Here is a 140,947-nt window from a genome sequence, read left to right as displayed (position 1 = left end):
CCGCTCCCACTGCCCACGCCGAGCGGCCGGGGAGCAGCGCTGCACCCCGCAGGGGCTGCACGTCTCCCTCCTCACGTCCTGCTCTGCCCTCCCACGGGGCTGCCTCTGCCTGGCGCTGGCAGGCTCCTCATTCAGCACTTTGCTCTGCTCCAGGCGAAAAGTGCGGACAGCGCTTTGGTTGCTCTTGCTCTTGTGAGCAAGAGACCGCGGCGCGGGGCGAGCCAGCAGCAGGGGCAAGTTGCAAGACTGCCGCAAGGAAGAGTTACAATCTGGTGAAGAAGAAGCTAAACAAGACGGTGCGTTTGGCGCGGCTGCGGGAGGAAGAGATGCTCCGTGACTCCGCTTCGGCCCCGGAGCGGCCCGTGCTGGCGCGGGGCGCGCGGGGCTCGGCCGCGGGGCGCGCGGGGCAAAAACGGACACCCGGGCAACAGACACACGGACACGCGGACCAACGCTCCCAGCGCTTCAGCGGCAGCGGCGGCAGCAGCAGCAGCGGCAGCAGCGGCAGCAGCAGAAGAGCAACACGAAAGCAGCGGTTCTCCAGACCCTCTGCGTTCCTTCTCCTGTTCCTCCTCTCCTTCTCCCAGTGTCCCGCATCCCCTGTCCCGCTCTCCCTTCACTGCTCCACCCCCTCCGCCCCTTCCGCGGCCTCCCTCTCCCCATGCCAGGCCGGGCCATGCGCCCGGCCCTCCCGCGGCGCCGGGCGGGGCTGCGCCCTCCCCGCCCCCGGGCGTCCCGCCGCGGTCTCGCCTCCGCCCGGCTCTTGGCGTACTGGCTGTGGCGCTGCTGGGCGGGCATCAGTGCCTGCCTCTTGGGCAGCACTGTCAGCCTCTGGCTCCGGCTGGCCCGACTCCGGCCCCGGCCCCGGCCCCGGCCCCGGCTCCTCCCGGGACCCGCCGAGGACACAGACGGCGCGGCCGCTCCCGCCGCGTCCGCCGCGTCTTCCCCGGTCCGAGCTCTTCCGCTCGGCAGCGCGGCCCCCGCCCCCGAGCCGCCGGTGTCCCCTTCGAAAGAGGCAGCATCTGGGGATACCCGGCCCGGGGCGGTTGAGGAGCGCCCGGCGGCCGTTTCTGGAGCCGGGCCGAGCGCTGACAGCCGCGTCTCGCCGGCAGGGAATGCGCAGCAGGGCCTGAGGGAGCGCTACGTGGTGGGTTCGCTGCTGGGGCGCGGCGGCTTCGGCAGCGTCTTCGCGGCGACGCGGCTCTCGGACGGCGCCCCGGTGAGTGGCGGGGCCGGCGGCGGGCGCAGGAGGAGGGGGGCGGAGGAGGGCGCAGGAGAAGGAGGATGGGGCTCGGCAGGGCGGGCGGCGAGCTCAGCCTGCTGCTCCCCTTGGCTTGCAGGTGGCCATCAAACGGGTGCCACGGAACCGCATCCGTCATTGGGGCGAGCTGGTGAGTGAGCGGCGGTGGGGGGATGGCGGTGGTGGGCAGCGGGAGAAGCCGGGGCGTGACGGGCGGGGATAAGCCGAGGCCCGGGAGGGTGGAAGGCGCCAGGACGCCTCGGGGGAGAGGGGGCGTGGGGGCAGCGGAGGGCGCAGAGCATCCCGGGCTGGGCGAGGGCTTCCCGAGCCCTGGCACGGCATCAGCCCCACTGACGGCATCGTGCTCCTCCCGCAGCCCAACGGCACCAGCGCACCACTCGAGGTCGTGCTGCTGGACAAGGTGTCCACTGGCTTCCCTGGTGTGGTGCAGCTCCTCGAGTGGCTCGCGCTCCCCAACAACGTGGTGCTGGTGATGGAGCGGCCGGAGCACTCTCAGGACCTGCGTCATTTCATTCGAGCGCGGGGCTTCCTGTCAGAGGAGGTGGCACGGAAGCTGTTCCGCCAGGTCCTGGAGGCCGTGCGGCACTGCACCAGCTGCGGGGTCCTTCACAGGGATGTGAAACCAGAGAACATCCTGGTTGACCTGGCCACCGGCCAGGCCAAATTGATTGACTTTGGCTGCGGCACCTACCTGCAAGACACAGCCTACACCCGCTTTGCAGGTGAGTCCTCGCCGGGGTAGGCTCCCGGTGCCGGCATCTCGCGGCCCAACCTGGCTGTGGCAGCGGGGATTCTCCCTTTTGATGCCAGTCATGGGACCGAGTTTTCAGCCCAGTTGCTTTTGAGTGCGGGTGGCCGGGGGGCCATCTTCCAGCCCTGCTGGCAGCCTTCGCCAGCCACTCTGCCCAGGACTGGCGCTGGGGCTGGGGCAGCCAGCGTGACAAAAACACAGCCGTGGGTGGGGGTAGCAGAGGGCGGGGGCCAGAAGCTGTGCACCCGCCGGTTTGGTGTGCAGGCAAGAAACGGCTCGGACTGCTCAGCTCGCCTTGTTTGCCTTGGCTTCAGAATGTTTTTTTGGGGCAATGCAGGCAGGGAGGGTGAAGGCATGGTTTTCCCCCCCCCCCGGCACTGAGCGGGTTTTCCCTTTGCGTGGAATGCTCGGGCCTTGCCAGGGCTTCCGCTGCCCTCTTGTGACACCGGTGGCTTCTTTTACAACCCACAGTTTGTCCACAAGTCACAGGCGCTGGCGAGAGGGCAGCGGGTCATGCCGCGTGCCACTGGTGCGGCCCCCGCGTGCCCAGGGATGCTGGGGCGAGGCTCCGGGAGCAGGCAGCATCCCGCAAATGAACTGCCTCTCTATTCCGTAGGAACACCAGCGTACAGCCCCCCAGAATGGACCCATTTTGGCTGGTACTACGGCGAGGCAGCTACCGTCTGGTCCCTGGGCATCGTGCTGCACCAGATGGTCTGCGGGCGGCACCCGTTCCCGAAGGGCCGGAACATCAGCTGGGGCCAGCTGTCGCTCCCAGAACGGCTCTCTCAAGGTGGATGCTCATCTCTGCGGCACGGGGGGGAATAGCAGTACTGGGAGACAGCAGCGGGCTCATGAGCATCCCGCTCTGGCAGCTGCCGAGGAGGTGGCACATGCCCCGCTCTCCTGCTCTCCTCCAAAACAAAGAATGGATGGGAAAGTTCGGGCACAGCTCGGAGCCCCCATGGCATGGCCTGGGCATGGCAATAGTGGGGCAAAGCGGACAGGAGCCTTCTGCAACTGACCGGCGCTTTCTGGTTTCTCCCCGCAGAGTGCAAGGAATTGATCAGAGGGTGTCTGTCCCTGCACTCCTTGGACAGGCCCTCATTAGAAGACCTGTCGTGTGATCCTTGGCTGCAGGATATTCAGCGTCCATAGAAGAAGGGAGAGAGCCACAGGCACACTTTGATCCAGGGAGCCGGTAAGTTACAGCTCCACAGGTGCCTTGGCCAGAAGAAGCCAAGAAATGCAGGCTTTTTTGCCCTGCCTGTATGGCTGCGCAGGGGTCGTCAGATGGGGACACGCAGCCCTTGTGCTGGCGCTGAGCTGCTCTTCCCAGCACTGGTGGCCGCCGTGCAAGCTGCTTTTGCTTGTCCTGCTTCACTGACAGCCGGGGCCCTGGGCGGGGCACTGACAGCCTGCTCTCAGCCGCAGGGAAGAAGGAGCCCCTGGAGAAGCTGTACTCCTGCTGCTGCTGGAGACGTGGAGGACGATGTCAAGGACGGCAAGCTCTTCCTCGACCTGGCCACCGGCAAGCTGAAGATGATGGGCTTTGATTCTGGCACCTTCTTCAAAGCCAGGCTCCACAGCGAATTTACAGATGAGTCCACACGCAGGGGGATGCTCCCAGATTTGGGCATTGCACGGCCTGGCCAGGAAGCAAAGGTTCCCCCCTTTGCTGGGGCGGATGCAACTAATTCTTCAGCCGGCTGCCAAGCTGCTTTTCGGCAGGGCGGGCGGGATGGGCTGGGGTGCTTAGGAAATGGGAGCCGGCCCCTGGCCCTGCCAACAGCCCCCACCACCCACTGTTCCCCGGGCTGGGGCTGGGGCTGGGGCAGCCAGCCCGACACAAACAAGCCCCCATGGCAGGAGCAGAGGTGGCACTCCAGGAGCTGTGCACGGGCTGCTTTGTTTTGCAGGAAAGGAGGGGCTTGGGCTGCTCCACTCCGCTTGTTTGCTTTGGGCTCGCTGTGCCTGTTGGGGGGCAGTGCGGGGGGGAAGGGAGAAAGCGTGGGCTTCCCTCGCCTGTGGGTGGGTTTTTCCCCAGCATGTAGGGAAGGTTGGGCCTTCCTCAGGCCCCCGACAGAGAGAAGACTTTTTCCCTTTTTTCTTGTTTCTCCTTTTTGTCTGTAATCCCTTTTCATTAATTTGTTGTTTGTTTTTCTTAAAGGAAGCGTTGTAGGTGGTGTCCAGCCTGGATCGGGAAGTGCTTGGGACCAGCTGCGGCGTGGATGGGACGGGGCCTTGGAGAAGACCGAGGACATCGCTTGGGAGCAGCTTTTCTTCCGGCGGCGGGTGGCGTGCGGTGGGTCCCCGTCTTCTTGGCACGGGTGGGATAAGGGCTTTTGGGAGATGGCAGCGAGCACAGGAGCATCCTGCTCTGGGCAGCTGCTGAGGAGGTGGATCTGCCACGGCTGGCTGCGGGCGGTGGCACGTGTCCTGCCATCCTGCTCTCCTGCCAAAGGCAGCAGTGACGGGCGGCTTCGGGCACCGCTCTGAGCACAGCCAGCACGGCCTGGGCACCGCGGGCGGCTGGGACAAGGGGGACAGCAGCCTTCAAGTGACGGGCGGTTTCTGCTTTCTCTCCTTGCAGCCGGGCTCTGTGGATGCTGAGGCTGCTCTGGGCTCCGCCAGGGCTCTGCTGCGGCTCAGCACCGGGCCGGAAGAAGCCAAAGAAGAACCCGGTGTCAGCCGCAGCAGAGACGTGCTCGAGCATTTCAGCAACGCAGCTCAAGCCTGCAGAGTGCACGCCTCCAGGGGAAAACATGACACCCCCCCCGCCCTAAAATAAACTTGTTCAATAACTTGTGAAATGAAATCAATCTGCGATGACCCCAAATGACATTTCTCAGCTTGCTCAAGCTTTAGCTCAGCCCTTCTCTGAACAGTTCTCTGCCCCACCTGCCTTTTACTTCACAAGTGCTCCCTCTTTTCCCCCAGTGAGCTGCCAGCTCAGGGCAGTCTCTGTCGCACTGTAGCCTTCCTTGATGCCTTTGACCACGGGGAGGAGCGAGCCCCAGGTTTAGGGACTCATCCTGTCACTGGCAGAAGAACAGCAATGTCTCAGAGGTCCGGTGAGACCTGAGTGTCATTCAAGAGCTGCCCTCCAGGCCTCAGCTCTCCTCACTGTTCACTTCCCACTGCCACTTTTCCTCGTCCTTCCAGCAGGATGAGCTCTGTGAATGCCCTTGACCCTCCCCACTCCTGCCAGCCCAGGCACCCAGCTCAGTTTGGCTTAAGCTGAAGCTTCTTTGTCTCCTCTGGCACGCCAGTGCAGTTCCCTCTGCGGGAGCAGCAGCCCCAGAGCACAGCAGGCAACAGCGCAGGCCGCACCTGCACCGGCTCCCCTCCACGCGTGGCTGGGCTCTTGGTGGCAACTAAATGCTCCCTGTTTGCAGCTGTCACTGGAGGATGGCCCCAGGGCAGAGCCCAGCCGGGCTCCCAATGCATCCCCCGGAGCTTGGGGCAGACAGTGGTCCCAGAGCTGAGGTTAATGGTGCGCAGCCGGCGCTGTGGCTCGCAGTCAGTGTTTGCAAGTGTTGCGTTCTCACCTCCTGCAACTTGTGGGGAAAATGAGCTGTGCGGCCGGGCCAGCACTGCCCCTCTGGGCAGTGCCAAGGCTGAAGGTCTTTGCTGTTGCAGAGGAGCCGGCATTGAGCCTTAGCAGGGCCTGCCGGGTGTGGAGCCGGATCTCGCCTGCTGTCCGGGGCTCGCTGCCCGCCAACCGCCCCCACCCGCCGCGCTCCCTTCTACAGGGACGGAAGGCTCTGTCTGCACAAGGGTTCCCATAATGTCTTTGTACCCGTGGCTGCGGAACGAACACGGAGAGTGAAAGTGTCAGTCCCGTTGCTTGCACATTCCTTCCTTTAGATACAAGGCACAGATCTCTTAAAAGGATAGGCAGGGATAGAGATTTCCCACATAGCCCTCTTTGGCGTTACTCACCTTGTAAGCTGGCGTCAGGAGCATTTTTTGCCCGGCTCTGTGTGAGTAGGTGTCCAAGAGCTGAAGAGAGCAGCATTTAGAAGCAGTTTCAAGATTTCTAGGCAGGAAGTGGAGCTGACAAGCATCTGTGGAACTCACCGTATTCATCGGGAGGGGCTGCTGGTTCTTTAGGAATATGGCACAATGGAGACACGAGGCCTGGAAAAATCCCAGCTCTCTGTGCATTTGTGCAAAAGGGGGAAGCAGCAGAAAGACTTTGTGTCTGCTTGTCCAAGGTCCAAGGAGCTGGGGTGGCAAAGGGTGGCCTGGGCTGGTGGCAGGTGAAGTCCTGTTTCATGTCATCATAGAGTGGCACAGGACAAAGCTAAAAGCACCCGCAGCCACACTGATGAAGTCTTTCTGATGCTGCACATCCTATAGGAAAAGCTGCTGTCACACAATCCATTGGTATTTATAACTTTTATTTGCAATACTTTAGGTCCAAGTTTCAAACTGCAATATTTTTACACTCAAGACACGGTCATGCACAATCCATATTTCAATTTCCTATTGCTTCAACCACAATTTAATATTGACAATCAACCCCAAAATCTTTAAAAAAGGATGCTGAGGTCAGTGAGATGGATCCATGCCATCAGCACATTTGCAAAGTAAATAACTTTGTTCTCTTTTTAAAAAGATCAGTTACCTCTTAATCCAAAGTTACAGAAGATTTTTCACTACACATTTGGTTTTTTCTCTTTCATATTTTTTTTTCTTTTTTCTTTCTTTTTTTTTTTTAAGAGATAACTCGTCTTAAAAAAGGATTGTACAGCAAAATGAGATACATTTCTGCTCAACAATGAAAATGTAGGCTCCTCCTGTTTACTTTTGTCTGGATACCCTGAAGAAAAAATCTAGCAGACACTAGCAGATGCGTAAAGTGGTTGCTTTGGGCTAAAGTGGAGTTTAGCACTGGTGACATCCTGACCCAGTCAAGAGTTGCAGAATTCTTCTGCAGATCTCGAACCATGTGCTTGCGGGCACAGCACCTGCAGTGCTGATGCACCAGTGCACGAGAATAACTCTGTTATTCCCCCACCGAATTTGGGCTCTGCCCAAGAAGGAGGTGCTGCAGTCCTTTGCTCCTCGTTGCCGTGTGGAGCAGCTCCCTTCCTGCTGGCTGAGCTGCTCAGGCAGAGCCCGGCAGCTCCTGACACTGAAGGGCTGAGGCCTTTCCCCTGCTGCTGTGCTACAGACGGATTTAGCAGCATTGCTGTACGTGGGGATACACAGCGGGACCAAAAGCAGTTGCCTTTGTAGACCCTAAGCTCAAAGGTGAAAAATCTCAAGAGACGAGGATGGAAGAGACTCGCAGGCTGCCTGTTTGCTGTGCTGCCCCACTTGTGAGCGGCCCAGCTTTGCGTGAGGCAGAGTGAGAACAAGGGGCAGCTCCCTCCCTCCCTCCCAGCCCCGCAGCCAAGGGGCCCCTCCAGTCCTGGGGCTTGGGGCACCATCAGAACCTTGCAAGCAAAGGTTATCTTTGAACTTGCTCATTCATGAAATGCGCATGGTCATTAGCGCTCTGATAGATGTATCCACCCATTAGTGAAACATGGCTTGACCTTTCTGTATTTGGAAGCTGGACAAGGCCATGAAATCTGACATCTGGCCTTGTTTGGGGCTGTATGGTCAAAGTCAACTCCCTTGCTTCCTCCTTGAGCCCTGGCCAGGCTTTGGGAGAAACAAACGGGAGAATGAAACCAGATGTTCCCACACTGGAAGTGCTGTCGGTTTGTTAGTTCAACACTATCAAAGGTGGGCCCTCTCACAGGGAGGTTGGAAGCCTCACCTGTGGGTGGAGGCACCTGCAGGAACTCCCAGTGTCCGGGAATGGCTCTCCAGTCCTTGGCTGTGACAGCTTCCCGCAGCTGATGTGTGGATGTGGGTGACGGTAAAGTCTGAGGGTAACTGCTGCTGTCTCTTTCTTAATCACTACGGGCAATCTTTGGTAGTGATGATTGGGTGCATTGCTGAGCTTCTCCTTTTGTGATTCTTTGCTGCTTTGAACTACAGTAAATGACGCCGATTCCTTGAGTTGGTGTCTGTGTCTTTGGTGCTGACCCTGCCCACTGGTAAAACAAATTTGGTATAGTCTGGCCGGATCACAACAAAATGCTGCTTTTTAAATGTAAGTGTAAGGAATCGGTCCCATCCAAAATTCCCGCATGGGAAGACCTTCCCTAGGGTTTGCTGGCTGTGGCGTGGGCTGAGGTCGGAGCACCGTGCGAGCAATGAGGACGTCAATTGAAAGAAGCTGAAGCACTGGATGTATTAAAATGCATCCAAAAATTGCATATGGAAAAAGGAAAAGAACTTGTGGGTTTGGGAAGAGGAGGGTGAATTTTGTTAACAGCATCTCGGAAACAGCACCAACAGAAGGAACGATTGTTGTTGAAACGCTCCCACATGGAGCGACAGAAGAAGTTTTTAATCTTGAGCTTGGATTTGTTTGAGCAAAGGAAATAATAATAATAATAATAACAACGAGAATAATAACAAAAATTAATGATCTACATGTATATAATATAATAAAAATCGATGTTTATGTTTTCACATCTATATAATGACATTGTGAAATAATGCTCCAAATACCCATTTGTTAGCTTTGGCTGCTCAGGGATATAAGACTAAATACGCTACAGAAAAGGATTGGCCAGGACCCCAACATCGCTGGGAAACTGTGTGAGATTGTATACAACAGATGAAGGAGGAAGGGATGAAACTGGCTGTTTTTATAGGGTTTGCTGACGCTAGGACGTGGAATGCTTTGTCTGTTACTGCGAAAAATAAAGTGAGTAAGACTGCTGGGTTTTTCATCTACCAGACTATCCACAAGCTGCAGAATTGATTGAACAGATGAAGGGGTTGTTAAAAGAGCAGTTGAAAAATATAGGAGATGGGAACGTGTGGCAATGAAAAACCCACCTCACAGATGTGCTCCATATCCTTAACAATGGGCCCACTGGGGAAATGGAAACCCCCTGGATGCGCATGGCTGCACCCAATTTGCAAATACAACCACGGACAGTGACACTTGGACTTCCTGGGAGATTGTTCCGGGGGAGATGGCCCCTGACAGGGCCATCGCAGAGGCTGCAGGGCTGGACCTTTAGGCATTAGAATTAATTAGGATAAATCAGAAGCAAATGAGAGTTATCAGTACCGGCACAGGAATTCAGGTTCCTCCGGGACACTTTGGTTTGATAACTGCTCACTCAAGCTTGGCCTTGACAAGTGTTCATATGGTGGGAGGAGTGGTTGGTGCAGATTATCAAGGAGAAAGTAAAGTAGTTCTGTTAAACAATAGTGAACAACACTGGATCATTCAACCCCACGGCAGGGTAGCACAGTTATTGATATTGCCAGTTTTTAAAACAACCGTGAAAAAAGGACATCCACTTCACATCACTACTGTTCATGGAGATAAAGGGTTTGGATCCACCAGTCCTAATCATGGAGCCAGAGTGTGGGTCCAGAGGCCAAATGGCCTGCCCGAGCCAGCTGAAGTAAGAGCTGTAGGCAAAGACAACACTGTTTGAATCCTGAAAGCTGGGTGAGAAAGATGGGCACGTGTCCCTGCAGCCAAGTGTTCTGTGAGAGAACAAAGAGATGTTACAGGATATTGTTTTGCAGAGCCTGCCAGACCAAATCTCCCTGTTTGCCCCAATGGTCCCTTTGGAAAGTGCTCTGATCCACAGCGCTCGATGTGAAGACTGATGTGCCACTGAGTGACTTCTGCAGACAGAAAGGGACCGCTTAACAGTGAAACTATTGTTGATCTTGTTGATTTAATGTTGTCCTTGTAATCGGAGCACTGGTTGGCTAAATTGATTTCTAACCGCAGGAGCAGAGATAGGGAACTCATTTAACCTCAGTAATTGCTGGGTGCGTGGAAGTCCAGAAGGATTCGATGACTGGCCTTGGCTGGCCCATCTGGCCCAACCCAAATGGTGGGTTAGAAACTTGAGCACAGTTCACGATAAAAACAGAGTTCTAGAGCGAGGGTGGCGATCCCCGACCGCTGCATTTTCATAGAAAAGGCATTTCCTACCTAAATCGGATAAAGAGGAATATATGGAGGAAAAAGTGTCTGTGGATGGATGTTGTCTCCTGGAATAGGTTGTATGCACCCACACTGTAAACTGTTCAATTGCACCCAGTATAAAGGGAAATGGAATCAAACTCACGTACAGCTCTTTAATCATGGCTGGGTTAAGCGTTCCTATGAAGATTGTGAAAAGATACCCTTAAAGCACTTCCCGTATGATATTTTGGCTTGTCAACAAAGACTTTCTAATACTTAAATCCAAGATTGTAGTATCAAAAGAATTGTTATGAAGGTTGCAGTTCGTCTCTAGGTCAAAGGACTGATTGAAGTAGTGAGGCCTGAACAACAGGCCCTGACTGAGGCCTGAACAACAGGCTCGGAGCCAAAGTTGACATCTAGATGAACCTTCCAACCAAATGTTCTATTTGTATCTGCTCATTAACGAAGCATTATTAGCAATATGCTCTATGTTCATTGGTGAAACACGGATTTACCTTTCTGTATTTAGAAACTGGACAAGGCCCCATCTGGCCTTGTTTGGGGCTTTAGGATCAAACTCCCTCGGTTCCTCCTTGAGCCCTGGCCAGGCTTTGGGAGAAACCAAACAGGAGAATGAAACCAGATGTTCCCACACTAGCAGTGATGTCAGCTTGTTTGTTCAACGCTGTCAAAGCTGGGCCCTCTCACAGCGAGGTTGAAGCCTCGTTGCCCGCAAAGGTGGATGCACCTGCAGGAATTCCCAGGGTGCGGGAATGGCTCTCCAGTCCTTGGCTGTGACAGCTTCCCCCAGCTGATGTGAGGATGTGGATGATGGCAAGGCCTGAGGGTAACTGGTGCTGTCTCTTTCTTGATTACTGTACGCAATCTTTGGTAGTGATGATTGGGTGCTTTGCTGGGCTTCTCCTTTTGTGATTCTTTGCAGTTTTGCATTCTAATAAATTACACTATTCCTGAACTTGGTGTCTGTGTCTTTGGGGCTGACCCTGCCCACTGGCAAAACAGACACTGAGGGCCCTCGGAGAACCAAAGGTGCCTTGCGACACCGTGGGGCCTCGTGTAACCAAGGGCGCCACAGTGACACCGTGGGGCCCAAAGGAACCAAGGGGCCAGCGTGACACTGCAAGGCCTCGTGGAACCATGGAGAGCATTGTGACACTGAGGGGAGTCTTATAATCAAGGGTCCATTGTTTTCCTCTCCCTGCCCTGGCCCCAGCCCTGCAAAGAAGCCCAGTCCTGTCTGGCCCTGCAGCAGGAACTGGAGGCACTGCAGGTCCGAGACAGTGACTCTGTGTCTGGAATGCTCAGGAGATCCTCAGCTTGGGAAGCTCCTGCAGCCCCAGGGCCCCGCTGCCCAGCACAGCAGCAGAGAGTTGGCTCTGGGGCTCCTCAGGCTGCTCCTGCTGCCATCCCAGGGACAGGGCAGCCTCTTGCCAGGGCTCCTCTGCACACACACGAGCTCCTGCTCTTCTCCTGGCCCATCCCAGCTCCCCACAGAGCCTTTCCCAGGGGAACACGTCTGTGCTGGCCTGAGCAGCCCTTGCTGTAGCCTCTGCCCTGCTGCCCACAGCCCCTGAGCTGGGGGTGCTGCTCTGCAGAGCATGGGGGCTGTGCTGCCCGGGGCCATGGGCTGCCTCTGCTGGGCTGTGCTGCTCAAGCTGGGAGACAGAGCTCTGCAGCTGATGGTGCTCCCTGCACTGACCCCTTCCCACACAGGCTCCGCTGTGGCCATGGAGGGTGCTCAGAGGTGCCTGCCTTGTTCCAGGGCTGGCACATGGGCTGGGGCTGCCCTGGATCCTCCTCTGCAAGTTCCCATAGGGTCAGACGAGTCACTGCCCAGACTCCTTTCCCTGTAGCTGCTGTGTCCCCTGGGGCTGCAGAGCTCTCATGGGTCACAGGAAACATTCAGTCCTTTATCTCTGGGTGAGCTCACCCTCAACAGGCCTGTGCCCACTGAGCTCCACTCACTGCTGATCCCTGGCACACACTGTCCCTGCAGATCCCCTGTGTTCTCCTGGCAGCTCCCAAGTCCCTCCAGAAGAACATTCCCCTGCCATCAGCCCTGGCACAAGCTGCAGAGCCCCAGGAAGGTTCATCACAGACCATTCAGCATCTGGTGGGCACTGGCCACCAACAAGCAAAACCTGAACCACACCTGAGTCTCTTGAAGGCCACACTGGGACCCTGATCTCATCCCACCGAGCCCTGGGAGAACAAGGAACACAGGCAGCCTCTTTAGAGTCTGCTCCTTGGGCCTGTTCCTGACAGTGACTGTGGAGGGAGAGCAAAGCCTTCCTGCAGTTCCTCCTTCAGGAGATGCCCTTTGCTGATGGAACCGCTGTGGCGGAGCCCAGCTGTGTCCCAGCAGTGCCCATGGCCTGTCCCTGCCTGTGACACGCAGCAGGACTCGCACCACCCGGACAGAGCTGTTGGCCTTACACCATCACAGCGGCTCCAAAGGAGAGAGTGGAAGTAATAAGAGAGGAGCTCTGAAAAGACCAAGCTCTGCTGCTCCCTGGCTGTGCTGCTCTGCTGGGACTCTTCCCCCCCACGCCTGCAAAACTGGCCCTGCCCTCCAGCTTCAGGGATGGACTCAACCAAAGGATCTCAAACTGAGACCTTGCTGATGGGTCCTTTCTTTCATGTGAATACACACAGAGCAGACTCCTTATTGACACAGTCCCTGTCAACAGTCACATTCAGCCTGTAAACAGGGAATAAGATGCATAACAAAATCTTTTGGGCACAACATTAACATAGGAGAAGAAAAAAAGCCCCCAAACCACCACCACCAAAACAACCTGAGAAGGCAGGCTGGGCCTCTAATGATTACACTTTAGCCTATGGAGCTGAAAACAGGCAGGTTTGTGCTTCTGGAAAGCATCCAGTCATCATTTTCCTCAGGGCATCCTTGAGCTCCTGGTTCCTCAGGCTGTAGATGAGGGACTTCAGGGCTGGAGGCACCACCGAGTACAGAACTGGCAGTGCCAGGTCCAGGGATGGGGAGGACATGGAGGGGGGCTTCAAGCAGGCAACAAAGCCAGTGCTGAGGAACAGGGAGACCATGGCCAGGTGAGGGAGGCACGTGCAAAAGGCTTTGTGCCATCCCTGCTCAGAGGGGATCCTCAGCACAGCCCTGAAGATCTGCACACAGGAGAAAACAAGGAACACAAATGAACCAAAAGTTAAACAGATGCAAAACACAACAAGCCCGAGTTCCCTGAGGTGGCAGTGTGAGCAGGAGAGCTTGAGGATCTGTGGGATTTCACCCAAGAAGTGGCCCAGGGCACTGCCCTGGCACAGGGGCAAGGAAAAGGTAGTGGCCGTGTGCAGCAGAGCATTGAGAAAGCCACTGGCCCAGGCAGCTGCTGCCATGTGAGCACAAGCTCTGCTGCCCAGGAGGGTCCCGTCTTGCAGGGGTTTGCAGGGGGACACGTAGCGGTCGTAGCACTCGACGGCGGCGAGGAGGGAAAACTCCGCTGAAATGAAAAAGAGAGAGAGAAAGAGAGAAGAAAGAGAAAGAGAAAGAGAAAGAGAAAGAGAAAGAGAAAGAGAAAGAGAAAGAGAAAGAGAAAGAGAAAGAGAAAGAGAAAGAGAAAGAGAAAGAGAAAGAGAAAGAGAAAGAGAAAGAGAAAGAGAAAGAGAAAGAGAAAGAGAAAGAAAGAGAAAGAGGCTGTGCAGCACCTCCTGCGTAGGAGGTGGTTCTGGTGTCCCAAAATGGAATTGTGCATGGCTTTGGGGACAGTGGTGCAGATGGAGCCCAGGTCGGTGAGGGCAAGGGTCAGCAGGAAGAAGAACATGGGCGTGTGCAGGTGGTGGCCGCAGGCTACGGCGCTGATGATGAGGCCGCTGCCCAGGAGGGCAGCCAGGGAGATGCCCAGGAAGAGACAGAAGTGCAGGAGCTGCAGCTGCTGCGTGTCTGCGAATGCCAGCAGCAGAAAGGGGCTGATGGAGCTGCTGTTGGACATTTGGCTGTGTGTGGACATGGGGACCTGTTCACGGAGAAAAGGCAGTGACAGCTTAAGGGAAACGGCTCTCAGCCAAATCCAAGACATGTCCCACAAATCCTTCTCCTGTCACACACTGACACCTTATGGGGATTCAGAGTGTCGCCACGGAGAACGGCTTTGGCTGGCGTGGGGCCTTGCGAGAGACGAGAGACCGGGCGGGCCGGGGCCGCGTCTGGCAGGAGGCGAGACAAAGAGCAAGAGGCGAGACAAAGAGTAGGATAGTTAACGGGAGATTGGGCGAGGAGATGCTAATCTGTAGCCCTTGGAGATGTAAAACATATAACCTTAGAAGCTGAAGTTTGTAGCTGCTGAACTGTTGGTTTGGAACAGTATATAAAGAGTTGACTCGTGCGATCAAATTTGGCTTTGCATGCGGCCGGCGAAGTCCGTGTTCCATCACCGACAACACCCTTCTGTTTTTCTAGCAGATCTTCCTTCAGCTCCAGCCGCAGCCCTGCTTGCTGCTGGCTGCGTGCGACATGAGTTTCAGGGCAATTGCTCCGGGGCTTTTTACAATTCAGCCTTGCTGTGCAGAAGTGGGAGGGGGACAGGGACCTGTCCTGGTGTTACACTTTGAAACCCCAGCTAACACAAGGGCACTCCCAGGGCCCAAGAACAGGAACGGCAAAAGCTGTTAAAGTGTTCTAGAGGTTTTTATAGCTCCTCTTCATCTCCCCGGCTGACTGGTTTTGGATGTCAGAAACACTCAGCATTGCTGCTGCCCTCGGGGAGAATAGAGCGAGTTCTGTGAGGCAAGGTGGTGAGTGGAGAGTGAGGGGAGGTGGTCTGTCACTCTGTCCTGTTCCAAGATCCTCTGGGCTTTCACCCTTGTCAGACAGAGGATAATCACCCTCCCATATTTCCCTTAGAAACCATCCCAACACTGCTGAGAGCAGATGGATCCACCACAGCCCATCAAATGTCCATCCCCTTCTCGAGGTCTCAGCCCCACATTGGTAGCCAAATACACACATGGCTCATTTCACCAACCCAACAGCACTTTCGCCATCATAAAACTTTTGTGTCTCACTGTGGGGCTTTCAGGTAACACAAAGATGCTACACGACCTGTTTGCGTCCTGGAGGGAAGCTCAGAGCTTAGGGGGAATCCTCAAGAAGAAAGCCAATTGTCCTAATGATGGCATTGGATGTAGGGAGATTGAGCTCCTTCCCTGGCTGCATTGCCCACAGCCGGGCACTGGGGACAGCGTCACCCTGAGCCAGCTGAGCCAGCTGTGCCCCCTCCCAGAGCCCCCCAGTGCCAGGCAGATGCTCCCGGCCCTGTGCTCTGCAGAGGGAACTGGGCCCGGGACTGCAGAGCTGCCCCACAGCTCTGCTGCAGCTCTGCCTGCACAGGAGGGGCTTCACGCCTTGGACCCCCGGCCCTGAGGGCAGAGGCTTGGCGGAGGGAGAGAGGAGGGGAGGGGGCTTGTTCGGAGGGGGCTTGTTCAGAGGGAGGGGCTGCACTCGAGGGCATCCTGTGGAGGTCTCTAAGCTCTCCGTGCCACAACATTTCTGCCTTTTGTTTTCTCTCATTGCCCGATCTTCTCTCTGCTTGCTGAAGATCTTCCTCCTGGAGGTGTTTCCCTGTGCCTGATCTCTTCCTGCCAGCACTCACAGACCCCATATCTCTGGGCACTCTCCTTGGCCCTACAGAAACCTGCCTGTTTGCAGGGCACTGGCTGGGGACAGGTTCTGCTTGCAGGTGGGAGAAAGGACAGGTCAGACTAAGCCTGGCGGGTCCAGCAAAGGTGATGCCGGTGCTGTGCGTGGGCAGAGGAGTGGCTTGAAAGCACTTTAGGAAACTCCTGCAGAGCACTCAAGTTACACTTCCGATGCCTCAGGGACTCTTAAAAATGAAGAATTCCTTTATCACTTCCCCCCCTCCCATTCCCCAAGAGTAGGAAAGGGAAAACAGTCTCAGGAAATTTCATCCTTATAGAAAGGATTGTCTCGGAAATATTACTGGACTGAGCTGAAGCCCTGAGCATGTCCTCATGTTCTACACCAGGGATACTCAGAGAATGTACTTCCTGAATCCACAGTCAGTGGTATGTTCCAGCTTGAGGAGATCATTTCAGGAACTGCAGCTGCATTGTCCTGCAGCCAGAGGCTTCCTGTGTCAAGGGCTGGGAATGATTCTCCCCCGGTCACTTCTCAGCATCTTCCCAGCCCTAACTGATGGAACCCCTCTGTGCCTCTGTGCTGTGCCCGGGCTGGCTGCAGGCAGTGCCCCAGCCGCCGCAAAGGCAGATCCTGTCCCTCCCTCATTGCTCGGGACTCTTCCCGGGGCACTGGGATGTGGGCATGTGCAATGCCAAGGGCAGGACCATGGGGTGGCCCCTGCCACGCTGCTGAGCAGGAAAAAAGAGGCAATGAGGCCCCAGGGCTGCAAGGGTCACTTATCTCCCAACTGGCCTCAGGGGCAGGGACAGCAGCCCTGGCCAAAGTGCTGCAGAAGTTGCCTCTGTCAGGGCCTTTCAGCTTCTGCACATCCCTCTGCCCTCTCCGGCCCAGGCTGTCCTACAGTGTCCGTGCCCTGTGTCTCTGTCCCTGCAGGCTGTCGTCATCCCCCCGGCTGCCCCACCTCACCGGCCCCTTCCTTTGCTGATGGCTCTGCGTCCTGCCTGGCTCTGCCTTGGCACACAAAGCCTTGGGCTGCTCCAGACTTCTTCTGGGGGACACGTGGCACCACAGCACTGCCCTGGGAGAGAAATTCCTTTCTCCTTCTGTCCAGTCTGGACCTCCCCAGCTGCCCTTTGCATTAATTCTTTCTTTTGCCGGCTCTTCTCTACTATGTCAAAAGGATCCACCATCTCTGAAACCACCCTTCAAGCCCTCCCAGGACTCTCCTCCACTGTCCTCAGACTCCACTCCACTGAGCACAGAGCCCCTTTGTCCCTATGTAGTGATCATGTGCTTGAGGCCACGGGCACCTGGACAAGAAGGTCGGTTCTTTTCTACAGGAAGGAAACCACAGAAGCCCAGTCTTTTGAAGGCAGATGAGAGGCAGCCACCAGAGGCCAAGGCAAGCCAGACCTGTCTGTCCTTGCAGCTTCTGTCTGAAAGCAACCCTTGGACATATGGGGAGTTTTGGAGGTGGAGTTCCATTTCAGCTGTGGGTGCCTGGACCGGAATGACAGCTCTTCTCCCCAGGAAGGAAAGGGCAGAGCCCCAGTGTTTCAAAGGCTGATTAGCAGTGGCTCAAGGAGGCCAAGGCCAGCCAGACCTGTTTGTCTGGGCAGCTTTTGTCTTGGAGCGATCCTTGGATAGAGGGAATTTGGGAGGCCAAATCCCAGTTTTGTCCATGGACGTCTGGCCAAGAAGGACAGTTCTTTCCCATTGGCAGAAAAGTGAGGAGCCCCAGTGTTTCAAAGGCAGATGAGAGCTGGCCCTCAGGAATCCAAGGGAAGCTGGACATTCCTGGCAGCTTTTGTCTGGGAGCTATTCCTTGGCTAGATGGAATTTCAGAGGTGAATTCCCAGTTTTGGCCATGGATGGCTGGACTTGAAAGATGGTTTTTTCCATGGGAAGAAAAGCACAGCCCCCCCGTGTTTTGAAGGCAGATGAGAGGTGGCCCCTAAGAGGCCCATTGGTTTCATGAGGTCACAGAGTGTCACAGTGGTCTCCATGATTCCATAAGGTCCTGCCGTGTCACAATGGCTCCTTGGTTCTATTGGGCTCCCCAGGATCACAATGGCCCCTTGGTTCCACAAGGCCTGGCTGTGTCACACTGGCCCTTTGCTTCCATGAGACCTTGCAGTGTCACAATGGTTTCCTTGGTTCTATGAGGCCCTGTGGTGTCACAATGGCCCCTTGATTCCATTGGGCCTCTTACTGTTACATAGTTCTTAGTTCCGTGACGCCCTGTAGTGTCACAGTGGTCTCCTTGGCTCCATGGTGCCACGCAGTGTCACAAGGGCCCCTTGGTTCTATGAGGCCTGGCTGTGTCACAATGGCCCCTGGCTCCCATGAGGCCCTGTGATGTCACAATGGTCTCACTGGTTCCACGAGGCCCTGCAGTTCCACAATGGCCCTTCGGTGTCACAAGGCCTTTGAAGTGTCATAATAGTCTCAGCGGGTTCCCCCGCTGGTTCACAATGGCCTCCTTGGTTCCATGATGCCCCGTAGCGTAACAATGGTATGCTTGCTTCCACACAGTCAGAATGGCCCCGTGGCCTCATGGAGCCCCACAGTGTCACTGCGATCCCCTTGATTCCAGGAGGCCCTGCCGTGCTACAATGACCCCTTGGTTATACAAGGCCCTGCAGTGTCACAATGGCCCCTTGGTTCTGAAGTGTGCAAGAGCCTAATAATAGGAGAAAGGCTCCAAAAAATGCTTTGTCATTATCACTGCTCAACACCGGAAAGGCTTCAAAAGCGCTTCGTCATTATGGCTGCTTATCCTAATCACTTTTGAACGCCTGGAAACTACGTGCCGTACGGGCCGTGCATAGCCCGCCTTGAGGCCCATAAAAAGGAAGGCAAAACTGGCGCAAAATGTGGAGGCGAAAGCGAAAGGTAGAATCCCTGCCCTTTGCCTTTCCCCACACCACCACCATCGCCAGCCACGAGACACCCTGAGGCCTCCGGGAGCCGACGCCGCCCGCCTGGGGAGAACCCCCCCAGTCCTTCACCCCTGGACTGAAATCCCGAGTGAGTTGTGCAACCCCTACCCCTGCTCCTTCGTCCCAGGCGGACCGAGGTTCAGCTGCAAGCATGGAGCCTGCATCTCGGAGGATGGGCTGCCGCTTTCCAGCCAAACTGCTCCAGAGATGGGAAGAGGCAGATAAGACCCTTCAAACAGCAGCAAAAAAAAAGGCAAAAACTTCTCCACTTCCCCCACCCTGTCTCAGCAGCAACAAAGGTAGCACAGTGTGGTGGTGACTTATCCTATGCTTTTAGAGTAACCTTGGCTTTTTCTAACTTTTCTCTACTTTTCTCCTTTCTCTTTGCCTCTCTTACCATTAGATAAACAGATATCCATTTTTTTGGCACCAACATTTAATCTCGTTTGGTTTTAATCTCATCTTTGGGAATATTTGGAACCTTCAAAGTTCTTTCCTTTTTATACTCAGAGATTTCATTTTCTTTGCCCTTCTGGGTGTAAATCAGATAGTAACAAAGTGTCATAATGGTCTCCACGGTTCCATGAGGCCCCACAATGTCACAATGGACTTTTGGTTCCATGAACTTTCGTACTGTCAGCAACAGTCTCCTTGGGTCCGCAGTGTCACAATGGACCCTTGGCTCCATGAGGTTCAGTAGCGTAACATGGACGCCTTGATTCCATGAGGTTGTGTAGTGTCACAATGATCTCCTTGGTTCTGCGGCCCTGCTGTGTAACAATGGGCCTGTGGTTCCATGAAGTTCTGTACTGCCAACCATGATCTCCTTGCTTGCACAGTCTCCTAACTGACCCTTGGTTCCATGAGGTGCCTGGCCTCCAACAGCCTCTAAGAGACCCTTATGGCCCCTCAAGGCCCCTCACAGCCCCTCATGACCCCTCAATGCCCCTCACAGCTCCCCAGGGCCCCTCGTGGCAGCTCACAGTCCCTCACAGTCCCTCACAGTTCATGGCCCCTCATGACCCTTCACAGCCCCTAACAATCTCTCATGGCCCCTCACAGCACCTCATGGCCCCTCACGGCCCCTCACGGCCCCTCACGACTCCTCATGACCCTTCACAGCCCCTAACAAACCCTCATGGCGCCTCACAGCCCTTCACAGCCCCTCAGGGCCTCTCACAGCCCAAGGCGTGGGACTCCTCCCGAAGGAGAAGAGATCGGGCTCTGCTTGTTCTCCTTTTATTTTGGTCACTTCACAGTGATGAGTAAAGGAAGGCTGAAATGGAGCCTTTCCCCAGCATTTCCCTCTGGGATAATTGCGGGGCTGAAGCTCTGTGCTGGTGCTGGCGCTGGCCCAAGTGTGAACATCGCTGCAGCCCCCCACAGCCTTTGCTGTCCCCCGTGTCCATTCCCTGTCCCTGAGACCCGCCCAGCTCTGGCAGCAGCAGGAGCCACCGCGCAGTGGGCCCTGTACCGGCACAGCCGGGGCTCCCGGCCAAGAGCAGCAGCAGCGCCAGCCCCTTCCCACCTGCTTGTGCCTCGGCTTCCCAAGAGGTTTTTCCCGGTGAATTTCTGGAGTAGAGACACAATCAGCCACAAACAGACCTGATTCCTCAGAGCCCAGCTGTGCTGCCCTGATGCAACCTTCCGAGAAAGAAAGGATCGGGTTCCAGCACTGTTCCCAGCACAGTTTCACTCGTCCTCAGGGGACAGCAGGAGGCTTTTCTTGCGTTTGCCTTGGGAATGACAGATCATGGCTGCTCTTCCCCCTCTTCTGGTTGCCACTTGAATTTTATCTGAAAAACTGCAATTGCCTCTTTTGATCGGTGCTAGCCACAGTACTTTTCTGATGGGGAATTCAGATGTTTTGTTGCAGGCATCCTGATTAGCAGATCTTGAAATGTTCACAGGTCTATAAGCAAAAAGTCAAGGAGAATGAAAGCCATACAGGCCACATTCACAGCGCTCAAACACAGCCCTGTTGCTGGTGCTCTTGAAATAGAATCAGCTGACAGAGGCCAGCACAGAAATTGCCTCTGGAGTGTGGAATGAAATGAAAAAATCCACTGGGAGAAAGAGGAAGCAGAACTTCTGCACTCGCTTCATTGCTTCTTCCCAGCAGCAGGAGACGTGGATGTCCAGAGGTACGTCCCACTGCTGCTGACCACAGTGAGAGCACAGCCTGCTGCCCAGTCCCAGCGGGAACCCGAGCCCAGCCCGGGGAGCTCCCGCAGCGTCGGCAGCTCAGCGGACGCGCTGCCAGGGCCGCAGCCCCGGGAACGCGCCCGCCCATTGTGGGGCAGCGGCGCAGGCCCAATGTCCTGCGGCCCAAACTTGCTGCTGCTGCTGCTGCTGCTGCCACGCAAGGCCCATCCTTCTCCCCCTCCTCCTCTCCCAGCACGGCGCAAATTGCACCTCGCGGGATGCTTCCCCGGAGGCTGCTCAGGCGCCCCGCTCCTCTTTCCACCTGAGCGTCGCTGCGGAGGAATCTTTGGCGCGCTTCCGTAAGCCCGGGCCTCTCGCTTCGTGCTGAATCGGGGATGCAAATGGCCTTGTTAAGAAAGTCAAAAGCCAAGGGAACGGATTAGGAATTATTCGAAAAAACTACCCTTCTTCCAGGCAAGGTACACCAAGTCATTTCCCGCATTTCTCCTTTGCACATTCTTTCAGTCGTCTGCTCGGAGAGCTCCAGCTTCTTCTGGTGCTTCCTGTGAACCGATTGTACTCTTGATTTGCGCACCAACGCACCAGACGTGCAAGCATCTACGCTGAACTCAGAAACCAACTGCCTCTGTCAGACCATTTTCACAGTCCAGGTCACTTGCAAGATGTCCACTGAGAGCTTGGAAGGATTAGCCCCCAGCTCTCCACTTCTGGCTGCAGGCTCCGGACATTCTTCCTCTCCATTCAGCCAGCCTAACAATCGCTGCTACCCCCTCCTCCTGTTTCCTTAGCCTAGAACAGTAACGACGAAAACCTTACCCACGGCACAACTCGCTAGTCCACCAGGAGGAGAAAGGACAAGTTGTCAAGCTCTCAAAACCTTGGTCCTGCTTTGCTGCAAGAGTCGTGCTGCACGCACAGTGTGGCAAGCCAAGAGAAGCTGCATGTGATGGCACATCTTGGGACAGGAGCTCCAGCTAGGTCTCCAGGAAAGGGTCTTGAAAAGAGCAAACATCACTGTGGACAAGATTCTTGCAAAAGCAAAACAGCTTCCCAGAAGGGACACGCAAAGGGAAAGAAACAACCCAAGATGTTCCCGTATACTATGAATTGCTTCCCTTCTATGCTCCCCTTTTCTGTCTTGCACTAGTTCTACCTCACAGTCATTGCAAACTGATCTTACCTCAAACACCTAGGACTTAGCAAGTTTGAGACACTCTACAATACCAAGAGCTACACACAGTTTGCCTTCTCCCTGTTTGGCTTTGGAAGCAATGCTGGAGACACCAGAAGCCTGCCAAGGGAAGATTTTAGAGCCCAGTGCCTTGCTCGGCTCTGGCTTCTAGAGACAGGGCATGTGCTCCCCTAGGACTGCACCCTCAGCAGTGACAATAGACAGCAGCAGCAACAAAGGTGATTCCCATGACACTGTCGCAGGGCTCAAGACTCCGTGTCTTGGCTTCACATGGCAAAGCTCACTGTCTGTTTGGACAGACTCAGCATCCAAACTAGTCTGCTTTTCTACCTGTGTCAATGAACAGCAGGAGAAGGAAACCAGCCAGCAGTTTCTTTGCAGAGAGGGCCTTTGCTCCAGGCTGAAAGTGCTGGATTGGCAGGGAGGAGGCAAACAGCTGAGAGCTTAGCTGCTCTATTGGACCGGCATCAGAACTCAGCAAAAAGAGTGTTTCCATTCTTTTATTTGAAGCCTCCTATCGGCAGTCTCCGATTTTCACCTGCAACCGGACAAGAAAACAGCAACAGCCCTGGCGACGAGGGCACCGCGCCGGGCACGGCCCCGCCGCTCCCACTGCCCACGCCGAGCGGCCGGGGAGCAGCGCTGCACCCCGCAGGGGCTGCACGTCTCCCTCCTCACGTCCTGCTCTGCCCTCCCACGGGGCTGCCTCTGCCTGGCGCTGGCAGGCTCCTCATTCAGCACTTTGCTCTGCTCCAGGCGAAAAGTGCGGACAGCGCTTTGGTTGCTCTTGCTCTTGTGAGCAAGAGACCGCGGCGCGGGGCGAGCCAGCAGCAGGGGCAAGTTGCAAGACTGCCGCAAGGAAGAGTTACAATCTGGTGAAGAAGAAGCTAAACAAGACGGTGCGTTTGGCGCGGCTGCGGGAGGAAGAGATGCTCCGTGACTCCGCTTCGGCCCCGGAGCGGCCCGTGCTGGCGCGGGGCGCGCGGGGCTCGGCCGCGGGGCGCGCGGGGCAAAAACGGACACCCGGGCAACAGACACACGGACACGCGGACCAACGCTCCCAGCGCTTCAGCGGCAGCGGCGGCAGCAGCAGCAGCGGCAGCAGCGGCAGCAGCAGAAGAGCAACACGAAAGCAGCGGTTCTCCAGACCCTCTGCGTTCCTTCTCCTGTTCCTCCTCTCCTTCTCCCAGTGTCCCGCATCCCCTGTCCCGCTCTCCCTTCACTGCTCCACCCCCTCCGCCCCTTCCGCGGCCTCCCTCTCCCCATGCCAGGCCGGGCCATGCGCCCGGCCCTCCCGCGGCGCCGGGCGGGGCTGCGCCCTCCCCGCCCCCGGGCGTCCCGCCGCGGTCTCGCCTCCGCCCGGCTCTTGGCGTACTGGCTGTGGCGCTGCTGGGCGGGCATCAGTGCCTGCCTCTTGGGCAGCACTGTCAGCCTCTGGCTCCGGCTGGCCCGACTCCGGCCCCGGCCCCGGCCCCGGCCCCGGCCCCGGCCCCGGCTCCTCCCGGGACCCGCCGAGGACACAGACGGCGCGGCCGCTCCCGCCGCGTCCGCCGCGTCTTCCCCGGTCCGAGCTCTTCCGCTCGGCAGCGCGGCCCCCGCCCCCGAGCCGCCGGTGTCCCCTTCGAAAGAGGCAGCATCTGGGGATACCCGGCCCGGGGCGGTTGAGGAGCGCCCGGCGGCCGTTTCTGGAGCCGGGCCGAGCGCTGACAGCCGCGTCTCGCCGGCAGGGAATGCGCAGCAGGGCCTGAGGGAGCGCTACGTGGTGGGTTCGCTGCTGGGGCGCGGCGGCTTCGGCAGCGTCTTCGCGGCGACGCGGCTCTCGGACGGCGCCCCGGTGAGTGGCGGGGCCGGCGGCGGGCGCAGGAGGAGGGGGGCGGAGGAGGGCGCAGGAGAAGGAGGATGGGGCTCGGCAGGGCGGGCGGCGAGCTCAGCCCGCTGCTCCCCTTGGCTTGCAGGTGGCCATCAAACGGGTGCCACGGAACCGCATCCGTCATTGGGGCGAGCTGGTGAGTGAGCGGCGGTGGGGGCATGGGGGTGGTGGGCAGCGGGAGAAGCCGGGGCGTGACGGGCGGGGATAAGCCGAGGCCCGGGAGGGTGGAAGGCGCCAGGACGCCTCGGGGGAGAGGGGGCGTGGGGGCAGCGGAGGGCGCAGAGCATCCCGGGCTGGGCGAGGGCTTCCCGAGCCCTGGCACGGCATCAGCCCCACTGACGGCATCGTGCTCCTCCCGCAGCCCAACGGCACCAGCGCACCACTCGAGGTCGTGCTGCTGGACAAGGTGTCCACTGGCTTCCCTGGTGTGGTGCAGCTCCTCGAGTGGCTCGCGCTCCCCAACAACGTGGTGCTGGTGATGGAGCGGCCGGAGCACTCTCAGGACCTGCGTCATTTCATTCGAGCGCGGGGCTTCCTGTCAGAGGAGGTGGCACGGAAGCTGTTCCGCCAGGTCCTGGAGGCCGTGCGGCACTGCACCAGCTGCGGGGTCCTTCACAGGGACGTGAAACCAGAGAACATCCTGGTTGACCTGGCCACCGGCCAGGCCAAATTGATTGACTTTGGCTGCGGCACCTACCTGCAAGACACAGCCTACACCCGCTTTGCAGGTGAGTCCTCGCCGGGGTAGGCTCCCGGTGCCGGCATCTCGCGGCCCAACCTGGCTGTGGCAGCGGGGATTCTCCCTTTTGATGCCAGTCATGGGACCGAGTTTTCAGCCCAGTTGCTTTTGAGTGCGGGTGGCCGGGGGGCCATCTTCCAGCCCTGCTGGCAGCCTTCGCCAGCCACTCTGCCCAGGACTGGCGCTGGGGCTGGGGCAGCCAGCGTGACAAAAACACAGCCGTGGGTGGGGGTAGCAGAGGGCGGGGGCCAGAAGCTGTGCACCCGCCGGTTTGGTGTGCAGGCAAGAAACGGCTCGGACTGCTCAGCTCGCCTTGTTTGCCTTGGCTTCAGAATGTTTTTTTGGGGCAATGCAGGCAGGGAGGGTGAAGGCATGGTTTTTCCCCCCCCCCGGCACTGAGCGGGTTTTCCCTTTGCGTGGAATGCTCGGGCCTTGCCAGGGCTTCCGCTGCCCTCTTGTGACACCGGTGGCTTCTTTTACAACCCACAGTTTGTCCACAAGTCACAGGCGCTGGCGAGAGGGCAGCGGGTCATGCCGCGTGCCACTGGTGCGGCCCCCGCGTGCCCAGGGATGCTGGGGCGAGGCTCCGGGAGCAGGCAGCATCCCGCGAATGAACTGCCTCTCTATTCCGTAGGAACACCAGCGTACAGCCCCCCAGAATGGACCCATTTTGGCTGGTACTACGGCGAGGCAGCTACCGTCTGGTCCCTGGGCATCGTGCTGCACCAGATGGTCTGCGGGCGGCACCCGTTCCCGAAGGGCCGGAACATCAGCTGGGGCCAGCTGTCGCTCCCAGAACGGCTCTCTCAAGGTGGATGCTCATCTCTGCGGCACGGGGGGGAATAGCAGTACTGGGAGACAGCAGCGGGCTCATGAGCATCCCGCTCTGGCAGCTGCCGAGGAGGTGGCACATGCCCCGCTCTCCTGCTCTCCTCCAAAACAAAGAATGGATGGGAAAGTTCGGGCACAGCTCGGAGCCCCCATGGCATGGCCTGGGCATGGCAATAGTGGGGCAAAGCGGACAGGAGCCTTCTGCAACTGACCGGCGCTTTCTGGTTTCTCCCCGCAGAGTGCAAGGAATTGATCAGAGGGTGTCTGTCCCTGCACTCCTTGGACAGGCCCTCATTAGAAGACCTGTCGTGTGATCCTTGGCTGCAGGATATTCAGCGTCCATAGAAGAAGGGAGAGAGCCACAGGCACACTTTGATCCAGGGAGCCGGTAAGTTACAGCTCCACAGGTGCCTTGGCCAGAAGAAGCCAAGAAATGCAGGCTTTTTTGCCCTGCCTGTATGGCTGCGCAGGGGTCGTCAGATGGGGACACGCAGCCCTTGTGCTGGCGCTGAGCTGCTCTTCCCAGCACTGGTGGCCGCCGTGCAAGCTGCTTTTGCTTGTCCTGCTTCACTGACAGCCAGGGCCCTGGGCGGGGCACTGACAGCCTGCTCTCAGCCGCAGGGAAGAAGGAGCCCCTGGAGAAGCTGTACTCCTGCTGCTGCTGGAGACGTGGAGGACGATGTCAAGGACGGCAAGCTCTTCCTTGACCTGGCCACCGGCAAGCTGAAGATGATGGGCTTTGATTCTGGCACCTTCTTCAAAGCCAGGCTCCACAGCGAATTTACAGATGAGTCCACACGCAGGGGGATGCTCCCAGATTTGGGCATTGCACGGCCTGGCCAGGAAGCAAAGGTTCCCCCCTTTGCTGGGGCGGATGCAACTAATTCTTCAGCCGGCTGCCAAGCTGCTTTTCGGCAGGGCGGGCGGGATGGGCTGGGGTGCTTAGGAAATGGGAGCCGGCCCCTGGCCCTGCCAACAGCCCCCACCACCCACTGTTCCCCGGGCTGGGGCTGGGGCTGGGGCAGCCAGCCCGACACAAACAAGCCCCCATGGCAGGAGCAGAGGTGGCACTCCAGGAGCTGTGCACGGGCTGCTTTGTTTTGCAGGAAAGGAGGGGCTTGGGCTGCTCCACTCCGCTTGTTTGCTTTGGGCTCGCTGTGCCTGTTGGGGGGCAGTGCGGGGGGGAAGGGAGAAAGCGTGGGCTTCCCTCGCCCGTGGGTGGGTTTTTCCCCAGCATGTAGGGAAGGTTGGGCCTTCCTCAGGCCCCCGACAGAGAGAAGACTTTTTCCCTTTTTTCTTGTTTCTCCTTTTTGTCTGTAATCCCTTTTCATTAATTTGTTGTTTGTTTTTCTTAAAGGAAGCGTTGTAGGTGGTGTCCAGCCTGGATCGGGAAGTGCTTGGGACCAGCTGCGGCGTGGATGGGACGGGGCCTTGGAGAAGACCGAGGACATCGCTTGGGAGCAGCTTTTCTTCCGGCGGCGGGTGGCGTGCGGTGGGTCCCCGTCTTCTTGGCACGGGTGGGATAAGGGCTTTTGGGAGATGGCAGCGAGCACAGGAGCATCCCGCTCTGGGCAGCTGCTGAGGAGGTGGATCTGCCACGGCTGGCTGCGGGCGGTGGCACGTGTCCTGCCATCCTGCTCTCCTGCCAAAGGCAGCAGTGACGGGCGGCTTCGGGCACCGCTCTGAGCACAGCCAGCACGGCCTGGGCACCGCGGGCGGCTGGGACAAGGGGGACAGCAGCCTTCAAGTGACGGGCGGTTTCTGCTTTCTCTCCTTGCAGCCGGGCTCTGTGGATGCTGAGGCTGCTCTGGGCTCCGCCAGGGCTCTGCTGCGGCTCAGCACCGGGCCGGAAGAAGCCAAAGAAGAACCCGGTGTCAGCCGCAGCAGAGACGTGCTCGAGCATTTCAGCAACGCAGCTCAAGCCTGCAGAGTGCACGCCTCCAGGGGAAAACATGACACCCCCCCCGCCCTAAAATAAACTTGTTCAATAACTTGTGAAATGAAATCAATCTGCGATGACCCCAAATGACATTTCTCAGCTTGCTCAAGCTTTAGCTCAGCCCTTCTCTGAACAGTTCTCTGCCCCACCTGCCTTTTACTTCACAAGTGCTCCCTCTTTTCCCCCAGTGAGCTGCCAGCTCAGGGCAGTCTCTGTCGCACTGTAGCCTTCCTTGATGCCTTTGACCACGGGGAGGAGCGAGCCCCAGGTTTAGGGACTCATCCTGTCACTGGCAGAAGAACAGCAATGTCTCAGAGGTCCGGTGAGACCTGAGTGTCATTCAAGAGCTGCCCTCCAGGCCTCAGCTCTCCTCACTGTTCACTTCCCACTGCCACTTTTCCTCGTCCTTCCAGCAGGATGAGCTCTGTGAATGCCCTTGACCCTCCCCACTCCTGCCAGCCCAGCCACCCAGCTCAGTTTGGCTTAAGCTGAAGCTTCTTTGTCTCCTCTGGCACGCCAGTGCAGTTCCCTCTGCGGGAGCAGCAGCCCCAGAGCACAGCAGGCAACAGCGCAGGCCGCACCTGCACCGGCTCCCCTCCACGCGTGGCTGGGCTCTTGGTGGCAACTAAATGCTCCCTGTTTGCAGCTGTCACTGGAGGATGGCCCCAGGGCAGAGCCCAGCCGGGCTCCCAATGCATCCCCCGGAGCTTGGGGCAGACAGTGGTCCCAGAGCTGAGGTTAATGGTGCGCAGCCGGCGCTGTGGCTCGCAGTCAGTGTTTGCAAGTGTTGCGTTCTCACCTCCTGCAACTTGTGGGGAAAATGAGCTGTGCGGCCGGGCCAGCACTGCCCCTCTGGGCAGTGCCAAGGCTGAAGGTCTTTGCTGTTGCAGAGGAGCCGGCATTGAGCCTTAGCAGGGCCTGCCGGGTGTGGAGCCGGATCTCGCCTGCTGTCCGGGGCTCGCTGCCCGCCAACCGCCCCCACCCGCCGCGCTCCCTTCTACAGGGACGGAAGGCTCTGTCTGCACAAGGGTTCCCATAATGTCTTTGTACCCGTGGCTGCGGAACGAACACGGAGAGTGAAAGTGTCAGTCCCGTTGCTTGCACATTCCTTCCTTTAGATACAAGGCACAGATCTCTTAAAAGGATAGGCAGGGATAGAGATTTCCCACATAGCCCTCTTTGGCGTTACTCACCTTGTAAGCTGGCGTCAGGAGCATTTTTTGCCCGGCTCTGTGTGAGTAGGTGTCCAAGAGCTGAAGAGAGCAGCATTTAGAAGCAGTTTCAAGATTTCTAGGCAGGAAGTGGAGCTGACAAGCATCTGTGGAACTCACCGTATTCATCGGGAGGGGCTGCTGGTTCTTTAGGAATATGGCACAATGGAGACACGAGGCCTGGAAAAATCCCAGCTCTCTGTGCATTTGTGCAAAAGGGGGAAGCAACAGAAAGACTTTGTGTCTGCTTGTTCAAGGTCCAAGGAGCTGGGGTGGCAAAGGGTGGCCTGGGCTGGTGGCAGGTGAAGTCCTGTTTCATGTCATCATAGAGTGGCACAGGACAAAGCTAAAAGCACCCGCAGCCACGCTGATGAAGTCTTTCTGATGCTGCACATCCTATAGGAAAAGCTGCTGTCACACAATCCATTGGTATTTATAACTTTTATTTGCAATACTTTAGGTCCAAGTTTCAAACTGCAATATTTTTACACTCAAGACACGGTCATGCACAATCCATATTTCAATTTCCTATTGCTTCAACCACAATTTAATATTGACAATCAACCCCAAAATCTTTAAAAAAGGATGCTGAGGTCAGTGAGATGGATCCATGCCATCAGCACATTTGCAAAGTAAATAACTTTGTTCTCTTTTTAAAAAGATCAGTTACCTCTTAATCCAAAGTTACAGAAGATTTTTCATTACACATTTGGTTTTTTCTCTTTCATATTTTTTTTTCTTTTTTCTTTCTTTTTTTTTTTAAGAGATAACTCGTCTTAAAAAAGGATTGTACAGCAAAATGAGATACATTTCTGCTCAACAATGAAAATGTAGGCTCCTCCTGTTTACTTTTGTCTGGATACCCTGAAGAAAAAATCTAGCAGACACTAGCAGATGCGTAAAGTGGTTGCTTTGGGCTAAAGTGGAGTTTAGCACTGGTGACATCCTGACCCAGTCAAGAGTTGCAGAATTCTTCTGCAGATCTCGAACCATGTGCTTGCGGGCACAGCACCTGCAGTGCTGATGCACCAGTGCACGAGAATAACTCTGTTATTCCCCCACCGAATTTGGGCTCTGCCCAAGAAGGAGGTGCTGCAGTCCTTTGCTCCTCGTTGCCGTGTGGAGCAGCTCCCTTCCTGCTGGCTGAGCTGCTCAGGCAGAGCCCGGCAGCTCCTGACACTGAAGGGCTGAGGCCTTTCCCCTGCTGCTGTGCTACAGACGGATTTAGCAGCATTGCTGTACGTGGGGATACACAGCGGGACCAAAAGCAGTTGCCTTTGTAGACCCTAAGCTCAAAGGTGAAAAATCTCAAGAGACGAGGATGGAAGAGACTCGCAGGCTGCCTGTTTGCTGTGCTGCCCCACTTGTGAGCGGCCCAGCTTTGCGTGAGGCAGAGTGAGAACAAGGGGCAGCTCCCTCCCTCCCTCCCAGCCCCGCAGCCAAGGGGCCCCTCCAGTCCTGGGGCTTGGGGCACCATCAGAACCTTGCAAGCAAAGGTTATCTTTGAACTTGCTCATTCATGAAATGCGCATGGTCATTAGCGCTCTGATAGATGTATCCACCCATTAGTGAAACATGGCTTGACCTTTCTGTATTTGGAAGCTGGACAAGGCCATGAAATCTGACATCTGGCCTTGTTTGGGGCTGTATGGTCAAAGTCAACTCCCTTGCTTCCTCCTTGAGCCCTGGCCAGGCTTTGGGAGAAACAAACGGGAGAATGAAACCAGATGTTCCCACACTGGAAGTGCTGTCGGTTTGTTAGTTCAACACTATCAAAGGTGGGCCCTCTCACAGGGAGGTTGGAAGCGTCACCTGTGGGTGGAGGCACCTGCAGGAACTCCCAGTGTCCGGGAATGGCTCTCCAGTCCTTGGCTGTGACAGCTTCCCGCAGCTGATGTGTGGATGTGGGTGACGGTAAAGTCTGAGGGTAACTGCTGCTGTCTCTTTCTTAATCACTACGGGCAATCTTTGGTAGTGATGATTGGGTGCATTGCTGAGCTTCTCCTTTTGTGATTCTTTGCTGCTTTGAACTACAGTAAATGACGCCAATTCCTTGAGTTGGTGTCTGTGTCTTTGGTGCTGACCCTGCCCACTGGTAAAACATATTTGGTATAGTCTGGCCGGATCACAACAAAATGCTGCTTTTTAAATGTAAGTGTAAGGAATCGGTCCCATCCAAAATTCCCGCATGGGAAGACCTTCCCTAGGGTTTGCTGGCTGTGGTGTGGGCTGAGGTCGGAGCACCGTGCGAGCAATGAGGACGTCAATTGAAAGAAGCTGAAGCACTGGATGTATTAAAATGCATCCAAAAATTGCATATGGAAAAAGGAAAAGAACTTGTGGGTTTGGGAAGAGGAGGGTGAATTTTGTTAACAGCATCTCGGAAACAGCACCAACAGAAGGAACGATTGTTGTTGAAACGCTCCCACATGGAGCGACAGAAGAAGTTTTTAATCTTGAGCTTGGATTTGTTTGAGCAAAGGAAATAATAATAATAATAATAACAACGAGAATAATAACAAAAATTAATGATCTACATGTATATAATATAATAAAAATCGATGTTTATGTTTTCACATCTATATAATGACATTGTGAAATAATGCTCCAAATACCCATTTGTTAGCTTTGGCTGCTCAGGGATATAAGACTAAATACGCTACAGAAAAGGATTGGCCAGGACCCCAACATCGCTGGGAAACTGTGTGAGATTGTATACAACAGATGAAGGAGGAAGGGATGAAACTGGCTGTTTTTATAGGGTTTGCTGACGCTAGGACGTGGAATGCTTTGTCTGTTACTGCGAAAAATAAAGTGAGTAAGACTGCTGGGTTTTTCATCTACCAGACTATCCACAAGCTGCAGAATTGATTGAACAGATGAAGGGGTTGTTAAAAGAGCAGTTGAAAAATATAGGAGATGGGAACGTGTGGCAATGAAAAACCCACCTCACAGATGTGCTCCATATCCTTAACAATGGGCCCACTGGGGAAATGGAAACCCCCTGGATGCGCATGGCTGCACCCAATTTGCAAATACAACCACGGACAGTGACACTTGGACTTCCTGGGAAATTGTTCCGGGGGAGATGGCCCCTGACAGGGCCATCGCAGAGGCTGCAGGGCTGGACCTTTAGGCATTAGAATTAATTAGGATAAATCAGAAGCAAATGAGAGTTATCAGTACCGGCACAGGAATTCAGGTTCCTCCGGGACACTTTGGTTTGATAACTGCTCACTCAAGCTTGGCCTTGACAAGTGTTCATATGGTGGGAGGAGTGGTTGGTGCAGATTATCAAGGAGAAAGTAAAGTAGTTCTGTTAAACAATAGTGAACAACACTGGATCATTCAACCCCACGGCAGGGTAGCACAGTTATTGATATTGCCAGTTTTTAAAACAACCGTGAAAAAAGGACATCCACTTCACATCACTACTGTTCATGGAGATAAAGGGTTTGGATCCACCAGTCCTAATCATGGAGCCAGAGTGTGGGTCCAGAGGCCAAATGGCCCGCCCGAGCCAGCTGAAGTAAGAGCTGTAGGCAAAGACAGCACTGTTTGAATCCTGAAAGCTGGGTGAGAAAGATGGGCACGTGTCCCTGCAGCCAAGTGTTCTGTGAGAGAACAAAGAGATGTTACAGGATATTGTTTTGCAGAGCCTGCCGGACCAAATCTCCCTGTTTGCCCCAATGGTCCCTTTGGAAAGTGCTCTGATCCACAGCGCTCGATGTGAAGACTGATGTGCCACTGAGTGACTTCTGCAGACAGAAAGGGACCGCTTAACAGTGAAACTATTGTTGATCTTGTTGATTTAATGTTGTCCTTGTAATCGGAGCACTGGTTGGCTAAATTGATTTCTAACCGCAGGAGCAGAGATAGGGAACTCATTTAACCTCAGTAATTGCTGGGTGCGTGGAAGTCCAGAAGGATTCGATGACTGGCCTTGGCTGGCCCATCTGGCCCAACCCAAATGGTGGGTTAGAAACTTGAGCACAGTTCACGATAAAAACAGAGTTCTAGAGCGAGGGTGGCGATCCCCGACCGCTGCATTTTCATAGAAAAGGCATTTCCTACCTAAATCGGATAAAGAGGAATATATGGAGGAAAAAGTGTCTGTGGATGGATGTTGTCTCCTGGAATAGGTTGTATGCACCCACACTGTAAACTGTTCAATTGCACCCAGTATAAAGGGAAATGGAATCAAACTCACGTACAGCTCTTTAATCATGGCTGGGTTAAGCGTTCCTATGAAGATTGTGAAAAGATACCCTTAAAGCACTTCCCGTATGATATTTTGGCTTGTCAACAAAGACTTTCTAATACTTAAATCCAAGATTGTAGTATCAAAAGAATTGTTATGAAGGTTGCAGTTCGTCTCTAGGTCAAAGGACTGATTGAAGTAGTGAGGCCTGAACAACAGGCCCTGACTGAGGCCTGAACAACAGGCTCGGAGCCAAAGTTGACATCTAGATGAACCTTCCAACCAAATGTTCTATTTGTATCTGCTCATTAACGAAGCATTATTAGCAATATGCTCTATGTTCATTGGTGAAACACGGATTTACCTTTCTGTATTTAGAAACTGGACAAGGCCCCATCTGGCCTTGTTTGGGGCTTTAGGATCAAACTCCCTCGGTTCCTCCTTGAGCCCTGGCCAGGCTTTGGGAGAAACCAAACAGGAGAATGAAACCAGATGTTCCCACACTAGCAGTGATGTCAGCTTGTTTGTTCAACGCTGTCAAAGCTGGGCCCTCTCACAGCGAGGTTGAAGCCTCGTTGCCCGCAAAGGTGGATGCACCTGCAGGAATTCCCAGGGTGCGGGAATGGCTCTCCAGTCCTTGGCTGTGACAGCTTCCCCCAGCTGATGTGAGGATGTGGATGATGGCAAGGCCTGAGGGTAACTGGTGCTGTCTCTTTCTTGATTACTGTACGCAATCTTTGGTAGTGATGATTGGGTGCTTTGCTGGGCTTCTCCTTTTGTGATTCTTTGCAGTTTTGCATTCTAATAAATTACACTATTCCTGAACTTGGTGTCTGTGTCTTTGGGGCTGACCCTGCCCACTGGCAAAACAGACACTGAGGGCCCTCGGAGAACCAAAGGTGCCTTGCGACACCGTGGGGCCTCGTGTAACCAAGGGCGCCACAGTGACACCGTGGGGCCCAAAGGAACCAAGGGGCCAGCGTGACACTGCAAGGCCTCGTGGAACCATGGAGAGCATTGTGACACTGAGGGGAGTCTTATAATCAAGGGTCCATTGTTTTCCTCTCCCTGCCCTGGCCCCAGCCCTGCAAAGAAGCCCAGTCCTGTCTGGCCCTGCAGCAGGAACTGGAGGCACTGCAGGTCCGAGACAGTGACTCTGTGTCTGGAATGCTCAGGAGATCCTCAGCTTGGGAAGCTCCTGCAGCCCCAGGGCCCCGCTGCCCAGCACAGCAGCAGAGAGTTGGCTCTGGGGCTCCTCAGGCTGCTCCTGCTGCCATCCCAGGGACAGGGCAGCCTCTTGCCAGGGCTCCTCTGCACACACACGAGCTCCTGCTCTTCTCCTGGCCCATCCCAGCTCCCCACAGAGCCTTTCCCAGGGGAACACGTCTGTGCTGGCCTGAGCAGCCCTTGCTGTAGCCTCTGCCCTGCTGCCCACAGCCCCCGAGCTGGGGGTGCTGCTCTGCAGAGCATGGGGGCTGTGCTGCCCGGGGCCATGGGCTGCCTCTGCTGGGCTGTGCTGCTCAAGCTGGGAGACAGAGCTCTGCAGCTGATGGTGCTCCCTGCACTGACCCCTTCCCACACAGGCTCTGCTGTGGCCATGGAGGGTGCTCAGAGGTGCCTGCCTTGTTCCAGGGCTGGCACATGGGCTGGGGCTGCCCTGGATCCTCCTCTGCAAGTTCCCATAGGGTCAGACGAGTCACTGCCCAGACTCCTTTCCCTGTAGCTGCTGTGTCCCCTGGGGCTGCAGAGCTCTCATGGGTCACAGGAAACATTCAGTCCTTTATCTCTGGGTGAGCTCACCCTCAACAGGCCTGTGCCCACTGAGCTCCACTCACTGCTGATCCCTGGCACACACTGTCCCTGCAGATCCCCTGTGTTCTCCTGGCAGCTCCCAAGTCCCTCCAGAAGAACATTCCCCTGCCATCAGCCCTGGCACAAGCTGCAGAGCCCCAGGAAGGTTCATCACAGACCATTCAGCATCTGGTGGGCACTGGCCACCAACAAGCAAAACCTGAACCACACCTGAGTCTCTTGAAGGCCACACTGGGACCCTGATCTCATCCCACCGAGCCCTGGGAGAACAAGGAACACAGGCAGCCTCTTTAGAGTCTGCTCCTTGGGCCTGTTCCTGACAGTGACTGTGGAGGGAGAGCAAAGCCTTCCTGCAGTTCCTCCTTCAGGAGATGCCCTTTGCTGAGGGAACCGCTGTGGCGGAGCCCAGCTGTGTCCCAGCAGTGCCCATGGCCTGTCCCTGCCTGTGACACGCAGCAGGACTCGCACCACCCGGACAGAGCTGTTGGCCTTACACCATCACAGCGGCTCCAAAGGAGAGAGTGGAAGTAATAAGAGAGGAGCTCTGAAAAGACCAAGCTCTGCTGCTCCCTGGCTGTGCTGCTCTGCTGGGACTCTTCCCCCCCCACGCCTGCAAAACTGGCCCTGCCCTCCAGCTTCAGGGATGGACTCAACCAAAGGATCTCAAACTGAGACCTTGCTGATGGGTCCTTTCTTTCATGTGAATACACACAGAGCAGACTCCTTATTGACACAGTCCCTGTCAACAGTCACATTCAGCCTGTAAACAGGGAATAAGATGCATAACAAAATCTTTTGGGCACAACATTAACATAGGAGAAGAAAAAAAGCCCCCAAACCACCACCACCAAAACAACCTGAGAAGGCAGGCTGGGCCTCTAATGATTACACTTTAGCCTATGGAGCTGAAAACAGGCAGGTTTGTGCTTCTGGAAAGCATCCAGTCATCATTTTCCTCAGGGCATCCTTGAGCTCCTGGTTCCTCAGGCTGTAGATGAGGGACTTCAGGGCTGGAGGCACCACCAAGTACAGAACTGGCAGTGCCAGGTCCAGGGATGGGGAGGACATGGAGGGGGGCTTCAAGCAGGCAACAAAGCCAGTGCTGAGGAACAGGGAGACCATGGCCAGGTGAGGGAGGCACGTGCAAAAGGCTTTGTGCCATCCCTGCTCAGAGGGGATCCTCAGCACAGCCCTGAAGATCTGCACACAGGAGAAAACAAGGAACACAAATGAACCAAAAGTTAAACAGATGCAAAACACAACAAGCCCGAGTTCCCTGAGGTGGCAGTGTGAGCAGGAGAGCTTGAGGATCTGTGGGATTTCACCCAAGAAGTGGCCCAGGGCACTGCCCTGGCACAGGGGCAAGGAAAAGGTAGTGGCCGTGTGCAGCAGAGCATTGAGAAAGCCACTGGCCCAGGCAGCTGCTGCCATGTGAGCACAAGCTCTGCTGCCCAGGAGGGTCCCGTCTTGCAGGGGTTTGCAGAGGGACACGTAGCGGTCGTAGCACTCGACGGCGGCGAGGAGGGAAAACTCCGCTGAAATGAAAAAGAGAGAGAGAAAGAGAGAAGAAAGAGAAAGAGAAAGAGAAAGAGAAAGAGAAAGAGAAAGAGAAAGAGAAAGAGAAAGAGAAAGAGAGAAAGAGAAAGAGAAAGAGAAAGAGAAAGAGAAAGAGAAAGAGAAAGAGAAAGAGAAAGAGAAAGAGAAAGAGAAAGAGAAAGAGGCTGTGCAGCACCTCCTGCGTAGGAGGTGGTTCTGGTGTCCCAAAATGGAATTGTGCATGGCTTTGGGGACAGTGGTGCAGATGGAGCCCAGGTCGGTGAGGGCAAGGGTCAGCAGGAAGAAGAACATGGGCGTGTGCAGGTGGTGGCCGCAGGCTACAGCGCTGATGATGAGGCCGCTGCCCAGGAGGGCAGCCAGGGAGATGCCCAGGAAGAGACAGAAGTGCAGGAGCTGCAGCTGCTGCGTGTCTGCGAATGCCAGCAGCAGAAAGGGGCTGATGGAGCTGCTGTTGGACATTTGGCTGTGTGTGGACATGGGGACCTGTTCACGGAGAAAAGGCAGTGACAGCTTAAGGGAAACGGCTCTCAGCCAAATCCAAGACATGTCCCACAAATCCTTCTCCTGTCACACACTGACACCTTATGGGGATTCAGAGTGTCGCCACGGAGAACGGCTTTGGCTGGCGTGGGGCCTTGCGAGAGACGAGAGACGGGGCGGGCCGGGGCCGCGTCTGGCAGGAGGCGAGACAAAGAGCAAGAGGCGAGACAAAGAGTAGGATAGTTAACGGGAGATTGGGCGAGGAGATGCTAATCTGTAGCCCTTGGAGATGTAAAACATATAACCTTAGAAGCTGAAGTTTGTAGCTGCTGAACTGTTGGTTTGGAACAGTATATAAAGAGTTGACTCGTGCGATCAAATTTGGCTTTGCATGCGGCCGGCGAAGTCCGTGTTCCATCACCGACAACACCCTTCTGTTTTTCTAGCAGATCTTCCTTCAGCTCCAGCCGCAGCCCTGCTTGCTGCTGGCTGCGTGCGACATGAGTTTCAGGGCAATTGCTCCGGGGCTTTTTACAATTCAGCCTTGCTGTGCAGAAGTGGGAGGGGGACAGGGACCTGTCCTGGTGTTACACTTTGAAACCCCAGCTAACACAAGGGCACTCCCAGGGCCCAAGAACAGGAACGGCAAAAGCTGTTAAAGTGTTCTAGAGGTTTTTATAGCTCCTCTTCATCTCCCCGGCTGACTGGTTTTGGATGTCAGAAACACTCAGCATTGCTGCTGCCCTCGGGGAGAATAGAGCGAGTTCTGTGAGGCAAGGTGGTGAGTGGAGAGTGAGGGGAGGTGGTCTGTCACTCTGTCCTGTTCCAAGATCCTCTGGGCTTTCACCCTTGTCAGACAGAGGATAATCACCCTCCCATATTTCCCTTAGAAACCATCCCAACACTGCTGAGAGCAGATGGATCCACCACAGCCCATCAAATGTCCATCCCCTTCTCGAGGTCTCAGCCCCACATTGGTAGCCAAATACACACATGGCTCATTTCACCAACCCAACAGCACTTTCGCCATCATAAAACTTTTGTGTCTCACTGTGGGGCTTTCAGGTAACACAAAGATGCTACACGACCTGTTTGCGTCCTGGAGGGAAGCTCAGAGCTTAGGGAGAATCCTCAAGAAGAAAGCCAATTGTCCTAATGATGGCATTGGATGTAGGGAGATTGAGCTCCTTCCCTGGCTGCATTGCCCACAGCCGGGCACTGGGGACAGCGTCACCCTGAGCCAGCTGAGCCAGCTGTGCCCCCTCCCAGAGCCCCCCAGTGCCAGGCAGATGCTCCCGGCCCTGTGCTCTGCAGAGGGAACTGGGCCCGGGACTGCAGAGCTGCCCCACAGCTCTGCTGCAGCTCTGCCTGCACAGGAGGGGCTTCACGCCTTGGACCCCCGGCCCTGAGGGCAGAGGCTTGGCGGAGGGAGAGAGGAGGGGAGGGGGCTTGTTCGGAGGGGGCTTGTTCAGAGGGAGGGGCTGCACTCGAGGGCATCCTGTGGAGGTCTCTAAGCTCTCCGTGCCACAACATTTCTGCCTTTTGTTTTCTCTCATTGCCCGATCTTCTCTCTGCTTGCTGAAGATCTTCCTCCTGGAGGTGTTTCCCTGTGCCTGATCTCTTCCTGCCAGCACTCACAGACCCCATATCTCTGGGCACTCTCCTTGGCCCTACAGAAACCTGCCTGTTTGCAGGGCACTGGCTGGGGACAGGTTCTGCTTGCAGGTGGGAGAAAGGACAGGTCAGACTAAGCCTGGCGGGTCCAGCAAAGGTGATGCCGGTGCTGTGCGTGGGCAGAGGAGTGGCTTGAAAGCACTTTAGGAAACTCCTGCAGAGCACTCAAGTTACACTTCCGATGCCTCAGGGACTCTTAAAAATGAAGAATTCCTTTATCACTTCCCCCCCTCCCATTCCCCAAGAGTAGGAAAGGGAAAACAGTCTCAGGAAATTTCATCCTTATAGAAAGGATTGTCTCGGAAATATTACTGGACTGAGCTGAAGCCCTGAGCATGTCCTCATGTTCTACACCAGGGATACTCAGAGAATGTACTTCCTGAATCCACAGTCAGTGGTATGTTCCAGCTTGAGGAGATCATTTCAGGAACTGCAGCTGCATTGTCCTGCAGCCAGAGGCTTCCTGTGTCAAGGGCTGGGAATGATTCTCCCCCGGTCACTTCTCAGCATCTTCCCAGCCCTAACTGATGGAACCCCTCTGTGCCTCTGTGCTGTGCCCGGGCTGGCTGCAGGCAGTGCCCCAGCCGCCGCAAAGGCAGATCCTGTCCCTCCCTCATTGCTCGGGACTCTTCCCGGGGCACTGGGATGTGGGCATGTGCAATGCCAAGGGCAGGACCATGGGGTGGCCCCTGCCATGCTGCTGAGCAGGAAAAAAGAGGCAATGAGGCCCCAGGGCTGCAAGGGTCACTTATCTCCCAACTGGCCTCAGGGGCAGGGACAGCAGCCCTGGCCAAAGTGCTGCAGAAGTTGCCTCTGTCAGGGCCTTTCAGCTTCTGCACATCCCTCTGCCCTCTCCGGCCCAGGCTGTCCTACAGTGTCCGTGCCCTGTGTCTCTGTCCCTGCAGGCTGTCGTCATCCCCCCGGCTGCCCCACCTCACCGGCCCCTTCCTTTGCTGATGGCTCTGCGTCCTGCCTGGCTCTGCCTTGGCACACAAAGCCTTGGGCTGCTCCAGACTTCTTCTGGGGGACACGTGGCACCACAGCACTGCCCTGGGAGAGAAATTCCTTTCTCCTTCTGTCCAGTCTGGACCTCCCCAGCTGCCCTTTGCATTAATTCTTTCTTTTGCCGGCTCTTCTCTACTATGTCAAAAGGATCCACCATCTCTGAAACCACCCTTCAAGCCCTCCCAGGACTCTCCTCCACTGTCCTCAGACTCCACTCCACTGAGCACAGAGCCCCTTTGTCCCTATGTAGTGATCATGTGCTTGAGGCCACGGGCACCTGGACAAGAAGGTCGGTTCTTTTCTACAGGAAGGAAACCACAGAAGCCCAGTCTTTTGAAGGCAGATGAGAGGCAGCCACCAGAGGCCAAGGCAAGCCAGACCTGTCTGTCCTTGCAGCTTCTGTCTGAAAGCAACCCTTGGACATATGGGGAGTTTTGGAGGTGGAGTTCCATTTCAGCTGTGGGTGCCTGGACCGGAATGACAGCTCTTCTCCCCAGGAAGGAAAGGGCAGAGCCCCAGTGTTTCAAAGGCTGATTAGCAGTGGCTCAAGGAGGCCAAGGCCAGCCAGACCTGTTTGTCTGGGCAGCTTTTGTCTTGGAGCGATCCTTGGATAGAGGGAATTTGGGAGGCCAAATCCCAGTTTTGTCCATGGACGTCTGGCCAAGAAGGACAGTTCTTTCCCATTGGCAGAAAAGTGAGGAGCCCCAGTGTTTCAAAGGCAGATGAGAGCTGGCCCTCAGGAATCCAAGGGAAGCTGGACATTCCTGGCAGCTTTTGTCTGGGAGCTATTCCTTGGCTAGATGGAATTTCAGAGGTGAATTCCCAGTTTTGGCCATGGATGGCTGGACTTGAAAGATGGTTTTTTCCATGGGAAGAAAAGCACAGCCCCCCCGTGTTTTGAAGGCAGATGAGAGGTGGCCCCTAAGAGGCCCATTGGTTTCATGAGGTCACAGAGTGTCACAGTGGTCTCCATGATTCCATAAGGTCCTGCCGTGTCACAATGGCTCCTTGGTTCTATTGGGCTCCCCAGGATCACAATGGCCCCTTGGTTCCACAAGGCCTGGCTGTGTCACACTGGCCCTTTGCTTCCATGAGACCTTGCAGTGTCACAATGGTTTCCTTGGTTCTATGAGGCCCTGTGGTGTCACAATGGCCCCTTGATTCCATTGGGCCTCTTACTGTTACATAGTTCTTAGTTCCGTGACGCCCTGTAGTGTCACAGTGGTCTCCTTGGCTCCATGGTGCCACGCAGTGTCACAAGGGCCCCTTGGTTCTATGAGGCCTGGCTGTGTCACAATGGCCCCTGGCTCCCATGAGGCCCTGTGATGTCACAATGGTCTCACTGGTTCCACGAGGCCCTGCAGTTCCACAATGGCCCTTCCGTGTCACAAGGCCTTTGAAGTGTCATAATAGTCTCAGCGGGTTCCCCCGCTGGTTCACAATGGCCTCCTTGGTTCCATGATGCCCCGTAGCGTAACAATGGTATGCTTGCTTCCACACAGTCAGAATGGCCCCGTGGCCTCATGGAGCCCCACAGTGTCACTGCGATCCCCTTGATTCCACGAGGCCCTGCCGTGCTACAATGACCCCTTGGTTATACAAGGCCCTGCAGTGTCACAATGGCCCCTTGGTTCTGAAGTGTGCAAGAGCCTAATAATAGGAGAAAGGCTCCAAAAAATGCTTTGTCATTATCACTGCTCAACACCGGAAAGGCTTCAAAAGCGCTTCGTCATTATGGCTGCTTATCCTAATCACTTTTGAACGCCTGGAAACTACGTGCCGTACGGGCCGTGCATAGCCCGCCTTGAGGCCCATAAAAAGGAAGGCAAAACTGGCGCAAAATGTGGAGGCGAAAGCGAAAGGTAGAATCCCTGCCCTTTGCCTTTCCCCACACCACCACCATCGCCAGCCACGAGACACCCTGAGGCCTCCGGGAGCCGACGCCGCCCGCCTGGGGAGAACCCCCCCAGTCCTTCACCCCTGGACTGAAATCCCGAGTGAGTTGTGCAACCCCTACCCCTGCTCCTTCGTCCCAGGCGGACCGAGGTTCAGCTGCAAGCATGGAGCCTGCATCTCGGAGGATGGGCCGCCGCTTTCCAGCCAAACTGCTCCAGAGATGGGAAGAGGCAGATAAGACCCTTCAAACAGCAGCAAAAAAAAAGGCAAAAACTTCTCCACTTCCCCCACCCTGTCTCAGCAGCAACAAAGGTAGCACAGTGTGGTGGTGACTTATCCTATGCTTTTAGAGTAACCTTGGCTTTTTCTAACTTTTCTCTACTTTTCTCCTTCTTTCTCTTTGCCTCTCTTACCATTAGATAAACAGATATCCATTTTTTTGGCACCAACATTTAATCTCGTTTGGTTTTAATCTCATCTTTGGGAATATTTGGAACCTTCAAAGTTCTTTCCTTTTTATACTCAGAGATTTCATTTTCTTTGCCCTTCTGGGTGTAAATCAGATAGTAACAAAGTGTCATAATGGTCTCCACGGTTCCATGAGGCCCCACGATGTCACAATGGACTTTTGGTTCCATGAACTTTCGTACTGTCAGCAACAGTCTCCTTGGGTCCGCAGTGTCACAATGGACCCTTGGCTCCATGAGGTTCAGTAGCGTAACATGGACGCCTTGATTCCATGAGGTTGTGTAGTGTCACAATGATCTCCTTGGTTCTGCGGCCCTGCTGTGTAACAATGGGCCTGTGGTTCCATGAAGTTCTGTACTGCCAACCATGATCTCCTTGCTTGCACAGTCTCCTAACTGACCCTTGGTTCCATGAGGTGCCTGGCCTCCAACAGCCTCTAAGAGACCCTTATGGCCCCTCAAGGCCCCTCACAGCCCCTCATGACCCCTCAATGCCCCTCACAGCTCCCCAGGGCCCCTCGTGGCAGCTCACAGTCCCTCACAGTCCCTCACAGTTCATGGCCCCTCATGACCCTTCACAGCCCCTAACAATCTCTCATGGCCCCTCACAGCACCTCATGGCCCCTCACGGCCCCTCACGGCCCCTCACGACTCCTCATGACCCTTCACAGCCCCTAACAAACCCTCATGGCGCCTCACAGCCCTTCACAGCCCCTCAGGGCCTCTCACAGCCCAAGGCGTGGGACTCCTCCCGAAGGAGAAGAGATCGGGCTCTGCTTGTTCTCCTTTTATTTTGGTCACTTCACAGTGATGAGTAAAGGAAGGCTGAAATGGAGCCTTTCCCCAGCATTTCCCTCTGGGATAATTGCGGGGCTGAAGCTCTGTGCTGGTGCTGGCGCTGGCCCAAGTGTGAACATCGCTGCAGCCCCCCACAGCCTTTGCTGTCCCCCGTGTCCATTCCCTGTCCCTGAGACCCGCCCAGCTCTGGCAGCAGCAGGAGCCACCGCGCAGTGGGCCCTGTACCGGCACAGCCGGGGCTCCCGGCCAAGAGCAGCAGCAGCGCCAGCCCCTTCCCACCTGCTTGTGCCTCGGCTTCCCAAGAGGTTTTTCCCGGTGAATTTCTGGAGTAGAGACACAATCAGCCACAAACAGACCTGATTCCTCAGAGCCCAGCTGTGCTGCCCTGATGCAACCTTCCGAGAAAGAAAGGATCGGGTTCCAGCACTGTTCCCAGCACAGTTTCACTCGTCCTCAGGGGACAGCAGGAGGCTTTTCTTGCGTTTGCCTTGGGAATGACAGATCATGGCTGCTCTTCCCCCTCTTCTGGTTGCCACTTGAATTTTATCTGAAAAACTGCAATTGCCTCTTTTGATCGGTGCTAGCCACAGTACTTTTCTGATGGGGAATTCAGATGTTTTGTTGCAGGCATCCTGATTAGCAGATCTTGAAATGTTCACAGGTCTATAAGCAAAAAGTCAAGGAGAATGAAAGCCATACAGGCCACATTCACAGCGCTCAAACACAGCCCTGTTGCTGGTGCTCTTGAAATAGAATCAGCTGACAGAGGCCAGCACAGAAATTGCCTCTGGAGTGTGGAATGAAATGAAAAAATCCACTGGGAGAAAGAGGAAGCAGAACTTCTGCACTCGCTTCATTGCTTCTTCCCAGCAGCAGGAGACGTGGATGTCCAGAGGTACGTCCCACTGCTGCTGACCACAGTGAGAGCACAGCCTGCTGCCCAGTCCCAGCGGGAACCCGAGCCCAGCCCGGGGAGCTCCCGCAGCGTCGGCAGCTCAGCGGACGCGCTGCCAGGGCCGCAGCCCCGGGAACGCGCCCGCCCATTGTGGGGCAGCGGCGCAGGCCCAATGTCCTGCGGCCCAAACTTGCTGCTGCTGCTGCTGCTGCTGCCACGCAAGGCCCATCCTTCTCCCCCTCCTCCTCTCCCAGCACGGCGCAAATTGCACCTCACGGGATGCTTCCCCGGAGGCTGCTCAGGCGCCCCGCTCCTCTTTCCACCTGAGCGTCGCTGCGGAGGAATCTTTGGCGCGCTTCCGTAAGCCCGGGCCTCTCGCTTCGTGCTGAATCGGGGATGCAAATGGCCTTGTTAAGAAAGTCAAAAGCCAAGGGAACGGATTAGGAATTATTCGAAAAAACTACCCTTCTTCCAGGCAAGGTACACCAAGTCATTTCCCGCATTTCTCCTTTGCACATTCTTTCAGTCGTCTGCTCGGAGAGCTCCAGCTTCTTCTGGTGCTTCCTGTGAACCGATTGTACTCTTGATTTGCGCACCAACGCACCAGACGTGCAAGCATCTACGCTGAACTCAGAAACCAACTGCCTCTGTCAGACCATTTTCACAGTCCAGGTCACTTGCAAGATGTCCACTGAGAGCTTGGAAGGATTAGCCCCCAGCTCTCCACTTCTGGCTGCAGGCTCCGGACATTCTTCCTCTCCATTCAGCCAGCCTAACAATCGCTGCTACCCCCTCCTCCTGTTTCCTTAGCCTAGAACAGTAACGACGAAAACCTTACCCACGGCACAACTCGCTAGTCCACCAGGAGGAGAAAGGACAAGTTGTCAAGCTCTCAAAACCTTGGTCCTGCTTTGCTGCAAGAGTCGTGCTGCACGCACAGTGTGGCAAGCCAAGAGAAGCTGCATGTGATGGCACATCTTGGGACAGGAGCTCCAGCTAGGTCTCCAGGAAAGGGTCTTGAAAAGAGCAAACATCACTGTGGACAAGATTCTTGCAAAAGCAAAACAGCTTCCCAGAAGGGACACGCAAAGGGAAAGAAACAACCCAAGATGTTCCCGTATACTATGAATTGCTTCCCTTCTATGCTCCCCTTTTCTGTCTTGCACTAGTTCTACCTCACAGTCATTGCAAACTGATCTTACCTCAAACACCTAGGACTTAGCAAGTCTGAGACACTCTACAATACCAAGAGCTACACACAGTTTGCCTTCTCCCTGTTTGGCTTTGGAAGCAATGCTGGAGACACCAGAAGCCTGCCAAGGGAAGATTTTAGAGCCCAGTGCCTTGCTCGGCTCTGGCTTCTAGAGACAGGGCATGTGCTCCCCTAGGACTGCACCCTCAGCAGTGACAATAGACAGCAGCAGCAACAAAGGTGATTCCCATGACACTGTCGCAGGGCTCAAGACTCCGTGTCTTGGCTTCACATGGCAAAGCTCACTGTCTGTTTGGACAGACTCAGCATCCAAACTAGTCTGCTTTTCTACCTGTGTCAATGAACAGCAGGAGAAGGAAACCAGCCAGCAGTTTCTTTGCAGAGAGGGCCTTTGCTCCAGGCTGAAAGTGCTGGATTGGCAGGGAGGAGGCAAACAGCTGAGAGCTTAGCTGCTCTATTGGACCGGCATCAGAACTCAGCAAAAAGAGTGTTTCCATTCTTTTATTTGAAGCCTCCTATCGGCAGTCTCCGATTTTCACCTGCAACCGGACAAGAAAACAGCAACAGCCCTGGCGACGAGGGCACCGCGCCGGGCACGGCCCCGCCGCTCCCACTGCCCACGCCGAGCGGCCGGGGAGCAGCGCTGCACCCCGCAGGGGCTGCACGTCTCCCTCCTCACGTCCTGCTCTGCCCTCCCACGGGGCTGCCTCTGCCTGGCGCTGGCAGGCTCCTCATTCAGCACTTTGCTCTGCTCCAGGCGAAAAGTGCGGACAGCGCTTTGGTTGCTCTTGCTCTTGTGAGCAAGAGACCGCGGCGCGGGGCGAGCCAGCAGCAGGGGCAAGTTGCAAGACTGCCGCAAGGAAGAGTTACAATCTGGTGAAGAAGAAGCTAAACAAGACGGTGCGTTTGGCGCGGCTGCGGGAGGAAGAGATGCTCCGTGACTCCGCTTCGGCCCCGGAGCGGCCCGTGCTGGCGCGGGGCGCGCGGGGCTCGGCCGCGGGGCGCGCGGGGCAAAAACGGACACCCGGGCAACAGACACACGGACACGCGGACCAACGCTCCCAGCGCTTCAGCGGCAGCGGCGGCAGCAGCAGCAGCGGCAGCAGCGGCAGCAGCAGAAGAGCAACACGAAAGCAGCGGTTCTCCAGACCCTCTGCGTTCCTTCTCCTGTTCCTCCTCTCCTTCTCCCAGTGTCCCGCATCCCCTGTCCCGCTCTCCCTTCACTGCTCCACCCCCTCCGCCCCTTCCGCGGCCTCCCTCTCCCCATGCCAGGCCGGGCCATGCGCCCGGCCCTCCCGCGGCGCCGGGCGGGGCTGCGCCCTCCCCGCCCCCGGGCGTCCCGCCGCGGTCTCGCCTCCGCCCGGCTCTTGGCGTACTGGCGGTGGCGCTGCTGGGCGGGCATCAGTGCCTGCCTCTTGGGCAGCACTGTCAGCCTCTGGCTCCGGCTGGCCCGACTCCGGCCCCGGCCCCGGCCCCGGCCCCGGCCCCGGCCCCGGCCCCGGCCCCGGCCCCGGCCCCGGCTCCTCCCGGGACCCGCCGAGGACACAGACGGCGCGGCCGCTCCCGCCGCGTCCGCCGCGTCTTCCCCGGTCCGAGCTCTTCCGCTCGGCAGCGCGGCCCCCGCCCCCGAGCCGCCGGTGTCCCCTTCGAAAGAGGCAGCATCTGGGGATACCCGGCCCGGGGCGGTTGAGGAGCGCCCGGCGGCCGTTTCTGGAGCCGGGCCGAGCGCTGACAGCCGCGTCTCGCCGGCAGGGAATGCGCAGCAGGGCCTGAGGGAGCGCTACGTGGTGGGTTCGCTGCTGGGGCGCGGCGGCTTCGGCAGCGTCTTCGCGGCGACGCGGCTCTCGGACGGCGCCCCGGTGAGTGGCGGGGCCGGCGGCGGGCGCAGGAGGAGGGGGGCGGAGGAGGGCGCAGGAGAAGGAGGATGGGGCTCGGCAGGGCGGGCGGCGAGCTCAGCCCGCTGCTCCCCTTGGCTTGCAGGTGGCCATCAAACGGGTGCCACGGAACCGCATCCGTCATTGGGGCGAGCTGGTGAGTGAGCGGCGGTGGGGGGATGGCGGTGGTGGGCAGCGGGAGAAGCCGGGGCGTGACGGGCGGGGATAAGCCGAGGCCCGGGAGGGTGGAAGGCGCCAGGACGCCTCGGGGGAGAGGGGGCGTGGGGGCAGCGGAGGGCGCAGAGCATCCCGGGCTGGGCGAGGGCTTCCCGAGCCCTGGCACGGCATCAGCCCCACTGACGGCATCGTGCTCCTCCCGCAGCCCAACGGCACCAGCGCACCACTCGAGGTCGTGCTGCTGGACAAGGTGTCCACTGGCTTCCCTGGTGTGGTGCAGCTCCTCGAGTGGCTCGCGCTCCCCAACAACGTGGTGCTGGTGATGGAGCGGCCGGAGCACTCTCAGGACCTGCGTCATTTCATTCGAGCGCGGGGCTTCCTGTCAGAGGAGGTGGCACGGAAGCTGTTCCGCCAGGTCCTGGAGGCCGTGCGGCACTGCACCAGCTGCGGGGTCCTTCACAGGGACGTGAAACCAGAGAACATCCTGGTTGACCTGGCCACCGGCCAGGCCAAATTGATTGACTTTGGCTGCGGCACCTACCTGCAAGACACAGCCTACACCCGCTTTGCAGGTGAGTCCTCGCCGGGGTAGGCTCCCGGTGCCGGCATCTCGCGGCCCAACCTGGCTGTGGCAGCGGGGATTCTCCCTTTTGATGCCAGTCATGGGACCGAGTTTTCAGCCCAGTTGCTTTTGAGTGCGGGTGGCCGGGGGGCCATCTTCCAGCCCTGCTGGCAGCCTTCGCCAGCCACTCTGCCCAGGACTGGCGCTGGGGCTGGGGCAGCCAGCGTGACAAAAACACAGCCGTGGGTGGGGGTAGCAGAGGGCGGGGGCCAGAAGCTGTGCACCCGCCGGTTTGGTGTGCAGGCAAGAAACGGCTCGGACTGCTCAGCTCGCCTTGTTTGCCTTGGCTTCAGAATGTTTTTTTGGGGCAATGCAGGCAGGGAGGGTGAAGGCATGGTTTTTCCCCCCCCCCGGCACTGAGCGGGTTTTCCCTTTGCGTGGAATGCTCGGGCCTTGCCAGGGCTTCCGCTGCCCTCTTGTGACACCGGTGGCTTCTTTTACAACCCACAGTTTGTCCACAAGTCACAGGCGCTGGCGAGAGGGCAGCGGGTCATGCCGCGTGCCACTGGTGCGGCCCCCGCGTGCCCAGGGATGCTGGGGCGAGGCTCCGGGAGCAGGCAGCATCCCGCGAATGAACTGCCTCTCTATTCCGTAGGAACACCAGCGTACAGCCCCCCAGAATGGACCCATTTTGGCTGGTACTACGGCGAGGCAGCTACCGTCTGGTCCCTGGGCATCGTGCTGCACCAGATGGTCTGCGGGCGGCACCCGTTCCCGAAGGGCCGGAACATCAGCTGGGGCCAGCTGTCGCTCCCAGAACGGCTCTCTCAAGGTGGATGCTCATCTCTGCGGCACGGGGGGGAATAGCAGTACTGGGAGACAGCAGCGGGCTCATGAGCATCCCGCTCTGGCAGCTGCCGAGGAGGTGGCACATGCCCCGCTCTCCTGCTCTCCTCCAAAACAAAGAATGGATGGGAAAGTTCGGGCACAGCTCGGAGCCCCCATGGCATGGCCTGGGCATGGCAATAGTGGGGCAAAGCGGACAGGAGCCTTCTGCAACTGACCGGCGCTTTCTGGTTTCTCCCCGCAGAGTGCAAGGAATTGATCAGAGGGTGTCTGTCCCTGCACTCCTTGGACAGGCCCTCATTAGAAGACCTGTCGTGTGATCCTTGGCTGCAGGATATTCAGCGTCCATAGAAGAAGGGAGAGAGCCACAGGCACACTTTGATCCAGGGAGCCGGTAAGTTACAGCTCCACAGGTGCCTTGGCCAGAAGAAGCCAAGAAACGCAGGCTTTTTTGCCCTGCCTGTATGGCTGCGCAGGGGTCGTCAGATGGGGACACGCAGCCCTTGTGCTGGCGCTGAGCTGCTCTTCCCAGCACTGGTGGCCGCCGTGCAAGCTGCTTTTGCTTGTCCTGCTTCACTGACAGCCGGGGCCCTGGGCGGGGCACTGACAGCCTGCTCTCAGCCGCAGGGAAGAAGGAGCCCCTGGAGAAGCTGTACTCCTGCTGCTGCTGGAGACGTGGAGGACGATGTCAAGGACGGCAAGCTCTTCCTCGACCTGGCCACCGGCAAGCTGAAGATGATGGGCTTTGATTCTGGCACCTTCTTCAAAGCCAGGCTCCACAGCGAATTTACAGATGAGTCCACACGCAGGGGGATGCTCCCAGATTTGGGCATTGCACGGCCTGGCCAGGAAGCAAAGGTTCCCCCCTTTGCTGGGGCGGATGCAACTAATTCTTCAGCCGGCTGCCAAGCTGCTTTTCGGCAGGGCGGGCGGGATGGGCTGGGGTGCTTAGGAAATGGGAGCCGGCCCCTGGCCCTGCCAACAGCCCCCACCACCCACTGTTCCCCGGGCTGGGGCTGGGGCTGGGGCAGCCAGCCCGACACAAACAAGCCCCCATGGCAGGAGCAGAGGTGGCACTCCAGGAGCTGTGCACGGGCTGCTTTGTTTTGCAGGAAAGGAGGGGCTTGGGCTGCTCCACTCCGCTTGTTTGCTTTGGGCTCGCTGTGCCTGTTGGGGGGCAGTGCGGGGGGGAAGGGAGAAAGCGTGGGCTTCCCTCGCCTGTGGGTGGGTTTTTCCCCAGCATGTAGGGAAGGTTGGGCCTTCCTCAGGCCCCCGACAGAGAGAAGACTTTTTCCCTTTTTTCTTGTTTCTCCTTTTTGTCTGTAATCCCTTTTCATTAATTTGTTGTTTGTTTTTCTTAAAGGAAGCGTTGTAGGTGGTGTCCAGCCTGGATCGGGAAGTGCTTGGGACCAGCTGCGGCGTGGATGGGACGGGGCCTTGGAGAAGACCGAGGACATCGCTTGGGAGCAGCTTTTCTTCCGGCGGCGGGTGGCGTGCGGTGGGTCCCCGTCTTCTTGGCACGGGTGGGATAAGGGCTTTTGGGAGATGGCAGCGAGCACAGGAGCATCCCGCTCTGGGCAGCTGCTGAGGAGGTGGATCTGCCACGGCTGGCTGCGGGCGGTGGCACGTGTCCTGCCGTCCTGCTCTCCTGCCAAAGGCAGCAGTGACGGGCGGCTTCGGGCACCGCTCTGAGCACAGCCAGCACGGCCTGGGCACCGCGGGCGGCTGGGACAAGGGGGACAGCAGCCTTCAAGTGACGGGTGGTTTCTGCTTTCTCTCCTTGCAGCCGGGCTCTGTGGATGCTGAGGCTGCTCTGGGCTCCGCCAGGGCTCTGCTGCGGCTCAGCACCGGGCCGGAAGAAGCCAAAGAAGAACCCGGTGTCAGCCGCAGCAGAGACGTGCTCGAGCATTTCAGCAACGCAGCTCAAGCCTGCAGAGTGCACGCCTCCAGGGGAAAACATGACACCCCCCCCGCCCTAAAATAAACTTGTTCAATAACTTGTGAAATGAAATCAATCTGCGATGACCCCAAATGACATTTCTCAGCTTGCTCAAGCTTTAGCTCAGCCCTTCTCTGAACAGTTCTCTGCCCCACCTGCCTTTTACTTCACAAGTGCTCCCTCTTTTCCCCCAGTGAGCTGCCAGCTCAGGGCAGTCTCTGTCGCACTGTAGCCTTCCTTGATGCCTTTGACCACGGGGAGGAGCGAGCCCCAGGTTTAGGGACTCATCCTGTCACTGGCAGAAGAACAGCAATGTCTCAGAGGTCCGGTGAGACCTGAGTGTCATTCAAGAGCTGCCCTCCAGGCCTCAGCTCTCCTCACTGTTCGCTTCCCACTGCCACTTTTCCTCGTCCTTCCAGCAGGATGAGCTCTGTGAATGCCCTTGACCCTCCCCACTCCTGCCAGCCCAGCCACCCAGCTCAGTTTGGCTTAAGCTGAAGCTTCTTTGTCTCCTCTGGCACGCCAGTGCAGTTCCCTCTGCGGGGAGCAGCAGCCCCAGAGCACAGCAGGCAACAGCGCAGGCCGCACCTGCACCGGCTCCCCTCCACGCGTGGCTGGGCTCTTGGTGGCAACTAAATGCTCCCTGTTTGCAGCTGTCACTGGAGGATGGCCCCAGGGCAGAGCCCAGCCGGGCTCCCAATGCATCCCCCGGAGCTTGGGGCAGACAGTGGTCCCAGAGCTGAGGTTAATGGTGCGCAGCCGGCGCTGTGGCTCGCAGTCAGTGTTTGCAAGTGTTGCGTTCTCACCTCCTGCAACTTGTGGGGAAAATGAGCTGTGCGGCCGGGCCAGCACTGCCCCTCTGGGCAGTGCCAAGGCTGAAGGTCTTTGCTGTTGCAGAGGAGCCGGCATTGAGCCTTAGCAGGGCCTGCCGGGTGTGGAGCCGGATCTCGCCTGCTGTCCGGGGCTCGCTGCCCGCCAACCGCCCCCACCCGCCGCGCTCCCTTCTACAGGGACGGAAGGCTCTGTCTGCACAAGGGTTCCCATAATGTCTTTGTACCCGTGGCTGCGGAACGAACACGGAGAGTGAAAGTGTCAGTCCCGTTGCTTGCACATTCCTTCCTTTAGATACAAGGCACAGATCTCTTAAAAGGATAGGCAGGGATAGAGATTTCCCACATAGCCCTCTTTGGCGTTACTCACCTTGTAAGCTGGTGTCAGGAGCATTTTTTGCCCGGCTCTGTGTGAGTAGGTGTCCAAGAGCTGAAGAGAGCAGCATTTAGAAGCAGTTTCAAGATTTCTAGGCAGGAAGTGGAGCTGACGAGCATCTGTGGAACTCACCGTATTCATCGGGAGGGGCTGCTGGTTCTTTAGGAATATGGCACAATGGAGACACGAGGCCTGGAAAAATCCCAGCTCTCTGTGCATTTGTGCAAAAGGGGGAAGCAGCAGAAAGACTTTGTGTCTGCTTGTCCAAGGTCCAAGGAGCTGGGGTGGCAAAGGGTGGCCTGGGCTGGTGGCAGGTGAAGTCCTGTTTCATGTCATCATAGAGTGGCACAGGACAAAGCTAAAAGCACCCGCAGCCACACTGATGAAGTCTTTCTGATGCTGCACATCCTATAGGAAAAGCTGCTGTCACACAATCCATTGGTATTTATAACTTTTATTTGCAATACTTTAGGTCCAAGTTTCAAACTGCAATATTTTTACACTCAAGACACGGTCATGCACAATCCATATTTCAATTTCCTATTGCTTCAACCACAATTTAATATTGACAAACAACCCCAAAATCTTTAAAAAAGGATGCTGAGGTCAGTGAGATGGATCCATGCCATCAGCACATTTGCAAAGTAAATAACTTTGTTCTCTTTTTAAAAAGATCAGTTACCTCTTAATCCAAAGTTACAGAAGATTTTTCACTACACATTTGGTTTTTTCTCTTTCATATTTTTTTTTTCTTTTTTCTTTCTTTTTTTTTTTAAGAGATAACTCGTCTTAAAAAAGGATTGTACAGCAAAATGAGATACATTTCTGCTCAACAATGAAAATGTAGGCTCCTCCTGTTTACTTTTGTCTGGATACCCTGAAGAAAAAATCTAGCAGACACTAGCAGATGCGTAAAGTGGTTGCTTTGGGCTAAAGTGGAGTTTAGCACTGGTGACATCCTGACCCAGTCAAGAGTTGCAGAATTCTTCTGCAGATCTCGAACCATGTGCTTGCGGGCACAGCACCTGCAGTGCTGATGCACCAGTGCACGAGAATAACTCTGTTATTCCCCCACCGAATTTGGGCTCTGCCCAAGAAGGAGGTGCTGCAGTCCTTTGCTCCTCGTTGCCGTGTGGAGCAGCTCCCTTCCTGCTGGCTGAGCTGCTCAGGCAGAGCCCGGCAGCTCCTGACACTGAAGGGCTGAGGCCTTTCCCCTGCTGCTGTGCTACAGACGGATTTAGCAGCATTGCTGTACGTGGGGATACACAGCGGGACCAAAAGCAGTTGCCTTTGTAGACCCTAAGCTCAAAGGTGAAAAATCTCAAGAGACGAGGATGGAAGAGACTCGCAGGCTGCCTGTTTGCTGTGCTGCCCCACTTGTGAGCGGCCCAGCTTTGCGTGAGGCAGAGTGAGAACAAGGGGCAGCTCCCTCCCTCCCTCCCAGCCCCGCAGCCAAGGGGCCCCTCCAGTCCTGGGGCTTGGGGCACCATCAGAACCTTGCAAGCAAAGGTTATCTTTGAACTTGCTCATTCATGAAATGTGCATGGTCATTAGCGCTCTGATAGATGTATCCACCCATTAGTGAAACATGGCTTGACCTTTCTGTATTTGGAAGCTGGACAAGGCCATGAAATCTGACATCTGGCCTTGTTTGGGGCTGTATGGTCAAAGTCAACTCCCTTGCTTCCTCCTTGAGCCCTGGCCAGGCTTTGGGAGAAACAAACGGGAGAATGAAACCAGATGTTCCCACACTGGAAGTGCTGTCGGTTTGTTAGTTCAACACTATCAAAGGTGGGCCCTCTCACAGGGAGGTTGGAAGCGTCACCTGTGGGTGGAGGCACCTGCAGGAACTCCCAGTGTCCGGGAATGGCTCTCCAGTCCTTGGCTGTGACAGCTTCCCGCAGCTGATGTGTGGATGTGGGTGACGGTAAAGTCTGAGGGTAACTGCTGCTGTCTCTTTCTTAATCACTACGGGCAATCTTTGGTAGTGATGATTGGGTGCATTGCTGAGCTTCTCCTTTTGTGATTCTTTGCTGCTTTGAACTACAGTAAATGACGCCGATTCCTTGAGTTGGTGTCTGTGTCTTTGGTGCTGACCCTGCCCACTGGTAAAACAAATTTGGTATAGTCTGGCCGGATCACAACAAAATGCTGCTTTTTAAATGTAAGTGTAAGGAATCGGTCCCATCCAAAATTCCCGCATGGGAAGACCTTCCCTAGGGTTTGCTGGCTGTGGCGTGGGCTGAGGTCGGAGCACCGTGCGAGCAATGAGGACGTCAATTGAAAGAAGCTGAAGCACTGGATGTATTAAAATGCATCCAAAAATTGCATATGGAAAAAGGAAAAGAACTTGTGGGTTTGGGAAGAGGAGGGTGAATTTTGTTAACAGCATCTCGGAAACAGCACCAACAGAAGGAACGATTGTTGTTGAAACGCTCCCACATGGAGCGACAGAAGAAGTTTTTAATCTTGAGCTTGGATTTGTTTGAGCAAAGGAAATAATAATAATAATAATAACAACGAGAATAATAACAAAAATTAATGATCTACATGTATATAATATAATAAAAATCGATGTTTATGTTTTCACATCTATATAATGACATTGTGAAATAATGCTCCAAATACCCATTTGTTAGCTTTGGCTGCTCAGGGATATAAGACTAAATACGCTACAGAAAAGGATTGGCCAGGACCCCAACATCGCTGGGAAACTGTGTGAGATTGTATACAACAGATGAAGGAGGAAGGGATGAAACTGGCTGTTTTTATAGGGTTTGCTGACGCTAGGACGTGGAATGCTTTGTCTGTTACTGCGAAAAATAAAGTGAGTAAGACTGCTGGGTTTTTCATCTACCAGACTATCCACAAGCTGCAGAATTGATTGAACAGATGAAGGGGTTGTTAAAAGAGCAGTTGAAAAATATAGGAGATGGGAACGTGTGGCAATGAAAAACCCACCTCACAGATGTGCTCCATATCCTTAACAATGGGCCCACTGGGGAAATGGAAACCCCCTGGATGCGCATGGCTGCACCCAATTTGCAAATACAACCACGGACAGTGACACTTGGACTTCCTGGGAAATTGTTCCGGGGGAGATGGCCCCTGACAGGGCCATCGCAGAGGCTGCAGGGCTGGACCTTTAGGCATTAGAATTAATTAGGATAAATCAGAAGCAAATGAGAGTTATCAGTACCGGCACAGGAATTCAGGTTCCTCCGGGACACTTTGGTTTGATAACTGCTCACTCAAGCTTGGCCTTGACAAGTGTTCATATGGTGGGAGGAGTGGTTGGTGCAGATTATCAAGGAGAAAGTAAAGTAGTTCTGTTAAACAATAGTGAACAACACTGGATCATTCAACCCCACGGCAGGGTAGCACAGTTATTGATATTGCCAGTTTTTAAAACAACCGTGAAAAAAGGACATCCACTTCACATCACTACTGTTCATGGAGATAAAGGGTTTGGATCCACCAGTCCTAATCATGGAGCCAGAGTGTGGGTCCAGAGGCCAAATGGCCCGCCCGAGCCAGCTGAAGTAAGAGCTGTAGGCAAAGACAGCACTGTTTGAATCCTGAAAGCTGGGTGAGAAAGATGGGCACGTGTCCCTGCAGCCAAGTGTTCTGTGAGAGAACAAAGAGATGTTACAGGATATTGTTTTGCAGAGCCTGCCAGACCAAATCTCCCTGTTTGCCCCAATGGTCCCTTTGGAAAGTGCTCTGATCCACAGCGCTCGATGTGAAGACTGATGTGCCACTGAGTGACTTCTGCAGACAGAAAGGGACCGCTTAACAGTGAAACTATTGTTGATCTTGTTGATTTAATGTTGTCCTTGTAATCGGAGCACTGGTTGGCTAAATTGATTTCTAACCGCAGGAGCAGAGATAGGGAACTCATTTAACCTCAGTAATTGCTGGGTGCGTGGAAGTCCAGAAGGATTCGATGACTGGCCTTGGCTGGCCCATCTGGCCCAACCCAAATGGTGGGTTAGAAACTTGAGCACAGTTCACGATAAAAACAGAGTTCTAGAGCGAGGGTGGCGATCCCCGACCGCTGCATTTTCATAGAAAAGGCATTTCCTACCTAAATCGGATAAAGAGGAATATATGGAGGAAAAAGTGTCTGTGGATGGATGTTGTCTCCTGGAATAGGTTGTATGCACCCACACTGTAAACTGTTCAATTGCACCCAGTATAAAGGGAAATGGAATCAAACTCACGTACAGCTCTTTAATCATGGCTGGGTTAAGCGTTCCTATGAAGATTGTGAAAAGATACCCTTAAAGCACTTCCCGTATGATATTTTGGCTTGTCAACAAAGACTTTCTAATACTTAAATCCAAGATTGTAGTATCAAAAGAATTGTTATGAAGGTTGCAGTTCGTCTCTAGGTCAAAGGACTGATTGAAGTAGTGAGGCCTGAACAACAGGCCCTGACTGAGGCCTGAACAACAGGCTCGGAGCCAAAGTTGACATCTAGATGAACCTTCCAACCAAATGTTCTATTTGTATCTGCTCATTAACGAAGCATTATTAGCAATATGCTCTATGTTCATTGGTGAAACACGGATTTACCTTTCTGTATTTAGAAACTGGACAAGGCCCCATCTGGCCTTGTTTGGGGCTTTAGGATCAAACTCCCTCGGTTCCTCCTTGAGCCCTGGCCAGGCTTTGGGAGAAACCAAACAGGAGAATGAAACCAGATGTTCCCACACTAGCAGTGATGTCAGCTTGTTTGTTCAACGCTGTCAAAGCTGGGCCCTCTCACAGCGAGGTTGAAGCCTCGTTGCCCGCAAAGGTGGATGCACCTGCAGGAATTCCCAGGGTGCGGGAATGGCTCTCCAGTCCTTGGCTGTGACAGCTTCCCCCAGCTGATGTGAGGATGTGGATGATGGCAAGGCCTGAGGGTAACTGGTGCTGTCTCTTTCTTGATTACTGTACGCAATCTTTGGTAGTGATGATTGGGTGCTTTGCTGGGCTTCTCCTTTTGTGATTCTTTGCAGTTTTGCATTCTAATAAATTACACTATTCCTGAACTTGGTGTCTGTGTCTTTGGGGCTGACCCTGCCCACTGGCAAAACAGACACTGAGGGCCCTCGGAGAACCAAAGGTGCCTTGCGACACCGTGGGGCCTCGTGTAACCAAGGGCGCCACAGTGACACCGTGGGGCCCAAAGGAACCAAGGGGCCAGCGTGACACTGCAAGGCCTCGTGGAACCATGGAGAGCATTGTGACACTGAGGGGAGTCTTATAATCAAGGGTCCATTGTTTTCCTCTCCCTGCCCTGGCCCCAGCCCTGCAAAGAAGCCCAGTCCTGTCTGGCCCTGCAGCAGGAACTGGAGGCACTGCAGGTCCGAGACAGTGACTCTGTGTCTGGAATGCTCAGGAGATCCTCAGCTTGGGAAGCTCCTGCAGCCCCAGGGCCCCGCTGCCCAGCACAGCAGCAGAGAGTTGGCTCTGGGGCTCCTCAGGCTGCTCCTGCTGCCATCCCAGGGACAGGGCAGCCTCTTGCCAGGGCTCCTCTGCACACACACGAGCTCCTGCTCTTCTCCTGGCCCATCCCAGCTCCCCACAGAGCCTTTCCCAGGGGAACACGTCTGTGCTGGCCTGAGCAGCCCTTGCTGTAGCCTCTGCCCTGCTGCCCACAGCCCCCGAGCTGGGGGTGCTGCTCTGCAGAGCATGGGGGCTGTGCTGCCCGGGGCCATGGGCTGCCTCTGCTGGGCTGTGCTGCTCAAGCTGGGAGACAGAGCTCTGCAGCTGATGGTGCTCCCTGCACTGACCCCTTCCCACACAGGCTCTGCTGTGGCCATGGAGGGTGCTCAGAGGTGCCTGCCTTGTTCCAGGGCTGGCACATGGGCTGGGGCTGCCCTGGATCCTCCTCTGCAAGTTCCCATAGGGTCAGACGAGTCACTGCCCAGACTCCTTTCCCTGTAGCTGCTGTGTCCCCTGGGGCTGCAGAGCTCTCATGGGTCACAGGAAACATTCAGTCCTTTATCTCTGGGTGAGCTCACCCTCAACAGGCCTGTGCCCACTGAGCTCCACTCACTGCTGATCCCTGGCACACACTGTCCCTGCAGATCCCCTGTGTTCTCCTGGCAGCTCCCAAGTCCCTCCAGAAGAACATTCCCCTGCCATCAGCCCTGGCACAAGCTGCAGAGCCCCAGGAAGGTTCATCACAGACCATTCAGCATCTGGTGGGCACTGGCCACCAACAAGCAAAACCTGAACCACACCTGAGTCTCTTGAAGGCCACACTGGGACCCTGATCTCATCCCACCGAGCCCTGGGAGAACAAGGAACACAGGCAGCCTCTTTAGAGTCTGCTCCTTGGGCCTGTTCCTGACAGTGACTGTGGAGGGAGAGCAAAGCCTTCCTGCAGTTCCTCCTTCAGGAGATGCCCTTTGCTGAGGGAACCGCTGTGGCGGAGCCCAGCTGTGTCCCAGCAGTGCCCATGGCCTGTCCCTGCCTGTGACACGCAGCAGGACTCGCACCACCCGGACAGAGCTGTTGGCCTTACACCATCACAGCGGCTCCAAAGGAGAGAGTGGAAGTAATAAGAGAGGAGCTCTGAAAAGACCAAGCTCTGCTGCTCCCTGGCTGTGCTGCTCTGCTGGGACTCTTCCCCCCCCACGCCTGCAAAACTGGCCCTGCCCTCCAGCTTCAGGGATGGACTCAACCAAAGGATCTCAAACTGAGACCTTGCTGATGGGTCCTTTCTTTCATGTGAATACACACAGAGCAGACTCCTTATTGACACAGTCCCTGTCAACAGTCACATTCAGCCTGTAAACAGGGAATAAGATGCATAACAAAATCTTTTGGGCACAACATTAACATAGGAGAAGAAAAAAAGCCCCCAAACCACCACCACCAAAACAACCTGAGAAGGCAGGCTGGGCCTCTAATGATTACACTTTAGCCTATGGAGCTGAAAACAGGCAGGTTTGTGCTTCTGGAAAGCATCCAGTCATCATTTTCCTCAGGGCATCCTTGAGCTCCTGGTTCCTCAGGCTGTAGATGAGGGACTTCAGGGCTGGAGGCACCACCAAGTACAGAACTGGCAGTGCCAGGTCCAGGGATGGGGAGGACATGGAGGGGGGCTTCAAGCAGGCAACAAAGCCAGTGCTGAGGAACAGGGAGACCATGGCCAGGTGAGGGAGGCACGTGCAAAAGGCTTTGTGCCATCCCTGCTCAGAGGGGATCCTCAGCACAGCCCTGAAGATCTGCACACAGGAGAAAACAAGGAACACAAATGAACCAAAAGTTAAACAGATGCAAAACACAACAAGCCCGAGTTCCCTGAGGTGGCAGTGTGAGCAGGAGAGCTTGAGGATCTGTGGGATTTCACCCAAGAAGTGGCCCAGGGCACTGCCCTGGCACAGGGGCAAGGAAAAGGTAGTGGCCGTGTGCAGCAGAGCATTGAGAAAGCCACTGGCCCAGGCAGCTGCTGCCATGTGAGCACAAGCTCTGCTGCCCAGGAGGGTCCCGTCTTGCAGGGGTTTGCAGAGGGACACGTAGCGGTCGTAGCACTCGACGGCGGCGAGGAGGGAAAACTCCGCTGAAATGAAAAAGAGAGAGAGAGAAAGAGAAAGAGAAAGAGAAAGAGAAAGAGAAAGAGAAAGAGAAAGAGAAAGAAAGAAAGAGAAAGAGAAAAAAGAAAGAGAAAGAGAAAGAGAAAGAGAAAGAGAAAGAAAGAGAAAGAGAAAGAGAAAGAGAAAGAGAAAGAGAAAGAGAAAGAGAAAGAGAAAGAGAAAGAGAAAGAGAAAGAGAAAGAGAAAGAGAAAGAGAAAGAGAAAGAGAAAGAGGCTGTGCAGCACCTCCTGCGTAGGAGGTGGTTCTGGTGTCCCAAAATGGAATTGTGCATGGCTTTGGGGACAGTGGTGCAGATGGAGCCCAGGTCGGTGAGGGCAAGGGTCAGCAGGAAGAAGAACATGGGCGTGTGCAGGTGGTGGCCGCAGGCTACGGCGCTGATGATGAGGCCGCTGCCCAGGAGGGCAGCCAGGGAGGTGCCCAGGAAGAGACAGAAGTGCAGGAGCTGCAGCTGCTGCGTGTCTGCGAATGCCAGCAGCAGAAAGGGGCTGATGGAGCTGCTGTTGGACATTTGGCTGTGTGTGGACATGGGGACCTGTTCACGGAGAAAAGGCAGTGACAGCTTAAGGGAAACGGCTCTCAGCCAAATCCAAGACATGTCCCACAAATCCTTCTCCTGTCACACACTGACACCTTATGGGGATTCAGAGTGTCGCCACGGAGAACGGCTTTGGCTGGCGTGGGGCCTTGCGAGAGACGAGAGACGGGGCGGGCCGGGGCCGCGTCTGGCAGGAGGAGAGACAAAGAGCAAGAGGCGAGACAAAGAGTAGGATAGTTAACGGGAGATTGGGCGAGGAGATGCTAATCTGTAGCCCTTGGAGATGTAAAACATATAACCTTAGAAGCTGAAGTTTGTAGCTGCTGAACTGTTGGTTTGGAACAGTATATAAAGAGTTGACTCGTGCGATCAAATTTGGCTTTGCATGCGGCCGGCGAAGTCCGTGTTCCATCACCGACAACACCCTTCTGTTTTTCTAGCAGATCTTCCTTCAGCTCCAGCCGCAGCCCTGCTTGCTGCTGGCTGCGTGCGACATGAGTTTCAGGGCAATTGCTCCGGGGCTTTTTACAATTCAGCCTTGCTGTGCAGAAGTGGGAGGGGGACAGGGACCTGTCCTGGTGTTACACTTTGAAACCCCAGCTAACACAAGGGCACTCCCAGGGCCCAAGAACAGGAACGGCAAAAGCTGTTAAAGTGTTCTAGAGGTTTTTATAGCTCCTCTTCATCTCCCCGGCTGACTGGTTTTGGATGTCAGAAACACTCAGCATTGCTGCTGCCCTCGGGGAGAATAGAGCGAGTTCTGTGAGGCAAGGTGGTGAGTGGAGAGTGAGGGGAGGTGGTCTGTCACTCTGTCCTGTTCCAAGATCCTCTGGGCTTTCACCCTTGTCAGACAGAGGATAATCACCCTCCCATATTTCCCTTAGAAACCATCCCAACACTGCTGAGAGCAGATGGATCCACCACAGCCCATCAAATGTCCATCCCCTTCTCGAGGTCTCAGCCCCACATTGGTAGCCAAATACACACATGGCTCATTTCACCAACCCAACAGCACTTTCGCCATCATAAAACTTTTGTGTCTCACTGTGGGGCTTTCAGGTAACACAAAGATGCTACACGACCTGTTTGCGTCCTGGAGGGAAGCTCAGAGCTTAGGGGGAATCCTCAAGAAGAAAGCCAATTGTCCTAATGATGGCATTGGATGTAGGGAGATTGAGCTCCTTCCCTGGCTGCATTGCCCACAGCCGGGCACTGGGGACAGCGTCACCCTGAGCCAGCTGAGCCAGCTGTGCCCCCTCCCAGAGCCCCCCAGTGCCAGGCAGATGCTCCCGGCCCTGTGCTCTGCAGAGGGAACTGGGCCCGGGACTGCAGAGCTGCCCCACAGCTCTGCTGCAGCTCTGCCTGCACAGGAGGGGCTTCACGCCTTGGACCCCCGGCCCTGAGGGCAGAGGCTTGGCGGAGGGAGAGAGGAGGGGAGGGGGCTTGTTCGGAGGGGGCTTGTTCAGAGGGAGGGGCTGCACTCGAGGGCATCCTGTGGAGGTCTCTAAGCTCTCCGTGCCACAACATTTCTGCCTTTTGTTTTCTCTCATTGCCCGATCTTCTCTCTGCTTGCTGAAGATCTTCCTCCTGGAGGTGTTTCCCTGTGCCTGATCTCTTCCTGCCAGCACTCACAGACCCCATATCTCTGGGCACTCTCCTTGGCCCTACAGAAACCTGCCTGTTTGCAGGGCACTGGCTGGGGACAGGTTCTGCTTGCAGGTGGGAGAAAGGACAGGTCAGACTAAGCCTGGCGGGTCCAGCAAAGGTGATGCCGGTGCTGTGCGTGGGCAGAGGAGTGGCTTGAAAGCACTTTAGGAAACTCCTGCAGAGCACTCAAGTTACACTTCCGATGCCTCAGGGACTCTTAAAAATGAAGAATTCCTTTATCACTTCCCCCCCTCCCATTCCCCAAGAGTAGGAAAGGGAAAACAGTCTCAGGAAATTTCATCCTTATAGAAAGGATTGTCTTGGAAATATTACTGGACTGAGCTGAAGCCCTGAGCATGTCCTCATGTTCTACACCAGGGATACTCAGAGAATGTACTTCCTGAATCCACAGTCAGTGGTATGTTCCAGCTTGAGGAGATCATTTCAGGAACTGCAGCTGCATTGTCCTGCAGCCAGAGGCTTCCTGTGTCAAGGGCTGGGAATGATTCTCCCCCGGTCACTTCTCAGCATCTTCCCAGCCCTAACTGATGGAACCCCTCTGTGCCTCTGTGCTGTGCCCGGGCTGGCTGCAGGCAGTGCCCCAGCCGCCGCAAAGGCAGATCCTGTCCCTCCCTCATTGCTCGGGACTCTTCCCGGGGCACTGGGATGTGGGCATGTGCAATGCCAAGGGCAGGACCATGGGGTGGCCCCTGCCATGCTGCTGAGCAGGAAAAAAGAGGCAATGAGGCCCCAGGGCTGCAAGGGTCACTTATCTCCCAACTGGCCTCAGGGGCAGGGACAGCAGCCCTGGCCAAAGTGCTGCAGAAGTTGCCTCTGTCAGGGCCTTTCAGCTTCTGCACATCCCTCTGCCCTCTCCGGCCCAGGCTGTCCTACAGTGTCCGTGCCCTGTGTCTCTGTCCCTGCAGGCTGTCGTCATCCCCCCGGCTGCCCCACCTCACCGGCCCCTTCCTTTGCTGATGGCTCTGCGTCCTGCCTGGCTCTGCCTTGGCACACAAAGCCTTGGGCTGCTCCAGACTTCTTCTGGGGGACACGTGGCACCACAGCACTGCCCTGGGAGAGAAATTCCTTTCTCCTTCTGTCCAGTCTGGACCTCCCCAGCTGCCCTTTGCATTAATTCTTTCTTTTGCCGGCTCTTCTCTACTATGTCAAAAGGTGTGAGTAGGTGTCCAAGAGCTGAAGTGAGCAGCATTTAGAAGCAGTTTCAAGATTTCTAGGCAGGAAGTGGAGCTGACAAGCATCTGTGGAACTCACCGTATTCATCGGGAGGGGCTGCTGGTTCTTCAGGAATATGGCACAATGGAGACACGAGGCCTGGAAAAATCCCAGCTCTCTGTGCATTTGTGCAAAAGGGGGAAGCAGCAGAAAGACTTTGTGTCTGCTTGTCCAAGGTCCAAGGAGCTGGGGTGGCAAAGGGTGGCCTGGGCTGGTGGCAGGTGAAGTCCTGTTTCATGTCATCATAGAGTGGCACAGGACAAAGCTAAAAGCACCCGCAGCCACACTGATGAAGTCTTTCTGATGCTGCACATCCTATAGGAAAAGCTGCTGTCACACAATCCATTGGTATTTATAACTTTTATTTGCAATACTTTAGGTCCAAGTTTCAAACTGCAATATTTTTACACTCAAGACACGGTCATGCACAATCCATATTTCAATTTCCTATTGCTTCAACCACAATTTAAAATAACTTAATATTGGAAACAAAACCCAAAATCTTTAAAAAAAGGATGCTGAGGTCAGTGAGATGGATCCATGCCATCAGCACATTTGCAAAGTAAATAACTTTGTTCTCTTTTTAAAAAGATCAGTTACCTCTTAATCCAAAGTTACAGATTTTTCACTACACATGGTTTTTTTCTCTTTCATATTTTTTCTGTTTTTTCTTTTTTCTTTTTTTTTTAAACAGATAACACATCTTAAAAAAGGAATGTACAGCAAAATGAGATACATTTCTGCTCAACAATGAAAATGTAGGCTCCTCCTTTGTTTACTTTTGTCTGGATACCCTGAAGAAAAAAATCTAGCAGACACCAGCAGAGGTGTAAACTGGTTGCTTTGGACTAAAGTGGAGTTTAGCACTGGTGACATCCTGACCCAGTCAGGAGTTGCAGAATTCTTTTGCAGATCTCGAACCATGTGCTTGCAGGCACAGCACCTGCAGTGCTGATGCACCAGTGCACGAGAATAACTCTGTTATTCCCCCACCGAATTTGGGCTCTGCCCAAGAAGGAGGTGCTGCAGTCCTTTGCTCCTCGTTGCCGTGTGGAGCAGCTCCCTTCCTGCTGGCTGAGCTGCTCAGGCAGAGCCCGGCAGCTCCTGACACTGAAGGGCTGAGGCCTTTCCCCTGCTGCTGTGCTACAGACGGATTTAGCAGCATTGCTGTACGTGGGGATACACAGCGGGACCAAAAGCAGTTGCCTTTGTAGACCCTAAGCTCAAAGGTGAAAAATCTCAAGAGACGAGGATGGAAGAGACTCGCAGGCTGCCTGTTTGCTGTGCTGCCCCACTTGTGAGCGGCCCAGCTTTGCGTGAGGCAGAGTGAGAACAAGGGGCAGCTCCCTCCCTCCCTCCCTCCCTCCCAGCCCCGCAGCCAAGGGGCCCCTCCAGTCCTGGGGCTTGGGGCACCATCAGAACCCGCTGTTTCAGTGACCGCTTCTGCTGGCATTGACAGCAACAATCAAATTCTCTCTGACGGCAGAAGGAGCAGCAGCAGTGCTTGAATCTGATCCCTAAGCCTGGGGCAAGGCTGGATACACAGAAGCAGCAGCAGCAGCAAATGGACATTTCAAAACAACCTCCTGCTACTTTTCCCTCCCATTTGCAGTGGAGTCACACCAGCCTGAGGCATATGGGAGCCCTCAATGCACTGTCTTCAGATGGCAGGCCCTGGGCTCCATGAGGTTTTACAAGCAACAGAGGTGGGGATACCCTCTCCATATGGAGCTTCCAAATGGAAAAGGCTGCTGTGATCAGGCAGCTGCAAGGACAGAGAAATGAGGGTCTCGACCACTGGATCTGTGCCAGTTCCACAGTCCTGGGTAGCAGCCACCGAGCACAAGAGGAACAGAGAGCACAGCAAGAGGTACAAAGCCAGTCAAGTGCAGAGACTGGGAAGAGCAAGACCTGGGAGAAGGAACAGCTGCTTCATTGCACTCTTGGAGAAAGCTCTTTGCTGTTTCAAAGCACTGAAAGGCATGAAGGACAGAGAGGTGACACATAAACAATACTTGCCTGTTCACAAACTTGCCCTCTCAGTGTCCCAGAAGAAATTGGATGAACTGTATTCTTCTCTCCGAGTTGTCTCACTTAGCATGAGCAGCTCAGCACTGGGAGCTAAAGGAGCTGAAGACTTAGGCCACAAGAGCTGACCAAGAGGAAACTTTTTGATCAAACTGAAGTTCCTAACATGGACCCAGCTGAATCCAGCAGATAGAATCACAGAACTGCAGAATCCTTTCTGTTGGAAAAGACCTCTGGATACCAGGGTCAGAACCTGTTCCAGTGGCTGGCATTTATGAACCCTTAACACCAGGGAGTTGTGATTCAAAGGTGTGTGCACATGTGTCTGACAGCTCTTCCGACCGGCATTCGTGGCCACCAACCCAGGCCATGGCACCCAACTACGTTCCTTTTGGCTTTGTACCTATGTTGGGCAAAGCAGGTGTTGCTCACAAGCCTCCAGCAGCTGTAAACATGGTGCCACCAAACAGAGAAGAAGGTACCTGACACATAAGTGCTGAAGCTGATGTGTGGTCTGCTGGAAAACTGTGCAAGGCAAAGCTACTGTGATCATAGGCTATTAAATCAATTAGTTTTCAATATTATCAAGTTAAACTAATGATATTGCCCCCAGTTTCCTCAGTCAGGGTCAGATTCTTGCAGAACTCGAGTGTTTGCCTGGGGGAACTGCTAAGCAGCAAGAACAAAGTTTGCAGGCTCGTGCCCATGTGGCAGCCCAAAGGGCACCCATGCAGAGCATATGGGCATCCCTCCTCCTCTTTACTGTAAGACCATTTTTTCTTTTGAGATTACTCTTGTAACCAAAGGTACATACAACTGTTGGTAGGCTCAGGCCAGTAATGGTTTGCAGGCACGATGCACACCTAGGATTATGGCACTCAGCTCTAAACTGCATCCAAAGACAGATGGGTGAGATTCTGCAAGTTTCAGTCAGAAAAATAAAATTACCCTGTCAGCTCAAGGACAGACACAAGCAAAGAGAAGTTTCAAAGATCCCTGAAGTGCAAATCACACTCAGAAAAAACTGGGATGGTTTTTCTTGAAAGACAAAGGTCATCCTTTGTCTGCTTCCTGAAAATTTGGGATAAAATTGAAGATATTTACCTGGGGAGAGGAGAGGAAAAAAAAAAAAGGAGATGAACACTTGTATTTATAGGTCTTCATCAACCCATCATTAAGTTGCTGCACATCTGGGCATGAATGAATGGTCCAAGAGGAAACATGGACACCAGGAAGGTGTATGGACCACTGGCTTGGTAGCACTTAGCAAGGCAAAGCTGGCACTAGAGTGCATGCCCTGGGTGTCAAGCGAAGAAACACTGACTCCTGCCTTTAATGGTAGATGTCACAAGGCTCTCTCTGGCTCTTTGCTCACTGGATTTGCTCAGGACTGGACTAAGAAATACAAATATTTACATGCTCAGTGTGAGGAATATTCAGTAGCCACGCCAAGGATTATATATTGGAAATAACTGCCATATGGACAATAGAGTACAGTGACATTTCCTACAACTAGAGGACCAGAGACAGGTACTTCCCTTCTTGTGGTGACTAGAATGTGCTTAATTTTTGGTGGCAGGACATAGGGAAGGACTGACTCAAAGACCTGCCAAAGTGCAGCCACTGGCCTCAAAGAAACTCAGCACAAACCCTTGAGTTCTTTTGTCTGTAGTGGAGTGGCCAACAAGTAGCCAAAGATGAAGAATGAATATGCATAAATTTACAGAAGCACTGGACACAAGAAGTGAGAATATAACTCCAGCCCAAGTTTGGGATCCAACCCTGAGAGCACTGTAAGATCCACCCCCGTGCAGGTTCCCAGGAGTGCATGCAGGAGCTGTATGGAATTTTACATAGGTATGGTTATCTTTTTTTTCCTTTTTTTTTCTTAAATAAATAAACTTTTCTGTGCTTCTCAAACTTCCCTGACTTTACTGCTATAATGCTTCTGTCCCAAAACACATTTAAACCACAGTGAGCTATCAGATCGTTTTCACATGTCTCCATTGCAGGGATGGGAATCATAGTCAAGCTCCTGGATAGGGTATTTCACTGTTTAATTTTAAAATGAAGACAACCAATCTTTTAAAACCTTGGAATGAAAGTGTCTGAAACTTTTAGTTTTCATTTTGCAACAGAAACAGCCTATTCCTAATACTTCAAAAATATATATAACTAATTGCTTGATCTGAGGATAGCAGTCAGAAAACCCGAGGTGGCTCCAGAGATTTTACAGTATTTGTCTCTTTCCTTTCTGCAAGGTCAATACTATTGTCAATCCTAATATACTCTATGAGCCTGTAAATAATGTACAAGACTTAACCTCCTCAGGACTGGATTTTTGTGGGTTTGTGTTGTTGGTTTTTTAAAAAAATATTTGTGTCTTTTCTACATTTAATTTCCAGACTGGGAGGATACAAACACAGCTGCCATCTTTCAATATCTAGTGAGTGAGAATTAGCACCAGAGACTGTCCCAAGCACGAAGCCACAGGGATACTGGAGGTATGTTTCCCTGCATGTCACACAGCCTCAGCTGGGCAAGTCCATGCTGAAAACAGCCACTGGCAGAGATTATTTCTGCTGAATCTTGTCTGCCTCCCAGGAATTGGTTTTAAAAGAAAAATCTCTAGATTTGCTGATGCAAAGAAAAAGAAATGTAGTGTTTAATAAAATAAAAAGTAAGGCCTCTTAGAACAGCAGTTATCTTTAAAAAGTCAATGCCAACAATATTCTGTATGCTGAGGCATACACTGATTAGAAAAAAAAAGCTACCATTTGATTTCCTTTTTTTTCGTACCTGCCGTCTTCTGGAAAGTTGTGGTGGTGTTTTTTTTTTTTTAAAGTAGAGATGCTGAAATATTTATAGGTAAAGGAAATAAATAGGAAATTCCTCCCTTCCACAATCAAACAGTGTAGTTTATCAACAGAAATATTTAGAGTGTATGTCCAGCAAACATGCGCCATTACAAAGTGCTTTCCTTTTAAAGGACAGCTGTCTGTTCTTTTGTGGATAGGAAAAAAAAAGATATACTGGAAACAGAAACTGTCCCTCATTTCTTCACTTCTTACAGGAATACAAACATGTTTCATCCTGATGCTTTACACATTGAGGGCAGCCCATCTCCAGCCCAAATTACTCTTTCACAAGGAAGCTTTTCCTACAGACAGAGATCTTGAGCTGACAGACAAAAAATGGGACCTCACAAGAGAAACAAAGTCTTCTAAACAGAACAGAATTGTTCAGGTTGGAAAAGACTTCTGAGCTCATCGAGTCCCACCATCAACCCAGCACTGCCAAGTCCACCACTAAACCTGTCCCTAAGTGCCACATCTACAAATCTTTTAAATCCCTCCAGAGATGGTGACCCAACCACTGCTCTGCACAGCCTGTTCCAATGCTTGACGAATCTCTTTGCCTTTTGGTGAAGAGATTGTTGCTATATCCAATCTAAACCTTCCTTGGTGCAACTTGCAGCCATTTCCTCTTTTGTCCCATCACTTGTTATTTGGGAGAAGAGACCGATTCCCCCATTGCTCCAACCTCTTTTCAGGTAGTTGTACACTGCTGGAATTCAGCTGCTGTCAACCAGCACTCCCAGGTCTTTTCCCACCAGGCATTTTCCAGCCACTCTTCCCCAAGCCTGGAGCACTGCAGGGGGTTGTTGTGACCCAAGTGCAGGATCTGACACTTTGCCTTGTTGAACCTCATCCAACTGGCCTTGGACCAGCAATCCAGCCTGTCCAGATCCCTCTGCAGAACCTTCCTGTCCTCCAGCAGATCAACACACCAACACAGCTTGGTGCTACCTGATTGAGGGTGCCCTTGATCCCCTTGTCCAGATCACTGATACAGATACTGAACACAACTGGATCCAGTACCCAGCCCTGGTGCACCATTGGTGACAGCCCCAGCTGGATGTAACTCCATTCCCCACCACTCTCCTGGGCCCAGCCATCCATCCAGTTTTCTACCCAGAAAACAGTGTACCCATCCAAGCCATGAGCAGCCAGTTTCTCTAGCACAAAGCTGTGGGAAACACTAACAAAGGCTGAATTCCAGGTAGACACATCCATAGCCTTTCCCCTCATGCCCTAGGCAGGTCATGCTGTCGTAAAAGGAGATCAGGCTGGTCAGGCAGCACCTGCCTTTCAGAAACCCACACTACGTGGGCCTGATCCCATGGTCATTCTGTATGTGCCATGTGATGGCACTCCAGATGATCTGCTCCATGACTTTTCCCAGCACTGAAGTCAGGCTGACAGACCTGTAGTTCCCCAGATCCTCCTTCCAGGTCTTCGTGTAGATCAATGTCACATTTGCCATAGTCCAATCAGCTGGGATCTCCCCCTTATCCAGGTAAATGTTGGAAAGGGGTGCAGTGAGCTCGGATACTCCTGCTGCTATTCACCTCTTGCTGAAGCTCTGGCCCAAAGCACAAACGTCCCACAGCTGTACTCATGCTGCTGCCACCAGGAGTGGCCTAAGAGTAGGGCACAGCCTGCAGCTGACAGCTGGCTGGCAGCACGATCCTACCAGAGCTCTGTCTGGGCCACTGTGTGGGTCGTGGTGGGTGCAGAGCTGAGAGAAGCCAAGGCTTTCTGTTGGGTGGACACCATTGTTCCCTGGTCACGCTGGCAGGGCTTCAGCACCTTCCTGCATGCCCTTCTGCACCATCTGCTGTGCTATGGCCTGTTTGCCTGTTCTGGCCACTCCTGCTCCCCAGGGGCTTTTTTTATGGGGGGAAAGCTTGGCAGCCATTGCTCCAGGTCCCGTCAGCCACTGTCACTTCAGCTGTGGGCTTCTGGCAGCTCCCTCAGCTCCTCCGGATGTTCCAGCTCAGGAAACCGTAGCTGCTCACCTCAGCGTGTTATTTGGCCATCTGAAAAATCGAACCTGTTGTGCTCCCCAAGAAATGAAGAAAAGTTAATTCCTACTTAGCTGTGGTAACTCAAGGAGGGCTGCCTCTGCCTGTTGCCTCTGCCAAGGACACTGGGATGGCCAGCGCAAGCGAGGGTAGCAACAGTAAGGACACTTGCCACACAAAGACTGCAACTAAACAGGACACCAAAGCCAGACAAGCTCCTGGCCTGATTCAAGAACAGCCTAAGCATCTTTCCTTCCTGCTGGCCAGACATGAAGGCAGTGAGTGCCTTAAAGGCTACTTAACCCTTTGCAGGACCAGGCCAACAGGGAGATCTATAGCAGAAAGCTGTTTTACTGTGGGGGTTTTTTTGCTCACTGGGTGTGTTGCTTCAGTTGCTGTTTTGAAGGTTTTGCATGAGTTGTACTCCTAAAATACAGCAACAAATACGCCGTGCAAATGCTTTTACTAAGTGAAGCCACACTGTCTTTCAGCAATGAATAAATAAAACACAAATTGCATTCTGAAAATATTCTGCTCCCTTCCAAATCCGTTGACTAGTCAAGCACAATCCTCAGGCACATCCCTGATTCCCTCTCTTGCAGCAACTCAGAGCTTCATTATGCAGTGCTTGCCATATGTAGGAAAGAAGAGAGCATGCTGGCCTGGTGCCTCTGAGTAATTCTGCAATCCACTCTGCATTTCACACCTTTGCTCTTGCTCAGTGCACAACTCCAGGTTTTAAGGCGCTTTCTTCCAGGGCTGGCTGCTGCACTGGATCCTGCAGATCTGAACTGTGCAGGTTGTCCCTCGTGTCAGCCTCGATTCCCAGGGCAGAACTCCCGTGCCTAAAGGACACTCACCTGTGCAGGAGCCCGCAGAGCAGCCCGGCTCCCTCACCCTCTGCTGAGAATTCCGCAGACACTACAAACCTTTCCCAGAAGCTACAAGACAGCTGGGAGAAGAACAGGCACCCTCAGAAGAGACACCACCGCTCTGCTCTGTTTGCCCTTCTCCACTCCTGTAGAGACTCAGGATGGCCAATCCCATCAGGCTGCGCATTTCACAGCACGGCCATGATTTCCCTGGGGAGCAGCCCACACTGTTTGGCTCTGAGACAGAAGGATTAGTCCTGTCCCAGGAAGAGGCACCCAGGGCCAGGCTGCTGCTTCTTGTCACCACCAGTGCCTCCTTCCAGCCTGGCTCTGCTGATGCTGAGGCTGCTCTGGGCTCTGCCAGGGCTCTGCTGGGGCTCAGCCCTGGGCATAGCTGGGCCCCCTCTCCCCTCACATTGCTCTGACAGCTTTGCATCAGATGAGCCTGTTCTCAGCACACCGACTGATCTTTCTGCTTTTTCAGCTGAGTAAGATTCTCACCCAGGCAAAGAGATTGCAGTTAGGGGTACAAATCCAATTGGCAAGAATTGAAACACTACACAGTCCCAGCTAAACGCCTGTATCTCCACAGGATGTTTTTGTCTGTCCCACTCTTCATTCCTTTTTGATTGGAAATGCAATTGCACTTTCTCCCTCATCTAGAAGTACCATGACTGGGCAAAACCTTGTGAGTGGGCCGTATTCAAAAGGCAGTGCAGTCTGGAGTTGATGAATGAAGAACTGCCCGTCTCCAATTCCAAACCATACCAAAAACCCCATAAACACGACTTTACATCGTTAAGAAAGAACTGACAATTTAAAAGTGAATGTACAGCTTATTCACAGGGTGAGAAGGAAGGGAATCTTCCAAGTGAATTTACTTTATCTTGGAAATGATTGAGGCAGCAAAGCATTTTCTGTCATTACCTCTCTGTCCTTAGCCCCGATTCATCTTAAAAATAAATTAAGGAGCCAGAAAGCAGGAAGAAGACAAATGATAATTTTTTACTCCTTGAGGAACTGGGGTGGTCCTACCACCATGACTGTGACCGTTGGTTTGTTCATCCATCCATCTGTCCCGCAGCACGAGAGTTGAGGTTTTACAGAGTTTGTGTTCTCAGTCCTGCTCCGAGCTGGCAGGGCAGAACGCCGACCTGCAGTGCTAGCGGCTGCTGTTCTTAATTGCTTCCTTCGCTGCAATGATCAGAGGAGTCAGGCTCGAGAGCGGCTTGGCTAATTTTAAAAATGGATGCTGCCCAAAGGAAAAAAAAAACAAAAAGGAACCATTACTTTCCAAACTCAGTTCCTCACAGGCTCAAGCAGGATTCCACTCGTTACCAGAAATACTCAGAAATAGGACTGAGCGGGACCATCTGCACTTCCACCTCAACGTCCAGGACATTGCTATCACAGACAAACATGGCCCACACACCTACCAATCTATTCATCCAGGTGTCTTCAGCTTGCTGGGATTTTTGCCCTGCCAGTGCTCTGGGAATGCTGCTTGCTGCCCCAGAGCTTTGTTCCTTTCAGGAAACTTAAAAGACTCACTTAGGTGCCTCCTTTCTAAAGACACAAACTGTGTTAATTGTCAAAAAAGATGCGTGTAAGTCATTCTTTAGGAAACTCCAATACATCTAAGAAATGTTTAACCCAGTAGGATTTAGGCTTATGTGCTTTCTCAAGACCTGTACTGAGGTACAGGTTTTCAGCAGCAAGTCAAGAGCAGGGAGACAAGTGGCAGAGTGCTGATGGAGTCAGCTCTGGCTTGCAGGGGAGCAGTGTCTACCTTTCCATCCCTTGGCCCTCCTGTGCTGGCTGGCACTTCCTTCCCAGCGGGGACAGTCAAGTGGCACATTCTACAGCTCCCTCTCTGCCACAAAATCTGGCAGCAAATCTGGAGCAGCTTGACTGTGCAGGAAGCAAACAGGGCTGGGACAAGTCCTGTTCAGCAGTCCCTGTTTGGGTGGCAGAAACCACTAAAAATGGGGCATAGTGGCAGAAACCTCTAAGAGAGGAGCAGGAGGGACAAGCCGGGGCCCCCTCTGAGGCTCACGGTGAACTCCCCACAGCCTCCTCCCTCCCACAGCCAAATCTCTGACAGCTTGGCTGGGACTGCTTTTACTGGGTGCCTCCCCCACCACCACCATTTCAGGTCTCTATACCTGGTATCATTCTACTTCAGTTCTTTTGCCAAGAGTTACAACTGAATGTACTCCCAAAAGTACAAAACAAGACCACAGAAATGACCAGGAGGTGGAACATCTCTCCTCTGAGGAAAGGCTGAGAGAGCTGGGCTTGTTCAGCCTGGAGAAGGGCAGGCCCTTGGGAGACCTCACTGTGCAACTCTTCAGTACTTCAAGGGGGCTTGTTAGAAAGTTAGGGACACATTTTTTAGCAGGCCTGTTGCAACAGATCAAGAGAGAATGGTTGCAAAGACCCAAAGACGATCAATTTAGATTTGATCTAATTAAGAAATTGGTTACAAGGAGAGTGGTGAAACACTGGTACAGGTTGCCCAGGGATGTTGTAGGTGGAAATCCATCCCTGGAAACATTCGAGGTCAGGCCAGATGGGGCTCCGAGCGACATGACCTAGTTTAAGAGATCCTGGCTCAGTCAGACTAGATGACCTTTAAAGGTCTCTTCCAACCCAAAGTGTTGTAGGATTCTACATTGGAAAGCACCAAGACTGGACATTCATATGAGGGGGAGGGCTGCCTGATGCCTTTATCTGACGAGAAAACCGATCCCTTGGACATCTGTTTCACCTGCAGTTGCCTCGTATCTTACCTGCAGAAGTTCCTTGGCAGACCCTCGCCTGTCCACATCCATCTCCAGGCAGCAGTTGAGAAAGTCTCGGAACACAGCCGAGAGTCGCTCTGGGTTCTGCAGCTCTGGTGTCCCATTTGTAGCTATCAGATACAGCGCCTGGAGACAAAGGAAACAGAAGGTTGTTTCATTCATACCCAGAAACCCTCACATACACCCTATTTTTAAGCTCCAATCTCCACTGGCAGTTTCTTCCCTAGCAGAGGGCTGGAGATGACTTTCCTATAGCAACAACGGCAACAACAAAAACCCAATAAAAACCCCAAAAACCCCTGATGCAGTTGCAGCTATTCCAACATCAAAATGATCTTGCCTTGACAGCTGATTTCATTGGCTGACCTAGTTAGTAGGAACTACATCAGCACATTTTATTTCTCCAAGTATTGACACAGCTTTACAGGCCATTTTAAAGAGTCAATGTGGTCTAAATATATTATTTCAAAGGATTATTACATAAAATGCATCTCTGCAGTGCTCACTGGTCCCTACAGTATGGCTTCCATAAAACAAAACTCATCAAGTCTTTTGCTCTTCTCTTGATAAAAAATTGTTACTGGATAAAAAAAAAGACATCCATCAGCTTCTTCCTTGGATAAAAAACCAGAAACATTTGGAGCCTCATGTTCAACAGACATGTGAAGTTGCATGCACAAATATATTATGATGAAAAGGCATAACTGGGCAGACAGGAGCCACCTTCAACTATCTTTCAGCAGTTTCTAAATTTCAAATCAGCTTCACTTATGTGGTAAAACTTTTAATAGTCTCATCAGAAAAAGGAATAATTCCATCCCTATGGTAACCCTCAACTAATTTTAATACTCAAGTAAATGCATTAATGACATCCCCACCCCAGAAGATGAACCCTCAAGCCAGGCAAGAAACAGGAGGTTTTGGCAGCTGGAATACTGAAGGCTTGGTAATATGGAGAAAGTGGCTTGGGCTATGAAAGAAATTTATTCACTATATATTACAAGAAATCTAACAACTACTGTGCGCTATCAGCTAAAAAAATTTTGCTGTAAAAAGCACTCTTGCTCTATAACCTCTCCTGTTTGGAGGCAGCTGAGACCTCTTACACAGATCTCAAGAATATCTGACTGTGAATTTGGTCAGAAATAGGAAATCCAGTTATGATTCTAACAGCTGACCTGAGGCCTCTTGAGGAGCCCCAATCAACACTTGAGATTAAGGAAGCAGGGAATTTTCAGCATCTGGATCAATAATGCTAATTCTTTTCACCTGTTTTTGCTGCCTTATACAAGGCAACTGCATTTTTTGCAAGTGAAATATGGGTTCACAGGAAACAGAAGCAAAACTGTGATGTGTAAAGTTCTCTGCTGGTACAACAGGGTTGCAGTGACAGAGACCTAACGCCACCCTGCCAGCTACAGTGCACTCTGCTTATTCAGCACCACTCTGAATCCAAATCTGTTTCTTTCTCATCCACCCTAACGAGGTGACACAGTGCACAACACTCCACACGTGTGCCCTGGAACCAAAAACCCCAGGGCACATACCAAAGCAAAGGAAGTCTTCCAAGAAAACTCAGGAACCTTTTTCAAAAAGAGTGAAAGACTGAAATTTGTATAATTGATGTACTATTTTCTTAAGCAGCTGGGGGGTATGTCCTGACCCTTCTGTAGTTTCTTCTGTCAGTCTGCAATACACAGTCTGGGTGTCACAGACCAGAGAAAGCACAGCCTTACAGCAGGGACAAAGCTAAAGGTCATGCACTATTCTAATTCAAGCCTTAACAAAAAATATGTATGTAATAGGTAAAAATTAATTTTCTCATCAATTCCCGCACTGTGTTAGGAATTAACTGTGCAGCATTTTGTTTCAGCTGTCAGTCACAAGGTTTTATCCTGGTATACATTTCCTCCACTATTACACACTCATTTGGTGTAAGACCTGCCCATTTCATTTTAAGACATTAGGGTAAAACTGAAAACTTCAAAATACACTACTTTACTACAAGTATCTGTGCTAAAAGGTACTTTTAGAGTGTGTTTGATAATAAATAATGATGGCATTACTAGAACCAATGACCTTTCCTGGAAGGTTCAGGTAATCTATCAGCCTGAGACTGAAGAGAGTGCTGTGCCTGCAGGTACAGCTCCAATGCTTTTCATAAAAATTCCCCAACTGGAGAAGTATGGCACTTGAAAATTTTTGTCATTTGGAGATACAGCTCAAAGAGAGTTCAAAAAGGGCATGAGAAATTTCAAGCATCGCTGAAGGCCAAAGTGGCAAATCTCTGCACAGGCACATGTCACTTCTCCTCTGAGGTTCTCACAGTGATCCAATCAAAGTTACAGCAGATACTGATGTGCTGTAGGAACATTTTTAGAAGTGGGCCTTTGTAGAACTAGTTCAAGCTGATGTAAATGAGACTTTATCTCATGGAAGACAAAATATGGCTCAGGCTAGAAAGACAGCGGTATCTGATATTTCACCTTACCCTGAGAGGATTTTCATTAAGGTAAGGAGGTTCTCCTTCCACCATTTCTATTGCCATGATCCCAAGTGACCAGATGTCCACTTTGGGGCCGTATGCTTTTCTTGTTACAACTTCTGGTGCCATCCAGTAAGGAGTCCCCACCATTGTGCTCCGTTTACTCTGCTCAGGGGTGATCTGAGCACAGAAGCCAAAATCAGCTGAGGAGAAAAACAAATACTGTTAAAGCCAGCTTGAATTATGAAACCAAGCAAAAGAATCCCCCACTTTTAAGTCTGAGAATGCACTGTGGAATCTAGCTGGAAAAGCAGCAATGCTGTGATTCCTCAGGGCTGTAGCCAAGGTAGTATGGAATTGACCACTTAAAGAAACCCTCAAGTTTCATGCAGTGGCTTTTACTTAGTCACTTGAAGCTTTAGACTGTAACTCCCTCCAATCTGGAAGGGTCATACACAAAGCAAAGCCACTCTTGACACCCTGTTTCCCTCTAGACCTCTCTGCACATTGCAGCTGTGCCCTCAGCAAGGGACCAGGCACTCCCACCAGCACCACTTTTGGAGAACTGGCCGTCACTCAAAAGCAATCCCACACCCCACATCCAGGAATGCTGCACTTGACCAAGAATACCTACTCAATTTGACAGATCCATCCATCCCAAGAAGAATATTGTCGCTTTTGATGTCTCTGTGGATCACTTGGTTGGAATGAAGGAAATCCAGGGCTTGCAGGCACTGATAAGAGAAAAAAGAAATGTAAGGGTAAAAATTCATGGCATGATTTCATCACACAAGAAAGGAAATGGCTCTAAGATACTTCTTTTCTAGGGGAATGGTGAGGAATGGCAGAACACAGTGCTGTCAAGAGAAGAGCTTGCTGCTCCAACACTGTTAAGAGTCATGTCTTTCTAAGGGAAGGCATGTTATCAGCTTTTGAAAGGGAAACATCAGTTGTTGCTACAGACTGTCCCCTGCAAACACAGACAGAATGACTGCCACTGCAGTGGATCTGCTCTTTCTTCTCCATGTAATGACAACACAGCACAGAAACAGAAGCAGCATCCTGTCCATGCAAACAGAAGCACAAGTGGGATACCTCACCTCCCGACAGACAGCAGCTATCTGTCCTTCATCCATACATGTCTCGGTGACAACATCGGTTAAAGAACCTCCAGCCAAGTATTCCATCACCACCCACAGTTCATCACCAACAAGGTAGCTGAAAGGAGAAAACAATGCTGTGGAGATGAATGTGCACAGCATTGTGAATTATCGTAACGTACAACTGATTTTTGTCTCCAGGTCACTTGCAAATAAAGACAGAATAAAATGAAAAGGACATTCCTTCTAGGCTACACAGTTCTTGGAATTTGCACAGTCTACATGAGAAAGGCACATCCATGAAAATGGAGATGTCTTAGGTGACAAGCAAGTGAAGAATGCACTTTAGTAACAGCAAAGATATATCTGGAACCAGGACACCTGCCACCAGCTGGTTCATCATCGTAACTCATGAATTCCATCATTAACCCCAGGAGCGAGGCAACACAACTTTCAAATTTATCCATGGGAGGAGGGTGTGCACCACTGAGAACAGAAGTTGGTCAAGTGTTTGGAAAACCTTGCAAAACATGTACTCAGAAACAGGAAAGGCAATCAAAAAACTGTCTAATTAGGTGTTTCTGGAAACAATAAGTTAGTCTTCCTGGCATCCCCAGCAATACAAAATAGTGAAAAAAGCCCAAAGGAAAGAATTTCTAGGATGGTTTGTCAGCACTTTGCACAAGACACAGAAAATCTGATCAACTTTAAAAAAAACAAACCCCAGAACAAAACAACATTGAGGTACTTGGAACATGGAGCTGACAGACTGTTGTTTTAGTAAGATATGGCTGATCCAGGTTTTTGAAAATAGAATTCAAACTATGTACACCAGAAAAGACTAATGCAGAGCCAATGCAATCTCCTCCCATCCACTGGAGATGAGTAGGGAAATAATAAAGAGCTCCATGTTCTGCAGTGATCAAAAGGTTTTTTTAACCTTTGGCCTGCAGTGTGTAAACGAACATTCCCGTGATAATACCAGAACAACTTACCTGTCTAAATAGTTAACAATATTGGGATTCTTATTTTCCCTCATGACCAGGATTTCATTGATAATTAGTTCCTTTTTGGGCTGCTGTTGGAGATTCATTTGCTTTATGGCCACCTAAAATGACATTAAAAACCATTAACCTGAGTAGTCTGTTGCACAAGATCAGAATGAACACGCAGTGAACAATTACATGATTTTTTATTACATCACCTGCTATTCTTGATTGCATAACAAAGCAAACACAGACATACATAACAGATGTTGCTCCATAGCAAAAATACAATCCTAGCACTTCCCAACTTCCGAAATTTTGATTTGCTTGTCTAAAGAAAACTCTTTAACACAGTTTACATTTGCAGTTATAGTCAGGGTCTAAAAAGAAATAATCCGTGTGTTGATATTTTATGGATATGCCTAGGGTTATAAGGAAGGCTTAGGCCTTTTAGACCCCTTGGAGACTCCAATCTAAGTGCATTTACCAAATGCAGCACTGCAGGTATATAAGGAACTACCAGAAAGATTCAGATCTGAATCTCTGCTGACAGCCAGAAATGAGAATTCAGGAACCTGAAGCTGGAGCCCCAAAGAGCAGTGGGATTCTCTGAGACACAACCTTGTCTTTCACTAATATGATCACTGTAACAGGCTGTCACTGACACCAGACCAAAACACAACTGACTTCTTACCAGCTGCAGTATGACTGAAACACAAAACTAAATTTCCAAAACATTATTTCTCCTGAATTATGTCTTGCATTATACTTTGAAGACCAAATGTGTGATGGAACAAATGGTAAATAGTATTACTGTTCAAACCTGGGACTGGGATAAATTGGGCCTGAATGATGGCAGTCACCATCAGCTCGTGGATGCCTTAACAGATTTAGTAATTAAGTCTGAGACCGTGTCCTTCTCTGACAGATACCACTGCCCTCCTTTTTTCTGGCCATCTATGGACAGTGTTTCCGAAATCAAGCAATATAACAAAGCTATTTATTCCTCCCAGCAACAGGAGAATCTGTGACCACCTCCAGGGTTCTCCCAAGGCCTTTAATCATGACACATCTTTTGATTTTACAAATTGCATTCCTAACCAGTCTGTGGCCACATGCACAGGCAGATTTTATGCTGTAAATGAACAGAATTAAATTGTGTATCTAGACCAACATTCTCTGTAAAAGCACAACTTGATGCACAATGGGGAACAGAGCCAGAACAATTTCTAAACCAATACATTTATACTGGCAATAAAAATTATCTACTTTTTATCAGCACAAAGGTTGTTGGAATTTCTTAGCAGATTTCTCTCTATTTAAAAAAACATTCAGGGATAATATAACATGGTAGCAGGGTGGGATCAACTATACTGTGGAGAGCACCAACCTGTTCTGAATACAGAGTAAGTAAAAAAATTAATCTCTTAAAATTGGCCTTAAGATCTATGGGTGAAGCATCCAGCCAAGCACAGAGAGCACCAAGGCTCTCATTGATTCTAGGAATTCACAGGCACCTTTTCAGGCATTTACGAAAACCTCAGATCCAGTGTTGCTGGCAAACATATGGCCACAGTAAGTGTTCAGTTACTGAGGCACAGAACCACACTGCCCTTAAAGACCTTTTGCTGAAAAGCTGAAGACAGCAGATGATGGATTTTGCCAGTTGACATTTGTCCATGCTTCTGAGAAACAGCCTTTTCCTTTGAAGGAAAGCTCTACTGGCCACCCAAAGCTCCAGCCATAGCTCACAGCAGAGGGGAAAGCACTCAACAGCTGCAGAATCTGCTGGGATTTTTGACACTTACCTCTTGTCCTGTGGCGATATCAATCGCTGTATAAACAGTTCCTGAAGCCCTAGAAACAAAACAGCAGGAGAAACTGAGAAACACTTTAGTCCTTGGAAGTGAAAGCCAGCCCAGACAGGAGAGCTCTGCTGCCTGAAGTGTTTATAAAACACCTGGGTTCACCCACTCCTCAGCCAACAGCATGGCAGCCCACCAGCCCTCTGCCATGCAGGGTGTCCAAGAGAAAAATGAGGTCCAACATGAAGAAAAAGGGCTGGTGCAAATCTCCAATGTACACACCAAGTTATTTTAATTCAAAATCTAAGGGTGGGGGGGTTGTGTGCAAAAACTGGAAAATAATATATTTAATTATTTTCCATTTTGCTGTGTTGTATTTAGTTTTTTCCCCTTTTTTCTTTGTGTGTCTGTGAGTGTGTTTTTTCCATGAAATGTAACACACAATCCAGTTCGGCCTTCTCACACCTCTTATTTGAATCCATCTGCCAAACTCAGGCAATGTCACACAGTCATTCTGAGAACCCTGAACAAATGACAGCCATGTGAGGAAAAGATCTAAATACAGCTTTCTCCAGCATGCAAGCAAACAATTTTCCAGCCATCCTGTGAGGTCACAGCTAGAGCAGGTTAAGGCATCTATTGTTTCACACACAAATTGAGAAGGAATCAGAACAGAGGATCCTTAGAGAGCTTCTTTGTGTGTCAAGAACCATAGGCAGCTACTTCTGTTGAGTGCACCTAATGTGAAGGACTCTTCATGGTGTCCATGTGTTGCTTCTGTGGCACACAGGTTGTGTTGCAGAGCCACCAGAAATAAATGGCGTGCTCACATGCAGACTAGATGGGGTGGGGTTTGGTTTGCCATCTGCCTCTCCTTCAAAGATGTTCTTCCCCTATAATGACGTTAAGGGCCGGAAAGTCCCCAGACAGAGGAAATTCTTTTGGGTTTCAAAGCAACTGGGGGCTTGCAAACCCCTCCTTCTGAAGGCCTTCCTTCTGAGCTAAACCACAGCTTTACACTGCCATCATTTAAGAAGCCCATGTCTGCAGGGGCAGCAAGGCAATGGAGAGCCAGGGAGGGAATTCTCAGAAGCAGGCATGTGCATCCAGCAAGTGTCCCAGTGACTGAAAGTGACAAAATCAGTTTGCTTCTTTTCACGATCTGCTGGCTTGTTCGTTTACCTGCAGGCTGAAATATTTCAGAAGCAGTTTAATTCAACAGAGAGCTTATGTCTGCATTGAGAGCAATGTTCTCATTGGGGATGCTATGCATTCTTTTAATATAAAGGCAAATGCATTTTCTTGTGACTAATTGACAAGATTAATCCAATTTGTTTTCATAAAAAGTCAACAACATTTATTCAGAATTGCTAACATTGTGATGATTCTCCTTTGCAAAGTCACATGAGGCTTTATTTCAAAACAGCTCCTGAAATTAGAATGCTTTTGGAATGCTCCAGGCCACCTGTGAGGAGTTTAGATAAAGGTAATTTAACCAAAACTGTGAATTAATTGCAAAGGCTTTGCCATTCTGCATTACAAACTTTTACTTCTAAGTAACTCATTTCTGATCAGTAACTTGTAATCAGTTTTGCAGCACCTTGTGTTTACTGCAGTTAGGCAAGGACTCCCCATTAGATCTGTGTCACTGTGATGCAGTGCAGTACAAACCAGGCTGCTCATGGCTCCATACTCATTTGTCTTGCTATGAGAGCTAACACTGCTTGAGCAAACACAGCCTCTTTATCAAGTGCTAGTTAGAACTAAGTTTCCTCTGGTGTCAGCAACATTTTCAGCCCTCAGCTGGAGATAGACGACAAAACAGGGACTCAGCACTGACCTGTTCTGCAGCACAGTCCTGCTGACTACTGCTCACTACAAAGCGGCTGTAGAACCATCACACTGTTTATTAACTTCCCAGCTGTATGAAGCCATGAAGTGCAATGTGCTGGACAAGTTGCTTTTCCTTACATAAGCAACTGCTCCCTACCTGCAGTTCTCTGAGCAGCCACACCTCTCCCTGCCTTGCAGTGCTCCCACTAGCAGCTACTCAAAACCTGCTCACTTCCAACACTACTACACTTGCCTTTGGCATAGCTGTACCCAACTCATTGCAGAGGTGGCAGCTCAGGAACTGGCACCTGCATTAACTGAGCACATCAGCACCTGCCGAGGCAGTGCCACATCCCAGCATTGCTGCAGACACCCAAACCCCAGCCATGCATCACTTTGGGTCCTCCTGATCATCCTGTTCCGTTACCTTTCTGATGGTCTTTCTCTTTAGGATCTTTCCCTGTCACAGTAAAGTGGCCTGCAGTATCAGAGGCATGAGCTGGTTACGGCAGCATGCTCACTCCTCTCTAAGGAGGCCATGCAATCTTCAGGCTGTACTAAAAAGCTGGAGGAAATCAACTTAGACATCCTTTTAGGCCATACACCAGCCACTTGCCTTTCCACCAGTTGTCAAGGCACCTTTGTACAAGCTCACTCCTAGGACTATCAAAATAGAAGACACTGAGGGTGATGGTCACATTCTCACAGTGACAGCAATAATCTGCTTCACATCCATGTTTATTCTGCTTTCTTGCTCAGCTGACACTTCTTTTCTAAGAAGGGGGCACAGTTGGAAGTATCCACTGATATTTTACAAAAGACAGTAAGAACCAAAGCTTCAAGTAGGAAGCAAGTTGGAATTTGAGAAAGGTTTTTTTTACAATGAATGGAGCATAAACACCTTCCCACAAGGGCCCTACCAAACCAGAGAGACCCAAGATAAAACCTGACAGACAAAATGTGAGCGTGTCAGCCCTTCTGCAGTACGTATCCATTCTAGGTTAGCAACAGGCTACTCTGAGCTCAGACCTCACAAACAGTTAAGGCAGAAAAATATCTCCTGATGCCAGTAAACAGCTTCTGTCCTACACTGACAGCAGTGTCCTGGTGTTACACAGATGGTGCCAGTCCTCCTGGAATGACAACACTGCCAAGGAAACGCTAATGGTGCAGGCAGTCTGTATTTAAAATGCAAGTCAGATACCTAATGTCAAGGTAAGTTCTTTTGTTCTTGCCTCCTCACACAGGCAATATTTCAAATTGATCCAATTTACAGTAAGCAAAGCTGGGTTTCAAAAGCAAATGGCTTGGGTGATTATTTTCAGTAAATGCCTAGAACCTGCAGGATCCAGGAGGGATCCACCATGAGGCAGATGATGTATTTTCCTCTGAAGTGCATTGGCACTGTGTCTATTACTGAATTTTTGGGTTTTACAACCTCTGTAGAAAAAAGAGCTTATTATTTCATCTCTGGTTTCAATTTCTAAACTACATGGTTATAAGCCTGATCACTGAACATTATTTTAAGCAAATATTTGAAATAAATGTTATTGAGAGCTCTCAGCTGACAGCTATCAGGTGATGAGTTGCTCTTTTGATAATGTTTTTTTTTTCTTTTCTTGAGCATGGTTGTATTATTTTGAGACATACAAAAATGATTTCTCTTAAGAAAATAAGCAAACAAGAGCCACACTCTTGAGGGACAGGAAATATTTCAGGCCCTGCTTCTTGCTGCAGATAAGATATTGTCAGCATCAAGTTGTCTTTGATGATTCCTTTTGACCACAGTTATAAATTCTGACCAGTACTGAGAGAAAGGAGGATCTAAATCTGATCATATCTGAACACATTTGGAGCTTGCCTGTCTTCATGCTTGATATTACACCAGCAAAATACCTGGCCCATGGTTTTGCATAAGTAACTGGCATCAGACTTACCCTTGGCCAATTTTTTCAAACCGAGTATATTTCTTCTTAGGATCTCCCACGCTCACAATGCTCCCTGAAAGAAACAAAATGTAAGATTCTCACTTCAAAACAGAGACCCCCACCTTCCAGCAGATCTGAAATGCAGCCCCATTGTCTTGGGCTTTGAGCCATTTCGGGTCAGTTAGGTAACAACAACAACAACAGAGGCAGCTCCATAGCACAGATGGCCTCCAAAAACACTCATTTTCTACAGTCCTTTAGGGTTACCTTGACAGGAAACTAAACACATGGAGAAACATTCAGAACAGACAGACATTAGAAAACAACAGGCAACAATGCAAGTGTTCTCTACAAGTATTAAGGAGAGCTTCAACAACAGTGCCTTTATTTTCTTGGGAATAAACACTCTGATTCAATGAAAGATTTAAAACTTCTGAAGATTAAATGTACCTTGTGTTCACTTTTTAACGAACAGGCACTATTTTTGGAACAGGAAGAATATTGCAAGTGCTTCCAGGAGAGGAGGAGATCATCTCAACCTTTCAACAGTTTGCCAAAAGAATGCCTTTATGTTTGCAGGGAACAGCATCTCATGTTACAATCAAGAATGATGGAGTTTTAGCCCCCATAACTGGTGTCCAGGCTAAAGTCTGAAGACGTCCCTGCCCTGCGCCATTTGAAAAACCACACTGCTGGTTTTCAGCATGACATGGACCTGTCACTCACACTGGACTCGCCCTCTCACCCCTACACATACACTATTCTCCCCAGACCAGCAGGATGGGTAACAAGGACTGCAGTGCTCCTGGGGCACTGGTGTGACACAGACAGCTGCCCAAAAGGATGCCGAGTCCAGCTGATACGACGCAGAAGACAGACCAGACAAAGGGCTGCTGCCTCTGGGAAGCTCTGTGCTGCAGCACTGGGATGGTCCAGCTCCATAGTGTGAGCAGGAGGTTTATACCTTCTCATCTCCTATCCCTCCTTCTAGTCAGCTAGAAGGGAGTCCCAGAGTCCTCTGGTCATGTTCTTTTCTACTGAAGAGTTATTTTGTAGTGAAGATCTGCTCTAGAGAAGCAGAATGAGCTTTGTTTTATGCCATGCATTTCAATGAGATGAAACTATGAAAAGTTAAACAGGTTCTGAAGGTGTTACATCCTCAGCTTGGGCTCCTGACACTTCAGTTCATCCAACTAATGCAGGCTGGCACAGCAGGGCTGCACCACTTCAGGGCACTTGAGACTGTGTGGGCATCCCGGGCAGTGGGCAGCCTCACCCGGCCATCAGCCCTGGCTGGCGTTCCTGGAGCACAGGGCGACGGGAGTGAGCACTGTGGGGCAAAGGAAACCTCTTCTCCTGCAGCTCCCATTAACGCTCTTACCAAGGGCTGCAAAATTGCTTTAGCAGGGAGTGTACCAGATGGTGCTGATGCCTTGTCTTCTTGCTGTGCTGGCAGGCAGGATTCCTGGCTAGGCATCCAGTCAGATGCCCATTTGGATGCTAAAGACCTCTGCTCCATAAAAATGGCCTGGACAGGGGGAAGAGGTGTTTGTTACTACTAAGAGGGAATGGTGCATCATCTAGTTTTATTTTGGATGCACAGGTAAACAAATATGTCTTTGTATTTGTAATACAGGGATACAGCCAGATCAGCCCAAGGAAATATGCTGCAGATCACTGAAGTCTTTCCTTCTGAACTCATCTTCTTAAGCTATTTCTGTGATGTATGTTCCAAGGTAGATCTTTAGAAGACATTTGCATTGAGCCACCACCTTAGGCTTCATTGTTTGCATTCTATCAAGGAAACTACCAGACCAGAAAAAACAATATTGTTTCTTTTATCAAGCCTTTGGATTTGTTTGAGTCTATCAGATTTTGGCTCTTTCATTAGACACAGACAAAATATCCTAATCACTGCTTTCTTTCCTTCTTGCCCAAATGGGCAAGAAGGTATCAAGCAGAGCAAGGTTTAACTTTAGCTTTCAGTGGCATGAGCTCCACAATGGGTGATGGGGCCAGACTGTCCCACATGGGACTGTCTCCCACCCTATGGCTCACAACCCCACGAGCTCTGCAGCAGTAAATCAAACACTGCTCTAATTCCGTGCTGGGCTGGACAACAGGAACAACACTGTGCTGCCATTGCCTGGCTAGGTGCTATTTTCAGCAAGTTAATGGAACTGTGTATCTATTAGAACAGATATCAGAAGTTCATGGAAGTTCATTCACTTCAGACAAGAATACAGAGAAGGACTGAAGAAGAAAGATTTTTAAAAATTATTTTCCAAATTTGCCACTAATTTTGAAGTTCAGATTTCCAGAGTTTTTCCTCAAGACTTGAGTAGCTTTTCCAAAGTAATTGTTTGTGGCTAGTTTCCTGTGCTTAAGCAAATGTACATCAAATATTACAGCACTAAAATCAACAAAGTGACAGGTATGCAGCTCCCACTCAGACAAGCACTCACTGCTCTGGACAAAAGATAAACCTATCAGCTATTTTGATGTCTTTAAGCACTTTCCTTTATCAAGTCCTAAATTAAGTGGATAAGAAAGCTGAATTGGGCCAGTTCTGTTTTATAGTTATCACTGGAACACAGTCATGATTTCATTACAGACAGAATTTTGTTTGATCTTATCTCAATATTACAGGTTTTACTCACTAATAAAACTCTAAAAGCTCTAAAAGAACCCAAGTTATTTCAAGCAGAAAAGAATTATGAAAGCAATTTTAGATAAAAGAGGGCAGAGAACATCTTCCTAAAAGTAGCATAAAAACAGTTGTGGGGGAAGTAGGCAAGGTGGAGCAGTCATGCAAGTTAAAATAAAACAGAACAAGCACCACACTGCTTAAATATAATTAGTTCAAGACTCTAACAAAAAAGCATCATGCCTGTTTTCAGATAGCTTCATGAAAGCACAAAAATATTTTCAGTGCCCACATCACAATTTGCCCAAGGCAGACATTGACACCTTGCTCACTTGGTAGCAAATTGTTAAGAAACAAAAAGCATGAAAGCATGTAACACTTCAAAGATATAATCCCCCAAAACTCCAGGGCTCAGTCCCAACCTGGCATATACAGCAGCTTAAATAAATGATACACATACTTGAGCTCATGGATGCAGGGTACCTGCAGATCTCATGGGGGAAACCTGCCTCAAATGTTTAGCAACAGTTGAAGAAGCAGAATTCCTCTCTCTATAAGCTGACATACTTGCAGGTAAGTATCTGCTCTGGAATTTATTTTATTGTGCCCTCAGCTAAAGCTATTGAATTTATCCCTTGGATACTCCCTAATGACTCTGAGATTCATGTCAACCTGGTAAGGATGTGGGAAACTCTATGCAAGCAGCTGAAATCTCACAGTTAAGGAAGGCTTCAGTCTGTGCAGTCACAGCAGCCATCAGTGGCAGGGCAGGTATGACAAGGAGGTTGAGCAATGACAACCACTGAGAAAAAGCCATAGCCAAACAGGACCCTGTTACAAGCAGTTGCCCCCATTAAAGACATATTATTGCCTTTGTGATCTGACACAAGGAGGTGTAGATCAGTCTACTTTTTTTACTAACAGTTAATGGTAGACATAGAGTAACCGGGGCTCTGTTCTGAACCCAAACATTTAATCTGAGAACACTGCACTGGTAGCTGTCACATGCAAGAAACAAATTAAATTGGTTGCACCGCAGAATTACGAAGGGCTTGATGTGCCTCACTAGAGTATGATCCGCACAGGGGTTGGGGCCAACAGTTAGGATTTTAATAGTATTAACTGGCTGGGAATCAGCCATGAAAAAGTGCCATGTTATCTGAGGAACAGATAGCGGATGCACCTTTCAAAGGAGATCTCACTGACAAAATTGTAAAATTATTATAAAAACAAACTATAGAAGAAGAAGGAGGAGCAGTAAGAGTCATGAAATAGCTGAAAGATGTGTAACTGTCTCAAGGAGAGCTCATTGAGGCTGAAGGAACCAGCTTAGTGCTGCAGTTGTCTACTGGTAGAAAAACCCACACCAATAAAAAAACCTCCCACAAACAAAAACCCCCAAACCCAACAGATTTTTGCGAAGTATTTTGACTCCAGTGACTCATGAGAAATTAGGAGTCTAAAGAGAATTTAGGAACCCAAACATTCTGTTCCATTTGGCTATTAGTGTACAGGAGTTCCCTACATCATTCACTAGGTCACACCCTTTTGCTCAACCAGAAACAATCTCTGCTTTTGCCTTTAGCACCAAAGGAAGCTCAGGCAAATCCAACCCAGTCCCAGCTGCCCTCAGAGGCAGCAGGAACACCCTGAGTATTCTCTCACTGCCTTGAAGCACAACAGTTTCTGTAGGGAGCTGTAAGTGACTCTGTGACACTAAACTGAGGAGGAACATTTGGTACAGCTAATGCTGACACATGCAGGCAATACACTGCTCTAGCAGACTCAAAATACCCAATACATACTCAGTTTCTCTAGGATCTCCTCATCTGTCATCTTGGATTTTTTTCGCTGCCGGTCTGTGTTTCTGTACAGAGTGTTTGTGTTGGAGTTTTCAGGTTGGGGAGTGGTGGCTTCTTTAGCTGGTGCTGGTGCAGCGGCAGGTTCAATAACAGAGCGCGTGTAGATCTGTGACAAAAAATTATTTTGTGTCAGAAAGGTGGCTGGCAGAGATCCCCCTGAGATCCTATTTCAAATGCAAACCCTTAGGAAGATCGTGTCAGCCACATCCAGGACTCTAAAACTAGTTTTGCTGTCCAGCTTCTCAAACGGAATGGGCAAAAGTGTAAGGTTACAAATTCATGGCCAGTTTCATGTTCAATTTTCATGGATTTTCTGATATATTCCATGGAGAGGGGCAGGTACCTCCAGGGGACAGTGTGTCATATGTATCTTGCCAGTATATGAACTGCATCTTTGGACTGCTCTCCCTGCTGACAGGGAGCCTGCACAGCTGGACAAAGTGGCTCATTTTCACACTCGTAGCATTGAAGGACATGATGGTACCTCCTACCTGGTACAAAGAGAAAGTCATGGCCCCCACGAGAACCCCAGGAAACTGACACCTGAATGTGAAAGTTCAAATCCAATTTTCCCAGTGTCAGGGGCTGGAGTGAAGCTGTGTGTCATAACAGGCCTCCCGCCCACAGCACCTTCAGCCCCAAATGGCACATGCTGTCTGATCAGAAACTTGCAGCTCTGCACTGCACCAAACACAGACCTAACCAAAGCTGGCACTTACTGATTTTGTGTGTTCAGGCCGTGGGGCAATAACAGGTGGAGGTTCATTGTCATCTTCCTCCTCTTCATCATCTTCATCCTCTTCTTCAGAGACGGAGGGAGCCAGAGGAGGTTCTGATGCTGTTTTTGTGCTCTGTGGACAGACAGTACTGTGAGCGATAGTCACTATCCTGCCACTTTGGAGCTTTGATAGCTACCTACACCCTTAGTCTTCCTAGACATCAGAGGCCAATCTAGACATGCACATACTCCTATGGGCCTAAGTTCTAAGTTAAACACAAAACAACACAACTTAAAGCTTTAGGTGTGTTGAACTCCACCAGTCTCAGCTGCTGCTCAGAGGCAGGGGGTTATATCATATCATATCATATCATATCATATCATATATCATCCCAAATTTGCTGGTGAAACAAAAAAATGAAAATGTGCCTTGTGAAGTGTTTACTAACTGCTTTAAAGCTGGCTACAACAGCCCACTTAAGAGAACTGAAGCAAATCAAAGGCACCATTCTACATATTCACATCTCATTGGCACTCTCTTTAAAATGCCATCCCTTTGGTCCAGTAGAAATACCAGTAAGGGAAGCCACAGCAAACAAGGAGACCTGAGTCGGTAATTTTGGAAAGCTGACATGCTGACTGTCTCACTACTGCCTCTGTCTGCTTGAAGAAAATACTGCAGCATCTGCCGAAGTGTCCATATCCACTGGAAAAGCCACTGGGAAGGGTTACTCTGCTCTGGTGAACACCACACTTCCTCTGAAAAGTGTGTTTTAATAAAGATAAGGGAAGTAGCATTGCTTGAAAATCTGAAGTGTGAATATTCAAAGATGTTTTTAATTTCATTATACACAGTTGGCCATGTAATCACAAACCTCACATAATCATATGACGTTGCTTAACACTTTAAAAGAAAAGCCAAATCCCATTCAGTCACTTGCTATTTAATTCACTAACAATAACCCTAACAAATTCGGTCAGTATTAATGTGTATGTCACTCCTACATCTCTGGGATTGCTATCCAGCATTAATTAGAGTGGATGGTTATTTAAAACTTTCCTTCAATGGTTCCAGTGAGTTACATATCAATTATAACCATATTTATATTCAGTTATATATCCAGCTGTGCTAAGGAGGAATCATGAAATTTGATAGAAATGAGATTCTAAATTGTTAAAACTAAATTAAAACGGGCTCATTAGGCAGTGCTGCATATTGTTGTGAATGATATACACCATGGCTAAAACCAGCAAGCAATCTTCTGTCTGCTAAACCAGACTTTCACCTTTTTAAAAGATCTCCAACAGAAAATTAAAAATCAGCCAGGGAAATCTCATGGCTTGCTCCACAATTCTTAAACACTAGGAACATCAAAGGTTACTTTCCCACTCACCGACGGATGGGCTTCTATGTATCCATGGGCGCTTTTATCTGCAATGAGCAAAGGAGAATGAACCAGATGCTGTTGAAAAAAACCCTGCCTGTTTTGGGGAATCCCACAGACAAGTCAACCCAAACAGAGATCATTTTTCTTTCCCACCATCCCTTCAGGAGCAACAGCAAGGAAGAGAACAGGACAAAATTCCAGACCATGTCTATTTTTTGCCCTGTTTGCCAGTAAATAAAGTAAATAGAAATTTGGTCAAGAAAATGCAAATTGTTCTTTAACTGGCAATGCTTCTGTTCCACCCAAGAGCTAAAGCAGCTTTTTCTCCTTTCCCTCCTGTGCTTTATTTTTTTTCAATAAATTGCACACATTCATTCTCATTAGCTTGCTAACAACATCTTCACAGAAAAGCTTCCCCAAAACCCCCCTTAGCCATGGCAGCTCTATTCTGACAAAGCGCGAGAAGAGCTCCTGGGTTCAGGAGCTCACATGAACTGTTTTGAAGCCTGCATTTCATCACAAAGGGAATTGCTATTTTAGCACACAGGAAGTGTCAAATTAGTCAAATCCTTTAATTATGGAATTTGGGAAAAAAGATGCTTTCTCTCAACCCTGGAGATAAGCGCACAGTTTTTAGAAAGACTTCTGAGAAGCTTTTTCATTTTGGAAGTTGTCTTGGTTGAACCTTCAAACTGAGGAAATGACAGACTCCACTGTCACAGACAATCCTGTGAAGGGAATGGAACACCACAGCAGGTGACATTCCAAATACTGTCCACACCCTGCTGGCTACAGATACCCCGTTTTTCAGCTGAAGCTGTCAACAGGAGCTCTACCAAACTAATGCTATCTTAATGGCATTTTTGTTTCAAAACCTTGGTTAGTTCTAAAAACCAGCAACAAAGCAAGGTTACTATTTTAATAATGTTTGGGGGAAAAAAAGGAGAACTAGAATTAATTTTAGGAGTATTCCACAAGGTGGAATTGGTTCAGGTTGCTTCCTGAACACTTGAATTTTGAACTTTGCTCTGACTCCCTTTGGAGCCTGACCTCCCCTGTTGGGAGACATCTACTTACCTCCTGATGTAAAGCTCATATATTTCTGGTTGTTAACTGTTTCTTTGGAATCATAAAATTTGAGAACATCTAGAACAGCCTGTGGGTTCTTCTTCTGCTCCAGTTTTGTTATGTTGGAGGTCTGTAGTAGCCTGGCCCACTGCTCTGGAATGCCCTGTAGACGTCGAGTGGAAACAAAGTGGGTTTAGAGTATTTAAAATCTGCAGCCTCACAGATCTTTACCAAGATCCCATGCTCCCTGTAAGATTACTTGCAGAAATTTTGACTGACACCTTACAATTAAAATTAGATGCAATCATTTCTTCTCTATCAAAAATCTAGCTAAAATCAGGACCCAACTTTAAAAAGAAAAGAAAGTAATGACTGTGAGAGGGCATGAAACTTCTCTGGAAATCAACTCTGCTCTTCCATGGAATAATGATTTAAGGCTTAATCTTGTTTGCCTGGTGATTCAGGGCAGGCATAACAAGACTATTCTCTACTGGTGGACAACACAGTGTCTTTTAGGAGCTTTACATTGGACCTTTCATGCTTAGGAATGCAAACACATTTTGCTGAAATGATCACTGCTGTCTGATTCAAAGATAAACCCCACCCTGTTACAATTAATTTTCAGCATACCAGGGAACGCTGCAGGGTACAGGATCTGCCTTTCAGCTCTCAAAATCATGACACTGAGGTGTACCACTGCTGCAAAGGATGTCTCTAGGTTCTCTACTGCAAACATACAGAAACCAGGGACTCAGAAAACAGGCTGAGAGTGCCAACGCCTTGGATGAATTCTTGGATATCTTATGGGTGAGGTGGAATTTGAAAGCTGAACCAATCACTAAAAGCTCCAGCTCTACACTGAAATTCTATTGATGAAAACTTGCTTTAGTTATCCAGGATAATTCCCTAGATTTGGCAGCCTATCATTCCCCCCCTTTATTGCACAGCTGACATTGACCAGCAAACTGTAGGGCTCACTGAAGGAAAAATGACACATTAGCCTTGGTGCCACCCCTATCTTCTTTCATATAGCTTCTTCTCAGAAATTGTCCAAAAAACAATGTGTGACATGGGCTTCCAAAGTTTAGGATTGATGAAAAAAAGTGGGAAAAGCCAAGCAACAAATTTAGTGCACACACATCAACCTGCTGCTGCAGTGCTATGACATCTCAAAGAAGCATTTGGGGCCTGTGACGCACCTCTGGGAGCTTCCCTGGGCACATCTGTGAGCCATAGAGATCTGGCTGTAATGGACGTAAATAAAGAAAGAAAAGAAAGTTAAAACAGAATGTGGGACAACTTAGAAGGTGGTAGGAGGAGGAAACCAATGGGCCAAAGTAGGCAAGTCCCATCTAAAATGGGAGTTACGAGTTGGATACCAAATAGATCAGGTGGTAGACAGACTACAGGAAGGCAGGTTTAGGAAAACAGAAAAACCACAACCGTTCCAAAGTTTGGAAGCATCATTCCCCCTCCTCTCGCTTTTAAACAGTTTTTCTCTCCTCATAAAAATACATTCCTGAGTATTAATAGCAAGTGACTAGAAAAATTACATGTGATTTCCTTTCTCAATTTAAAATTAAAAAAAAAAAAAGAGAGAAAAATCTGGGCTTTTGCTGTTTGCCTAGTTTTGAAGCCAGATTACCATTTTTGAATGGCTCTATAAAAGTTTTTTTTCCAGGCTTGGGGGTTCTCCAGCCCCAAGATCACTATTTGACCAGTGGAGAGAGCAGATGGTCAAAGTCAGATTGTGAAATCTGGGAGGTTGTGCATTGTCAGAACACAAATAATCTGTGTGTGTCAGACTGAAAATCAGGACAATTGTAAAGAAATGCTTGATTAGATTAGGAACATGCAACTTCTTAGGATCTACAGCCACAACTTTTCCCACTTACTAATGTCATAATCTTGAAGCTTTAAAAGTTTGGTGGGTAACCACATTTTCTTCTAGGTAGGGGATGAGGAAATGGTTTCAAACATGCATGCCTTACAAAAAACACTCCCCAAAGGCCTGCTAACCACACTGTCCTTCATTCAGAAAATGCAACTCCTTTTTCAAATAAAGGAACATAAAGCTCTAGCAACATGCTCCCACCCAACAGTTTCCAACCAATTTTATTCTCTGCTTTAAGAGCCCTATTTCTTAGCAAATGTGGTTGCTCCAAGCACAGTGAAATGGAGATGTAATATTTGCTCATGATGGACAACACAGGTTGGTGCTCAAGCCTGAAAGCCAGAACTCAGGAGCCCATGCAACTGTGCATTGGGATGCATCTAACAGCAATCAGGGGATGCAGCTGGGGGCGATGGTTTGGTGTCAGAAGATGGCCCAACGCATTGCATGTAACCAGGAGAGCAGGCACTAGTGGCATGACAGCTGCAGTAATTCCAAACAAAAAACCCCCATATGTTTGCACATTGATTGGACACTCCCATGGCACTTCCAAACTTTTGAAGGAGACAGACAGCGTGATCACTAGACAGTGGGAATATCCGAACACGGTACAGGCTAGTGGCAGGCCCTTTGCAGGGTGTACTTACCACATGACTACCCAGCTGATACACAGGTTTTATCCAGGTTGGGACAAATCATACATGCTTAATGTAGTGTGCAATGTAATGCCTGCATCTGAGATTAGTTGGGACCAATACCTAGTATACCAATACCTACACTGGTAGATTATAACAACATCAAAAATGATCCAAACCTTGATCCCTGAAATACAGACAGTGACTGCTTTTGCTTAGAACTGAGTGTGTTAAGCCTGACGTCCCTCCTTTCTGTTCCAGCTGGCAGGGACATGAACTAACCAGGACCCTGACCATCAGTCAGATTATGAGAGCACGTGAGTGTGACCCAACATGTTTGCATGTAGCCAGAAGGAAAATGTCTCAAACACAGGATAGAAATAAAGGTAGAAGGCTGAAAGGAAGAACAGATACAGAATAAGAACAGCTGAACATCCAGTGGGGAGAGAAAGGAAAGTGGGAAGGTGAAGACAGACAAGGAGAAGTGATGCAAACACAGAAAAGAGAAAACAAAAGCAGAAAGCAACATAATATGATATGAAGATAAGGAGAACGGCACTGAAGATTAACCCGAACAATAAAATGGCTACAGGGAAAGAAAGAGAGGGGAAAAAAGGAAAAACCAGGATAGATGGCAGGGAAAACAATTTTAAAAGCTTTATGCAAAGTTTCTGATCAAAAATGACCAAATTTGGGCTTTTAAAATGAGCATTTAGTCAAGCCCTAGGGTTTGGCACAGAATAAATTTTGAAGTAAGATTTTATGACATCTATTTTAAAAAGACTAATTAACTAGTCCACTTATTTTAAATGTAGCTGTATTTCCTAATTACTAAGGATAATTCAATTTCACTACTCCTTTGAAGACGTGCTGCCATTAAATGTGTCTTTTTTCTTCTACTGTTATTCCTATTGTTGCAACTGCTACTGTAGGACACAGAAAGTTTCCGGCTCTCTGAAACGGCTTTACAAAACAGATGCAAAACAGAAGTAGCAATCAAAGAAAAAAATTATGAAGAAATCACATTTAGGGCTCAAATTCTGAAAATTAGCCACCCTTTGTCCAGGCAAATGATTTGTCCCATCCTGTTTGGTGTATGCAGCCAGTCAGCACTAGCACAGTCCACAATGGTGATTACACAGTCTGACCACTCAGCTCACAGGGCACTACTGGTGGCAGGAGAGTTGCTAATGCTCCCTCTCACCTCCACAGCTTAACAAAACGTAAGCTCACTGCCATCTCAGCTTTAAGGAATAATGGTTTCAGCACCCTACTAGTAATCTGAGAAAAACTCTGAAGCCCCCTGCACACTTCAAAGAGCTTCCATTGGATTCATTTTTCCCAACTCTTTGTTGAGATTCAAGAAGCAAAAGCTGACAGCTATTTTATTAATACATGAAGGCTAGAAACACTGATCACCTAGTGTATAAACATATCTTGAAGGATACTAAATTAAAATGAATGGACTTCCACAATGCTGCTGTTTTCTGAGTGTCTCCAAGGGTTCCCTGCAGAGCAGCTGGACTTTGCACTTTGAGGCTGGTTGTCTACTATGCACGTGGAGGGGGCTTTTTATGCTTTCCCAAAGACACTGAATAACCAGCCCTTGTAGCAGCTTTGGGGGACTGGTAAAAGCATACACCTACGTTCTTCCTAGTTTCCATTTCCCACAGACACTCTGCTGACAATCCTTGGAGAAAAAAAAAAAAGCAGCCTGAATCACAAGTTAAACACTCCAAATCCTAAGCAAATAAAAGTCTCTTTCTTCACAGCCTGGCTGCTGTCATCTGATGTCTCTGGCAATAGGAGGTTATTTTACCATCAAGAAACTAGAAGTTCTGGTAAACACGAAACACAGCAGTTACTTACTGTGAATTCTCCAGTGACGGCATCAAATCCCACATGAATGGTGTGTTCAAAGTCTGAAGGAAGAGAGATCTCAGGACGTTCCTTCTCTTTCTTCTTGTTGGCTAGAGGCAAAATGTTAGCAAGCACTTATTTTCTGTACAGCTTTTCATTTAAAACTTTTAATAATCAGGTGTGCTCAAAATGGTGTTTTAAAAGTGGAAAACAAATCAATTAACAACCATCTAACTTGAGAAACAGATCCAGGTTAACATAACACCAACCTGTCAACCCCTGTTGAGGAAGGTCTAGAAGGTGTTAGTTTATTTTGTTTTTCTTTCAGCCAATGTGACTGCTGCCAAAGCAAGCTGTTAATGAAGTAGTCTTCTTAGGCTATCTCTAACCAGTATGATTTCTATTTTCAGTTCTTTTTTTTCATTTAGTTTTCTTATCTGGAAACTAGTTCCTGTTTGACTTTGTGGGCTCCTGCAGAAGCAAATCACACAGGCCACGCATGTGTATGTGTGTCTGTTCTCCAACATAGTTTGAATCCACTTCAAAATCAGCCAGATCAGAGAGGAAAGGTTTTTTTAGATACTCATTTTTTTCCTACAGGTTCTGTGAAAACTAGCAGCTCATGCAGTGACTCCTCTTCCAACTAAAAGGCTGAAACAGCAGCTCTGTTTTAGAAAACACAGAATCTGCCCAGCAACAGAATCCCATAAATGTCTTTGGAAAAGCTTCATTTGAGATCTCAATTAACTAAGACATATAATCATAAAATGCAGGCTTTATTAGTCTCCAGAATTCTTTTCTTTTTAAATCACTCCACCAGTATTCCCAGAGTGTGGAGTATCTTACTTAAGCAGGCAGACTTGGAAGTCAGTCAACCTGCATATGCTTCTCATCTCCCTCCCTCTTTACAACCTTTTGAAAATAATATCCCTTGTGGTCATCCTTCTCCTGCACTTCTGACTGCTGACAAACATCACTTCAGCCCAGTTTTATTGACCCTGATAAAGAATGAGTGGAGTAAGGGCTGAGGGAAGCTGCCTTCACTTTCCTGCAGTGTTTTAATATGATGTTTGCCAGCTCCGTAGGCTCACCTGGGAGTCTCACCCAAGGCTGGATTCACTATGTACCAGCAGCCCCCCCAATCCAGGTCTGTCTTTGCTCAGCCAGTAGCTCCACAAGGCCTCTATTTGCATATTTCTTATTCTACCTTACAGCCTCCTTTAGGTGAAAGATACTCTGCTCTTTGTACTTACAGTCTATTTTGAATGCTTCTAATCGTTTCTCTGCATTGCTGCATTTATCCTCATTAAATAATTGTCATCTTTTGTCTGTGCTGCACACCCCTACACAATGTTCACTGATGAAATATTTTCATTTAGCATTCAGTAAAGATGGCAGCAATGCATCAAATACAAATGCAAAGGCTTTCTCCTTCTTTTATCACTAAGATGATGTTGTTTAATTTTCAGGACAGATGTTGGCAGTTAGAAGATGTCATCTGTGTGTAGATAACAAAACTGGCTTCTTCTACGTCATCATTTGCAAGCAAATGCAGCGAAAATTAGATTTAAAGGATTATCAAGTTCAGTTCAAAGCAGCAGTCAAACCTAGAACTGAAATAAGGGATTATATAAAACGTTCCCCCAAAAGCAGCACTTGTCCGTTCTAGGACTCTCCTGCTGGAGGACAAGTGTTCCAGCTCATTCCCCAAGATCTGGCTCATTTGCTTCATGGACCTGTGCCTACCAGACTGTGATATAACACCTATGCTCCAAACACTGATACACTACAAATGAAATACAGAATTAAACATCTCTTTACTACACCCTCACCTCTCCCCAGACTAAAAACTTTGACATTTCTGTCTGGACCCCGCAAATGAAATCATTTCTATTTCACACAAGCTGGCAAAATGATATGAAAAGGCATGACTTCTTTGAAGCACCTGACTGACTGGATGCAAGGGGTTTGTACTGAACATTCCTACTTGATTTCCTTGTAAATGCCCCTCACAATACACTCCTGCTGCACAGAGTTAGCCATGAAGGCCTCCACACCATCTCAGCACCTAAGACAGAATAAAATAGAAGGAAAGATCGTTCTGACTTCCACAGTCTGCATCACCACCATCATGTTAAAAGAGCAGTTGTTCAGGAGAAAAATGTGACTCAGCTAAGTGGCAGCTTTTCTCAGACAGAGGGAGGGTTTGACCTCATGCTTATGCCCTCCTGTTTGCTTGCCTCCTCTTCAACTCACTTTCTTTCCTCCATTCCCTCTCCCTTCCAATGCCACTCACACTTGTCCCCCCATCCTCCTTCCTGCTCTGCTCCTCCAGTAGCCTTGTCCTTTTTTCTTCCTCCACTGATCTTTACTCTGCTGGGCTTTTCTCCTTCCCTCTTTTCTTGTTTTTCTGCACAGGAGGCGATCAGATGCCTAAAGGCCAGACTCTGCTCCGCTCCACAGCCAAGTATAAAAGCAGCTTCAATGGAAGTGGCATTCACCCAGGAACTTAACATGGATGGGCGTCTGAAGGGGGCATCTGAGCTTTGCAGGTCGACTTCTCCCTGATTTCTTTAGGCCGAATGCTCTACAGTGCCTTCATGGAATCCCCAGTGCACAACACGCAGAGTGAATTTATTTTACAGCAGTCACAGGTGGTTTAATGAAAGAGCAAGCCTGTATCAAACAACTGGAAGAACCAAGTCATTTCTGCTGAGGTAACACCTCTGCTGAATGAAGCACTACTGCTGTGACTCCACTGTGGCTCCCATCACCATGATTATTTCTGAGGCAGGAAGGCCAATTTCACAGCTTCAGCAGAACAGGTTCAGCTCCTTGTTCCACACAGATTGCCTGCAAGACACTGGAAACTTATTTCAGTTGTCTGCCTTGGCTTCCTGCCGTCAGGAATTGGGGGTACCTTAGCCCAGAGACAAGAGCGAGACCAGCTATACAAGAACACAAGGTCAGGTGCTATGGGAAGCGGCAGGACACTACTGCCTAAATGGTTTCTTTCAACTGTAGATGCACAGAAGGGCTCCACAGAGCCATCAATGGCTTGCCAAAACAAGGTTTTAAACACAAGTGCTCAAACTGTAACTGAAAACGCTGCACTCCAGCAGGGGACGGACTGCAAAATATTCCTGGTGCCCAGGCACAGCAGTCCTGGCACACACCACAGCCTTGGAGAGAACACACTGTACCATATCCATCCCCACATCCCTCTTGTCTGGTGAGTAAATGAAAGACAACAAAGTTCCTGCAGGTTCAGACAGAATAACCCTGCCACAGCGTTTTCTTCACATTCTATTTACTTGCACCAGTGATGAACTATGGATTTGACATTGTGATGCTGCAAAGCACTGCACTAGCTGAGAGCAGATGTATCAATCACCTTCTGTTTTATAAGCAGGAGTCTCAAAAATGTGTCACAGAGTCTGTGAAGCACACACAGGCCCACTGATACCCTGACCCACAAACCAACCCTGCAGTGAAACTACCTCAAGGGACTTGGCCAGTCAAGCTAAACTTCCTCCATTTATTATTTCACCCAACAAAATTAAGCTATAAATCTTACCTGACTTTTCCTCTCGGTCACATTTAAAATCATGACACTTGTATGTTCCCTAAGATTGCTCTGACTGGTAGTTAATTACATTTTTAATGTCACTGATCATTTCCAGGAGGGGTTGTTTCTGGGTGTCCCCTTTTCTGCATGCACTTCACACAGCATCTCCTACTTAAGAAATGCTTCCTTGGAGAGGGATAATACCATCCTGCTAGCACTTAGGGGAAGAAGTGACCCAAGTCTTTCTAGGAATTAAGCAAGCCTGGAGAGACTTTCATTTGAATCAATTGAAAAGTAATTTTGTTCCCAGAAGGGGACATCTGGGGGAACAATCTGCAGAGTGAACTGGCCAGGTCTGCCTGAGAAATGGGCCCATCCAGTTTCAGCCTTCCCATCAGAGAAGTCATCAGGATTGCCCGTGGCTGAGGGGAGGAATGGGGCTGCCAGTGTGCCTTCTACTGCCTGTGAGGAGTTTTGAATGCCAGACTATCTCCAGCTGCTCCACACAACCTCATGAAGCTTCATGAATGGGGCAGCCAAGCAGCACAGGTAAGCTGGAGCTCCAAGGGAATGACTGCAGTTCCACAGATCTGAGCTCTCTTTGGAGGGACACTGATGCACACTGAAGACAGAATCACTCTTGAAATCCAGCTGGACTTCATGCTGTTGACCACAACCTCTGAGCCCAGAATTTCAGCCAGTTTTCAGTCTACCTCACTGTACACTTATTTATACTGTACTTCATCAGCCTGTCTGTGAGGATACTGTGGGAAGCTCTGCTGAACACCTTACTATAGCAGAAGTAACAACCACTGCTCCCTCTTCACCACCAAGCCTGTCACCTCAAGGTAAAAGGCTGTCAGTATAGTTCAGCATGAATTCCCCTTCACAAATCCACACTGACTATTCCTGACCGCATTCTTATCCTTCATTTGCATGGAAATGGTTTCCAGGAGGATTTTCTCTACCACCTTCCCAAGGACCAAGGTGAAACTGGCTGGCTTGCACTGCCCCAGATCCTCCTTCTTAAAGACAGATGTGCCATTTGCTTTGTTTCCATCATCAGGAACATCCCTCAGTGACCCCAACCTTCCAAAGACAATCAAGAGTGGCCTTGCAGTGACATCAGCCTTGCAGGTGTAGCCCATCAGTTCCCATAGCACTAGAAATAAAGAAGATGCCTTCCCTCAAACCTGTAAACATGCTAACTCAAAACACACTCCTGTCCACAAATCCATTTCAAAGAATGTGACTGAAATGCAACTTAAATGCTGTTTGCTGCATGTTTAAAAGATTCTCTTGCTGCATCCACACCTAGCAGGTTTTTAAACCAAGCCATTCTGTGTCCACTTTCCCTGCAAAAGGAACAAGCAAGAAGAGCCTTGCTCCTGTTCCTGGAATATAAGTGCATTAAAAAACCCCAGTGTCAGGCATATTGCCCTCTCACTTCTGCAAGTGTATTTTCACAAGTACACAACCTCATCTCTGTATTTACTGCTAATGTAAAGCAGAATCCAAAGGAAAGGATTTCCCAGCTTAACTATAAAGTTATTTTTAAAAGGCAAGTTGCACAATGTGTGCACATTTTAGTGTCTTTCATAGACAAGAAAGTAACTGACTGAACACCTCCTCCTCTTTTGAAATGTGTTTCTAGCATAATTGGAACAGAAGACTTTGGTACCATGGCCTGCACTGAAACAGCAAAAAAACAGTGGCAGAAAGCAAACACAAAAACCAGTAACAAGCAGAAAGCCCAGAGAAGGAGCCACCCATCCACACTGCTGATACTTTACTTTTATCCCCTCCTCCTGGAAAGATGGAGCGCAGCCTGGCTTTCTTGTTCTTCTCTTCAGGGGCCATGGGAAGCGGTTTTGAGCTGTGGTTTAGTGCTGAAGAATCGCGATTGTTGCTGTTCATTCTCAACGGTGGAGCTGGAGGTTTCTCTTCAATATCCAGACTATCGGACATCTTCAGCAGCCCTCACAGCCTCCTGCAAAGCACAACACAAGACATGCCTGTCAAGTGACGATGCCAAGGCTGGTGGCCTGGGCAGGAAAGACGGCAGGAAAAGCTTTCTGAGTGCATAAGAAAATCTCTCTGTTAGAAGTTTGCTCTGAATAAGGTTGCTGCTGGTTGCTGTAAATAAATTCAGCAGCCAATTCCTAAAAACCAATGTATTACTGTTAAAATACAGCTTTTTCTTTATCCCTGTTACAGGTTTTTGAAGTTTTTATTTACAACTATTTCCCCATAGTTGTTTACAATCCAAATTTTCCTCTAAAACAGACTTCCAAAGTAAAAGTTAAATGATTTACTGAAACTAGCTTGCATGGTAGTCAACCATTTTTTATGATGTAAGAAAAAAGGTGCTTGTTAAGGGGATATGGGTAGCAAGCAACACTTCATAAAATTAACTGGTTTAAGACCCAAAAATAGAGTATAATTTCAGACAGATCAGAAGTAATGTGGGCTATACTGCATCTTTTTAAAGGTTATAATTCTACAGGCACCTTGTCTTCCATCCCCTAAAATCAATGTTGATCCTTTTACAGAAGGCACATGCATATCACTGTGAATGTGTTCTGGATCTCTCCTCGTGCTGGTTCACAGGTAACACAAGCTATTCCATTCATCAGCTACTCTCTTAAATTTAAAGGGAAGCAACTTGTTTTTCAGCTATGGAAGCTGTAGGGTTTTTTTCAGAATATCAGCCAAACATGGTGACTGTCACACAACGAGAGGTCCTGAAGCTCCAGTGGTAACAGCAGCGCTGCTTGTCCTTTAGTCAGGTAAAGCCACCATGGTTGGGGGTTTTCGGGGTTTCATGGTTGGTCTTGGGTTGCTTTGGTTTTTTTATTAGAATGGAGATTAACATTTTCAACAGTCACATTTATTTTGATATAACTGTAATTTTGCCAGATTTATGGCTGGTACATTAATAGGAAATAATGAAATCCACTTTGCCTTAACTGACATTATCTTACAAGTTAAAGCTAAATGATCAACTGAAACATTTAGAGATGTTCACTTTAGACTTTTTCATGACGTGAGCATTTTAGCCTTTGTTATCATTTTCAAATTACCACATATAAAACAGTAACTTTTTAAAATTACTTGACTTACATATTTAATTTCATCTAAATTAAATCCAAAACCGCCAGTTTTGAGATTCAAAGCATCACTCCAGTGAAAAGAAAAATAAATGAAATATACCATCACATCTCTAGTTTGCATCCGTCCCCAAACATCTGGATCTCCATGGGATCCCACAGACCCCCAAGGTCACACAGCTGAAAACTCCAGCAACAGCTGGTCCCAGTCCTCTCCCTAGTACAGACAGCATGGAGCAGGGATCCTGGAGATCATGATTCAGAAACACACACTTGAAGCTGCTACTGACCCCGCAGTTGCTCACCTCCATCAGGGGAGCAGTTTGAATGAGCATCTTCCCAGCTGCCGTCAACTGGTTTGTGCTAAATTAGTGACCTGAACTTTTCCAGCATCTTTTCCCTGCAGCAAATTAGGAAGCGCTCTAACAATTACTCTGCTGGGAGTTCATTGTTCACTGTGGTGGTGCAATATTTTTATTGTATTTTGTATGTTCTCTGTACCCTAATGGTTCGTCCCTACCTTCCCCACTTCTATTCCCAGTTGATCTGTCCCAGATCCAAGCCGCACCCCCAGTGCTCCCAAAAAAGGTTATCCCCTCCCCTTGTTCCGGCACCTTCCCTATCAATCACCCAAACCCCTCCCGGAGTTCTGGATTGTTCTGTGTCTGTCACCCAAGCCCTCCCTAATTACCCTTATATGGTCCCCATCAATCCCCCGAGACCCTGCCCCCTCAGATACCTCCCCTCTTGGAAATCCTCTAAACCTCGAGGTCCCATTGGGGCATGTCACCCCTCTCCCTCCACCCACCAAGACCATTGGACCAGATGTGAGTCCTTCCCTCCAGCATCCCTCCCTCCTGATCCGCCTATTGGTCCCTAGTTGGGTTACTCCCCTGGTTCAACGCCCCTTTATAAGGTGTAGCAACAGTGCAACTGTTGCTTGTTCACTGTGGATCTCCTTCAATAAACTGGGATTACCTCCCATGGCAAGCCTCCCTGCTACTTTTTATCTTTCCCGTGGTTGAGGGCTGCTGACTGCCACGGTGCCTGGGGCCTTCGCTCCCCTGGGTAGAGCAGAGGCTTCAGAGGAGCAGCCTTAAAGCTCCGTGCCTCCAGCTGCTCCCCACTCCTGCTGCACACCGCTGGAGCTGCCTTGGGCAGTGGACAGCAGCAGTCACTGCAGCAGTTCACCATCCAAAGAGGATGTCTGCTCATAGGCTCACCCTGTGTGAACTGCCAGGCTTCCTCTACACCATGGGTTTGCTCACCTCCACCTGTAACTGCAAGTAACACTGAACCACAGGAAGCCAGTGACCAGATGTCGTTCTCTAGAGCTTTCCCTTCAGGCCTAAAAGCATGGGAAAGATCACACACTTGTAACTAACTAATGGAGTCATGTATTGGAAGCAGCTGTTAGAAAGATGTGTTTGTGATTTTGACCACACCACTTGGAAAAGCAAAAGTGATCCTTCAGAGAAAGCCATGGTCCCCAGCACGTGTCTGGTTCCCAAGAGACTGCTCTGCCCACAGAGCCCCACTGTCCAGGTAAAGACGTGCTCTGGTAATGGAGGAACACAGCTCACCCTCCTGCAGAAGCACATACACAGGCAGTAACATGCTTTGTATCACCCAGGAACAGCTGTAATTGTGGCCAGACTACAGCTTGTGCCAGTTTAGTTTTCACGTACAGTCTAGCCTACTTACCTAGAGAACTAAATGCAAATGATTTTGTAGTTCATATTGCTAATCTTTGTGATTTCCATCCTGAAATGCAGAAGGTTTTCTAATAAGGAAGGTGGGCGGGGGGGTAGCCAGTAATGAAAACCACTATAAGGTAACAGGGAGATCCACACATGCTGTGTTCGTTATCCTGGTGAAGGGAAAGCCCATGATGCCCACGTTTCTGTGCAGAGTTCCCAGCTTATGAAGCCCAGCAGAGGCATCTGGACACAGCTCCCTGTTCCTCCAGTAATTCTCAAAGACCAGGAGCTTATGCAAGAGAGGCTTTTATTTTCTGTTTAACTCACCTACAAATATTTTTCCAGTGCCAAATACAGCCTTTACTCCCAGGATGGTCAGTGTGAAGCTGACCACAGGAGCACCAATGCACTTTTTCAGCTTGTTATCAAAAGCAAGGCAGTTATTCAGAGAAGTCCATTATAGGCCACAGTTTCAGTTGTCCTTCAGAATGGGACAACTGTATCTGTCACTGCATCTATTTGTAAACAATGCCAGTCTGCTGAAATATGTCCTCCCATGGGATTTCATCCCACAAAGAATACTATTAACAGTTTCTGGCCCAATTTGCCTATGATGTAATTATTTCCAAGATTTTGAAAGGAACACTATATTTTGTTCAGAGCTGTTTCAGGCTCAGTTTCAAGAACTGTACAAAGCTCTTTTATTCACTTGTAAACCAGAAAAGAAAAGAAAAAAAAAAAAAGGGGGAAAGATAGCCTAGAAGGTTTAACGGTTGATATTAACTTTCTAAAGCTGGTATAAATCAAGACTAAAGCAAACCACAAGGCAATACACACCAAGAGACTTAAAATTTATGGTTTTCCTGATCAGAGGAATCTATTTGCTCTTCCATTCATTCTAATTTAGAGATTTTCCATGTACCACTGCATCACAACAAAAGAACATTCACTATCACCTAAGACTTCATATATTTTAAGTGTTTTATACTGATTTACTCCAACCCAAACTTAGAGAAAATCTGTAAAGAATGGAGGGCCAATAAGACGTATTCAGCTGAGGAATCTCTCAGGTTTACATTGTAGAGAAATGTCAACAGCAGATAACTCAAGTTATACTCTATTCTGGGTGCAGGTTTTCCTGTCATAATAACAAGTCCTCAGTCCTGCTAGTCTAGTTCTGCATAGGGCAACTCCTTCAAAACCCCCTTTCTGTCTACTGGAAATTATTATGGAGTATCCATATATTCAGTCCACTGAATTCTGGTGTTCTTTCTCTTTTTTCTTTACGCTTTTTCTTCATTGTTAGGGGGTTTTGGGGTGTGACTTTTTGGTAGGTTTGTGCTGGTTTGCTTTGATTGGTCTGTAGACTGAAACAACACAGCTACCACAGCACTTGACCATATGCCACCAAGGCCATGAGAGCCACCCAGGCGGTCAGCAGGAACAGCTTCTGGAGAGGCCAGCTGGTGCTCACCGAGAGAATGGAGTGCACAATCAACAGGACTTTCCTCATCTTAGTCCTCAAGGACCCCATTTGTGCAACCAAGGCAGTGCCGGTAACCCTTTTAAAAGAAATTTGTAAGATAATCACACTTGTGCAACAAAGAGGGCAAGTGACCAACATCTACCTACTTCCAGAGAAAATTCTTGTCACTGCCCATTGGCTTTAAGGAAGCATTTAAAGAGACAGACTGTTGTACCAAAATACAACAGTGTACTTGAGTGTGTTAGCTAGAGCTTTCCCAGCCAAGTGGCAAAAGCTAAAATTAAATTCTCAGCCAGGTCAGTTGCTTCTACATAACTATTACAGGGTTATAGAAGATGATCCAACATCCCTTTCCTTCCTCCTCACGTCTTCCAATCACCAGTTTTGTTAAGTGAGAAGACAAACTTTAAATATATGGCATTCAGCTTCTCTGTGACTCAATTCCCGTTTGCAAAAGCCTGTCTTGTAATATTTTTGCATCTAGTTCTTGCCAAGCTAGGGAGGAGAGGAAGGAAGATATTTGAAGCACCCAAATGTTTTCAAAACAACATATACACACAAAAGATTTGTTCTATTCAGTTCAAGTTCAGAGCAGAATCTCATGCTGGGCCTTGATCTCAGCAAGCTCTTCACCTCTGTGTATCTGGGGAACACTGTGGATAGATCTTAAATGTTAGCCCTGCTATTTCAAAGTCTGCAGCATTCAGACATGACTGCTTCCAATTAAAACTCACAAATAGTATCCTGTTTGCAGAGACACTGGTGTTCATTTTCAAAGCCTCAGAGATACTATTGCAGCTTGTGATGCAGCAAAACTGTCTCCAAGATCCCTTGACTGGAAGGAACCATGCCAATTCTCAGGCAGTAGCTTTGCAAATGTAACTCGAAGATCCAAGGCTCACTCTTTGTTTATAAACATACTTCCTGCAAAAAGATATTTATTACTTAGTTGTACGGGCCAAATTTTGCTCCCAGTGACACTCATCCATTTCAAAAAAATCAATGGTGATGTAACCGAGAAGGATTCTCTCCAGATATTGAGTACTGAGACACTCTATTAAGGTATTTACAGAGTACTTCCCAGCCCAGTTCAGACCTGTATCTGTTCTTCTGCATCTGCATGTTTACTTGCAGTTTTCTTACAGCTCCGTTAAAGAGCAGACGGTGAGTTGGACAGAACAGATACAGTCATGATTTCACTACTTTTGTGAAAAGATGTTTACTGTCTTTTCTGCAAAATTTAAAATACAATACCGAGGCCTTTCTGATAAAAAATGGGTGATATTCAGCATCAGCTGAAGCAGAGACAACTCTGTCTGGGTACTCAGGGTCTGTATCACCCCCTGGGCTGTCTGTGCTCAGTTGCTTCCACCCTCGGGTGCCTGAAAACCTTGGGCAGGTGTGTGGGGCTGGCTCTGCAGGCAGGGCAGACACAGCCGGAGTGCTGTCTGAAGACATCTTTCCTAGGATCTCCCCCACACGCATGTGTTGCAAAACAACCACTGCATCCCTTCTTTATACAACCCTGAAGAAAATGCTGCATTCACACAAACTACAGAAGGAATTACAACCCTAGAAACAGCAAGAACGCTTCCCTTTCATACTGCCTTTCATACAACTGTCTCAAAGCACAATACCAACATTTGCCAATTAAACTTCCCCATTCCCCTCACAGCCAGGTAAACACGCTCTGGGCTGAACAAATTATTCAAACCAAGTAATTTCTTTGCTGAATGTACTCTCTGTTCCTGTTTGCAAACACCCTGTAAGCAGCTTATGATTTCCTCCAATATATTCATTTATTCAGAAGTTATCCTTTGTACTTGCTACAAGTAACTTTTGGCCTCTGAACTAGCTGTTCATAAGAAGCTCTCTGTGTGGAGGGGATATTTTGAATTCAGGTTGTATCCAAGTAAAACTACCTTAGTCGCAAGTACTTGGAATGGAAACACCCATTCTGAGATGGGATCAACAAACTTCTGTTAGGAATTGCAGCAATAAGAGTTTTACATAGTGACTTACTAATATTGGTTTAAAGTTCCCTCTTGACAGTGCACTTGCAGCAATAATGAATACAGAACGTCAATGAATACAGAAGGTACATTCATGCAGTAGCTGTAAATTTAACGGTTTTGACTAAACATTTCTTCAAATTTAAATTATTATGTCCTTTGTCTGGACCTTGAATCACCCAGTTAAATTGCTAAGAGCTGGGAATGGACTGAAACAGTGGAGCTTGTCACAACTGATGGAAATAACCTGAAAGTATATTTTCCCCCTTGCTTAATTAGCATTCGACAACATGTCTCAGTTCATGGCTTTCGAGGATCCATCTCCCCTCTTCAAACACATAACCTACCTATCTGCGTATCTAACTACATTTCTTTCCTCAACTCTTCAACTCTTTCTCTGCAAACTGCCAATGCAACCACAGGCAACACTTTACAAAATGCATCTGGCTTTCATCTCCCAACACCCCTCAGCCCACCCGCTTTACACGCCTCTTCCCACACGGTGAAACTGCTGCTCCTCAGACTCCCAGCACTCCATACCTGCTCCCCCTACAAAGGTTTCATGGCTCCTCACACAGGTTCACTTTTCCAAATGCAAAGAATATTGGGATTTGTCCAGGTTTTCTCACTTTCCCCTTCTGTACAAAGCTGTGGCTGTTCAGGCTGTGGCCCCAAAAAAGCAAAACATGGAATTACTTTTGCATAGTAAAGCCAGCAATGTTTAAAGTTAAGTGTATACTTAAGGGCTGTGCTTAACCAGTGCTTAATGTGAGATAACATGAACAAGAATGCTGAGGCTTCAGCATAGCTGCAGGACACTGTGAAAGGAAAACCAGAGAGAGTTCCTCTGCACCCCACTGGAGAACACCCTATGAGCCCAACGTATTTTCTTTGTGGGTGTTTTTTGATCACATCAAAACAAAAGCAATCCATTCAAACTGTGCTCCTGCTGGGATCCTGGCCACTTACTAAACCACTTGAGCTTTGGAACAGTTGCATGACCTGGGAGGGGAACATGTGTGTGTACAGAGGGTGTGGGGCAGGGAAACAGCTTTCCCCATTAAACCTTGTCCAGGCATTCAGTAATTACACCTCAGCACAGCACAGGAAGGAAAGGAAGTACATTCCTACAGGTTACATGAAGTGAACACCTCGAAGCATTGCAGCATCAGAAGGTGGCCTGTGAAATGGTGACTATTTTAAAAGAAAAATTGACTTTACCTCATATAACAAAGGTATGGACATACCCTGATGATGCAGAAAAGCCAGCTGGATCACAAGGACACTTCTGCCACCCAGAGAGAGCAAGGGGAGAGCTTCCACCCTCCTGACTACCTTGGGAAGAGCCACCAGCACCTCCACCCACTCATACCCAAACTCAGACAGCTACATGGGTATTTTTGTCATGTGTTTTTGAATCATGGTTTGAAACAAAAAGGTTGTGCTCTAAGCTACTGAATCTGGAGACATGCCAAGACTGACAGAGCAATGGACACTCCAGAAGCAGGTAAAGGAGAAAAAAGTAAAGGATACCGCAGCCCTTTTTTTTTCCTTTTTCCTTTTACTGTAATGGGAAACACTTCTCTGGGATAGATAAGAAACTATGAAAAAGTACCTAGAAAAGACTTTTATATGCAAGAGGAAAACAAAAAAAACCCACTCCCTGTTTGCTTTTTATTTACACAGCTGAAGGGCTCCACAAAGCTGGAAAAGATGTCTCAAAATCAACCGTGCCTCTCAAATATCCCACATTCCACAGGATTGCATCCCTTGCCCTTGTCTACACATGATAGAGGCTGTGTGAAATGAAATGTGGATTTAAACCATTGCAGATAGACTGAAATAATTCTCCATATGGACCTTATTATTCCTAGTGCAGAGCTTAGGCCTAAGGTTCCCTTTTGCTCTCTAGGAGGACTCAAATGTAAACAAAGAAAAGCTACTTAATGGAGACACCAGCATCGTGACTGCCACAATAAAAATTTCATTACCTTAATTCAGATTAAAACCAGCCAAGAAAAACAGTTTGAGTTCTAATCTGAGTTAGCAACTTTGGAGTTAATCCTGTAGCACTGTCCAAGATCAGGTATGAGATGCCAGCCCTTACTGCAGGCTACTGACAGTTAAAATGGACTCCAACCCACCTGACAGGTAGCAATCCCTCACTACAGGAAGGCTTTGTAACAAGTTGCTGGATCTTTGGCAGGTTCAAGCTGAACACTTGTGGCTCACTTAGCTGACCAGTCAAAGCCCCAAAGTGGTCCAGAAAACCCAAATCTGGGCCTGCTCCTGGAACAGTTAAGAGTGCAATTGCACCTTGCATTATTCATCTGCCAGGGCTAGAACAATACTCATATTAATATGGTGGGAAGCAGACTCTTGTTGCATTCAAAGATCCCAACTGTTGCAACTCAGCACAAAAATTTCACCCCTTCTCTCATCTTTTCTGGTAAAGGCAGCTGAAGGTGAATCTACATTAGCCTAGTAAGGTAGCAGGCTACTCCACATGCTCCACCTATATGTGAGAAATGCCCAGGAAAAGTCATGCTGTGGTATTGCATCAATGTAAACATCTTTTTTGCATCCTGCGTGTCCCTTTCTGTAGAAGATACAAAGCTCCCTTACGCCGATGTATCTGGAACCACGTAAGGGCCGTGTCATCACTTCATGCTGTCAGGAACACTCTGCTTTCTTCTGTCAACACAGATTCACGACGTGCAGGTTGAACTGCCAGTTCTTCTGCTGGCCTTTGACAGCTTGCCAGTCTCTCTACCATGTTCTCTTACCTCCTATCTGCTCTTCCCCACTTTCCCACCTCTCCAGTGTGCATCCATTTAAGTGTAGGGCTTGTCTCCAAATTCCATGCACAGGACCACACGGTGGATTCTGTCTACACTCCCAGCAGAGCGACATTTACCCACCAAACTCACTGAACCATCTTAAAATGGACCCAGAGCATCCCAAGGCAGACACCTGAGGTTCTGATGGACTTGGGGCATCCCAAGGCAGTCACCTCATGTCCTATTCACACAGCCTGTCCTGTTGCAGCACAGGAAAGGCTGACAAACAAACCAGCAGCACTACAAACCACCAGCACAGGAGCTTGAATTTGGCCACTCTCAAGCAGAGTTTTGATCCACATTTACACCCAGGCTAAAAAGCAGCAAACAGGGCAAAGCAGTCACAGGGTTTGGCAGATGTAAGCTTGCTCCCATCACTATTTTCTCTCTTACCTTGTAAACGGTATCAAAGGAAGCCTCTTGTTGCTTGGACTTCCATAATAAAAATTAGATAAATAAAAAAGTCCTTGAGTTCATATTTTTGGGCACCCTAAACTCCTACTGAACTCTAGCTGGTGCACTAAGGCTGCTTTTAATAAACCATTTGGCATCTTGCCTATTATGTTTTTCATTTTGCTTACATTAAAAATCCCAAACCAACATTTGGAAGAAGGAAGGGTAAAAAAGAATAAAGGACCAGTTTTCCTGGTTTCTCTGCAGGTGTTGCTACTTTCTCTGCTTTTCCACAGTTTATTCTCTGCTTGACACAATCACAGAAGGTGTGCCATGATAAACATGACCCACTGAACCCCAGCCTAGCACCACTCCAGCCCACACTAAGAGTGCTCACCAGAGAAACAGCCATGGCCCTTTTCCCTGAATGGTCCTGAATGGCAGGCCAAGAGCTGGTTTTGCCTCAAGACATGTGCAGCTCTCCAGGAACGCAACAAGAGAGAAGGAACCCCGTCCTGACTACTGACAACTACATGGGTTGATAAACCACTGGCCCATGGCTCAGTAGACACATGCAGGCCAAGCCAACAACAATCACCACAGAACTCTGGAAGAGACAAGGAAGTAGCAATATAATGCAGTAATTGAAACTTGCAGACAGTTGCCATTTCTAGCACCTTCCAGTCACCTTTTAGCTCATTTTGCCTTTGCAATCCTTAGCTGAGAAACTTGCTGTAATAAACAACATTAAACCCCTGTGTCAGAGGATGAATCTGACATGTAAATGACTTAAGGCCACCCCAGGACTGCCAGGGAGAGTTGAGAGACAAACCACACTGCAAGAAGCAAAAATAAAGAACAGGGAGTCCTCTGGATATGGCTACTGGGGCTGGATAAAGACCACTAATAAAGAGAGCATGGGATGGACTTGAAACCTCCAAATCCCACAAGCAAGAGACAGAGAGACCAACACCACATGAGAAGATTTGCTGTACCAATCTTCTCAAGGCCTTATGGTATGTTTGGAAGGACACAGCTCCTACCTCCAAGGAAGGAAAGGGCAAAGCCCAGGCTGCCACATGCCTTTCACCTGGGAGGTGAATATGGTCCAGATGCTGCATCAACTCTTTAGGGCACTAGGGCAGGAAGGCATCATATCCCCATTTACTTCCTCAGGGACAATGTTTTGCCTTTTATTCTTTGCCAGGCCTTTTATTTACAGCTGACTAACTTCATATATCTAATATTCACCTGCTACGTTAGTGATCTTATAGTGTGTAATGGCCTATCTACCTTGGGGGTATCATGGATCTGGAGCAGACAGAGGGGGGAAATGGAGCAGTTGCTGCATGCACTTATTTATTTCTAGTTGCCAGCAAGACCTTGGCTTCAGAGCAGCAGGATGGGAAGATTAGGAGAACAAATGTACAAATGCTATTCTTAAATAGGTCAGGGAAGAAATGACACCTATGTGCTGAAAGCAAGACAAGATCCACACACAAAATCTGTTGTTTTCTCAGCTACCACAATGGTATGATATTTTTAAACTGCTTAAACAGGGATTCAGCATTTAACACTTCATTGCTCAAAAAATAATCTTCTGCTCCAGACTAGTGGAGCAGTGGAGATTCCGTCTTGCCTGATTTCTCATTACAACAGGAAAACAGTTCACCGTCCTCTTATGACCTAAATGAAAAAATAAAGGTTTTTGGGGATCTACTCATATTTCCTCTGCATTTGTCCACAGCCTCCTGCATAGAGTCTGCAACCATCAAGATAAAGACCCTGGGCTTGGAATGGGATAAAAAGCCCCCAAAGGTGGTGGCATCCAGAACACCCTGGCCTCAGTCCCCATACGGGAAAATACTTGAGTAAGCAGGGACTATTCTGGTTTTGGAAATTGCACATGCTACAAATCCTGGTTAGAGCAACTGCCAGGTATTCACACTTCTGGGATTCATTCCTGTTTCTTGCAAATTTTTGCTAGGACAAACCACTGAACTTCTCCATACAAGCACAGATGCCTTGTCTGCAGAATGTGGGAGCACTTTTGCAAGTCACCGGTGCAAAAGGACACAAAGTTTTTTAAATAAGTAGACAAGAGCCAAGACATTTCTGTTCCCAACACATCAGGGTACCTTCATCTCAAGATCACTGTCCAAAATGTGTGGAGCCATCTGCAACAGCTCCTGTAAAAGTGAACTGCCTTCCTTGCTCAGTAAGTTCTTCTCAAGCAGCCTTAGATCCTACTGCAAATCCCTACAAAAGTATCAACTCCCAGAGCAGCAGCTGACACTAATGCAATCTTGTATCAGGTCAAAGAAGGCACCAAAAATAAGAAACCATCAAAATGCACAGAAACAAGTAAACAAAACAGCAAGGAAAGAGGAAAGAGGACAACAACAGGACCCAAAATAGATTTCTTGTGCCACACACACATCAAATTTATAGCATAAAAGCTTTGCAAAGAAACTTGTTCTTAAAACAGTCCATCAACATTTACTCTGCTGCTGGGTGAAGTCTACTACTCTCTGACACCCCTACTTCCTATTTACAACTTCAGGCTTTAAAGAAAACTGAAGTACATTAATTGAGGATTTTATGAGGCACAAAATGATACCTGCATTGTTATATATTCTATGAGAAAAGGAGGCTGAGAAATGGGGAGGACATCAGAGAAGCAGCACCCAAGGAGAGATGGTGCCCAAGAAAATTTTAACAGCTTCTCTGCCTGTCTTTATTCCTCAGTCAATACAAAAAAAGGGCCAAGGGTCTGGAGGTGCACTGCTCGCCCAGGCATAGATCCCAGGAGGGACACACAGCCTGCTGAGCCTGTGTGAGGGCACTGACACAGCCAGCGAGGAGCAGTCGAGCTGCAGTGACACAGCACCGTGCCTGAGCTGTGTCTGACACAGCACCGAGGCACAGATGGCTCGTGACCCTCCAGCTTGGCGAGCACACGCAGGATGAGAGGTCTCCATGCTTGCTTCATATGGAACCACACCTGGAACCTTCAACAGGGCTGTACCCCAATGTGTCCCATTCCCAGTATGGACAAACTCCAGCTGATTTTTGGAACTGTAAAGAACATTTCCACGAGCACAGAGACAGCAGCAAATCTGCTGCTCCTCAGCAACAACTGCCACCTCAAATGGGTACCTGGCTACAAGATATCCACATCCACAGTGAACAGCACAGGCTGGTTCCCTTCCAGACCCCATTCCAGAAGTAACAGTAGAAGCAATGGGAAGATGGGATACACTACCAGCCTCCAGGCTCACAGATCCCTCAGCTCTGCCTCAGTACAGACCAGTGCCTGGAGCTGGTCTTCACCAGGGGCGAGGAGCAGGGATCTACCTCTTGTTTTGTTTCCTTGCAGAACATACTGATAGGCAGAGCCATGTGCTGAGGGTACAAGCATGGGACACCTGCCACAGACTTCACAAATACCCTCAGACAAGTTACTCACTTTGTGTTCTTTCTGGTTCTGTGAGGAACTTTGCTCTCTCATTTGCTGTTAATGTAGATAAGAGGTTGCTTCTATTTTGCCACATCTATTAGACTTTAAAGAACCTAATAAAGAGCCAGGTTAGTTTCAGAAACCTGACAGCAATCATGTTGTTAGTCAGCACACAGTACATGCAATACACTGTAAACAACCTGGATAGCAAGTGAAGAAGAGAAAAAGAACAAGAAAATACCTCCAACAAGCTGAGAAAACAGGAAGTACTGGGGGGATACCAAACCTCTGGAAATGCTAGATTGCTAGGGATAACAGGTCAACAGAAGTGAGAACAGAGCCTTTACACTGATCTGTCCTTGAGGAGGAAAAGACGAGAAAACTGGAGGTAAAATAATTTTACTAAGTGGCAGAAAATGATCAGAAATGAGCAAGACGCTGTTGCCAGGGTCAGTATCTAAAAAAAACCCAACCCAGAACAGCTGATATATTGTGTGATCTCAGACAAAATGAACCTGTCTAAAGGTACTATTGTTTAGGCAAAATCATAAAGCAAAGATTAACTATTCTGGTTACAGAGCTGTGCGTCACCATGTCTGTGTGTGACTGAAGGGATAGCAGAGGTCCCAGACGTACACTGTTCTAGGTAAGATGGGAGCCTGAGCTGGCTCTAGGGAAATGCCCCCAAACAGCATGGCCACCTCGACCATCAGGGAGCGTGGGAGAGTGACAGACCGTGAGAGCATTTGCACTGAGTAAGAATGTGGTTAAAGGAACGCAGGGCACATGGAGAGGCTGCCTGAAAATCCAGGCTCTGTAGTCCAGAGCACAGTACAGAGAGATATGCAAAAAGAGCAAGGCTCATCTCAAAGCAATGGGGTAAACACACACAGGAAACAGAATGCCTTCACAACGCAGTTTCTCCAGAACATGAACAAGAGTGAATGCAGTGTCTGACAATGATCCTGTGGAAAGAAGGATCTCCGCAGTAAAATCTCAGCAGACTCTCAATAGTCAGGCTCTGCACAAGAAGCTGCCAGCCATTCTACAGCTACGTTTGCTGCTCTGCCATTAAATCAAAGATGAATCTGATTCCAGCTGGATTGTAGAGCCAGCTGCAATGATAAGAGGCAATCTTAGATGAGAGAAATGCCACCAAATGCTGAAGATGTAGAATAAAAACAGTGTTCTGAGATCAGTGGGCAAATACAAGCTGTTGATAAAAAAAAACCCTTCACAAAATCAGAGGTATTATCACTTTAGCTTGACAGAAGCTGACAGACAGAACCATCCATTGCTTGGCAGCAGGACCATGCAAACATGAAATTATAAACACATTTGATAAAGAAAGATTATCATTTTTGTAGAAACGTATGTCCCTGCAAGGCCTTAAAAAAAGAGGGTTTGATTAAAAAACTATAACAGAAAAGGACGACCACAGAATACACTAAACCAATTAAAAGCCACACTAAATTACAGGCCACAAAGGCTAACCATGATCTAAGAATCATCACTGAGTGAACCTATTCCCAGTGAGATTAATTCCTGGCCCTGCATTTACCTTTGAGGCCTTTAAAGAAATTCTTGGAGCCAAAGATGCAATAAGCACCTTGAGCTGCAGCAGCTCTGCAGACTCTGAAGTCTGGGAACATCTGAGGCCATCAGCACATACTGCAGTGCTCAGGGCCAAGCACCTTCACCCCGGGGGTTTCTCTACAGCAGCAGAGAGGGTGGGGTCAGGGTCACCGCAGGGATGTGGCCAGACACGGGTCCCACCCCAGCCGAAGGGCCGCTCATCATCCTGCTGCCTCTCCTATGCAGGGCAAGGCTGGAGGCAGCCACAGCCAGGAGCTGGGGACAGCACAGCCCCACGGCCTCTTCCTGAGCTGGAGACCTACATCAGCCCTTATCCCTTCAGCCACTCAAAAGAGGTTGGTCTACAGGAAGTTGCTCTGTTACTGGCTTGATTTTGTCAGCTCCTCCCTAATTTACAGCCTCAGGCAGATGCCTGCTTTTCCCTGCTCAGCCCTGAGGTACCAAAGTCCTACACAGCAGCTCACAGAAACACCAACATGCCTCAGCAGCAAACCTGAGAAGAGCAAGTGTGGAAAGCCAGTGTCCCATTCCATTTACCAGCTGATGCATTACTACCCACAAAGTAGTGCTCAGACAGAAAAGGAGCCATCAGCTACACTCCCTGGAATGTGACATGTCCATGCACACCTCACTAGTCACCAGCACTGTCTGCGTCACAAGCCAGAGAAAGGACCATGAAAACAACCCCCTGGAGTACTTGCAAGCGAAAATTGCCCCTGTTCTTCAGAGAGCATCAGCCTTCAGCACTTCCTGGTGGTCACTCATAGCAGCAAAGACATGCAGAAAGGGAAACTTTAAACAATGATGCATCCAGGTGCCAGTGGAAGACAGTGGATTAACACACCAAATTATCACCTAATTATAATGGGAGACTCCAAGTGATTTCAGAGTGCCACAGACAGTAATGCAATACTGTCTCCTTGGGCCAGATCACAAGAAAAAAACCACTGCCCTCTGCAACCACTGCAAGACTACATGTCATGATATACCAGCCAGCACCATCCTCAGAACTTCTGTCAACAACATGCACCGTTAGAGCGCCCCTGTCCCGGGTGAAACAAGTTACAGCAACAAAAAGTTACTCCTACTCCCCAATCTTTGCTAGGACTGCTGGGCAGATTAGAGATCCACCCCACCACTGAGATACACGGGCCTAGGAGAAAGCTACTGTGGAAAACCAGCCAAGGATCTACTACTGTAAGCGTTCAGAGTTTTTTTCCCCCCTTGTGATAAATTTCAGAGGGAAACTGAAGACCAGACTCTAGGAAAAGGCAGTGACCACCCATCCTGTTTGTTTAGTCTTTATACCAGGACGAAAGTATCCACTCAATTTTAAGAGATGAAAGGTTTTTTTGCAAAAGTAATAATTTCTTGCAGCTCAAACAGCTTTTATTTGTCATCAGAAACAAAATAAAACAATAAAACCTTAATGTACCAGAAGAGAGAAAATATTTACCTTGCACTGAGTAAACTTTTCCCAGGGTGCAGGCACAACTGTTAACAGAAGGAAATGTTAAGAGACATGGTAGAATCTGTTTGCAACTACACACCTCAAAGCCAAAAGGGATATGAAACTGGATCTTTTCCCTTCAGGAGTAAAGAAAAATTGTCACAAAGAACCACAAATTATTATTAAAGACAGTATGATACCACAGAGAAACAAAACAAAATCTGAAATAATCTAGATGCAGACATTTCTAGAGATTCAAGAGAAACCCGGCAACAGTAGAGGGAAGACAGCTCTCCTTTATTATCTTGAATTCAATTCTGCTTATCAGCATCATCATTACAGCTAAAAGTGCAAAGACTTTAACACATTTCAAGTCTTACTCAATTTCCACCAAAGTATCCAAATAGACTCCAGTAATGTTGTATCAGATTTCTGTGGGCTTTTCCAATCGGCGAGCTAAACACTCCTTTAAGAACTAAATGAATTCAGCTTCCTCAGCGTTGTGAGGAAAAGCCCTGGCTGCTTGCCCTTTCTGTGACTCAGACACACTTGGCCCAGCCATGAGATGGGCTGCATTCCCTCTGCTCCCACCGAAGTCAAGGGCATCTCTCAGGCTCCGCATGCCGAAAACCAGGCTGCCTGCCACAGGGGCCAAAGCCAAGCTGCCAGCTAATAAATGCAAAAACCCTGGGAGGACAGAAAGTGTGAAGGCAAAGCCTGTGGCTCAGAATGGGCAGCCCTGCATCATTTTCTGGGCATGGAAGTCCTGCTGTACCAGTGGGCACATTTCTCCATCTCATCCTGGGACCTGCATGTCTAATTTGGGTTGACACAGGATGGTGCACACAGAATCAGCCTCCGCTGGAAAATGTGGGCCATCACATAATGGTTTATTACTATTTCATTATCTTCAGATTCTGTTCAGCCTGCAATAGCTCCTAAATAAATTCAACATTTTGCAGATCTTGTTCCTGTATTACTCCCTGTTTTTAAAATATTTTTCTTCCATTGTCCAGAAAATATTTATACAGAATGCTAACATTTTGGGCATCTGAAGAGTGATTTATCTCAGGTTTATAAAGCCCTTCACCAGCTACAATTAAGTAAATCCCTGGACACCATACAGGTAAGTGCCAGTAACAGCCATCCCTGATTCCAATAATCTAGAAGCACTTCTGGAGTAATCAGTAAATTCTTGTTAGACAAACCACACCCTTGTCTGTAGAGCAAGGGCCATAATCCTGGGCTTTCCACTGGTGAAAGTCTCAGCCTTCCAGCCTAAATGAGAAAAGGCACTAAGGGCAGACCCTGCAGACTGTACAGACAAAGCCTGTGCCATACAGAGCACACCCTCGGCATCAGAAGCTGAATGCAGCTGACCTGAGCCAGCCAGAGCACAGGCACCAGTCTGCAAAGTGCTTACAAATTAGGAAATCTGTGCTCAGAGATCAAATTATCCTTCCAACTTGCCCTAATAAATCTATGGATGCAAAAATGATATAAATTAACAAACATGCCCCCACCTTTCCCTGATATACACCTCGAGAGCCCAAACTCCTTCCTCCTCTTGCAGCCCAGCATTCACCACTAGCAGTTGTAAGGTCCCCAGCTAAGCAAAACAACTGGAATGCCCTGGTTCTGCCCCCTGCACACACAACACCTAATACATCAAATCTATATTCTGAATTGAATTGTACAAATCATCTCCTGTACTCCAGGGAATAGCAGTCACTGTCAGTTGAAAACAACGACAGCAAAATCATCTTTTGCCTTAGTGTACTGCTGCACATGTTCACCTTCATATTCTGACACTTAAATACTTGCCTACAGTCTAGGGGCAAGTGCACCTGGCCCACATTCCCCACTGAATACTCTCCTGCTATGTACATTGATCGCATCCCCCTCTGCATGTTTGCAGCCCCTGACCCTGATCCCCTGATCTTCACCTACATCTCCTACACACTGATGTCTTTCAAAAAATTATTTCTATTATTGACATCTCCATAATTTCTTAATGAGAGCTAAGGCCTTTCAAGCAGCCTTCAGTGCCCAAAACAAATCCAAAAATCAGAAGGACTTTTCCCATCCTGCCTCCCTGTACAGGAGCACAGGAGGAAATGCCAAGAATCGGATGTTCTCTTCTGCTCTGTAACTGACTTATCATGGGGACTCTGGCCAATTGCATAAATTACAATGTGCCTCAATTCCCTCATTCTCAGTGGCTACAATTATACTGAAACAAATCCCTGGCCACCTGGGACTGATCCTGTGCTTCAGATTCTGCCCCCCTGAAAGCATCTGACAGGAACAGGCCATGCTCATGGGAAAGCCAAGGTCTCTGACAGGAACTGGTCATGAATTTTTCAGCAAGTTACATGTCACTGGCTTGAAAGAGAATCTTTTCATGGGAATATGCTACTGTTCTGGAAGGCTTCATCAGAAGGATGTGTCTCTGGACAAAACAGAGAGGGAAGAGCATTTCTGTTCTCTCAGAGAGCAGCTGAAGAAAGCACAGAATTGGGGCTGGGAAACCTGGGCTCAGTGCAGGCACCAGCACTGCAGGTGCAAGGCAGATTCCCCAGAACAATTTTTCCACTCCTTCATGGAAACTTAATAGCATTTCTTCCACTCCCACTCTTTTCTGAAAAGCTTTAAAATATCCTAGTTTCGGGGAGATATCAAAGACAAAACCACTTCCTACCCGCCCTTACAACGGGAAGAGTTCAGGTTCCACTTACCTGTGAGTGGTGCTGTGTATACATAGTTACCAGGGTATCACAAGATGAGTTGTTGAGAGTCCAAGGATGTCAGATCTAGTCAACCTCCCTCCAACAAAGAACCAACCTCCTGACCACCTCCTAGGGATTCTGTGCAGATTATTAATTCATTAATGACTGGTGAGTGCTTAGAAAAGGTAGAAGGGGAGGGACTGCTGTTATGTCCCATTATTATCGTAGCTATCTGACATACATGCCACAGGCAACTTGGATCTATCCTTCGTAGGAATCTGTGATGCTGGATTCAAGACAAATCAGTTCCTCCAAGCACAACGTGTGAGTTATAAAAAGTGAACAATGATCTTGGGCCTAGAACCTTTTAAGAGAGCTCTGGAGATGGGCACAGGGCCACACGCTCTTAACATGCAAAGGCAGCCATGTGACATCGCTGTGTCCCATGAGACTGTTTGAAGCAGCCCTTCTGCCAAAAGCTCCTGTTCACCCAGAGATGCTGGCAGAAAGGAAGATGTCTCTGTGCTAAACCATTTCTATGTAGCATCTGCTGACTTAAAGTGCCACCAAACAGATTTGGGATAACTTTCCTACTCCACAGCAACAAATGCGGAGGCAGACATTTTTGCAACTTGGTTCTAAGGATGGTTACTCCCACCAGAAGGGAGGACCACCAGGACTTTGATCTACTGGAGCTTGTCAGCCTTTCCTTCAGCTCCTTCACCCAACTGACAACAAAGAACACACTGGCCAGACTCTCCCTGGAAAATTACTTATTATAATCTAAACTGCAATGCCAACACATCTAAATGCTGGCCCAACTCTTTCAGCAGCCAGTACTACTTAGTTTGACAATCCAATTGCACAAAATGGATCAAAGCAAAGGCTGGAATTTGCACAAGCACGTTTACATTGGCTGTCTACACCACTCAAAGCAGAGGATTTGTAAGTGAAACAGTTAGGCTGATCCCATTTTTCTGACAAGCCCAGAACTTCCTTTCAGTACCTAAATGGGCTACAAGAGAGCTGGAGAGAGATGTTTTACAAGGACATGTAGTCATAGGAGAAGAAAGAATGGCCTCAAACTGATAGAAAGCAGGTTTAAATTAGATGTTAGGAAGACATTTTTTACTGTGAGGGCAGTGAGGCCCTGGCACAGGCTGCCCAGAGAAGCTCTGGCTGCCTCATCCCTGGGACTGTTCAAGGTCAGGCTGGATGGGACCCTGAGCAACCTGGTCTAGTGGAAGGTCTCCCATGGCAGGGAGGTCGGAACTGGATGGTCCTTAAGGTCTCTTCTAACCCAAACCCTTCTATGATTCTACAATGATTCCTCCTCCCACACTGACAGCACAGATTACCTTTAATTCTTTGTAAGACAAAAGAAACATCTACTCTGCTGCCAAAGCTGTGCTTGCAATTCTGAAAGGTGCTCCCAAGTTTGCTTTTCCAGCAGGCACATCAGCACAAGACACAAGTGCCCTGTTGAGCAGCTGGCCCATGCTGACTTCCATAGAGAAGCTGGAGGAGAGATGCACTCCCCTCTAGCTGCAGCATCACCATTTGCCCCAGCAGAGAACACTGAAGTTGTTCTGGTGCCCCAGGAACTACACACCTCTACTCTTTACTCACCTACCCTCAGTAAAAAATTTGCTTTGATGGCTTGCTGGCAACAGCTGTCATTTATGTGTATGTATGTGCACACATCAAAAATTAGTGTTTATCACTCAGCTTTCTCACTAATCTCCTTTTTACCAAATTCTGTGGATGTACGGTAATGTCACATTAAAAGGACTCAGCAAGATGATCAGTGCAGGCAGTGTGCAACACCTTTACTTCTAGGTGTGCAATTGCCTACAGTTTCTGATAATGCACCTTCCCAAAGGCTTTGGCAAAATATATGTTTGCATTGCAGAACATCAAGAGACCATGAGGCAATAAATTCTCCTCTCCATCCTGCCTTCCAAGAGATAAACAACTTGGCAAGTTGAGTGATAAAGAACCAATACAATTATGTGTCATTAGGCTGCAACTAATAGGGGTAGAGAATGGATAAAGGTCTGCTGATTAGAAATGCTATCAAGGAAACTCTAAGATGTGGCATTAAGGCACACATTGAAAATAGAATGCATTTCATGCTCCTCCTAGAAATACTTAATTTTATTTCAAGCCACCACCTCTTGTTGTTTTACTTGGCATGAGCACTTTCCACCATAAAAAGTTCTTTCTTCCATTAAGGATTTTATGAAGGAATCAACAACTAGCATCTACCAACAGAGAGCCTCCATGTCTTCTTTGTCAAAACAAAGCTCTTCTCACTCTTCCTTCAGAAAGGCATACCAGCCTGATCAGAAACACTGCCAGACCTCACTGTACAGCTCATTTGCTCCTGATGCAAGGCCTCCATCTGAATCCATATCTGGACTTCCCTGGGACAAAATTCCTGTGCTAAACATTTTATCCATAAATTTCTAAAGAATATGATGGGATTCAGTAATTCAACAGAGAAAATACTGCCCATTTCATCTGCATAGGGAAGGCAGTGCTCAGCTCCCATGGGAATCCAGCTCCAGTTGCATGAGCCTCACCATCCACGTGGGAAGCAAATACTTCTACTCATCTTCCAAGCAGAAGCTACTTAGACTTACTGAGCACATATGCCTGCACATTACCTTCAGGGCCTGGCCAAGATTAACATCTTCACTACCAAGAACCCATCCAAATTCATGAAGCATTCCGTATTTTTAACAGGTTGCCCAGAAAAGTGGATGTCCCAATCCTGGAAGCGTTCAAGGACAGGTTGGTTGGGACTCTGAGCAAGCTGCTCTCCTGAAAGGTGTGCTCACCCATGGCAAGGGGTTGGAACCAGATGATCTTTAAGGTCCCATCCAACCCAAGCCATTCTACGATTCTGTGATCCTACTGAGACAGCTCCTGGTGCTTCCACAGACCATTCAGGTTCTGGTCTCCAAGATCACCACAGCAGTGGTTAAACATGGTTCTGGTATTTGCAATGGAAAAACTTGGAGCTGCTGAAGGATTTGGGACTGCATTCCTTTAAGTCTGAAACAGGTTTCACATCAGATAATACAAATCTCTGATGACTTGTGAGCTGAAGAGTGAAGTTGCTCTGCCCCTTTGCCTCTGACTAGTTCCACTGATTTCTATAGCATAGAAGTCTGAGGGGGAAAAAAGCATAAATCCTTTAAATGTTCCAATCTGTCTTCTGATCCCATAAAACATTTCCATGTGGCCAGTATCTGACAAGCCTCCAAGACAGAATCTATGCCAGTTGTCTGGACTTGCACCATTCTCAGCTCAGCAAAGTCTCACAACAGTTGAAAGCTGGGCCCTTTATCAGAAGGTGAGTGTTCAGCATTTCTGATGGAACTCAGCCATGATTAGCTGGGTAATCATTATACTCTTTCAGCAATTATCATCAGCACTAATATAACTTTGGCTGCTGCAAACTCTAAGAGTGTCTTGATCTAATTTACATTCAGGGGCATTATATCATAAAGTGTAACATATGATCCCAGTCTGACAAGCTGATACTGCAGACTGTGTAAATGGAGATGAATCACTTCCCAAGTCTTTGCAGAAGGTTTGTTTGCCCTCAAAGAAACAAGTTTCCATTCTTCTAAAGGCTGCATGGAGAGCAGAACCATGTATCTCTCCTCTGTCTATAACGGAGCACCTCCGGGGTTGAAGCCCTTTTCTGAGTAACTGGCTTATGCCTGCAGTGATCTACAAAATGCCTGTCCCAAGAACTTTTGAGAAAGGAAATCTTGTGAGAGGGAAAGGACTTTGAAGGTAGCTACAGAAAGGAAGAATGTGTGCTGGAAAACAGCAGAAATCCTGAGACCATGTTCTGATTGCAAATGCCATCTATGAAGTCACATCAAGGTAAGAATTGATGTGTTATTAAACACAGCTATTTTATAAACCACAATTCTGTAAATTAAATTAAAAGTTGAGGTCAGACCACATAATTGCAGGCAGAATTTGGCCACTGATCATTACTTTTCATAAGGACTGTCCTCTAGGCTAGAGTCATCTAGATAGTGTCATCTAGTGTGTCACGATGCCCCAAAGTAGTTAACTCACACTAAGACAACAGTACTGACAGACTATTTTTTGCTGACAGTAATCTGTCAGGTACCCTCTGTGGGAGCTCTGACACAGGCTTGGAAATCCATTCAGATCCCAGAAGTTTAACTGCAAAACAATTCAACACAGGGCAAGACACATATTCTCTATATCTAAGACTTACCTGGGATGCTGGTTAGAGTTTATTTTCCCCTACTCTCACAATTCTAGCCAGTTTATATACCTAGAAATTAAAGCCAAAGGAGAGAGAGAGAATGTTTTTCCCAACATCACAGGAAAACAACACAGAAAAACTGGCTTCCTCTAAAGTATCAGGCCAGAGCTGCAACTGCATTTTCACTTGTTTTACTAGACCCATAATACACCACTTGTGCTGAATGGGTGCAGGGGGAATACTGCTCAAACTGAACAAGAGCATGGCTGAGTCCCTTGAGTTGAGGAGAACCAGCTTTCTGGAATGTCACCAGCACAAGCCAAATGTGGCAGTAATTCAGGCCCTACCTTCTGCGTTCAGAGTGTGAGGCTCAGACATTAACACAGAAATGCAGCTCCACAGGCTGCAGGATCCTGGGTACCAGAAATTCTGCTCACTGCCGAGTCTCAGGCAAAGCACACGGAAGGGAGCGCCCAGAGGAACAGTCTCTAAGATGTGGTTCCAGCATCCACAGCTGGCCTAAATTTCACTCCATGCCAGGAAGCAGCTCCTTTCTCACAGATGGCTGCTGTTACAGAGCACTGACACCCACCACGGAGCAACTGGGCATGCAATATTAATAGCATCAATGAGAAAATTAGGAACCCACATCAAAGCACTGAGAGTTGTTTCTATAATATTTGGCTTTAAAACTAAGTGCAAAAAGAAAGGTATTACACTCAGCTAAGCATGTTTAGAGGACTTTCCTTTTAAGATGTGATTCTGCAGCTTTTAAACACACACACATGCAGAATGACCCCTTAAGGATGGAGGAAAGCTGCTGCCACCTATAACTCAGCAAATCACAAGTTATATGAAAAAATAAAAATCAATGCTGCTCTGAAATTTAGCGTGGCAGAAAAAAGAAGTCAAAACTATCATAATAAATGGCTGCTGGAAAGTCAGTCAATGGACAGTGCTGCTGTGACCATGGTTTTTCTCAAACATGGTCATTCCCTTGGAATTTGAGTCCAAAGATTCTTATCTGCCCTGCACTGAATACAACAGACACAAACCAATAATGCAAATAAATTAGTACGCACTCATCTGCTAGAATTTTTCTAGTAATAGAAAATGATAAAAGAGCATAATCAATTAATCTAATTTAGAAATTTCCCCTTCTCCATTACAACACTGACATTGGACCGAACTATACAGAGCCTACCTGCATCAACAGAGTCAGCACAGATGAAACATGGATGCAAATACTGCCAGCCATGCAATCTCCATAAGAAGACCCTTGGATTTGGGGATTTAATAAATTAAGGACAAGTACAAAGCATAGAAATATATATCTTGAGGATATAGTGGTTATTACTGGTGTCCCTTTTGACTGGAGCAGGGACTGCTCAGCCACAGCTAAGTCTCCACAGATGGGCACAGCTCAGTCGGAGTTCTCTGCCTGGACTCCAAGCAAATCGATGCATGTGTCTGCTCTGAGAGCTGCAAAAGCATGTGAGTGCAGCACTGTGCCCATGCCAGCATGACCTGCTAGGTGCCCATCATAGTCCTGTCCTGCTGACAGCTACAGGTGTCTGTCACTTCCAGCCTGGAAGACGTGCTCTATCACTGCCACAAACCTGGCATGATGCTAACAGTGAAGTCTTCATGTGATTTTAGATGTGTTTCTCTGATAGTTCTGCCACTTTAACATCTACCCACAGAGAGGACCTGACATCTTTTTAAGCAGTTTGTTGAGACACTACAACCTGATGACTCAACTTGGTTATTTGTCTTAATCTCCAACAGACTCAGAGCTGTTCAGTAAAATAAGTATGGGCTATTTCCCCTCAGAGTAGGTGAAAGATGGAATCAACAACTAATACATCTGCTCTACTTTACTCAGTTACCTGGTCTCATTTTGAATCAAACCCTGTCTGTCTTCCGCTTCAGTCTGTCTTACACATGTGCAGCCTCCCTGCCTTCACTGGCACTCAGGCCAGACAGTCTGAAATTACATCACGGGCATCTTGCTGCAGCTTAGATGGCATCACCTCAGGTTACATAGGACTGGGAGAGACCCACTGAGTCACCAAGTACAGCCCCTGCTGTCCAGGCAACCACGTCACCTAATCCCTTTGTAAGTGAATCAAAAATAGTTATGAACCGTACCTCACTGGGCACACCCCAGGCTAGCCATGAATGACATATTGTGGCGTAAACTGACTCGGGAAAAAGTACACAGACACATCCAAGACAAATTAGAAAGTGCAACAAGCAGGGAGGCAGTTTAGTCTAATGGCCAGGGAATGGGACAGGCAGCAAGATGGCTGGGCCCTGCTGCTGGCTCCTGTTCTTCCCTATTACACCCACAGTGCCATTGCTCCATCCCTCAGGTTCCTCTAGGCTAAGACCAAGATAACAACATTGTCCCTCCTTCCTTTGCAGATTGCTTTCAGCACTACAGACAAAAAGAGGGACACAAGAACTAACTATTTTTATCCACTTAATCTCCCCAGCAGGTTTTTAAAGCCCATTTTGAAGCCCTCCTTTGCAATTCAGTCTGTGGATAATTTGCTACCTGCATCTCCATAAAGTTTAACCTGTCATAGCCGAGCAAAGGTGTAATTTCATCCCCAGGCTCTTCTGACTTGAGACTGTGGAGCTTCTCTTTGTGGATAAAGTATCAAAGCAATAGCTCTGAGACAACAGCCCTTTTGCATCTCACAACCCATGTATTATCCTCTCTAAACATAGTTTAACAGGCCAGAATCAAAACTTTTTCTCTCCCCTCATATCTCCTCCCCACCATGCACACTTTAAGAAAGAGCAAGCACAGATAAGAGCAGCAGACAGAGACACAGAGAGAGGATGGTTTATCCCACAGACAGAGGATTACTGCATCATGATGTAATGACCTTGTTCAGGAAAGAAAAAGGTTAGTTATACGACAGCCTGAGTTGTAAAAATACCAAGTCCTTTTCAAAATGGGGTAGAATAATGCCCATTTAAAGTTAGGCTGAAGAAAACATAAAACACTTGTCCAGTGAACTGGAGAGAGAAAGAGCACAGCCCAACTAGCCTGGATACAGCCCCTCTCCAGACACATGTAACACACTGAATCAAACAAGCAGGGGTGTTCCTCAGCTAAGTATGCAAGGAAAGGAGATGCCATGCTGCTTTCTCTGTTTTTGTATCTTCAGACATCCAAGAGTCCTTTCTGTACCCTACAAAGGTGCATGGCAAAAAGAGCCATTTCTGTGATTCACTTCAGCTGCAAAATGCTACACAGCCAACTGTTCCATTAGCCCCTTGTGAAGACTTTGCATTTGTACCTATATTTTCTACCTCAGAACAACTGGAGGGAGAAAGGCCACATGCTGCCTGCATATGAAGCAATCCCATGAAAAAAACAACTCAAGGCCAGGCTTATTCTCTTTTTTCAGGCAACATTTAATGAAGCTTTGGCCGTGACTAAAACTCCAAGGCTGAGTTAATCACATTTGTGACTACAGGTTCCTCAAAGGGACTTGTTTCTATTGAATTTTCAAATGCTATGAAACTAATAGGTATGGTATTTACCACTGAAAACACTGTAAAAGGACACTGATGCTACTGCCCCAGTACAGCACACTTATTTCACGGCACTGTTGATATTCTGCTTAAGTGAAGCGTATGTTATTAAAGCCAGTATTTACCAACAGATACTACAGTTGTGAAAGTAACATAGTCCTTCCATATAAAAATAGGCTTCCAACAGGAAATACAAGGCATTTGGCAAGTCTTAGTCCGCCAAGGGCAACTGCTCCATGTCCTGTTTCCAGGACAAGAAAGCCCTCCAGTTACTCCATATACTTCCAGTGGTGAATGCTGAGCTTGTCTGGTAAGTTTTCTGAGCCCAGTGGAAATCCTAGAGCAGACACAGAAAGCTCTGAGTCTGAACTGGCACCAGATACTTTAGAAAACAAGTGATTTTCATTTTGTTACAGGAATATGAGAAGGCCAAAATGCTTTATTTGTCAGCACAGCAACAGCCACTCATCTAAGTGCATGAATATTCTGTTGAAGTTGTTATAAAATCAGACTCTTCCAAGGAAACCCTGCACTGAGTAACAGTGCCATGTGCCAACTTACAGTGCTCTCTACATGTGTATGAGACAGGAAATGTATTTTCTATAGCAGACGAACAGCAATGACAGCCTTCAGACTAGAGTATGGAATATCATTTGCAGCAAATTCCAACCTCTCAAGGAGCAGCCTACAGTATCTCCCTACTAGCTCAAAGACTCCATACAAAGGCCAACTCAACCTCATGCGTCTACTGCAGTGTTTCTTCTCAATTAACTAAGGAAAAGTGTATTAGCCATACATCAAAACTGCATTGCAGCTAGAGCTGCCAATTACTTATGGCAAAAGGGAGGCTGATTCATCCGACTGTATGTGGGCCTTGGCTGGAGTTTTCCCAAAATGCAACAAGAAAAGAAGAAAATCTCAGTGAACCTCCCCCTCATTCCCACTCCTTCCTCCCCCACAAATCACAGTCAAGAGGCCTGTGCTTGCAAAAACAGCATTTCCTGGAGGATTCTTTCTGCAAATCACTCCTTTTCTAAATTCAGACAAAACACACAACTCAAAATCCATTTGCATATGATATATACGCATACAAGGACACCCCTCCCAAACACTTGGAAGCAAAATGCAATGCAAAGGGGTCTAAAGCACCTTTAAATCCCCAGTCCCCAGGGATCCCTACATCTTCCACTCCAAATCTCACGGTGTTCCGTGGCCACCTGTGTAGCGTGCAATGGCCACCTGACAACACTTGGCTTGGCACCAGCCTGCAACAGCTGAGCAGGGGCTGGGGGGCCTTGTATTTCTGCTCACAGCAATCACAGAACAGAACATTACATTTCTGCTAAGCACAAGCGCATCCTGAATCCAGACCTTTTCAAAAGCTTCCTGTGTCGGATGCATTTAACACCTAACATATCACCAGTAGCAATTCTCCATCCAACATGTCGCTCCTTCACTTTGTGTGTTTCAAATGAGCCTTGTGGCCTCAGGGTGCCAGGGCTCTTCTCTCCCTGGCACTGCTGGATGGAAATTGTTCTCATTAGTTGCCAGGGACCCATTTAGGCACCTACTAGCCTAGGTTTTCAAGGTCCCCAGCCACACCAACACCACTATTCCCTATGGTGAGTTCAGGACACAAAACTTCAATCATGTTTGCTTCTAACTGCTATCTTCCACTGGTCTGACAGAACCCTACCAATGACCTTGGGCATCTGACTTCATCCTTTTGTTTCCAGTGTGTTTGACACGAGTCAACCTGGCACCAGCCCCCCTGGAGCAGTCAGACCCTGCTTTAACACATCTCTGCTTTTTTTCCAGGCCTGACTTTTAGCCATTTATTGTAAATCTTTAAAACAGCTTTCACAGAAAATATGCTTTGAGATCCTCAGAGTGCAGAAAAATGCTTGAAGCATGCACCTACTGCTCACTGCCTTCTGGCACCAACATTCAAAATTCCAGTCAGCACAGGAGGGAGCCTGAGCTGCCCTTTCCATGGCAGGGGGGATCAGCAGTCAGACACGGCCAGCTCCACGGATCACAATGCAATGCCTCATCAATGATGCAGGGCAGACCAGTGCAAGGTATCTTCTGCCTAATGACCCCACCAAAAAAAGCCATCAGTCTGATGAGAACTTGTGCTTTAGAGGCTGTTGGATTATGCAAGAGCACAGTTTTTCCTCTCCTTGCCCAAAAGCCAGTCCAGTTATGGGTTAATTTTGGGATTATGTTTACCAGACTGCTTGTGGGTACATACACAGACAGCTCTGTGTAATTCCTGTTCCAGTACGCAAGCAATTACACTCAGGATAAGCACTGAAATAGATGCAGTCCTCAAACAGAGAGTCACACGTGTTCAGGTGTACCCATGAGGCCAGGCTCTGCCATTCTTCTGGGATCAGCAATGCAAACAACATGAAATGCAACTCAAAAAGTACTCAAGATTAAGGTAACAGACCTCTTGTGTCACGTGTGGGCCTGGGAACTTCATCCACATGCTGTTGTGTCCACTAAGTGAGAGGAAAGAGAGCTTACCAAACCAAGGACTTAGAACTGGAAAACTACCTTGTAACCAGATTCTTACTGCTTCTCCTTACTACATGAAAGAGACTGGCATTTACCCCAAGTGTCCAGAGTGCTCCACAGACCACGGGAGAAGACAGAGCATGCCCTGAAGAAAAGGTTGCTCAAAAGTTCTGTTTGCATTATGAGTTGGGGCATATAAGGCCCCCTAATTAGATGCTTTGTGGACTATTTACTTCAGAAACACACAAAAGTAGCAGAAGTTCCAGCATTTCAGTATCACTATAGCTTTTAAGAAGGGTCCAGGACACAATCTCTGTGTGTGAACTGTCAATATACTGCAGAAAAGGCTCCAGTCTCGGCTTAGTCCTTCTGAAGCACTAAACATTATTCATTAATGCCACTAAAAAGGAGGATTCTGCATTTCCCCAACGCAAGAAGAAGTGGAGAGAGAACAAGAGCATGGAGAGAAGGTGTGGTACAGGATGTGGGACAGAAATGAAGGGAGAAGACTGTCCCCACAGACTACCACTCTAGATACTTCCAAATATTACCCCACCTCTTTCTGGTCATGCATCCTACAAAGTGCAAGGTGCCTTCCTCAAAAAGAAACAAACCAGGGAGCAAATTCTGACTGCTTTAGTCTTTTTTCTTGCTAGAAATCTCACTTCTTCCCAGCTTGAATTCTCTGGAACGAAGAGAGGAGATTCATAGCACAGCACAGCTAATGTAGACCACATCTGTAGGAAATAAATAACCAGGATGCCAACCTGATCTGGCTAGGCTTGCTAAAAAGATCAAACGCGGAGGTAAGCATCTCTTTTCTGGAGCAGGCATCGTTTCAGTTGTTGAAATATTCATGCGCCAATAGGAGCTGTGGTATCAATGTCTGTCCCTGATACAAACAAACCTGAGCTCAAAGCATGACAATCTGTGTTGTGCAGAGCAGAATCACAATTAAAAGCATTTCCCAAGCCTCCATTTCTGCATGCACACATCTGACAGCTTTTCTGGTGACACATCAAGAGCATCCCAAATCCAAGTCCACAATCTTCTGTCTGTGAGGGCAGGAGACATTAAAAACAGTTTTAGCAAATGCCCAGGATTTTAATTGTGTTCCTTCCGTTTTTCCCTCTCAGATTTACAATGTACCAGCAGCCCTGTGGTTCATCTGGGGAATGGCTGGATGCACCTGATAAATATGAGCTGGCATCTGGGCACTGCAGGTTGAATCCAGACTCTCTGCAGGGAAGTGCCTAGAAAATTTCTGATCTGGAGGATCTTCTCCTTCACAATAGCGAATAGAGAAGGAGGAGACAGAAAATGGAAAACATTAGGCCTTTCAGTCCCCTCAAGAGACACAGAGAAGTACTTTCCAGTGCCCTTTCTAAATAAAGGAAACTAATTTTTTGATGCCAGCAAATGGACAGAGATTGGTGGGGGGGCACAGCTGCTGCCCCTTCAACAACACTGTCTGGAGAAATGAGCCCACTCAGGTGACATGGCAAGAAAATGTTTTGGTAGTCCCCTTGTCTCATGCACCCAACTGTGCATACACCCTGCAGAGCAACACTGAGCCTGCTAAGGTGCCAGAGCATTTTCAACACTTGAGGATTAGAAAGGAAATGAGAATGGCCTGGCTCTGGAGTCTGTACCATACTGCAATGTCAAAGTGGCAGTTTGTTTCAGGCTTATGGGGATCTACAGCTGGACAAAAATGATACTGCAGTACCTTGAGTTGTGGCAAAGCCAAGCACATATGTGAGCAGCAAGCTGGACCACAGCACAGAGCTCACTGGTCCATGTGCCAGGTGTCACCTTCAGAAGTCAAGGGGTCACATCCAAATCCTTGTTTCCATTCCCTGAGAAAGCACACTTTTGCCATCAGGACAATAAAGAAACATGAAATTACCCAAAGATTCCTTGCACATGTTTTGGATCCAAATTGCCTTAATTTGCTTCTGATGGCAACAAAACAGTACACATGACCAGAGAAGAGCAAAGGATGTGTATCCAACCTTCACTTTGCTGTTCCCCATCTTTATGAGCCTTACAGTGCTGTACCAGAGCACCTGTACCACACCGAGCCCCAAACCCAGCATGAGGAGGCACTGAAAACTATTCCAACTGTGGAACTGGCAGCAAAGACTCCAGGGCAGAGATGTGCTTTGCTCTGCATCACTCAAGACTCAGTCACATCTGTCAGTACACTACGAGATAAGCAACTGACAATAAAACTAATGCTGGGAAATGAGCACACTGAATATATAACAACACTATTTTACCCTTGAATACTTAATGCACACAGTCATAACGATAAGTCTTTAGAGCAAAACAAAGCAACGTTCATGGCAGAGGTTCCCCAGCTGAGCAGGACATGCTGCTGTTTAAGTGAGTCTGCCTCTGGAGGGGATGGATGATACAAGACTGGACATCAGGGTATCTGGAGGGGCACCTAGCCCAGTGCTCTAAGAACCAGACTTGCAGGTAGGGCTGGTGCCACATGCTGACACAAAGATCCTCCCAGTCCAGGAGCCAATGACCTGGAGCACTTGTAGGCCTGACTGTCCCCTGCCCAAGTCTTCGTGGGGTCAAGAGCTCCAGAAGGTGGGGACAGGAGACTGCATCCCAGGTTCCTGGATGCCTGTCAGTGGGACTGACAAGGCAGATGCCACGGTGCTTGCCCAGAGCAAGGTGCACCCACCTGCCACATCCCACAATGCCTGAAGCAGTGAGTGCCACCTTGCAGCCCAATTCCCTGTCTCAGAAAACCCAGGAAGCCAACTCATGAGCAATGCACTGTCAGAGCTAAGTTGGAGCAGTGCAATTGATCATGCAAAATGAAAAGTCCTTTGGCTATGTCCAACAAAGCACAGTGATACACTTGCCTTTCACTGCATGCAAGCCACAGCTGCTGATGTTCACCTGGAAAAAATCTCCAGAACTCCAAGCACTGAGACTATTCACTAGCAAAACACAGATATTTTTTGTCATATTTTTCCACTATAAAATTACTGCTAGGAGCAGGAGACAACCAGCGACAGCAGGTCTGAGATAAGACATTCACATCAGTGTCTCTACCTGTGCTGACCCAGGCCCAATGAAACCTACCAATTACCACTCAGCCATTCCTCAAGTAACATGAAAATCAAAGCCAACATAAAAGAAGATACGCAAGCTCAACTATTTGTGTCTGAAAGGTAAAAGGCAAAATAGAGCTGCAGGGAGACAACGCTAGCTAAACACAAAATAGCACTGATGAGTGAAAAGGTTTATTTCTGCAGGTGAAAGTTAATTCATGTTCCTCTCTCTACTGCTGCCCTCCCCACTAAGTTCCTGGGAGAAAAGCTTCAAGGACCTTTGGCATGAGCAAAGGATGGTAATGAAAGAGGAAGATCACAGTGGGCTCCTGCCTGCCCACTGTGTAGCACAGCAAGGAACAGAAATCAGTACTCAAGCCAGAGAGGCACAAAGTGACAGCACTGTTAATGTCCCAAAGTCACAGGGAGTCCAACCAGAGCGGCAGCGGAAGCCAAATCTGGAAACATCCCCCCTGCGACCAGTTCTGTGCAGATATGGCTAAAATGAAGGAGGAGTTGTAGGCAGATCTGAAAGACCTTGAGAATCCCAGCTGGTTTTGATCCCAGAACACTGTCAGCTCCAAGGACACTTGGACCCATAGTCACAATTAAAGTATTAAAAGAAAAAGAGAAGAAAGCTTCAGGCAAAGGGAACAGGAAGTGAAAGTGGGACTATCCCCACAAACCAGCTCTCCTCTAGGAGCAAATGCTGCCAGGCCAGAAAATGGCTAACACAAGAGCTGGGTTTGTTATGACCAACAATATGTTGCAGAGATTAATGTGTCTCACCTATCCCTGTAACTGTATGTACAAAACCTGCAAAGAAATACGGAGGGTTGGAGGAAGACAACCTCTTGTGCCCAATTTTGTTTTTCCAGACCTTGTGAGTTGGCTCAAGACACACAGGACAATCTGGACTCCAACTTCCACACATTTTCTGAGTTTTGGTCAGATCTTTACAGAGAAATTGCCCAGTCAATAGTCTACCTGGAAATGTAAAGTTCTCCTCCCTGTAGTGAGCAGCAAAATGCTCACCAACTTCCAGAGAATCGTCCTACAGAGTCTCGCTGGGTTTGTCAGTTTAGAGGGCACAAAGACCCCATTAGTCCCTACAAAAAGCCAGCATGCTTGTGCTAAAGCCCTGAGGTGAATGAGGCCCAAGCCCAGGGCCTGTGACAACCAAAGCAGCTCACCCTGGATATTGCCTCCTGCAGCACTGCTGCCACAGCTGCCTCCAAAACTGTTGCTGCTGCAAGCAGTGGCCCATGAGGCCTGAAACTTAATACTGTAACAAGAGCTCAAGCTCACAGGAGCTACTGAGACTTACTTTTAGTTATCCAGAGTCACTCAGTTAAGAAATGCCATCCATGCAGATCTTGGTTCAGAATACAACCTCCTCTGCAGCCCAGGGGCAGCTGCCTGGAGCCCCCCATCTATGAAGCCAGCCAGCCCCCAGCCCCCTGCAGCATGCCTGCCACCAGCTCCTCTGCCCAGTTCCATGCTCAAGGAATGTAGCTCCAACCCATGCAGTTCCATGCAGCCACAAATATCACCCTCTGTAACCAGCGTGTGCTCACGGCAGAAAACCCAGCTCAAGTCAATCCCTCCCCTCCATGCACATAACCTGCCATGGCAACCTTTGCTCCCTGGCCTCGAACAACCCGCCAGTCCATGTCCCAGACCTACAACCCATTACCCCCGACCCCTAATCTACTCCGTATTCTGCTCACATCGTTGGGTAACCTGTGACTGGAAGCCCGAGGCTCCTCCGCAGCCATGTGCCACACTTCCACTTCCTTCGGCACAGCGTCCTCCTCCCAGGCGGCTCCGGAGCTGTGCCCGAGCCCCCTCCTCCCCGCCTGACAGCCACAGAGAAGGTGGATTCACTCGAGAGGAGCCGGGGAAGTCGGTCTCACCACCCCTCCGGCCGCAGCGTCCTCTTCCCTCTCTCTCCCTCGGGCAGGCAGGCAGCAGCCTGGCTCCGGCCCTCCCGACAGCCCGTCCTCCTCCCCCTCCTCCTCGCTCTGAGGCGGTCCATGTCACACGGAGAATCGCTCAGCAAAGCCCATGCTGATCTCCGGCCTCCAGGTTCCCTGTGCAAGCATCCCCGACCGTGCCCAGAAAGACAAGAGAAAGCAGCGTCCCCCCTCAAGCAGCCCAGCGCAGGGTCGGATCCGGGCAGGTGGGGCATCAGGGGCACGAGCCTTTAAGGGGGTTTGCCAAACTCTCTGCACAGACACCCAGGCTGTTCACTCCTGACACACGCTGTGCCCACCCCGCAAACGGAACGGCGCGGGGAAAGGCAAAATCCAGCCCCTCAACACCCCTCGGGGCTGCAGGCCCCCAAACAACCCCGCTCTTCCCAGCCCGGGCCCACCATCTCTCAGATGTTGCTCGCTTTGAAGCTATGGCTTCTCCTGCCTGAATTCCCTCAGCCTTCCACATTAAATACCTCGCTGTATTTAAAACAAGGCTCGTGTTCTGGCATCAGTGAAAACTGGATCTGAAAACTGCCTCAATGACCAGAAAAAGGGGCCACTCGTGCCGAGTGCATCCCCCCGCCGGAGGAGGGAAGCCTGCAGCGGCCAGACATCATGCTGGAGCACTTCCTCGGCTGGCTGGTGTACAAGTCTGGGACAAAGGGACAACCCAGCACAGGGACCAGCTCCAGTGTGGCATCAGACACCACCATGCATGCACAAGGAGAGACCACCCTTCCACGAACGGATTTTGGGAAAAACTTGGCAGGTGCTGCTGAATGGGTCAATCGGATGCGCGTTGCCAATAACGAGTATTAAAAAAAAAAAAAAAAAAAAAAAAAAAAAAAAAAAAAAAAGGAAAGGCGGAGTTATTTATAGCCCAGAATTTCTCACTCCTCTGCAGAAGCGCAGCCCAGAGGCGGCATTGTTGGGAGATGGGGAACACGCACCGCGGCCGCGTCCATGGCCGGTGCCGGCGCTGACACAACTTCAGCCGCGGCTCTGCGGCTCGGGGAATCCTTCCCGCAGGACGCCGGGCTCCGGTCACCGCCGACTGCCCGGCAACACAGGTGTCACTGACGGCAGCGGCACCCCGGAGACGCAGAGACAACCCCGGCACCGGCGCACCCCGGCCCTGCCCGCGGCATCATCCTCCCATCGTCGGGAGGAGACGGGGCGCCGCAAACGCGGCCACGGGCACCGCGCTTCGCCGGCGGCCGCAGGGCCCGGCCGGGGTTATCTGGAACCGCCCCGGCCGGGGTTACCTGGAACTGCGGTCGGTCATTGCTGCCCGGCCGGGGTTACCTGGAGCCGCGGTCGGTCATTGCTGCCCGGCCGGGGTTACCTGGAGCCGCGGTCGCTCATCGCCGCCCCGCCCGTCCCCCGCCGCCGCCGCCGAGCGCCCCCCGGGCGCGGCCCGTCCCCCCGCGCCGCCAATCGCCGCGCGCCCGCCCGCCCCGCGCGTCGCGGGGCCGCCGCAGCCGCGCTGGCGCAGCCAATGGGCGCGGCGGGCGGCCGGTGACGACACACGGGCCGGGGCTGGGGCTGGGGCTGGGGGCAAATCTTGTGTTTCAAGGCAGCGCGCAGGGAAAGCGCGGCGCGGGGGGGTGCTCGCCCTCCAGGCCCCTTGCCGCGTGCCCCCTCGGAGGTGTGCGGGCACCTGGGAGGCGAGACCGGCGCCGGCCGGGGCTGAAATGGGTCCTGAAAGGCATCATCACGCTCCCTGGTCTTCGTCCGCTGGGAATAGGAAATGCACCGTGAAATTCGGGGCTCCCCCGGATGACGTCTGCGTGTGACAGCCTGTGGGCTTCTCCTGTCCGCATCCAAACGTGGGAGAAACCCAGCAGGACTGAGACTGGAGCGACCAGCTCCGGCCACTCCTGCGACAAAGAGGGCACTTCCTTGCAAACATCCTCCAACGCACCAGAAGAAAAGTCTTATTCGCGGTCTGTGTTTTCCCTTCTCCTTCATTCTTTTCCAATTGTGCTTCCCTAGGCAACGTGTGGTCCTTCTGCTCCTTTCGAATCCACGGGTTCAGCTCCTCCATGAAAGGTATCAAAAGTAGAAACAGACCCAGCTTTGATGAGCATGATCTCACATTTACAATATTTCCAGAGGAAAAAAATGTGCAGATAAACATGACCAATTTTACAATCTCTGGGCACGGAGCAGTGCTGGGGCTGGGAGCACCAGCCATGCTCTGAGCTTGGGGCTGTGCCCGGTCCCAGGGCTGGCAGGAAGCTCTACCAGCTCCAGGTGCCACCAATGGAAAGGGCTGTGCTGTTACATACCAAAGTGAGCATACCTTTGGCCATTTGTTTTTGTTTGAGTTGTTGCATCTCTCCTAATGGAGATGCACTGGGTATGTTTAATGACACATTATGGAGCAGCCAAGGGCAAGCAATGAGGACTTACCTTCTGGTGGCTGCTATTAGCAAAGGTAAGGCAGGCCACATGTATCCAAGAGGAGATAACAAACCCTCCCAGCCCCACCACACGGCATGTGATCTTGTCTGACCACAAGGCATCACACTGCTGCCTTACAGCTCATTCAAAGGACAGGTTCTCCAGAAGGAAGAGCTCTCTGAGTCACCCAGTCCACACTGATGTGACAAGCAGCTCCTACTGAATCACTACTGTCCCTTCCTGCTGTAAGCTGAAGTCTCACAAGGGTTTTCTTCCCCAGTATGAGTCAAATCTGTCACTTAGCTGGCTGGCTCTGCAGTGATTACAGTCAAGCCATAGAGCAAGTCGTCAGTGTTCTTTCCACCCCCACAGAGAATTACTCCTGTGGATAGATGACTTTCAGGATCCTCTAAGGGCAGCAGGAATTGTGCAAATCTGCTGTCCCTCAACAATGGAAGAGGAGGCCTTCCACTTTCTGCTGCATGTAGTGTCCACCCCAGTGACAGCACTGCGTGCATCCAGGAGCACTGGGACAAGCAATGGGGTGACTCCTGCAGAGGACACTCTTGTTGAGCCAAGGCGGGTTAGTTAGCAGAGAGTGCAGGCTTTCACCTTTGGCTCTTCCCCCTTCAAAGTCCATGAAAAACTTTTGGAGGAATGTCCCTTGACTACAGTGAGGAAGGGAATGCAGCTGAAGGAGCTGTCAGGGTCTGCACAGGCTCACCCAGCCCTGCAAACCACACTGGCTGCTGCAAACTGCTGTTTAAAACAGCCCTGAGCTGGAAAGGACTGAGCAGGTGGGGCACCAGCAGTACCCAGCCACCTTCAGAGTAAAAGTCATTCCTGATGGCTTCGGAAAGACTGGTGGGTCATCAACCAGCCCCACACCCTGGGGCACCACAAGCCATGGGAAGTACATGTCCCGCTTACAGGCTTCCAAAAGAGGGAGGCAGCTCAAGGAAAAGCTGCAGATAGAACATGAAATTAGGCAATTACAGATGTTAGGACTGAATCTGTGAGTGAATCACTTTCATTCCTTTTAAAAAGTCCAACTAAAATCTAGTTTTAGCATAAACTTTTAGCAAAACTGCTCTTATGAGCACCATAAGAAAACCGCAGGCTCTCTGAAGCACCAAGCCCAGTTCAGCTCCCGTCTGACTTTGCCAAAGGCTGGGCAAGAGCAGATGAAGGGAAAGTTTCAGTTTCCTTTCCCCTGTGAAAGAACAGAAACTTGACTCCGTGACTGCACGCAGTGAAAAAGCAGATCAGATCCCTTACTCTCAGCTCTGTCCAAAGCTACAAGTCTCCTAGGAGCCAAAGAAACTTTGCAAGCATTGACTGTGCACAGTGGAGTTTTGCCTGAAAATTACAGAGGGTTTTTTAAACAACTGTGCATTTCAGGTTGGCCTTTGGAGACCACAAAGCCCTTGAACCTGTGCATTTCAGCCTCTCTGGGTTCTCCAGCTATCTTTAAGCTGCTGGATGGAAGCCAACTGTCCCATACCTGATAGGAAGCTGATTTTGCATGCCTGTCCCATGCCTTCCTGGCAAAGGAGACAAAGAGAGGAAGCAAAAGCAAAGGCCACAAAGGGGAAATTGCCCAAACTACAGAGCTCCCTTGCTCCTCATCCCAGCTGTAATGAAGCTGACCCTGTTGGAGCTGGAGGGCTCTGCTGCAAACTGTGAGCAACTCCATGTGCTGACAATGGGCACATTGCTCAAGCACATTGCTGGGAGAGGGAGAAAACAAGTGACTGCGTGGTCAAGGCATCTACAACAGTCCCACTGTGCTGGGCGCGTCAGTGCAAGCTGGACTTGCTCCACGGGTCCACCTGGGACAGGCTGGGCTGGGCCAGACCTGCAGAGTGTGGCTGGGCCTGACCTGGCCCAGACATGGACATGGTGATGGCTTTGTCCCCATCGGGCATAGGAAAGCGGGCAGTCCCTGCTAGACGTCAATTCCGTGTGACTGTCATGTGGATGTCCCAGCGAGTTGGAAATGCTTTGAGAGTCCACACGCCCACCACCCATGAGGTTCAGCCTCCACAACCCGCAGGACCTGCCCAAACCCTGTTTTTTCAGGAGCCATCTGGTCTCTGAGCAAGGATCTCATCCTGCAAAAATAACTTCAGAAGCTGCCCTAATTTGAGCCCCGATGCCCAATGCTTTTAGGTGTCTGAGAAGCAGGAGGAAGTACTTGGCTGGACCAGGTGCATCACCAACCCCAACAGCTCCTTTCTTGTGTACTAAAATAGGCAGGACTGGCTGTATCACAACCATCTGTGCCAGAGTGTCTCTGTGATGGGCTGTCCACAAGCTTCCCAGCCTCTCCTTGGGGCATTCCCAGCCAGGAGTCACTCAGGGGCAACTCCTTCCTGAAGATGCAACCCCACAGAAATTCAGGGCCAGGTAGCCAACACCTAGCAAAGCAAGAGAAAGAAATTTTAACTCTGAGCAAAATAGCCTTCTTGCGGCCTCCAAAACGTGCCTGAGGACTTCGAAAGCCTGATGCCCAGTAACCTCACCTCTTAAATTTAATCAGATAGAACCTCCCAAACTCACTGCAGAGCTGCAGACTTGCACTGCCTTACCAGCACCCTCCCCTGTGTCAGAGGGGTGTGCAAGGCTGAATGTCTCAGCAAAGGACACCAAGCACCAACATTTTCAGAAATAAAATGTACGCTTTGCTGGGATGGCCAGTGAGTTTAAATTCTTGAGTAAAAAGAGGAATCCTTTCAAAAATCTGCCTGATCCTGCTTTCACAGGGAATGTGTCCAAGCAGGGCAGGAACTCAGGAAAGCTCTGCAGATACACATCTGCAGGATGCCTTGATCAGTGCTATGTAGGATGTAACCTTAATGGGATACATGGTTCCAGAGGTGGCTCAGATATGCCCTAGTGAAAGCACAAGAGCACAGAGTACCCTCTGCTTCAGCAGGGCAGGAAGGTGGACACAGCCTTCATCCACACCAGAACTCGTTCTGCCATATTTATCACACCTTGCTGGCAAACATGACACAATCTGAGCAATACAGCATGACTGCTGATGGGGTGTCAGTAGGTCTTCATGGGAAGAGGGTATCCCATTAAGGATCCCAATAATCTCCCACATTCAGTGGTAGCTGCCAGAGAGCTCATCTTACAGATAAAATTAACTCTGATCATCAATTAATCCCCATCAACAAAACCCCAATAAGAAGCAACTTATTCTGTCCCATAAGAACTGTGGGTATTACAGTCCCCTGCAGTTTTCCCCCATGCCAAGCTGCTGAGGCACCAGCACTCAGCCCCACAGTCCCACGCCTCCCCGAGGCTGCATTACATAGGGGACTGTGGGAGCCCCTCCACCATCCCTGCCGAGCCCAGGCAGCTCCCGGGGGGTCTGAAATGGCACCACAGCAGCACTTGATTAACTGTGCCAGGAGCTGATGTGGGAAGCACTGGTGGGAGGGGACACAATGGGACACTGCAAGCTAACAATTAAATTTGGGGCCCTGCTTGGCCCATGATGTCATGGCTTCCCAGCGCCCAGCGATTGGCTGCGGGTGAGCATCTGCTGGGAGCTGAGGATGGTTATTTGCCTGAGGTTCAGACCTTTCCCAGCAGCTCTGAATCAGGCTGGTTGTCCTGACAACCTGGATAGTGGCAGCTTCTGATAACCACGTAATGAGGTTGTCACAAAAAGGAGCCCCTCCATCAGAGAGGTTTAGGGATCATTAATGTTTCCGAGGGAGCGTGAGAGAAGAGGTAAGGGGACCATCTGGCGATGCTGGAGCGCGTCAACAGCCTCCCTTGGAAAGGAGCTTCATTAGATAGGAACCACCTACCGACATGTAGCGATGG

At 49.8% G+C, this 140,947-nt stretch overlaps 4 protein-coding genes and 3 pseudogenes across 8 annotated transcripts; 3 read left to right on the top strand and 4 right to left on the bottom strand.

The window, feature by feature from the left end:
* The first annotated feature begins 676 nt into the window (after positions 1-676).
* On the top strand, positions 677-5,803 carry LOC138110675 (serine/threonine-protein kinase pim-2-like). The gene is made up of 7 exons (XM_069015873.1): positions 677-1,219; positions 1,617-1,983; positions 2,629-2,805; positions 3,493-3,624; positions 4,183-4,317; positions 4,991-5,086; positions 5,655-5,803. Exons 1-7 carry the CDS (start codon positions 677-679, stop codon positions 5,801-5,803), a joined length of 1,599 nt encoding a protein of 532 aa, XP_068871974.1.
* A 7,082-nt stretch (positions 5,804-12,885) lies between these two features.
* LOC138110674 (olfactory receptor 14A16-like) lies at positions 12,886-14,012 on the bottom strand (annotated as a pseudogene).
* A 9,246-nt stretch (positions 14,013-23,258) lies between these two features.
* On the top strand, positions 23,259-28,397 carry LOC138110673 (serine/threonine-protein kinase pim-2-like). The gene is made up of 7 exons (XM_069015872.1): positions 23,259-23,813; positions 24,211-24,577; positions 25,223-25,399; positions 26,087-26,218; positions 26,777-26,911; positions 27,585-27,680; positions 28,249-28,397. Exons 1-7 carry the CDS (start codon positions 23,259-23,261, stop codon positions 28,395-28,397), a joined length of 1,611 nt encoding a protein of 536 aa, XP_068871973.1.
* Positions 28,398-35,479: 7,082 nt separating this feature from the next.
* LOC138110672 (olfactory receptor 14A16-like) lies at positions 35,480-36,598 on the bottom strand (annotated as a pseudogene).
* Positions 36,599-45,832: 9,234 nt separating this feature from the next.
* Positions 45,833-48,414, top strand: LOC138110215 (serine/threonine-protein kinase pim-1-like). The gene is made up of 5 exons (XM_069014920.1): positions 45,833-46,426; positions 46,548-46,598; positions 46,824-47,190; positions 47,836-48,012; positions 48,271-48,414. Exons 1-5 carry the CDS (start codon positions 45,833-45,835, stop codon positions 48,375-48,377), a joined length of 1,296 nt encoding a protein of 431 aa, XP_068871021.1. The 3' UTR covers positions 48,378-48,414.
* Positions 48,415-58,094: 9,680 nt separating this feature from the next.
* Positions 58,095-59,275, bottom strand: LOC138110671 (olfactory receptor 14J1-like; annotated as a pseudogene).
* Positions 59,276-70,933: 11,658 nt separating this feature from the next.
* Positions 70,934-136,085, bottom strand: PAK3 (p21 (RAC1) activated kinase 3). 5 transcript variants are annotated; one of them, XM_069015404.1, is made up of 15 exons: positions 136,044-136,085; positions 100,324-100,520; positions 94,972-95,072; positions 90,583-90,736; positions 89,512-89,549; positions 88,119-88,250; positions 87,343-87,505; positions 82,900-82,963; positions 79,133-79,181; positions 77,334-77,446; positions 76,339-76,456; positions 75,873-75,972; positions 75,245-75,441; positions 72,742-72,879; positions 70,934-71,201 (listed from the first exon to the last, which is right to left on the bottom strand). In XM_069015404.1, exons 2-15 carry the CDS (start codon positions 100,496-100,498, stop codon positions 71,112-71,114), a joined length of 1,632 nt encoding a protein of 543 aa, XP_068871505.1. In that variant the 5' UTR covers positions 100,499-100,520; positions 136,044-136,085; the 3' UTR covers positions 70,934-71,111. The 5 variants fall into 5 exon arrangements, with proteins under 5 accessions (XP_068871505.1, XP_068871506.1, XP_068871504.1 ...); XM_069015405.1 differs by lacking the exon at positions 136,044-136,085 and adding an exon at positions 136,004-136,025; XM_069015403.1 differs by lacking the exon at positions 136,044-136,085 and adding an exon at positions 134,450-134,675.
* Positions 136,086-140,947: the final 4,862 nt, after the last annotated feature.

This window comes from Aphelocoma coerulescens, chromosome 4A (assembly GCF_041296385.1).
Source record: "Aphelocoma coerulescens isolate FSJ_1873_10779 chromosome 4A, UR_Acoe_1.0, whole genome shotgun sequence".
NCBI classification, from domain to species: Eukaryota; Metazoa; Chordata; class Aves; order Passeriformes; family Corvidae; genus Aphelocoma; species Aphelocoma coerulescens.
The sequence above is the reverse complement of the archived record's forward strand: the minus strand, read 5'-3'. Positions and strand labels throughout refer to the sequence as shown.

Bases quoted from the DNA above. Each gene is read 5' to 3' on its own strand.
- LOC138110675 (XM_069015873.1), top strand. From the start codon at position 677: ATGCGCCCGGCCCTCCCGCGGCGCCGGGCGGGGCTGCGCCCTCCCCGC. The intron at 2,806-3,492 runs GTGGATGCTCAT...CTGCTGCTGGAG, and splicing joins CCCAGAACGGCTCTCTCAAG to ACGTGGAGGACGATGTCAAG. The intron at 4,318-4,990 runs GTGGGTCCCCGT...GTCGCACTGTAG, and splicing joins CCGGCGGCGGGTGGCGTGCG to CCTTCCTTGATGCCTTTGAC.
- LOC138110215 (XM_069014920.1), top strand. From the start codon at position 45,833: ATGCCAGGCCGGGCCATGCGCCCGGCCCTCCCGCGGCGCCGGGCGGGG. The intron at 46,599-46,823 runs GTGAGTGAGCGG...CTCCTCCCGCAG, and splicing joins TCCGTCATTGGGGCGAGCTG to CCCAACGGCACCAGCGCACC. The intron at 47,191-47,835 runs GTGAGTCCTCGC...TCTATTCCGTAG, and splicing joins AGCCTACACCCGCTTTGCAG to GAACACCAGCGTACAGCCCC.
- PAK3 (XM_069015404.1), bottom strand. From the start codon at position 100,498: ATGTCCGATAGTCTGGATATTGAAGAGAAACCTCCAGCTCCACCGTTG. The intron at 89,550-90,582 runs GTAAGTAGATGT...TGCTCATTGCAG, and splicing joins TATGAGCTTTACATCAGGAG to ATAAAAGCGCCCATGGATAC. The intron at 79,182-82,899 runs GTAAGTCTGATG...TTTTGTTTCTAG, and splicing joins TTTGAAAAAATTGGCCAAGG to GGCTTCAGGAACTGTTTATA.
- LOC138110673 (XM_069015872.1), top strand. From the start codon at position 23,259: ATGCGCCCGGCCCTCCCGCGGCGCCGGGCGGGGCTGCGCCCTCCCCGC. The intron at 25,400-26,086 runs GTGGATGCTCAT...CTGCTGCTGGAG, and splicing joins CCCAGAACGGCTCTCTCAAG to ACGTGGAGGACGATGTCAAG. The intron at 27,681-28,248 runs GTGAGACCTGAG...TTGCTGTTGCAG, and splicing joins AGCAATGTCTCAGAGGTCCG to AGGAGCCGGCATTGAGCCTT.